The sequence below is a fragment of the Aedes aegypti genome, chromosome 3 (assembly GCF_002204515.2).
Source record: "Aedes aegypti strain LVP_AGWG chromosome 3, AaegL5.0 Primary Assembly, whole genome shotgun sequence".
In the NCBI taxonomy this organism is placed as follows: domain Eukaryota; kingdom Metazoa; phylum Arthropoda; class Insecta; order Diptera; family Culicidae; genus Aedes; species Aedes aegypti.
Genome location: NC_035109.1, coordinates 69,432,031 through 69,576,209, shown reverse-complemented (window position 1 = coordinate 69,576,209; position 144,179 = coordinate 69,432,031). Strand labels below are relative to the sequence as shown.

The following is a 144,179-nucleotide window of genomic DNA, read 5'->3' as shown; positions in this document are numbered from 1 at the left end:
ATATTTTATGTAAACTTAACCGGGCAAATATGCGTAGGACGGCAGAACGTTTCAAATGAATTTCCGCCCTTCCTTGATTTTTATTGAATCATGATTTCAATAAAAATAAAAGAAAAAAATATAATTTTACCAGGGGAATTAGATACAGCTATTTCTCTATGAGTCGATATTCAAGAAAACAGCAAGCCTTGGGAATATAAGCTGCGAACCAGAGCGTTGATAATTAAACATAAATTTAGCCACGATTTATAATTAAAAATTGTGATATATTTGCTAAAACGATGTTCGAAAGATTTGTACATGAGATTTATCGGTAATCGTGATTTTTTTTTTATCTTTTTTAACGAGATTTTTAGCCTTGGGCTAGTTCATCTCGGGACCAACAGCTTTACTTCCCTTCTGAAGGAAGTCGTCACTATACTTTTTACCTCTTAAGAGCCAGTTCGCGAGAACCGCAACCCCCTTTCCAAGGGAAGTTGTATTGATGTTCTCCGATCAGGCTGAAATTTTTAGGGATTGTTCTTCTATATAAAAGATGATGTTTTGCAAAATATTAGATTTTTATATTAGGGGGAAGTGGGACAACATGACCCCCAATGATTTCATGTCACTAAACATGCAAAATCACAAAAACTGATATAACTATAGTAAAAGTGCACGGATTATGTTGAAATTTGGCATGAATACTCTACGTTATATGAACTTTGAGGTTGGCATGGTATATGGATTTTGAAAGTACTTCAAATCGAGAAAAATGAGTTTTTCATAAAAAATTTAGTGATTTTCAAATCGATTTTTTTCTTACCAACAGAACTAGGTCAAAAAACTAAATATGACGTTTTGTAGGATAACTCATGAGCTTTCATTTAAGGTGTAATCTAGATATGCCGTTTTAAAAATTTTCGAAAAAAAAAATTTTTCTGTGTAGTGTTTGAACTTGAGCCATTTTGCGAGTACCGCAACCGCCTTGTCTAGAGAGGTTGTATCAATGTTCTCCGATCGAGCTGAAATTTACAGGAAATGTTTTCCTATATAAAAGAAGATATTTCGCAAAATTACAGATTTTTATATTAGGGAGAAGTGGTACAAAATAACTACTAATGATTTAATATATAAAAAAATACAAAATTAATTAAACTGCTATAATAGCGATAGTAGGAGCCCAGATAGCCGTAGCGGTAAACGCGCAGCTATTCAGCAAGACCAAGCTGAGGGTCGTGGGTTCGAATCCCACCGGTCGAGGATCTTTTCGGGTTGGAAATTCTCTCGACATCCCAGGGCATATCGTATCTTCGTACCTGCCACACGATATACATATGCAAAAATGGTCAATCGGCATAGAAAGCTCTCAGTTAATAACTGTGGAAGTGCTCATAAGAACACTAAGCTGAGAAGCAGGTTTTGTCCCAGTCGGGACGTAACGCCAGAAAGAAGAAGAAGAATAGCGATAGTAAAAATGCACGAATTTGTATGAAATTTGGCATGTTTACTTTACGTTATATGAATGATCATTTTGGATAAAAAAATGTTTCAAATCGAGAAAAACCTGTTTGTAAAATTAGTTTTTTTTTCAAATCGACTTATTTTTGGTCAACCGAACTAGGTTAAAGTTTTGTAGGACAACTCAAGGGCTTTCATTCGCGGTGCACCGTGGTAAATCAAAATCCGGGCGGTATGAGCAGCGTATGGAGGCCTCTTGTCGGTAGTTGTAACACCGATTATATTATACCGTGTTGCCGCTGCCTTATCTGAAAGAAATGTCACTTTCTTGTAAAAGTGATGATGTGGATAACAATAAGTGATTGCACCAATGTTTTCGTTAGCAGCTTCGGCGGTTCAGTAGTAAGCGTTGTTTATTCTCACGCTGTTTGGATGGGAATCAACTACTGCATTTTTTTAATTTGGATAATGTTTGATGGGTTTGATTAGGAGGGTCATATGTATGTGTGTATAATGTGTGTGTAATAATATGTTTGCTAGAGATCAATTTGTAAATAATTGAGTTTAACTTAGTTTAGACTGTCTGCACATATGGCTGCTATGAGACACTGTACTGTTTATATCTTGAATGGAATTTTGACTTTTACTAGCCTTGATGTTTGCAAATTTCTCGAAAGAGTAAAAGAGAGAAGAAGATTGTTAAAAATTGCATATTTCCACGGAAAATTGCGTGTTCTTTACAAAAAAAACATATTTTTCAGTACAATCTGTTTAAACGGTACAGTAGTTCTTGTGATTTTGTGTGTTTTCCGACACAAAAATATTGGGGGTCATTTTGACCCACTTTTCCCTTATAAAAAGTGTAGTTCTGCCAAATGGGTTTCTTTTTGAATAGTAATGAACACATATTGTGTAAGCAATGTTTGTGATTTAGTTGTTTGGACAGACATGTTGGTGGTTTAAACTGCAATCATCACTGATTGGTTCAATGAACGACGCACAGTAGTGTTCTTATTACATATTTTTCATGTTTTGATGATGTTCAAAGTATTATTCCAGTTTTATTTGAAAAATGTGTACTTACGGCATCGAAACATACAATTCCAATACAATGTCCGGATTCAAAAACATTAGGCTCCAATTCCGGACAGCCTCTTTTTACTTTTTTAAACCATATTTACAGCATATTTTTTCAATGTGGTGTCACTAAACTTTTAAACTATAACTTTGTGTATTATTATGTTACAATCACTACTACTGTGACGATTGCCTCCATCTAAGCGCCCCTCGAACGCATGGGGGAAATGTCAAGTGGGGGAATGAGAATTGAAAAAAAATACCTACTCATTGTTGATTGATCGATGTGAATGCAAAATCGTTTATTAAGTGAATTATAATTTATATATTATTACTATATGCTTATTAAAACTGAATAATTACAGATAGCGACCTGAATTACCCTATATTGAATTTAAAAATTTGAATTTGTTTGCCTAGTAAGAGACCAAATGTAAGTAATAAAAATATGCTATACGATTATCTCTAACCAATAAATTTATACCTTTGAGCTGATCTCATCGGGGACATTGATGAGTTTGTTGAACAGACCTCCGAAAGGCCAATACGTCGTAATAACTACAAAAACAGCCATTTTTTCATTCAATATAGTTGTATAAATGTTGTCAATTTAGCATTTTATTGGTAAATATTATCAGAGTGTCCGGATATTGGTACCGTCCGAATTTTGATTCACTACGGTACACCGCAAATGAAAGCTCCTAAGTTTCCCTACAAAATTTCATATTTATTTGTTTAAAGTAATTCGGTTGACAAAAATATAAGTCGATTTGAAAAAAAAACTAATTAAAAAAAAATAAAACAGATTTTTTTATCAATTTGAAACATTTTTCTAATCCAAATACCATGTTCATTTTGAAGTTCATATAACGTTAATTAAACATGCCAAATTTCATGCAAATTCGTTTATTTTTACTATCGCTATTATAGCACTTTAATTGATTTTGAATGTTTTTATATATTAAATTATTAGTGGTTATTTTGTACCACTTCTCCCTAATATAAAAATCTGAAATTTTGCGGAATATATTCTTTTATATAGGAAAACAACTCCTGTAAATTTCAGCTCGATCAGAGAACATCAATACAACCTCTCTAGACAAGGCGGTTGCGGTACTCGCAAAATGGCTCAAGTTCAAACACTACCCCGAAAAAAAAAAAATTTCGAAAATTTTTGAAACGGCATATCTGGAATGCACCTCAAATGAAAGGCCATGAGTTACCCTACAAAACGTCATATTTAGTTTTTTGACCTAGTTCGGTTGGTAAGAAAAAAATCGATTTGAAAATCACTAAATTTTTTATGAAAAACTCATTTTTCTCGATTTGAAGTACTTTCAAAATCCATATACCATGCCAACCTCAAAGTTCATATAACGTAGAGTATTCATGCCAAATTTCAACATAATCCGTGCACTTTTACTATAGTTATATCAGTTTTTGTGATTTTGCATGTTTAGTGACATGAAATCATTGGGGGTCATTTTGTCCCACTTCCCCCTAATATAAAAATCTAAAATTTTGCAAAACATCATCTTTTATATAGTAGAATAATCCCTGAAAATTTCAGCCTGATCGGAGAACATCAATACAAGAAGGGGTTGCGGCTCTCGCGAACTGGCTCTTAAGTGACTATCTCGGGGATGGGATTCGTCCCCAGGTCCTCGGCGTGAGAGGCGTGTGTTCTACCCACTACACTAGGCTCGTCCCCTTATCATGAATAATATTCATCATTATCTAGTGGATAACCCATTCGTTACATACTTCAAGGCGTTTAGTGCATACTTTTGGGCTTTTATTAAGGTGAAACTCCTTTGAATCCACTGATAACTGTATAAAAGTAGTGGTACACAAAAAAATATACTTCTGTTTGTTGGTAATAGTGAAATTATAATTGATAAGACGTTGTTGCCAGCGTAGTAGCTACTTCAATTTGAGTCTTTTCCCGTTCGACTAAATAAGATTGCTTGATGTCGTAAGTAATCATCAACGTATCTGACAGCCCTGCAAGCGAGAAGTCGGCGTAAAATTAGAAAAATAAAAAAAAAAAAGCGAAATGCTGTGATCAAGTGATTGTTTTTAGCACGGTTTGGTGAAATTTCCTGTTGTTTTCATCAGAAATCAGCCAGTAATTGTTCTTTAATTACGAAGAAGTGAGAGTAAACTGTGTTGGAGGTTCTACGTTTAGTGATAGTGGTAAAATTCGGCGAAAAGTGTTCTTCATTCGCAGGCGGATAAATGTAAACAATTGTAGCAAAGCTAAACGTCCGTGTTGAAAATTAGCACGGTCCATGAAATTTTCACTAGCAACTTGTGTTAAAACTACGGAAATCGTAAGGTAATAGTGTTCTGATGTATCGTTAGCATTTTAGGAGTGAACTTAGTGTAGGTAAGTGAAATATTATGAGAAATAATGTGGACTTCCAGAAATGTGTTTGTATATGCGAGGAGGCCATTTTTACTGCCATGACAGGGATTCCTTCCGATATGTCCTTAATTGGCCAATGAATGATTTGTCTTTAATATAACAATGATTAAATTACTTTCTGGATTCACTAAATGCCTTGAAGTATGCAACGAATGTGTCATACGCTTCAAAATAATAGGCTTTACTCAGTTTTACACAAAAATCAAATTGAATAGCGTTCAACACGATTTATCGTTAATTCATCAAATTTTTAGTCATGATTAACTTAATGTTCTGGCGCGAACAGTGGGTAGGTATCTGCAGGCGATGTTAGATTGCAAACACCAAACATGAACGAGAATTACTTTAAATAAAACGATAGGGCGATATTCAAAACTGAAAAGGCAATAGATGGCTCTTTTTCAGTGGTAGTAAAAACGAAATCCTGAAGCAAAGAAAGCTCTACGGAAGATGAACTAAACACAAAAAGTTATGTATTCACTTTACACTTGATTTCTAATCACTACTTTTTTGATCCAGTTTCCAAATTGCAAGTAATTTACGTTTTTCATTATTTTCCATACGTTTTGACAGTTCTCCGACTACCATTCTTCCATGCGCTTGTGTTGAAAGTTTGAGAAATTTGAGAATACAGCGTACCGTGATCAGTGGGAGGAATACAAACAACAGTGTCGTCGCTCGGCGGCCGGTGAAAGAAACTGAATGTTCGAAAGGTTGTTGCCTGTACTTTTTGCCGCTGGCGCCAACTGTTAGCGATTAAGAACGAAATAAACAATCGTTACCCTATTGTCAGAATTACCACCTACTACATACAGTTTGTGTTTATAACTTTAGAGAGCTCAAAGAACATTAAGCTGAGAGGTAGACTTCTAGTGAAGACGTAATGGCAAATGAAAGAAGAGGCTGCTAAGAAGTACAAAGTTTGCTAAAAAGTGATTTCATGGTAAATACAGTATCGAATGGAACTCTTAGGCACTTCAATGTTTATATCAAGTAAAGAAGAGTATCTAAAACAGCTTTCAAATTCCACTAGTCAACACTGAACCTCATAGTGAATTCGCGGACAAGTTCTCTAAAAGTTAAGCCTTTTGTCCACTAATTCCTGGGGTACGAGCAGTGAATGAATTTATCGCTGAAATGAGACGAAAATTGGAATTTTTCAAGCAATCTTTATAATCCAGGCCAGGGCTGTTAAGTATCATGACCGACTTGCGACATTGACGAAACGAGTCTTCTCGCTGTCATTGGACGCAGCTATATATCATGTGCTCACTTCGTCACGTTGCAATGACGGAGCTCTCAGGAGAGCGATTTTAAGGTTGCTTTGCTATTAAAATGTCTATCTCATTTTGGACAATTTCTGGACGTAAATGTGTGTGATAAGTTAAGTGGATATCCTTCCATGATTCCAGCTATATAAATAACAATCATACCAGATAATGAACTGAAAATGATCAAGTTTACGATTCCGACACAAACTTTAGCGACGGAAAAAGAAAGAGAATTTGCAAAAATCTCTGTCATTGCCTCGTCGTCCGATGACAGTGATGGAAGCATCTACGTAAAAGTCACACGACACTCTCTATTTACATTGACGCTTTCCATGCCTGTTCCAGGCTTATGATTATCGTCGTGACCGATAATTTCACTCCCTGGGTACGAGTAGCTTAGGAAAGATCGGGTAACCAACCCCAACGGGACCTTGGTTGTAAGCTGACAGGGAAAGATGGCTCCTTTCTTCGAAGGGTGTAGCTCATCAGAGCGTCTGTACTCCACGTTATGAGCGGCTGATCATCGTCCTAGTGCCAGCGTGGGACTCTAAACAGTGTCAATACACGATGGTTCTCCGGCGAGACAGGGGGTTGATGCAGGCCTCACAAGCCAGCCGTAACAAAAATCAGTACAGTAAGCATACTATGTAAATTCGCACTGGAACAATCGGCATAGACCCGGGCATCGAAAACGGACTAACGATTGAAAACTCGGATAATGAAACTCTAAATCTTTAAATTTCATGGGAAGTACCCGTATCCTTTCCGACTCAGGTTGGTCATGAGGAGGAATCCAGACCAATTATAGGGAAGTTCAGTGCTCACCAGCTGACAAACGAGCCTTATACTCACTGAGTTCGCTGCCTCCAAGGTCACACGTAGAATCTTTTTCCAGCACAATCTCCCGTATCAGTACACCTGGAGATCGCCCCAACAGACTGAATAACAAATCAACCACGTTTTGATTGATGGAAGCAGCATTACGATGAACACCTGAATGGAGCAGAGGAGGCAGCATGAGGAATGGCTTCAACGGTACGGCGGATGAGGGAGATGTGGCAACTCCCACAAAATGTGAAGTAAAGGATGCTATTCTTCTTCTTCTTTTTGGCCGTACGTCCAAGGATGCTATCAAACAGCTTAATAACACCAAAGCAGCTGAGAAGGATTGGAGCGGAACTAATTAAAATGAACACGGACATATTGGCTACTTGTCTGCACCGATTGATAGCCAGCATCTGGGATACAGAAAAGCTACCGGAGGAGCTAAGGGAGAAATATACACAATATACAATAAGGGTGTCAAGTTGGACTGTGAGAACTATCAAGCGAGTCCTATTCGTCAATTAGCCTATAAAGTGTTTTCCCAGATCATCTTCCACCGTCTATCGCCGCTAGCAAGCAGATTTGTGGGTAGTTATCAAGTCGGTTTCGTGGACGGGTGATCGAAAGCGGGCCAAATCTATGTTGCAGCAAATCCTTCAAAAGTGTCGCGAATATCAAGTGTATTCATTGATTGCAAACCGGCCTATGGTATGACCGTGAAGAGCTATGGAATATCGACTGGTAAACTTCACCTCCGTATTAGGTGTACCATGTACAAAACGCTGATAAGACCGGTAGTCTTCTACGGGAATGAAACGTGGACAATGCTCGAAGAGGACTTACAAGCGTTAGCAGTTTTTGAACGACGTGTGCTTAGGACGATCTTTGGCGGTGTATGTGAGAATGGCGTATTTAGGAGAAGAATGGATCTCGAGCTTGTGCAATTCTACGTTTAATCCGGTATCCAGAAAGTCACCAAAGTTGGAAAGGTACGAACTGCAAATTGGGACATAATACCGGAAAGAAGAAGATACATCTAAAAAATTTAGAATAAATCTGTTTCAGTTTCTGATAAGAAACGGTGGGATTGGGTCTAACTATTAACATTGTTCTAAGTACGCCAGTCGATAGAAGAGATGATCATAGTATCGTCAAAGTAATTCCTATTTTCTCGACAAGCCCTCCTATATAATCAGGTTTACTTGTTCTGAGAAACGATTCAAAGGTTCCGCTCATAATACTTCTCATTGTGTCAAGAGCAACTTCAGATCGTTTCACAGGAATTCAAACCACAAATTCTCTGTGCATCTAGCTGGACTCTTCACAAGAAGTCCCAATGTACGCTAGAAATCCCAATCAAACCATTATTTGGATCATACACGTTGCACCGCTGCACGTGGCTTTAATTATTACGATATGCATTGACCGTGAGTTATATTTATGTAGTACACGTTCCATCAGACTTGGATCTTCAACCGGAACTGGTATTTCATCGGTTGAATTGAATATTATAGCTTTCCAACGTTTAGCAATGCACTGGTTCATCAATGTCCGTTCCCTCCCGGCAATCACATGTATGGAGCTTTGCGAAACGACCTCACCCCCACGTCCCTTCACCTTATAGTTTCGATTATCTGACGCATCGGACGCCGGTAACTATCCATGTGATCTCATTCACAACAGTTTTCCTGTAATCAGTGCACTTTTCAACAATTTCAAACCTAATGTTGTGAACAATTTTGAATTCCACAGTTCACATTAGTCGTTTCGTTTCCATAGGTTCGCAAGCTCGTGTCCATATTTCGCTGCAGTCAAGGTCGTCAGACAAGTAAGAGCAAATATCTATCTAGTATTTGTCTAGCGCTTTGCATGCACCCAGTATACGAACGGGCATAACAGTCTGAGGCCGATCGAGGGAAGATTCCACTAACATGATAGCACTAATTTTGCGTCACAGATATAAAGCTTTAATTATTTCAGTCTCCTTCTCCCCCTCACCGTAAGGTCCATACCTTATGCAACGCATTCTGATGAGTTGTGTTTCCGAGTGGCCTGATCTTCACTGACCGGTAGATTCCCAAATCACTAGGCACTGTGAAAGTGAAATTCACCCTCCGATTGCACAATTATCTGCGATGATGTGCCACATTGATCGTCGATCGATTTACCGCACAGCACTTTACTTCAATGTTCACGAAATCACTACTGATAAACTTCTGCTTATTCGCTGTCAGAGTTCTGGGAGTGGGATTCGGGAGTCAGTTCAATCGGGAAAACCGGCTTTTCCCAGCCCGACGAAGGCTATGTAATATTCTTCACCGTACCTAGCTGGGATAATGCACCGTGACGATCGTTGTTAGATGACTTAACTGCGACTTGCACAAAGTTAACCGATGATGATGAGCGAGGTGTGGTTACGCCCGCGCACACATTCGCGCGAGTCCCACTGCGGTTTGTTTGATACTAATTTTCAGCTCCAGCGAAACAAATCGTTTCGGTTTAGATTCCCAGGTAGGTATAGCTAAATCGGCTGGAGAGATGATAATTCTTTATGTGCATGCATGTTAGACCGGTCCGTGGAAAATTAAATAGCTGCGGATGAACAAACCATTTTCGTACATTTTGCACGTGATTTAATGAGTTTTCAAAGCGTTTTAATATATTAGCTACAATTAATTAAATGCGATTGCTTTCAAAATCATTGAGGTGCAGCTTAGTTTTGAAAGTTACCATACCAAAAAGTTCGTGTGTTTTTCTGCATTCAAGTCATATCAAAAGAGTAAACTCAAAGATTGAGCTAAAATGATTAAGGTTTAGAGGTTGAAGCCCAGATAGTCGTAGCGGTAAACGCGCTGCTTTTCAGCAGACTAAGCTGAGGGTCGTGAGTTCGAGTCCCGCTGATCTAGGATCTTTTTGTAAAAGAAATTTTCTCGACTTCCCTGCACATAGAGTAACTTCGTTCTTCCCACACGATATGCAAAAATGGTCAAATGGCAATCTCAGTAAATAACTGTGTAAACTGTCCATAAGAACACTAAGCTGAGAGACAGGCTCTGTCCCAGTAAAGATGTTTCGCCAGGAAAAAGAAAGTGGCACAAGCGACTTTAATTTGAATTTTCAAGTTTTAAAATATGACCTGCAGTTAAGTCTACATATCTTTATTACTTGACAACCAGTTTTGAATTTTTGGTAAAATTGTGCCCAATTTAGTTGGTGAGAAGTTCATCAGATTGGCTCAAAACTACAACTAGTATTAGTAAAAATGGGTTTTCTCCAAATGTTTCCTCTTCTTCTTTTTCTTCTTCTTGGAATTAACGTCTTCCCTGGGACAGAGCCTGCTTATCAGCTTAGTGTTCTTATGAGCACTTCCACAGTTATTAACTGAGAGCTTTCTTTGCCAAATTGCCATTTTCGCATTCGTGTATCTTGTGGCAGGTACGATTATACTCTATGTCCAAGTTAAAGAAATTTCCATTACAAAATGATCCAGGACCGACCGGGAATCGAACCCAGACACCTTCAGCATGGCCTTGCTTTGTAGCCGCGGCTAAGGAAGGCCCAAATGTTTCCTTATTTTACTAAAAATTTGAACGTTGTTTGACCATGATTTTTTTCATGAATATTAAACCGAATTCAAATCTTTTCACGTGTTTTTTATTCTTTAATGGTTTTAGTGGGATGAATTAACCAAATAGTTAAGTAGTTGTATTGTTTTAGTTATATAACAAAAACTATCCAAAAATATAAATTTTGGGAAAAAAATTTCATCGGCAAGTTAAATAATCCTAAGTATACCCTACCAATGGATAACAACATAGTTGTAACAGATTTTGATACTAAATAAACACGTTTGTTTTTTTTTACAAAATTTGTTACAATTTTGGCTGGAGAGTAGTTAAAATAACAAAAATTATAAGAAAAATTAATCTACATTAAACAAAATTAAAATAAAATATGTTATAATTTAAACAAAATTATAACTTACTATGTTTCAAACTAAACAAAAATATAACTCATTGTGTTATTTCTCATACCTGAACTATAACAAATTTTGTAATTTCGACTCAATTCCAAATTTATTTTGAACTTCTTTTAACAAACTGTGTTTATAATTGTGTTTGTAGCTACAGTCAACTCTCCCTTGCTCAATATCGTGTTGGTCCCTTCAATATCGAGTTAAAAAAAGTTTAATGTAAAACGAACTTTGACTTTGCCTTTAAATTGTGTTATAGTTTCTTCAACCTACTTAGATTATTGCTATCAATTATTAATTGTAACGAATTTTGAAACAATTGTTATACTATTTTGCTGTAATTCACTGGTTGGGTAAAACTGGTTTCTTCACTTCAAAAGTGTTTAAAAGGTCTTAGCATTATTTTCGAATAGTATTATTTTTGCATGTGAAAAACACATAAGGACTGTTCATTTTATAATGTGGACATCTTGTTTATGCTACATATTTTTTATTTATTGATAAAATCGTAATTTGTTTTCTGTTCATCGATCAACTCTTATTCTACAATGCTATGAAAATATTAAGTTTCACAAAATATTTTTGGTTGTTGAACTGAATAGGTTTTGCAAAAACTCCTAAGAAAAACTGTTCGTCAAAGTTAAGCATTATTTTTTGCATAACAAAAATCCTTATTTTTAATAACAAATTGTATGTTGGTATCCTTTACTTTTCTACTAAAGGTAGTGCTTTAAAAAATATATATTCCACCACACACTAGGTCAGTCTAGTGATTTATCCTTTATGGCCAAATTTGCTGAGACACCATCCTTTCACTTCCAGCAAAAAAGTTAAGTAAAAAGCGCGTTAAAAATTGGTTGTGATTTCTAATGAAAGTATCTTTGTATAAAAGAAAGCTAAATCGTGAGTTTCAACCGCATTTTAAAGTATAAGTTATACACTTTATGGTCGATTAAATAATATCTCATACTTTCAAAATCATGCTGCATCAATCTACAGCAAATTGAAAGCGTTTTTGTTCTAATATTTTTCCATGGAAAATGAATTCGTTTTTATTACAGCAGTGTTGCCAATTTTGATAATTGTAATTGTGTTTTAAGAGGTCTTCTGAAAATGAAGCATTTGTTTTTTTATGTGCTTTAAATGTGACAACTAAAGCAACTTCATGAAGCCGTAGATTTTTTCCATATTAATACTATATTAGCACTTCCGTCAGGACGTACTTTTAACCTAAAAATTCTACTCATATAAATATTTTAAATTTAAAGGGCACTAACTTTAAATTTAAAATATTTTTGTTTAAAAAAAAAATGGTTGAAAATAATTGTATGATATCTGGAAAAATGTTGGTCTAAAAATAACTTGATAGTTTTCAGCAGGCTTCTAATTGATGCTGTTTAGGAAAAACTAACCTTTTTAAAAAATATAGATAGTCGAATTTTCCAGAAAATTTCTAATAATAATTGATTTTGATAGCCTCCAAAAATCGACCGTTCAGAACATTATTCGTGTGAAATTTAATTATAATGGCTTTTGTTTTATTATCACAGCATTGTACAATATTAATTGAACAATGTGCAGATAACCGATTTCAATGATAAATTAAAAAGATACTGCATGTCCAAGGTGTCCATTTTATAAAATAACAGTCCTTATAGTTAACCCTCCATGTGTCGATGTTCCATTATTCGACTCATAGAACCATACTAAACTAAAAATTTCATGGTCACTGTGTTGTGTTACTCATGTTCACATGGTCGACGACCACCAGTACTATCATGATTGGAAAATGCGATTTTGTGTTCCCGGCTGCATTGACTAGAAATTTTATTGTGTTATGCCATACTTTTATCAACTAATAACGCATACGTAATTTTATCCGAAAAAAACAGTGTGTTTGATAAACGATTATATGGTGGAATTGACGTGAACACCTGGTCATTGTCATAGCAACCTGGTTTATGCACTAAACTACCCAAACAAACGTCAGACAACCCGTATGATTATTCGGAAAAGTTTGTGAATGTGCTCACGTCAATCCGTTTTCCTCTAGTAACTCAAGCATTTTCGAACAAATTAGTGCTGTTCACATGTATGTCCAACGAGTGTATTCCAAGGAAGAGAATGCATAGAAACGAAAAAATGCATTTTGATCATATTGGCGCTTACGTTGACTATGCGAACATGGATAGTATGATGATCCCTCGAAACAGCTTTGCAAAGGATTTCTGTTCCATGACTCGATATTCACACGAGTCGATGGTCAGTATCCACCAATTTGATTCTAGGTCGAATTCTGAGCGCCCATTCAGAATATTAACTCATTTGAATGAAAACTGAGACTGCACAAGTTGAAGGGTTTGTTGTAACTGAGAAATGTATCTACCGGTGAAACTCGACCATTGCCGATCCATGCGGAATCTCTGGGCCAGAGGATGCAGCGGGCTTCCAACAACACCGAAAGAGAGGAACGTAGACTTGTCTGCAGAGCGGCAAGATCCACACGAAAAAAAAAAGCGAAATCAGGCTTAGGAAAAAAGCTGGTCTCCAAGAACTTTGCGACAAATCAAACGTCAAACGTGGGGCGACGCGTACAGAGTAGCCATGGCGAAGTTTAAGGACTAGCCATGCCACCGGAAATGTACCGGAGAGAATGGAGGTCATTATTGTCGAACTGTTCTAGCAGCTTGAAGCTACAACTTGGCCGTCCACTCTTTACGGAGTGCGAATGAAGATTACGATGCATCTCGAATAACAAATGAGAAGTTGATCAGACGGGCGAAAGCCTTGGACACAAAGAAGGCCCCAGAACCGCATGGAATCCCGAATATGGCTCTGAAAACAGCGATCTTCGAGAACCGCGATATGTTCAGGACCACACTGCAAAACTGCAATGATGATGGCAGCTTCCCATAATCCTGGAAGCGACATAATTTGGTTCTGCTGCTGCTGGATATGTCCAGCAAACTGCTCTAGAGAGTAATCCTGAACAGGCTTACGAAGCATGAATGCGAGAATGAGCTGTCGAATATGCAGTTCAGCTTTCGGAAAGGAAAGTCTACTGTGAACGCCATCCAAAATGTTGTGGAAACCATGGAGACAGCTGAAAAGGAGAGAACCAGACGTGAAGAACGCTTTCAACTGCGCTAGCTGGAAAGCAATCGTCGATTCGTTGCATAGCATGAAAGTACCTCTACCGAATTCTGAAGAGCTATTTTCAGAACCGGTTACAGGCCAAGGAGTCAAAAGTACTTCAATTACGGCGGATGTTCCTCAGGGCTCTATTCGCGGCCCGACTCTGTGAATGGTCGACGATGGTATCCTGAAATTGAATCTTTCCAGAGGCGTAAATATTGTTGGCTTCATGGCGGATCAAACGACTCGTCGATTAAAAGCAGCAAGAAGTGGCTTCTAGCGTGCGTCACAACATCGATCATCAGATATGAAGGTCCCAGCATGGGTGACTACACTGAAGACCGAAAGGTATCGACCTCGTCTGAGCAGTACGTATAGGATGATGGCTATGCGGGTTTCAAGTTCGTACCGTTCCATTTCATCGGAGGCAGTCTGTGTGATAGCAGGAATGATAGCTATCAGCATTCTTCTCGAGGAAGACAGCGAGTGCTATAGGGACCGTCACACAAGAGGAGTCCGAGAAAGAGTACGTGACAAGACAATATCCACCGGTAAACGGGGCCCACAGTGCTGCCGCTTTTATCCACCAAACTAGAGGACAACATCTGTCTCCGGGGGAAGACAGGAGGACCAAAGCGAGCGAGTGGGACCCAGCCAGCAATCAACAGAAGCGGAGAGCTTAAAGTATGGCGGCGTTAAAAAATAAAAGCCCCCGTTTCCCGAAGAAATACCATGAGGTAGTACCGGGAGACACATAGGCTTCTTTCCAAACATTTGAAAAGGGCTCAAGAGGTCTTGGGCTTTTTTTTTTTCGAAAACGTTGTTGTTGAGCCCTTTTAGCCCGCCCACGCAAACAAACACTACTATCAGGAAGATTAGTGTTAGCTCTTCCTGATAGTGGTATTGGTGAGCGTGATCGAGTTGAATTGGGCTCAACACCGTCTTGCAAAGCCATTGTTTACCAATGTCAATGTGCCCTTCTCTAATGTGTATCCAGATTGGGATGGTACACATATCATGTCACGCTAAAATTAAACATTTTTGACCACCTCCCCCCCGTTGACACTTTTTGTATGAATCATTCAACAATTTCATAAGGCTTGTCACGCTTGGCTTGAACCCCCCCTTAGAGCATGACATAATGGTCATGCACTTGCTTTTCCAATCGTAATTGAGGTTGTTCAGAATATTTCATTTTCAGATTCTTCGTTCAAGACTGATTCCAAAAATTAATTCAATGAATTTGGTGCCCCAGTAGTATTTTAAAAATATATCACTACACGTTTTCGCATCAAGCACCAAAATACCGCCTTTTACTGATTCCATTGCTGCTTTCAGATATATCATAGCAAGTTTAGTTTTTGAGATATTGCCTTTTAAAAATGCAGAACTTAGCGTTACTATTCTCAACTTGTACGCAATTTAATCAGCTTGTTTGGAAATTTATTTGCTGAGTTCGCCACAGAATAGGGCTATGTTCAAAACTGAAAAGGCAATAGATGGCTCTTTTTCAGTGGTAGTAAAAACGAAATCCTGAAGCAAAGAAAGCACCATGGATCATGATCAAAAACTTATGTATTCACATTATGCTTGATTTCTAATCACTACTTTTTTGATCCAGTTTTCTAATTGCTTGTAATTAACGTTTTTCATTATTTTCCATACGTTCAGACAGTTCTCGACTACAAACATCAGTGTCGCCGCTCGGCGGCCAGTAAGACAAACTGAATGTTTGAAAGGCAGGCGCCAACTGTTCGCGTTTAAGAACGAAATAAACAATCGTTACCCTATTCAAACATAATGTGTTAAATGATACTTATCAACAAAGTTCATGATATTTTCGATGCTCAAAAGTTTTTTTTTGATGAGTTAGAAAAGTATTGTATTTCGCCATATAAAAGAAACGAAAAATTCAATATGGAGACAGAATGCATGTTGAAAAAGTCGATTTCATCTAAATTTAATAGGGTAACGACTGTTTATTTCGTTCTTAATCGCTAAGAGTTGGCGCCAGCGGCAAAAAGTGCAGACATCAACTTTTCAAACATTCAGTTTATCTCACTGGCCACCGAGCGGCGACACTGATGTTTGTATTCCACTTACTGATCGCGCTACGCTGGTTTCTCAAATTTCTCAAACTTTCAACACAAGCGCATGGAAGAATGGTAGTCTGTCAAAACTGTCAAAACGTATGGAAAATAATGAAAAACGTAAATTCCTTGCAATAAGGAAACTGGTTTAAAAAAGCAGTGATTAGAAACCAAGCGTAATGCGAATACAAAACCTTTTGTGTTTAGTTCATCTTCCTAATTTCATTTTTACTACCACTGGAAACGAGCCATCTATTGGCTTTTCAGTTTTGAATATCGCCCTATTGAGTTATTTGAACCAAACCATATCTTGAATGAAAGTTAAAGTACTATTTTGCATTCCTGGTGGATTAGATTACTGAAAACATCAGTTTAAATTTCATGCAAATTTTTATAAAACCATTGTTTTACACCACTTTAATTAACTGTAGTACAAGATTGTGACGTGCTGGGACATTTCTGGGAACGGCATGTGATTCAGCAACTCCAAATTTATTGGAGACAGATAATTTGATCCTTGAGACAAGCAAACATGTTTTTGTTACGCAGTTTATTTGAAATTTTGAAACACCGTGACAGTCTTTGCAAAATGTAAAAAAACTGTGCACGATAAAGAAAACCCCTTTAATTTGTTTATAAAAAACGAGCTATCATTGTGTTAGCCGTCTATCAATGAGCGACATTTTAGTTTTGTGGTTTTATGGATTTATCACGATTTAGATGCGCGAAAAATCTGAAAAAAAAAACAAAAACCGATTCCAACAAAAATTTTGAAGGGCTTGTGCAGTCTCAGTTTTCATCAAATGAGTTCAAATTTCGGGACGTGTGGAGCAAAAACGATATTTTGAAGCATCCTACTATTTGTAATTCAAAATAAATGTGATGTTTTACAATCTTCCCATAATTCTTTATTTAAAATTTGTTTTTAAAAGGATTTAAAATCTGTTGTAAAATTACAAAATTATGTAAACTTCACTGAAGGCCATATTTAGTTACCGTCATTGGGGGTGACATTGGGCCAAAGCATAAAATAAAAAAACAGCAAATATTGTAAATATGAAGTTTTAATAAGGTATTCCTTGAAGTTATCAACAGCTACCGTCAATAAATAAGATCTCAAAAACCAAGAGTTTATTTTTTAATTATTAATAAAAAAAAGCTTTAAAATAAGGCCTTATTGAATAGCCATTTTCAAGGGTTTTGTCAAAACATCACTCTAAGGTAGATGAATATTATTTTATAATCTCACATTCATGCCCATTATATGAGTAGATATTGTTAAGTTGTAAGAAACTCGAAAGCGATTTAATATTTTTTTCTTATTGCGAATCAGTTCAAGTTAGTTTGGCCAAATGTCACCTTCTCCAAAGGATGAGAATGGGTAAATGTCCATACGGTTCTTATTCAACGGAAATATAAAATAAATTTCAAATATGTGTTCAGCATTTGCAAATGCATAGGCCATGAGCGTATTCTCATTTACAGAAGACAATTCAAATTCAAATAACGAAAGTTTTTGGAAATCAATCAGAACACACGCGTTTTTTACCCAACCTCCCACCCCAACGACGATACTTGAAAATTCATCTTCAAATCACTTGCGCCTCACTTGTCACTCGGCACTTTTTACTACTGAATCTTGTTAGTTTTAATACAAATCTTAAGGTATTTTTATATGGTTTTTATTCAGATGACCACACGAACTTTTGGTTTTAAACATTTTTGAAATATTGCTGTGTGCGTTTGAAATGCAAATATCAAATGCGGGAACACCAAACGCGGTAAGATTTTTCACTAGAAATGTGGTGCTAGGGCGGTGATTTACACAATCGTTGCTAGGTGTCCTTTGATTGTTTTGTGTTACCGCATTTGGAGGACGTTTAGTTAAGATTTACATTTCAAATGCAAACAGCAATATAAGCAGCAACCTAATGGTCATTGATGGTCTTCACTATTCTTCTTAATTTATCCAGTCCTGTCTTCTTCACAAGCTATCAAGCCTCAAGGTAAAGCTTTCAATCACTAATTGTGAACCGGTCTAACATGCTACACTCACAGCGCACACACTTGTCAGTAGATTTTTTCTCGGTGATGAGCCGCGGATGATGATCGAACGTGTGTATTGGATGATGGTGGCGATGAATCGCTAAAATTGTCGCGCGCAGACGTCGCGTTCTGAACTGTTGATCGGTCAACGGGTTGCACGGCACTGATCGTGCCTTACCGACCGTTCTGAAAATTATAGCACACACTATTGAAACAAGCAAATAGACATTTTATCATCATCGACAGACCAGCCCACGTGTGAAAGGGGTTGGTTCTCGTCTCCATTCGGATGGGTGGGAGCGCGCGATGGTGGAGCTTACTGGAACTCTGGATACTGCTCTTTTGTTTTGTCCAGTATAAAGTGTACAGGGATGTGCAACTTGAAGTATGGTCACGTTCTTGATCAAGGTATGACCAACACTGTACGAATCATTGAAATGTTATTATGAATTCGTTTTGGCTGTTTGCGTTAACTTAGAACGGTGAGTTCAGATGTAAGTAGGTATTTTCTACCGAGAAAGACTGCAAGTGGTAGTAGATACGCTTGTCTGTCAAAAGATAAGCATTGAGGTGAAGATTCATCTAAGCCGCACCTCATATCTTCAAGACTACTTTGTACTATCATTTCAAACACTACATTCATTTCTTTTATCTAGGTGATCTGTGTTGGGCGACACTTTCATAGAGAAACAAAAAAGTAGATTGATGTATACTATATTGAGGTATACCTAGTAGCTTTCAATTTCGCCCTATTGCTTATTTTTGACAAATACGCATATTTCGACTACCACTTGTAGCCTTCTTCAGTGTCAGTTACTCGTAGCCACTGGAATCTGCCTTGGGAATTCCGGCTATAAAAATCGGTGTCCTTCATCTGCCTGGTACGAGCCATACTGATTCTTTTGGGCGAATGGCAATCCCGAAAATTGGACTTATTGTTATTTCCGCAATTTACGCATGCATACCATTTGGTTTGTTTCTTCACAGGACAGACGTCTTTAGCGTGAGAAAGTCTGGATTTTTCTAAAGCTTCAATATTTTTTAGATCATTTTTGTTAAAGTGAAGTAAATAATATTCTTGATAAATTCCTTTCCAACGAATGACAGATTGGGTTCTCTTTTTCGTAATGATTTCTTGGACTGGGAAAATCGATTTACTTGGATTTTCCCAGTTCAAGTAATTCTATTCATTCTATTTGGATCTCTTCAGGTGACTGATAGTCACTTAAGACACTTTTCAAGACGACATTGAACAAATGTTCAGTTTTGTCGTCATAAGTAAGTGCTTCTTCTCTTCAAGATGTTTGAAAAAAAGTTCACGATATTTAAAAGTTTCCGACAAAACGCGACAGTTTCCTTTTTTTTGCCGTTTGGACATGGGCGTAAATAGCCATCAGTCTTCGGGGGGCCAAGGGCCCTTAGCATTGGAGGTTCCCAATACTTGTTTCGAAAATGTGTGAATCGATTACAGCAGCACAAGTTTATACAAAGGTAGAACATAACCTCAAAAAAATGTCCAAAATCGTTTGATCATTATGTGTAGTGTACATTAGTAGAATTTAATTATTTTGGTATATTTTAGCAAGATAACGTTTTGTTGTACACAATCAGATGATGTGACATAGAACTCAAATGAAATTCAATGATTTAAAATAAAGGAATCCACGTTCACCCACATTAATTCTTTTTGAGATGTAAAAAGTGTTCTTTTTTATGAAAAGTAGTTGAACAAACAATGTTGCAAATGGAATTATTTCAAAATCAGTTTAAAAAATAATAATTGTTTTTCAATAGTATATTGATTGTTTATCAATAATTTCTGAATAGTTTACGCAAACCGTGAATTTGTATTCAAAAATTGTAACATTCTAAATTATTGGGTCACCAAGTGGCTCGGTAGCTTAGCTGGTGAAGTACTTGTCTAGGATTCAAGTCCCATCTGAGCACGTACATTTTTTTTCATAATTTAATTAATAATGTATCCATGCATAATGAGTTAGTTAATTTAAAAACCATGCGAATTAGATTCCGAAAAGCTCAATATATGAAAACTAGAATAGATGTAGAAGGACGCTCACTTTACGCAAGTTTTATCGGACTTGGTACAATAAAAAAAATCTGAATCAAACTAGGAATTAAGAGAAATTTAAAATAATTTTATGATTTTACATGCAATTTTGTTTTTAAAAACTTTCAAGACTTCAAAAAACCCCTTTGTATTTAGTCTTTGAAAATTATCTCAAACTTGCTTTAAAATACAGAGAAAACTATGAGAGTTTTAACCCCAAATTATGGTGTTTAAACTTAGTATGAAAAATTATTCCAAACCTTCACAAACCATCAATATCTCGTTAGCATAGAAGCAAGTTTTATCTATTTTTCTTAAATATCGTCACTTTTTTAAATAACAGATATTTTATATAAATGCAGAAATATCGATAATGATAAGACACCGGACATTTGGAACAAATATTTGGACAGAATATAAAATTCTTATACACTGTATTTTCCGGTATGAACGATTCTTATTATTATTAAAGATCATTGATTAAACAACAAAATTCTAGATATTCTAGAAATTCAACCGCAGGCTCATTTTATCATTGAAGCAAGCAATCCAATCATAGCATGTTTGAGGGAGAGCACGCTTTGAATAATAGCAACAAACAACAATTCTAAGGGTGATGTCCAAGGTATCGTTGAAGCCAACTGATGGGTCGCAAGTGCAAATCAATGATAATCAGCTTACAGTTGAACCGTATAGCTACGTTAGCTGCTTTTAACAAAAAAGTAGAGAAATTCCAAGATCGAAAGGGTCAATAAATTTTCTACAGCGAGCTCCATTTAAAAAGCCATTTCTTCTCAACTGCCTACTGCGATCAAAGAAAAATGATTTTCTTGACCATTTCAGACACGCATCAAATCGGCGATTACTTTTCTTTTCAACAGCAAATCAGCGGAAAATGTTGTCTAATGGGGACTATGCACCTGAAAAGAAAAGTAATCGCCTATCTCGATGCGTGGGAAATTTTGTTTCCAGAAATGAAAAGCATTTTCCTTTGATCGCAGTACGCAGTTGAGATGTAATGGCTTTTCAAATAAAGCTTGCTGTACAAAATTTCTTGACCATTTCTTTCACAGAAATGTTTATTTTTCTTGAGTAGAACAGTATACTTAGCTTAAATAACTATAATTGATCTTAAAATCTCGAAGCTTGTAATAAGGTTGGAATCATACTTAAATGCCTAATCATTTGGTTTTATGATCAACTATACGACTACAAATAGATCAAACGAATTCTGCCTATTGTGAAACGTGTTCCGGTCATCATCTAGAAAATAAATGACAATAAAGGGTTTTGTAGTAGACATAAGACGTTTTTAAACTACGTATTGCTGTTGCATGTCAAAAAATGATCTTTCAGAAATTTTGAAAATATATTTTCAACATGCAGTTTAACTATTATCTCATCATCTACTTTTCAAAAATTTTAGGGGGGGGCAAATTCACGTTTCGGGGGAGCCAGGCCCCCCCTGGCCCCTCCCTATTTACGCCAATGCGTTTGGAAGGAAACCTTGATTTCCCTAATTGAGTTCAAGATCTGCTCCAAATTCAGAACAACTGGTCACGATTGGCGGCACCCTTTGTTTCCTCACTCGAATCGAAGAGTCTGGGCTAGAGGCTGCTTCGATTTGAAGTTCGGAAAATTTATCTAAGCATTGAGCTGATTGCTCATTTCGATGCATTTTTTTTCGAATCAACATTAAGAATTTCCCTTCATTTCTCCCAATGTTGTCACGTTTCGTGACAGTTTTAAAACCCACTTATTTGGAAGAAAGTTGTGAATTCAGCGATTCACCCTTCCTTTTGTTCGTGATTGCAACCATGTTCAGTGAATAAACGGAAAAAGAAGTGACCTTCTTCAAGGAGGAATACCACCAGCTTTTTCTAACGGGTCCAACGAAAAATCGAAGGAACGGGTCCAAACAAGAGCCGAAAAGGGATCAATGGGTAGAAAAAAGTAGCACTGAGAAGAACTGTTACTTTAGATAGGCTAAGTGTATCAGTTATGGACATAGTGGTTCCCTATTTAGCCATACGTAGTTACGTCAATGTCTTCAAATTTTGAAAATTTTCGTGTGTTTTAGTAGTTAGATTTAAGATATATCTTGATGTTAAAGATTTAAAATGTGAAAGTTATCAAAATGTCACTTATGGCCACATAGGGAACCACTATGGTCATAACTGGTACACTTTCCATAGTTGAAAAACTTCAAGAGTAGAAAGAATTTGTGTATGCACATCCTTCTATCGCTTCCATTTGTGTACGTATAAGGCCTATTCGCGACATATTTTACGTGAAACATTGTACAAATAAGCATCACATATCTCAAAATTGATTTTGTTATACGTAAATTCTGATTGTCTGAGCAGCTGAGAAGAAATGTTCTGATTAAAAAGTTTGCAATTTTAAAATAGTTGAATTTTCTAAATAAGGCTGTGCAACAAATGGAATAATACGGATATTGATTTTTGAAAAAAAAACTTTCATTGGAAATAGAATAATAACATGCATGAATATTTTCGACACACTACTTTGCTGCCTTTGATTCTTTGCAGGAATTTGTATAATTACACGTTCCATTTCAATAAGGTTACTGAGAGTTTCGCCATATAGTGTTCTAGCTCGCATCTTGGTGAAATGTAAAGTTTTACGAAACGACTTCATGAGATGATTTTCTGTGCAATATTTAATCTTCATTCTATTTTAAATAAATTAACTTATAATCGAAAAGCAAACCGTGAAAAACTCCATGACAAGAAAAGTCTCATCGAATGACGAGGCAGTAAGTTCCCCTACTCAGTAATAGCGTAGTTGCCCGTATCTAGAGAAGAAGGACGTTGAATATGGCATGCGGGTGATCGCGAATGCGCACGTTCTCTGGACGATGAGCATGTGCTGCTGCAGTCAATCCAATCCGCCAACGCCATCATTCCAAAGCGGGGATGTTCCGGCGAGGTGCTGCCAGTATATGAGCTAGGTACGTGATTTGTCAGCAATAAGTAGCGTTCTACTGCAAGTGGCGTTCGTTTTCTATTTGTAAATAAATTCGTTTGCAGTCTTTTCCTACTGCTGGCTCTGCTCAATGGATTGACTGTGAACATCATACAATTGAAGATACTTGTGTCTTAATAATAATTATATTTTTGATCATTGAAAATTGCGTAATTTATTGATATGTAGACTACCTCACTTGGACAAGTCAACACATTCTGAATATTCCGTCTAAACAAGGAAGTATATAGGTTATTACGTTCGCATAAATAAGGTGTATGTTTATTTTGATACACTTGTAGACCGCATATTTTCACGTTCATTGATTGCTCAGTCCAGTCCATATTTATGATATTTCCTGTATGAACACCTACTAAACTTCAGGTAAGGTTTTCAATCTGTCGAAACATTTTCCTAAGCATTTTTGTCCAAACAAACAGGTAAAAAAAATGAATATTGCATCTGAGAAATACTTGAATATCTTCAATAGCTATCTAAGCAAAGACAAATTAAAGACCTTCATGTCCCTTGCAAATGCCCAAAATTTTATGGCCCATAAAGTAATCTAGAATACCGTGAAAAGTGTGCTACGATGTGTCAAACTTGAGTACCTTTTGCACTACCGAGGGACCAAATGCAGTACTAGAAGTGGTACCCAATCTGAGCCCGAGTGTGACGGACCTGATCTAAGTGTTTCAAGATGTTCATATTCACACTCCCTTCAGTCTTCAGGATTTTTTGTTCTGAGATAATAAGACTGAAGCAAATATTAATTATCTGAAAGGTGCGGGGGAGAGGTGTCAAAAAATTAAACAGAAAAAAAATGCAAAAAGGTAATTCGGCAATTTTTTTAATTTCAACTTTGTAGTTTAATGTTTCTATGGTTGGACTTGGGACCGAGTTCTTTGTTTTTAAAAACTTTTTTTCTTTTCAATATTATGGACTTTTTTATAGAAATATTCCCATCATCGTGCAAAAATAGTCCCAATTGTTACAATCTGTTCCGCAAGAACTTTAAAAATTATATATTTTTGGGTGATTTAAGGCCGGTGTCCGGAATTCGTTGTGACCTAATAAAAAAGTAACAGTTCTTCCTCTTTACCGTTTAGAGCCCAAGAACTGAAACTGAAATTGATAGTTGTGACTCCGATTATGGAACTTCGTATCTTTTGATATGTTACTACCCAGTTTTTGCGCAAATGCGATTTCGATTACTTGGTAAACACTTATTAAGTGAAGCTGAATTCAGAAGCTTAACGCTTCAAGACATTCTGTTATTCTTAGCCGGCTGTGGTAATAAGCTACCCTATAGCAAACAAAAGTATACCCAGCGGCCCCCTTTGATTTTGTAGGGTAACGGTTTGAAATGGGAAACACGTTACGAAACGTTTCAATGGGTCCGTTGGGCACATTAACCAAAGGCTGCAAGTGCCCTATAAGCTCTCTTTCTGCTCACGCGTTTTGCAGTGCCCTTTTTAGGACGCTCTTCGAACCCATACGAATATGGAGCTACATGCTCTCATTTCGCTTATGCGCTCATATTTCACTTCCTGTTTCCTATCTTTCCCTTCTTTTTCCCCTCCCTTCTGGTATATGATGAAATATGGCTATGACACAAATCTACCAACTGGTGGGGAACGTACCTCTGGAGCCGGCCTTCTGATACCTACTTAGTGTTGCCGTTACCAAAAGTGGGGTCATGATACCAAACTTTGCCACATTGATGCTTAATGCATGATTTGCGGAGCTTCTTCTCACGCTAAGGACGTCTGTCATGTGAAGGAAGATAACAGAAGTTAGTATTCGCAAATTGCGAGGGCAATCATAAGCTAGCTTTCGGGCAATCTCCCTTCTCGCAACGAATCGTTGACTAGGCAGATGAACGGTAACGTTTTTCGTAGCCGGGACCCCCTAGGCAGTATCTCCAATAATTCTCATTTTTCAGTTAAAAAACGCTTGCCTAATAATCATACCCATCAAGTAAATTACGATCATGCTCTTTCACAAGTACTTATATTTTAATCATCTCAATTCGAATGAGAATTCTCAAGGAAATATCTATGCCATTGTTGTCGTACTCTCCCGTGCATAAATTAGGGTTCACCCTCTACAAACATACAAAAGTGTTTATCCATATCTCTGTGATAAAACGTCCAATTGAAACTCTCTATGGTGCATTCAAAAGACAATTTTTAAATATTGTATACTAAATTTTTACTTAAAGTTGAGACATTGTTCAAAAAACACAATGAAAAAACATGGATGATTTCTTCAGCAATGGATCGACCAAAAATTTAAATCAATTTGTCATTAGAAGCGTAATCTTATATTTTTTGAAGAGCACTTGCGAAATTTTGGCGTAAAAATCTGAAAACTATTCAAAATCAATGAAACAGTCATTCAAGTCATCGTGCAAAAGTTTGAGTTTACATGAACTTACTTAAAACGCAAAAACTCTGTGAACTTTCCAACCAATCGCCATTATTTGGGATTGAAAAAGCTATGAACTATTAAAATCGGTATAATATAAGATTACGATTCTAATGACACTTTGATTTTAAATTTTGGTCAACCCCATATGCTGAGGAAATTAGGCATGATTTTTCGAAGTGTTCCTCGAAAATGTCACAACTTTAAGTACAAAGCACAGCCATGCTAAATATGTCGGTCGGTCCATGATCTTTTCGTAACGGAAATTTCCTTGACTTCCCTGGGCATAGAGTATCATCGTACCTGCCACACGATATACGAATGCGAAAATGGCAAGTTTGGCAAAGAAAGCTCTCAGTTAATAACTGTGGAAGTGCTCATAAGAACATTAAGTTGAGAAGCAACTGTCCCAGTGCGGACGTAATGCCAAGAAAAAGAAGAAGAAGAAGAAGAAGAAGAAGATATCTTAAGTGCCTGACCAATCAAAGATGGCGTCTTCAGCAAAGTTATTCAGAAGGTCAAAGACTATCATTATTCCATCCAAATGGTTCGAGATTTGGCCAACATGCGGCGCTAGTAAATTTGAAACTTTTGTTTTGCAACTACCTCCGAAATATGACGTCTTTGGCAAATCAGGTGCTTGACCCCTTTTAGAAGGATGGCGTTTTTGGTAAAGTTGTTGATTTAGACAAGGGCTGTCATTGTTCAAGCAAGGTAGAAAAAAAAATTGCCAGCAGGCGGTGTTAGTGAACACGAAGCTTTTGTTTTGTGGATACCTCAAAAACCTGACCATTTAGGAAGATTCGGCAGAGTTATTCAGTAAAGGCCCAAACGCAATGATAGCGGAACGGCAACGGAAAGCGGAACCGGTTCGCCAGTATGAATCACACCAACTCGACTGAGTTGTCATCCAAGGAAAGTGAACCAACACAGAGTCGACAAGCATATAATAGTCCATGCGGGCGAACCGGTTCCGCTTTCCGTTGCCGTTCCGCTATCATTACGTTTGGGCCTTAAGTGAAGGACTATCATCCTTCGAGCCGGATGATTCATATTTTGTCACCAGGCGGCACTAGTGGGCATGAAACTTTTATTTTTCAAATCTACTGGCCAAAATAATTACAGTTTATAATCAATTTAGCAACTCTACCAGAGATGCCACATTTTTACACAGATAGGATCCCGAAAAATCTGCAAAAACATAGTTTTATGCTCATGCCGCTTGCTGGATAAATCTCTCAACCACTTCGTCGAAGACGTTATCTTACTAAGTGAATAAGATACAGAGTGAAGATTTCTTAAAAAGTTTCGTCGCCAAAGAGTAAAATTTCAAATTCCATGGCCAAAATAACGACAATTCTTGAGTTATTCAATAACTTTGCCAAATAACCTTTATTTCTTAATGACCAGGATCCTGATATATTCTTAAAACAAAAAAAAAAAAAAAAAACATACTCATCAGTGCTATCTGAAGAAAAACATTGGCCCGAACAATGATAACCCTTGACTTAATGAAAAAAGTTTGTCAAAGTAATCGTTTTTCTAAATAGTCAGTATGCTAAGATATTTGCAAATTAAATGTTTTATGCTCATTTGCGCCACCTGTTATCAAAATCTCGAACCTTTTGGCTATAATCAAAAATTTTCCAGAAGACGCCATCTTTCTGAGTGTTCATGATTCTAAGATAACTGCAAAACAAAAGTGTCGTGCTCGTTGGATACGTTTTGGATCTCATGGCTGCTGAAAAACTTTGCCGAAGACGTCATCTCTCTACGTAGTCAGTATCCTGAGATATCCATACAACAAAAGTTTCATGCTTACTAGCGCCACCTGATGGAAAAATCGAATCTTTTGACTAGAATAATGATAGCCCACTGATAAATTTTGCCGAAGACACCATCTTTCTAAGTGGTCAGGATCCTGAGATATCCGCAAAACAAAAGTTTCATGCTCCCTAGCGCCGCCTTGCTAAATACCGTTTTGCTTCGAATTTCCGGACGCTTCAAAAGCCGTACACTGCGGCTATTTATACCTTTTTAATAATAGAAAATTAACATTTTCTATGTTGATTATGCACAAAACTATTCATTAACTTTGATTTTACGTGATGAATTTTAAGGTGAAACAGCTTGAAATCAAATTTCAATAATGTACCAAAACTTTTAAGGCACAAATCTCGCGAAAGAAGCATCAAACTACAGTGCAATTTCTATTTCAGCTGTGTGCACTAGCAGAAAGCTTAAAATAAGAAGATTGACTTTGTACGTTCATTATTTCAGCAGATTAGTGCCTTTGAAATCGTGAGTAGGGGCACAAGCCGGCCATTGTGCCTGCCATGCTTGGATTCCGAGATGTGTCACCTTAATGTATCGCAGTAGGCTGCAATATATTAAAAATAAAAACTAAAACAAACAAAATGTGTATCGATACTCTACACATCCCAGTGTTTGTTGGACTGAATCGTTTGTGGAGTGTACCAGTTGTTCCAAAGCTTGTTTTACCTTTGTGGCGACCTTAGTGCTTTTCTAGACTCGTGACTTTTGTGATTTTGAATAGTATACTGTTCAGAATCCTGAAATTTAAAGCTGGTGAGTTAAATCTCTATAAAATATGCACATAAATCATCAAAAAGAAGTGTCCGGAATTCGAAGCAATTTAATAGTAGTGTCCGGATTTCGACACATACAAATACACATCACTTGTATTTGCATATATAAACCTTTTTAACATAAATAATCGCAATTTTTATTACACCACGTCAAATAATACACATTTAATTTCATAATAAATCACAGTGCCTTATGGATATAGATATAACCAATTTTAAAAACCATGTTTGAACTTGACCCGGTGCTTAAGTGTCCGGATTTCGAGTCAAAACGGTAGTCAGGATCCTGAGATATCAGAATAATAAAATTATGATGCCGACTAGCGCCGCATGGAGGCAGAATGCCGCGTTTCCACCAACAATTTGCTGAACATTTATAAAAACGATAGTTATTCTGTATTTCTGTCGTAAAAGAAGTGGGCGTAAAAGGATGTTGGAGTGTATTTAACAAATTATTCAGTTAACATATTTTCCTGAAAATGCCAAGGTTGTAGGGTAATTGATCCATTAGTTGTGGACGTTCCTATAGTACCAGTAGTGCCATTTACACTGATTTTATTGAATTAGCTGCAGATTCGACACCGCCGAAAAGCCGAAAACATCGTACAAAATTGCTTCAATATTGATAAAATACCACCAAAACTGCATAAACTAGTACCAGTTGCGCTAAAATGTTCTTATAGTGGAGGATCCCATAAGAAAACAACGGATATCGCAACTATAGAAACACAGATTAAAAATTTACCTCAACTAAAGGAACAGTTTGTCAATAGTGGAGGTATTATTTTACACTGACATGCCGATGGTTACTGTGATGAATTATTTTTTCTTAAATAGTCGTTACTTCTTATTACAACAATAATATGTACATTTATTGCGCTACTTGAATTTTGAGGAATTGAATAAATTTGACCTGTGCTTAGTACCTCCACTATTGTAACATTTTAGTAGGGTAAATTTTATATAATCTATTTTTCGCGTGCAACAAATTTAATTTGTTCAACATATTAGAAGTCTACTCTACCGGTCTTGTTCTTCTAGACTTAGAGAAAGCATTCTAAAGTGTTTGGCATGAACTTTGTTGGAATAATCCACAGTTATTTGTCAAATCTTTGGGACCAACATTATACAATATTTTCACATCTAACTGACTTGAGCCACCTCAGGGATGTAAAAATCTTTGTTTGCGGATGACACAGACCTCTTTGCTAAAGAACGCAGCCTGAGTTTCATCTGTAGTAGATTGCAGAAAAATTTGGATACTTTTCTTCGTACTTGCAAAAATGAAAGATTTCTCCTAATATCACCACATAAACCAAAAGCTCTTTATTTGAAACCTTCAAGTAGACATCCCGAGGAGAAAAGAATAACTCGCAATAACTAATGTATTTCATATTTTGGTATCATACCATAATTAGGTATTGTTCAGTTGTCAATACCTCATTTAGGTATTATAATGGTATTTAAAAAAAAATGTTTAAAACAATTAAAAATACTTCATTTTGGTATTCGGTAGCTATTGAGGACTGCTGGACTGCCGTTATACGCATAATTGTCCCATGTTACTTTTTGTACATTTTGACTTTTTGTCATCAAATAGTTTATTTTTACGTATAGTTTTAGAAAACACTTTCCAAAAATTAACTTTGTTCGGAAACTCAATGAAAAGCAAGCCAAGTCAATTTGTCCCATTGTTGAATTTCCACACATAACTGTCCCACTACTGTATTTCTACACATAACTGTCACACTATACAATTCGCTACGCTGATTTCGAACAAAATATTCAGTAGGCAGTTTTGAATTAGCTAGTGTTTGGGAAAATCGTTTCGAATATCTTCTTACGTGGGATTTACACCCCATATGGAACAGAACCTGTTTTATGTGTTTGTATTATCGGGATGCATTCATCATTCATGCGAGCCTGATGGCAAATTTGATTGAAATTTTCAATATCAAAATATTATTTCCCATCCGTTGTTTTTCAATAAATTTCAGTTGAATTTTCAGTATTGATCACAAAATTCTTCTAGTTTTTGGAACCACGGTCATCGATTAAAAATTTACCGTTTGACCGTTTTTGGATGCCTTGGCCACTTGCTGGGTTGTTCTGAATACCGGTTCACTGGCGGCCATTATATTGGCGAATCTGAAACCTGGCTTGCGACATATCAATGTTCATGAATTTGCGAATCAAGTCTAAAGGTGGTTTAAATGTATTTGAATGACTTGTCCACATGTCGGATTGTTCCAAACTCCCGGTTCCCTGAGGGAAATGGCCTCTAAACTGTCGGTTCTGAAACCTAGCTGACAACATCAAACTTCATAAATTCTCAAATCAAGGCTAAAGAGGTTCTTGGATGACCTGATAACATGCCAGGTTGTTTTGGATACCATGTTTCCCGAAGGAAGTGGCCTTTGTATTGGCGGTTCTAAGACCTATCTTGCGACATATCAAACTTCATCAAGTCAAGAAGAAGTCAAAGTCAAGTCAAAAGAAGAATAGTTCAAGAGGTTTTGGATGACCTTGCCACATAATGGGTTATTCCGGATAATTAGTTCTTCGGTGCAAGTGGTAAATATGTTTATGGTTCTAAAACTTAATTTGCGATGTGTCAAATATAATGATTTTGCAAATCAAGTCCAAAGAAATTTCAAATCGTTTGAAGATTTGTGTCGTGAATTTTGAGTTAAATATTTACTCCGCAGAATAACCTTGAATTCTGTCAAGCCTGCAGCTGGAAGATTCGATATAGGAATTTATTACATCTTGTAAACTCTCTAACTTATTCATCCACTCTTTCTTTCACTAACTCATACATTTTCTCACTATCACACATACAGAAAGCTTTGCTTTCCATCCCAAACTATAAAATCGTATTTCTTCACTTCCCCACACGTGGCTCCGTTTGGCACATGTCACTTGAGGCTTCATTAGATGCCTTAACATAGTCTTGAGGATATACGTCCTCTACATTCGGTACAATCTATACGTAAGAACGGTCATCTACAGCAGTATGCTTAGCATATAATTTGTCATTACTATCAGTGGGACTGTTATGCGTAGAAATTCACCAAAAACCCCGTATTTCTAGGCATAAGAGTCCACCTTTGAATTTCGTAGCTAAATTTACTTTATTCACATAATACAAACTTTTGTAATGATTTTAATTTAATTTACCACACACCTGGTCAATACGAGGCCTAAATGTGTTAAAATCTTCAAACGCGTTTTTCTCGTTTACATATTTTGGAACATGGGACAATTATGCGTATAACGGCAGTGGAGGTATTGAACTACTATTGAAAAAAATCACTTTTATATGAAAATCCATCATGTATTATTTAGGTATACAATACCTGATCTAATTATCAGCTTGGTATTTGTAGAATATGCAGAAAGTATTATTTGAGGTATTTTACCTCTTATGCAGGGCTCATTCATAGTGGTTTTCACGCCCGATGGTATGGGTGCCCTAGTGTAGATGTAGTTGTGAACCTTAGAGGAAAACAATATGCACTCTGTCTCGAAAAACACCCAGAATCCGTGTATAATTTTTTCAAATTGGGTAATATTTCCATATGCATTTTGATGAGTCTGGAAAGCGTGTGCAAGTTTCTTTGAGGAAAACATAAACAAACTGTGTATGACGAGCGTATGCTAGTCTACGTGTGTTCAAATGTCACTAAGCTCTATACCTGATTCAGGTTGTTAGTATTGGAAATTATCTAGTATGTAATACCAGGAAGAGCTTTTTTCTAGTACTAATGAATTGCATAGAATATCCAATGTTGAAACATTGGACCAAATGTCAAATAAAATTATTGATAAATTTCAGGCAAAAATCTTAGCAAGCTTCAATTGCCACGATTAATGCGTCACATATCTAGGTTAAGTTAGGTTAAGTTAATTGGAAGCGTTTTATTCTCTTATAAGCAGGTACGGCAAATGATATGGAATATGTTGTTAACTAAATGTTAATAAAAGCTCAATTTAGTTTCACTTAATTAGGATGATATTATTGCTTAGCTTAGACCACCTAGATATAAGAAATGAATGTAATGTTTGATATACAGTTAACTCTTCCTTACTCGATATTCCGTATCTCGATATCGAGTTAGAGAACCATAGTAAAAGTTGGTTTTCATGGCTAACTCGATGATCCCTTGGATCGCAGTTGCATTGGTTTTGTGTTCTGTAACTCGATATCTCCCTAACTCGATGGTCCCTTTAATATCGAGTAAGAGAGAGTAGACTGTAATACTAATAAAGAAAGTTAAAAGAATACAAAAAACAACTCTGGTGATGTGGAGCTCCCCCAACTTCCAGTGACAGAAGCGGAGAATGTTCATTACAAAAAGCTTCCTCGACGAATGTGGAAATGGATCATTCACAAATTTCGTAACGCTGAAGGGGGTGGGTGGGTGTCCTCGGGCTGTTTTGCTCATGCAAAATTTGTAAAATGTTCGTACAAAAAGCGTTACAAAAGGGTGGGTGGGTGTCGAAAATGGCCATTTTTGGCGTTATGAAATTTGTGAATAAACCCTAAATGTATCCCGCACACGCCCACTCCTCAACACGAGACGCCCAATACCTGGGATATTAATAATAGCCTATTATTGCTCGGACCGATTTCGTTTGAACTTTAGTACAAAGTGGCTTTCTCTTGCATAAATGAAGGCGCATTCAATTTACTACATCTACTACTACTCGATCGTTTATTCCGTTCATATCAAAAACCATCGTCGATCGACTAAAGACCGGGCACGATGATTCAATGGATATTCTACTTTGTATACGTGCGTAAGTAAATCAGCCGAGCCTCACCGGAGCTCGTGAACTGCTTAGCACTCGTTGTTGGCAGTATATATGAACTTCTTTCTCTACGTTATATTTTGTATTACTCATCTTGTTGATCTCACGCTTACCGGCTAATTTAAACGTGATTCGTTTGTGATTTTTTATCAGTCAGTGCTGGCGCTAATCGCCAGTATGCTTGAATTTCGCTACTATAAACTACGTTTTATATAATAAATAAAAAACATACGCCTTTTCTTGCTTGTGCTTGTAAAACAGAAATTGACACTGGACTCCTTGCTTCCTTAATCTTAATCTTTCCGGATAGGGTTACCGCTATCCACGTTTGAAGCTGGCGTAAGTTTAGGCATAAGTACCGATGGTTTGGTGCTACCGGTCAGCACGCTTGATTCCTCGGCTTCTATATCACGAATTTGATGCGAGATCCTTTTGGTTCTTGGTGGTGGAACAGGTGGGCTGATGGGTTCGGAGAAGCTTGGAGCGCTCACTTCGGCGGCATGTGCTGCCATCTTCTGGTTCTTGTCGCGGTTCCAACGCATCAGAGCCTTTATCCGCCCCCCATGATAGTGATAAATATAGAGTGCAGCAAATCCACATAGGACCAGAAAAAGCGACAGAATGGCGACCAGTGGTCCCATGTATTTGACTCCCGTTGGCATCTCTTCGTCCACGCTTGTATCGTTTCCGGCTGCTCCGCTGGCTCCTTGGTCCGGTGTGACGGCTGGCACTCTGGTTGGTGTTGGTCGATATCCTGGTCGAAGCGGGGTGCGATTTCCGTTTTCGTTGGTATCGCCCACTGATACGTCCGCACAAGCCCGGAACTCTTCCTGAGGTCCACAGCCGACCGCTCCGTTACCATCCGGACACATGCCCCAGTTATTGCCGGCAATATATTTCCACTGGATAACACAATTGGTACACTGGAATTCTGCAAAAGCAAGTAAAAATGGATTAAAAATGCATTTATCAACATATTAGACGAGTAAAGATACTTTGAGGAAGTTCTGCTTTCATTTCGTAGATTCGGCTTCCGTTGCGAGGATAAAAACGAGTTTCCAAATCGTTCGGATTCGGTATGCTTGGTGTACCACTGAGGATCTTTAAAGGATGCTGGTCCAGACAGTCCTGCTGTGCTTTCACGTTATCGCAAATCCGGAATTCAAAGTACCTAAGAATTAGAAATGTAGTGAGAAAATGTACATGATAATTTTATATCGAATTATAACTTATTACGAATTTCCGGCTCGAACTCGAACGAAAAAATAATGCGGTTCTTATGACTCAACAGTAATTCTGAAAAAGCGTCTATTAGTTTTTACATGCAACTTATTTGAAAAATGTGTGTACCCATGCTGAACATTTTTTGAGAAAAACGTTCTACGAAAAAGTTTTACATAACATTTGGACTAAATATAAAAACAAAAAATATGATATTTTTTATCACGAAAAATTCAAAAATAAACCTCAGATTTTATATTTTACATAAACCTTGTTCGGTCTGACCGCAATCGACACACAATCAGATTAATCGTATTAAGTTGATGACTGTCAAAAAAAATTTTTTTTTTGTGGTTCAGCACATCAGGTTTGCAATTTGAACACTTGCTAAACAATCTGCTCCGAGGGGTCGAGTTTTTCTTTTCTACAAAGTATATAACACATAAAACAGCTCCGCAATACTAAGCATCGCTGTGCGTCATGAAGTTTGAGAAAATTGTGCATAAATCAGCACAAAATGCGTTGCGGTGTAACTTATGCATATAGTAACCAAATTCGTCACGTTTTATTTTCAACTAATAATGCTTGAATTTTAGATGATTTGATTGAAAAACACACTCCTAGTTTTTTTTCATGTAGTTTTTCAAATAACTTTCATCAGTTTATGATATGAATTTTTGCCTTTCAATTTTGATTAGATTCATCATTTGATGAAAAGTATACATGCAAGCTATTAATTATGTCAACAAATTCTATTATAAATTCACATAAAACCATTTGTTTTGTTGATGATTTTTATATTATTCTTCAATAAATTCAAGATGGTATATTTCGGGGGTATTTTTCTGGTTGATCTTCTTATTTAGATGATCGCTAAATTAATTTTACTTTATGCTAATTACTTTTTGTGCAGGACTGGTCTACTCCATTCATTATTTAATGTTCACGCGGTGTATAGGTCGGAAAATCAACTGGAACTTTTTGAATTTCATATATTCAATGGTCCTAACTGCCTTGGGGGCTGTTCACTAATTACGTAAGAGGTTATGGGGGAGGGGGGTTTGAGATTTCTTACGCACCTTACAAATTATTTTTATTTTTTATACTAAAAATATTACCCTGGGGGGAGATCATCCGGATTCGCAATCTTGAAAGCACTGATTTTTCACATGTGTCTATAAAAACCCCTGATTTTTACATGCAACAATCGCATAATTATTATCGGATAACATGAATGGCTTTTGTTCATATACACATTACGATATTACCCAATATAGGGTCAGGTAATGAGATTTTTGCAATTTATCATTCTAATAGGCTGCTTTTCGTCACGCCAACCCGTCATGGAATGGCCTACTTTCCCGCATTGTCGAATGAGTCTATTACCTAACTGAAAAGCGTTTGGTAATGACTAATTATGCAACGCATTTAGGTTGCGTAATGGTTCATTACGCAACGCATTTAGGTTGCGTAATGGTTCATTACGCAATGCTTTTTAGTAACATAATGAAGCACATGGGATTTATATAACTTATGAGCATGAGCATGAGCATGAGCATGACTGACCGCCCGCAGATGCTACTCCGTTATTGCAAGAACGGCTGTACTTACACAGGGAACCAACAGACGCTACTCGGGATCAATAGCATCCTCAATGTGTAAGTACTGGTGCTCTCATTATTATAATAAACAATAACGGCGCCGGCTGCGTCCGAATGCAGGTCAATTTGGGGATAGGAGGGAAATGTTGACGTGTTACTTGCTTTATGGAAGCCGAGGAGTCCTCTGCACTTCCACAAGTAAACACTGGGAGTTTGGATATGGGGGAGGGATTCGTTTTGGTAAACGATAAATATATAATTTGAAATGAATGCGCCTTACCGGATTCGCGATATTACTCGATAAACGAATTGAACGCCAAATAAGTGTTCGTCACTCGCCCTCATAGGAGCAAGCGACAAGATCAGAGGATCAAACACTACTAATGCGGTCCGCGACCCATATCGTCCCCTTAATGCTACAACCAGATAACTCGAAAATCAAAATTTTGAGATGTGCAACTTTGTAAATATGACCGTTTAACAAGGTGATGGTTATTCGCAGAGAATATGATTGGAGAATAAACTTCAAGTTATGTATATTACATCACACGCTTATGAGCTGTAGATATTTTTCAGATCTAATTGAGAATAATATTTTGACATATTGAAGTCAAAAATTTCAAATTTCGAGTTATCTAGTTGTAGCATCAAGGGGACGATATTATAATAGTATCGCATTCCACAGTGCCACGCGAGCGACGCGCAACACGATCAATTCTGCCCTCATCACCTGCTCCCGAAGAAGCAAGCGTCAAGGTCGAAGGATCAAACAGAACTAGCGGACCGATTCACTTTTTCACTTTTTTTTTTCGACCGACGCGCGACATGTTCGATCCTGCCCTCGTCACCCGCTCCCGAAGAAGCAAGCGTCAAGGTCGAAGGATCAAACAAAAAAAACTCGCACATGGCATTTATATAACTTATGTAGAAAAACGAGGAGGTCTATTAACTTTTGGTCATAGGATACTTATAATTATCATTATAAGTACTGTGGAACTGTGGAACATTTTCCGCTCCTATTGTGGCTCTTGAATCTTTAGATGAAAATTCCATGACTTCTCCCGCTGTTATTTGCACTGGACTCGGAACAAACGATCTTGCAGCCGAGGCTCTGGGAGCTGCTATCCGAACTGTGGTTTGAAAAATTGTGACAATTGCTCAGTACGATAAAAAGAAACAAGGTATTATATTCCGAAAAGTGACATTTGGTAGTGACGTCATTCCTATCGCAAACTCGAACGAGTGAAAAAGAAAGCAAGGACTGCTCTCTTTTACTATCCCTTAAGCCTCATGCTTGACGATAGGCATGACGACACATGTTTTGATTGAAAATCGTTGTTTACACGTGGGAATAGCCTACCTTGTTCTGTATACCGTGCCTACTATGACCAGAATTTTTTAAACATAACCACGGATGGCCATGCCAAGATTGAAGAAAACAGTTTAAAAATTATTCCTCAAGTAACCTTTAATGAAATTCCAAAAAATGTTGTACGCAACTCGGTACAGAACTCAATTTTTACAGCACTCGTCGTAATAGGACGATATTCAAATCTGAAAAGGCAATAGATGGCTCTTTTTCAGTGGTAGAAAAAACGAAATCCTGAAGCAAAGAAAGCACCACGGATGATGAACTAAACACAAAAAGTTACGTATTCACTTTACACTTGATTTCTAATCGCTACTTTTTTGATCCAGTTTCTTAATTGCAAGTAATTTACGTTTTTTATTATTTTCCATACGTTTTGACAGTTCTCCGACTACCATTTCTTCCATGCGCTTGTGTTGAAAGCTTGAGAAATTTGAGAATCTAGCGTAGCGCGATCAATGGGTGGAATACAAACAACAGTGTCATCGTTCGGCGGCCAGTGAAAGAAACTGAATGTTCGAAAGGTTGTTGCCTGTACTTTTTGCCGCTGGCGCCGTATGTTAGCGTTTAAGAACGAAATGAACAGTCGTTACCATTTATCCAACTCGGCAAGCCTCGTTGGATAAACGTACGGCTTGTGCTGTAAAAATATTCATTCTACTCCTTGTTGTGTAAACTACTATTAAGTAGGTGGGATTCATGGCCGTGCGGTTAGTGTTACCAAGCATTTAGCGTCATCGAGTCAAGGAGTGTGGGTTCGATTCCCACTTCCGGAAAACTTTTCGTCAGGAACGTATTTCGACTGTGCCACTACTGGGCGTTGCATGCTAGTCCGTTGTCTAGTGTGGTGCTTCCTTCAAAGGACACTGGAAGCTTTAACGTGTTTGGTGTTTTTTTAAAGTTCTTTTTTCATAAATATCAATAAACACACATAATATGAATGGGAATTCTTTTATTCTAAATGTATGTGACGTTTATATAACTTTCAATGATATTTCTTGGTTCAAGACATTTCAGTTTATTCTGATACTCCAAATTCCTTTGCTAACATGTTCAATTTATATGATAACTTTGGCTTTAAACAACGCAGATCATTTGACATTAATTTCTTATCTAGTTACAATTTCCAACCAATTAAAAATAACAAAACAAAAAATTTGCTCCAGTTGAACTTCATTTCTACAGGGTGCATGATCCTATTCTTGGCACTTTTGATTCATTTTGGCTCATATCTGGCTACAATATGCGTCGTACCCAGATAGCCGTAGCGGTAAACGCGCAGCTATTCAGCATGACCATGCTGAGGGTCGTGGGTTCGAATCCCGCTGGTCAAGGATCTTTTCGTAAAGGAAATTTTCTCGATTCCCAGGGCATAGAGTGTCTTCGTACCTGCCACACGATATACACATGCAAAAATGGTCAATCGGCAAAGAAAGCTCTCAGTTAATAACTGTGGAAGTGCTCATAAGAACACTAATCTGAGAAGCAGGGTTTGTCCCAGTTGGAACGTAACGCCAGAAAGATGAAGAAGATGCGTCGTAAAACTCAAGCAGAGATTAAATCAGATGCTGAAGAAAACTTGCGTACCCTCAAAAGCTATTTTCAGACAAACATGCTTTCATTAAACATTTCAAAAACCAAATTCATGTTATTTAGATCAACTCATAAAATGATATCAAACCCTACAGGACTGACTATAGACGATGAAACAGTGCCATATGTTGATAGTTTCAAGTACCTTGGACTTATAATGGATTCTTCCTTAACGTGGCAACACCACATTGATCAGCTATCAAAAACACTTTCAAGAATGTGTGGATTGAAACGAAAACTTACTGATTTCTTGCCTTTCAAAGCACTAGAAAAACTATTTTTTGCATTCTTCCACTCTCACCTTCAGCATCTCGCAATAATTTGGGGCCCTGCTAGTAACGGACGGCTAAAGCGGATCCAAGTCCTACAGAATCGCTGTCTAAAATTGATACATAAGCTCTTCTTTTTACAGATAGTAAAATAAAAACTTTACCGATTCGTGTTCTATACCACCAACAGTTGATGATCCATACGCACAGTTTAGTAAATCGACAAGATTTACTCACTAACATGCGTTTTTTTAAGAAGAACACACAGCCATTTAACCGGCGAGCCAATCACCTACCGATTCCAAGAGTGCGGACACGAAAAACGAAGTTTTGGTTACCTAGGACCTGTTTTGTTCAACAGACTACTTCAGACGCTAAAAAATTATACACCGTCATCAAAAATTAAAAAAGAATTAAAAATGTACTTAAAATCTAATGTAACTCTATATTTAAGATAAAGCCAATGTTTCACATCAGTGTTAAATAATCCCCCTTCAAAGAGCTTAAAGCTCACTGGGGGCTCCAATTCACTGTAATTAACCAGTTGAATGCTTGATATGTCAATTATGTGTAAAATTTATATGTTAATAAATGTTAATATTTGCTATTATTTGCTATTAAAAATAGAGATTAAAAGATATCAAAGCTGAATTACAATGGACTGCCATTTTATGGTAATTTGGTGACATATTTCCGCGAAACATTTCAACCAAATAACCATACAAAAGCCGAGTGTTCGAAATATGAGTCTGTTCGGAATTTGAGACAAAACGGTACTTCTTATTGCAAAGTTTCAGAAAATTCGGCCGAGAAGTGCCCAAGTAGCACAGCACCCTACTTTAAAATGGCTTTTTTGATTTGATTCCAAGTAGCCAAGTGTGCAGCTTGATGTTACTGAGCAAATGACTGGTTAACAAAAAAAAAGTTATTTAAAAATACTACGACACATACAAATTTTTCATCTATAATTCAGTGTTGATAACTTTTATCTTGGTGCATTAAATTGTTTAGAAACAAAGAGCTACACGCTCGATTACCAAGCTTTTGGTCCTCCGGTAGTGTAAAAGATTGTGTAAGGCAATCAATTTTGAAACTATTATACTGGCCATACCTGCATATTTGTCACATTCGACATTTTTGACAATTTTGAATTAATACCGTGGAGAGTTATCTAATGATAAGCACTTTCGATCAAATTACTGAAATATGTAAGATTGTTCTAGAAAATTTTAAAAAATACAAAGTTGTTTTGTCACATTGGTAATTGCAACCGCATAACAGTCACATTCACTTTTGAGTTCCTAGCCTAATGTTTTCAAATATTAAAATAACACATGAAATGTACGAAACTGAAGTGCCCACTTGCATTTAATCACGCAAATTGGCAAAAAATCGTGTGTTAAAATGGATGATTATTTCGTTCAAATATTTGTAGGTACGTCATAGTTAATATATCTATAACATTAGAATATATTCTTTATGATGCATAGTAACAAATTTCTCATTTTTGAATTGAATTCAAATTTTCACAAAGACCAAATGTTATAACGACATCGCTAGGGACTGTACATAGTTGTATAAAAAAGGTGTGTCAAAATTAAACTCCCGCTTGGTGATTTCTTCACTTAGTAATGTTTCATTTATTTACCTAAGTTTTTTTTGTCATAGGCGTATTGTAGCTATTGAAGACTTTTGAGAGACGTTTAGAAGCAATTTGTGATAGATTTAAGGAATTAGCAAACAAAACTAATTTGGTTGTGCTTTTTCGCGACGTAAATGTAATTCAACCGTTTATATTGACTCGAAAAATAAATAAAACTGGTTGATTCAATCTAAACACAGCCGATATAAGTGCATCTAGAGTGTTTTCCATTGGCTTCAAATGACTTAGGGGAATAAATATCCATATCTTCTTGATTTTTCCATACGATACAGCTTCCAAACCTTCACACATGTGTGTTTCTTAGGGACCTTCCTGAGCCAAGTGGTTAAAGTCCGCGGCTACAACGCAAAGCCATACTGAATGTGCCTAGGTTCGATTCCCGGTCGGCCAAAGATCCTTTCGTAATGGAAACTCCTTGATTTCTTGGGCATAGAGTATCTTCGTACCTGCCACACGATACACGAATGCGAAAATGGCAATTTTGGCAAAGAAAGCTCTCAGTTAATACAGTTAACTCTCCCTTAACCCATAACGCGGGTAGATCACCTTTTCATGGTGCGTTATGGGGTAAAGATCTATCAATGAACCCTAGTCCTGATTGCTTCAAACGAAGAGAACAGGATGCTATAGTAATCAAAGGAACACTATTAGTCCTTGTTACATTTTAAACCTAGTTAAAAGTTCGGTTTTCCAGTAGCCGAGAATGACCTTGAGACAAGGATAAAAATGAGTCGAAATCAACAAGTTGTTTTCTAATCTTTTATTTATTGTTCTCTAGTTTGAAGAACTAAGGACTAGGATTCTGATGCATGGACAATATCGGTGTCACTTCCCGACTTTATCAAGGGATCCGATTTTGACTGATAAAGGGGCGCGCCTGCGGAGAGTGTACCCACCACACCCTTCGAAGGGTTTAAAAGCGGAACCTTTCAATTAGAATCCTTTCCTGTGATCAAGTTAGGAATGACAACTGTAAAAATCGAATACTTTATCACTTCTCGATAGTAACACGACATGCACTATACAAAGGACACGGGATATACTACAATAGATCAAATATTGGTCGCAGTGGTTTATGTTCCGAAAAAAAAAAAAATAACTCCCTTACTCGGTATATCGTATCTCGATATCGAGTTAGAGAACCATAGTAAAAGTTGGTTATCATGGCTAACACGATGGACCCATGGATCGCAGTTGCACTGGTTTTGTGTTCAGTAACTCGATACCTCCCTAACTCGATGGTCCCTTCGATATTGAGTTATGGAGAGTTGACTGTAACTGTGGAAGTGCTCATAAAAACACTAAGCTGAGAAGCAGGCTTTGTCCCAGTGGGGACGTAATGCCAAGAAGAAGAAAAGATGTAAACAAAACGATCAGCTGATAGTGACGACAAGCCTGCCAAAAGTTTTGTAGGCTGTTTGCCAAACGTAACGTCATTTTCGGCAACTTCGCCGAAGTTTGCGTTGCACAACTATCACTTCAAAACTGAAGTTATCACAAATACTAATTTGAACTTCGACCGCACCTCCTATACCCCACATCGACTGTATGTAGTTTGCCATATATAAGCCTGTTTGTAGCATGAATATTATTTATTCTTCATGTTTTTGTGATAACAAAATCTTAAATCACGTAACCCAAGTAGCGATGAGCGATTTCAAATCGATGTTCCGAATTTTTTTTTTTAATTTTTTGTATCGATATGATTACTTGAAATTTAGTTAATCGATTTTCTTCACTTGATTGAAATTGATTACAATTTTGAATGAGTTGATGAACCATATAGGGAGCCGGATTCTATTCTTGCCACTTTTGATTCACTTCGGCAGTGGGGTTTTTTGAAAGCTACTGAGCTCATATTTGGTCACAATATGCATCGGATTGAAGTGCTTCTTATTGCAAAGTTACAGAAGATTCGACCGAGAAAAATCCCCCATGCCAAAGTGAATCATGGAAGTGCCCAAGTAGCTCTGCACCCTACTTAGTTTAGGACCAGCCGTGAAGTGTTTGATGTATAACTTTTAATTTCAAACGTTATTTAGTTGAAGGTCAATAATAATAACATTGTATTTGGTCTTATTTTGAGAACCTGTTTATGTAATTTTCCAAGTGCTTTTGAAAATAGAATCGATTCAAAAGCAACGATCTAAATGATTCGATTAAATCGCTGAATCGATTCGACATAGTGAAATTGAATCGATACAATAACATCGATGTGCTGGTCAAATTTGCCCAACGCTAATCCCGTCAGAAAAAATCTATATTTCGCGTTTTGAGGGATTTGAAAGGTCTTTAGCATGTAATTAAAATTCGATGGTTGATTCTGATTATTCTACTGAATCAACAAGTTTTATTTAATAATACACTCAATATAACCTTGAAAAATACATGAACGAAGTAAACCAGTACAAAAGAACAAGTTCTTACTAAACTATTGACCATTCCCTAAAACTATCACAAATTGTTTCAAAACATCTCCAAAAAGCAGCTAAAACAATATATTTTAGTCAAAACGATTTGGTCTAATAAAAGTAAAACATTGCAAAGTAAAGAACACAAGGACACTTAATTTTGACACACCCCTTTGGATACATTTATTTTGTGTTTGTGAAAATAAGAACTTTTTTGCTCTTTATTACAAAGAATATTTCAATAAAATAATTTTCCGTTTTAGCAGATGATTTTTGTCAATTTGCCAGTAAGTGGATCCTTTATCTTAGCGGTAAATAAGAAAAACTAAAAATTTGACAATATTTTTTTTTGTAAAATTAAACATTTAATGTTTATTTAGTTTCATTTAGTTTATTGATCTAATCCAAAATTGTTGCTGCAATTCCACCTAGAACAGTTTTCTCTAAAATCTACAGCTCTAGGGCTTTCATATAAAATAAAAATAAAAATTTACGCATATAAAACTCATTGACTTCTTCGAAATTCTTGAGTCAAAATGGTCGCATTATGTATGGAGAACAATTTATTCAACCACACCGAAAACGAAAATTTGATTCAAATCGAACATTATCAAGCATGATTTTTAATGATCTCGACTTATTATGGACGGAATTCGTCCTAAATTAACTACTAAATCTTACCCCATGTGACTGGCTGTCAGTTCCACCCTTAGCGTTATCACCGATCCCGGCCTGTACCGTCTAACGATCACTCCTTGGCCCCATTTGCCCCCGTACTCGTGCGGTCTCGGTTTCGGAGCATCATAGGCATCTCCGCACTCCCCGCACTTGCCTTCGTTCTTCTGCCACTGGCGGTTGAATCCGCCACAGTACAGCTCATGGTCATTATAGTTCGGGGGCGTTGAAAAGCCGTACCTCCAGGCCGATGCTCGACTCGGCGGTTCGATCAGCCTTCCGTGGCCGTTGCACAGGCTTACCCAGGTCACCAGCAGTAACGCCAGAGCAGCCCAAGCTCCCAGCGACCGTCGTCGCCCCGTCATCGTCGTCTACCGGTGGCCTGACAGGATGAGTCAAGTTTGCGCCGTTCTGCAATTAGACCATTTAGAAGAGAAAATACCACTATGAGTCATGGGCGATAACTTGAGAAGTGTTTAGCATTTGTTATCAAAAATTTGATTAAAAGTTGATCACGTTGTTTGAGTTTGCATTCACGAGGTCGTAAGATGCATAGATGTTGACGTTGATTAGGATCAGGTACCGTAAATTTGGGTGAAACTGATCACCGTGTCACACTATTTTATTACTTACTAATAGGCACAAATATCAATGTGACCTATAGTAAGTAAACGTTGTTTGTCTTACCAATTGTCGAATGGTGAATTGAATCAAATCATTTCAGTATTTAATCGATGAAAATTCCGTTACCCAATAGAAGAAGAATTCTATAGGAAAGTCTAATTTGTTGCTGCTGTTGCACAAAAGCTTATAGTATCCAGCACTGCCGCCTTTTCTAAATTACGTCTTACGTTAGATTATGCACGATTCTTGCATGCGATATGTCACCATACACCAGATCGCAACCAGCGACGTAACCATAGCATACTTTTCTATGCTCTTAGGAAGCAAGTCCCTGCTCCACGCATATCACATTCGCCATTTCACGCTTCTCCTTATGCAACGGCAACGGCAAGATCGCAATCTTCGATCATGCTATAAATGTTGTCGCGAGCATCTTCCCGGGCGTCAACTATGTGTAACAAGTATAACCATTGTTGCGCGCGTTGTTTGCGACTTGTTTGCTTTCTCCTACCCCGATATACATCGTCTATTATCGCCACCCGGTTTTAATGGGGTTGATTGTTATTTTATTAGATGCACTCGTAGCACCGGCTGTTTTTGACGGCGACGACGACGTACTGATTTTCAATGATTAAGCGATGTTCCAGAAGTGTTTGCATAAGCAAACGCTTGAATGGTATAAGCGGTTATAAGACTCTCTTTGCATGTCATGTTGTACACACCTATTTAGCAAGATTGGGTGGGTGCTTCAAAGGCGCCAAAATCGGCGCTGCTGGGCTGATTATGTAAAGGACCAAACATTGCATGGGCTGTTGAGTTGCTTATTACTCCATTTTCCGCTGGTAAGTACGCCCAAATGGCAACAAAATGCTTATTATCGAAGATTGATTGCCACCCGACCCAAGTTCATCAGATTTGGTTGGTAAACCCATAAATACACAGGATAATCTTATACTGCAAAAAGGGTTGGGTGACAAAATGTCGAAAGACAAAATGTCGAATGCCGAAATGTCGAATGCCAAAACGTCGAATGGACAAAACGTCAAAAGGCCAAAACGTCGGAGGGACAAAACGTCGAAAGACAGAATGTCGAATTGCGAAACGTCGAAACGTCGAAAGTATAAAACATCATAGGGACAAAACGCCGAAAAGAAAATAAATCCTTAAAACTGACAAAATGTTGACCTACGAAGAACATTGATAAAAATGTAACATGAGTTGCAAATGCTAAACAATGTGTTAAACAAGTAGAAGCATTAACCTAAGAATGCTAATGTCGCTGCTGTTCGTGTTACCAACATCTTACCTTTACTTTTTACTTACCAGTCAGGCTAAGGCCTGGGTGGCCTCTGCTGTACGTAGGAGACGTCTCCATTCGACTCGGTCCATGGCTGCCCATCGCCAGCCACGCATTCTGCGAAGGGTCCGCAGATCGTCCTCAACTTGATCGACCCATCTTGCTCGCTGCCGGGTTTTACCGGGTTGGTATCCGACATTCTGGTGACATGCCCGGCCCACCGCAGCCTCCCAATTTTTGCGAGGTGGACAATGGTTGGTTCTCCCAGCAGCTGGTGCAATTCACGGTTCATCCGCCTTCTCCACGTTCCGTCTTCCATCTGCACTCCGCCGTAGATGCTCCGCAACACCTTCCGTTCGAAAACACCAAGGGCGTGTTAATCCTCTGCACGTAGGGTCCATGTTTCGTGCCCATAGAGGAGTACCGGTCTAATCAGCGTCTTGTAGATGGTCAACTTCGTGCGATGGCGAACTTTGCTCGATCGGAGCGTTCTACGGAGTCCAAAGTAGGCACGATTTCCAGCAACGATGCGTCTCTGGATTTCTCTGCTGATAGCCCCTCGCTATCATGTACTTCGTCTTTGACACATTGATGTTCAGTCCGATTCGCCTAGCTTCAGCCCTTAGTCGGATGTACGTGTCCACCATCGTCTCAAAGTTGTGTGCAACAATATCAATGTCGTCGGCGAAACCAAGTAACTGAACGGACTTTCTGAAAATCGTGCCACTCGTGTCTATCCCCGCTCTTCTTATCACACCCTCTAAAGCAATGTTGAACAGTAAACACGAAAGGCCATCACCTTGCCGTAACCCTCTGCGAGATTCGAAGGGACTCGAGAGTGTCCCTGATACTCGGACTACGCACATCACTCGCTCCATCGTCGCCTTGATCAATCTTATCAGTTTGTCCGGGAAACCGTATTCGTGCATAATCTGCCATAGCTGTTCTCGATCGATTGTATCATAGGCCGATTTAAAATCGATGAATAAATGATGTGTGGGTACATTGTATTCGCGGCATTTCTGCAACACCTGGCGGATGGCGAATATCTGGTCCGTTGTTGCTCGTTCGCCCATAAATCCTGCCTGATATTGTTCAACGAATTCTCTAGCAATTGGCGATAGACGGCGGCATAGAATTTGGGAGAGTACCTTGTAGGCGGCGCTCAAAATTGTGATCGCACGATAATTGGCGCAATCCAACTTATCGCCCTTTTTGTAGATGGGACACACGACACCTTCCATCCACTCCTCCGGCAATACTTCCTCCTCCCAAATCTTGGAAATAACCCAGTGCAGCGCTCTTGCCAGTGCATCACCACCGTATTTTAGCAACTCGCTCGGAAGTTGGTCCACTCCAGCGGCTTTGTTGTTTTTCAACCGTCTAATCTCCGTTTCTACCTCTTGGAGATCTGGAGGCGGAAGTCTTTCGTCGTCCGCGCGTGCTCCCAAAGTTATTTCCGTGCCACCTCCGCTACTGGCCACATCACCATTAAGGTGCTCGTCGTAGTGCTGCCGCCACCTTTCGACCACCTCACGTTCGTTCGTGAGAAGATTTCCGTCACAGTCTCTGCACATGTCGGCTTGTGGCACAAAGCCTTTGCGCGAACGGTTAAGCTTCTCGTAGAACTTCCGTGTGTCTTTAGCGCGGAACAGCTCTTCCATCGCTTCGCGATCTCGTTCTTCTTGATGGCGCTTTTTTCTTCGAAAGATCGAGTTTTGTCTGTTCCGCGCCTGTTTATACCGTGCCTCGTTCGCTCTCGTGCGGTGTTGCAGCATTCTCGCCCATGCTGCATTCTTCTCATTCTTCAACTGCTCGCATTCGCCGTCGTCCCAGTCGTTTCTCTGATTCGGGGCCGCTGGACCTAGTGCTGCTGTTGCGGTACTACCTATGGCGGATCTTATGTGCCTCCAGCCATCTTCAAGAGTGGCGGCGCCAAGCTGCTCTTCCGTTGGTAGGGCCACTTCCAACTGCTGCGCGTATTCTTGGGCTACTTCTGAGTCCCGTAGCCGCTCGATGTTAAGCCGCGGCGTTTGGCTTCGACGCGAGTTGTTCACCGTCGAAAGTTTTGAGCGCATACATACAGCAACTAGATAGTGATCCGAATCTATATTCGCGGTATGTGCGAACATTGGTAATGTCAGAGAAGAATTTTCCGTCGATTAGAACGTGGTCGATTTGGTTCTCGGTTAGGTTATCGAGTGATCTCCAGGTGGTCTTATGGATATCTTTGCGGGGGAAGAAGGTGCTTCGGACTACCATACCACGAGAGGCTGCAAAGTTGACGCATCGTTGGCCGTTGTCGTTAGATACGGCATGCAGACTGTTCCGCCCGATCACCGGTCTGTACATCTCCTCTCGTCCTACCTGTGCGTTCATGTCGCCAACAACAAGTTTCACGTCACGCGGAGAGCATCCGTCATAAATCTGCTCCAGCTGCGCGTAAAACGTCTCTTTCTCGTCGTCGGGTCTCCCTTCATGTGGGCAGTGTACGTTGATGATGCTGTAGTTGAAGAAACGGCCTTTTATCCTCATCTTGCACATCCTTGCGTTGATCGGCTGCCACCCGATAACGCGTTGTCGCATCTTGCCCAACACTATGAAGCCAGTTCCTAGCTCATTTGTGGTGCCACAGCTTTGGTAGAAGGTAGCCGCTCGATGCCCGCTTTTCCACACCTTCTGTCCAGTCCAACAAAGTTCCTGCAGCGCTACGATATCGAAGTTACGGGGATGTAGTTCGTCATAGATTATCCTGTCGCAACCTGACTAGCAGTTCCATGTTCCAAGTTTCCAATCGTAATCGTTATTTCGTCGCGTGGGTCTTTGCCGATTGTTCCGGGTCGTATTATCTCCTATGTTATTCGCAATAAGGTTTTTTACGGGTGGCTTATTGGGCCTACGCCAACACTCCTGTCTCGCCGGAGCGCCATCGTGCCAGCTCTGTTTAACGTCCCAACTAACACTAGGACGATCGCGCTGATGGGGCTACCACCTTGGATTTAGCTGTGCGCGATTCAGCATTTCTTACTCATCCGCTGGATACCAGAACAGACGCTGTTTGAGCCGCACCTCCTGGTGAACAGACGCTCGAGACGTACCTCCTCAATCTAGCTGATGTCAGAAGGACAACAGTGCCCAGGCTGCACTACCAGCTAAGTACGCAATCCTTAGCTGGCGGTCTTTGTCATCGTTTGACCCGTGGAAGCGTGAGGTAGGAACTTGTGAGGACCAGAGCTGTGTTGAACGCTCCTTCCTAGTTGTCGACTCACCGTTTTGCAGCCCTAACATCTAGTTTGCCAACATCTAGTTTGCCACGAACTGACAGCCTGAGTACCGGGCATCAAAGTGTCAAATTAATTATAAAAACATAAACAACGACAAGGCATTGAACAAACAATGAAAAACCATAATTTAAGGTAAGAATAATTAAAATCAGTTTTGTGCTTGTCGGAAAAGACATTTTTCAATCTTCAGATAATGGCATAATCACTGGATTCTCTCACCAAAGTGCTATTTTTAAGAGGATGCAAAGGACGTGTTTTTAAATGAAACTATCAACTAACTCTAGTTGGAATCAAATGGTATCGTACTTAATTCGGTTTAAATTTACCTTTCAATTGATGCATGTATTGTGCTTACTATTTGGTACTATTGTTTATGTGATAAAACTATATAAATTCTCTACACAGGAAATCAATATTTAAAACTCATTTCGATAGTACATATTTGAAAATTGCTAGAGATTTTGATTTCTATATGGTCGGTGTTCAGACAGACAGGACTAGATGATATTTTGGTGTCCTAAAGATACGTTAGAGATTCAGACAGACAGGAATAGATGATATTTTGGTGTCCTAAAGATACGTTAGAGATTCCATCAATTTTGATTTTTTCGATGCTATTTTGATACTGATGTATCATCAAATAGGTAAGTCCCTTAATTACAACAAATAATGCAAGGGGCCCAGATAGCCGTAGCGGTAAACGCGCAGCTATTCAGCAAGACCAAGCTGAGGGTCGTGGGTTCGAATCCCACCGGTCGAGGATCTTTTCGGGTTGGAAATTTTCTCGACTTCCCAGGGCATAGATTATCTTCGTACCTGCCACACGATATACGCATGCAAAAATGGTCATTGGCACAGTAAGCTCTCAGTTAATAACTGTGGAACTGCTCATAAGAACACTAAGCTGAGAAGCAGGCTCTGTCCCAGTAGGAACGTAACGCCAGAAGAAGAAGAAGAAGAAGAAGAATGCAAGGAACTTGATATTTCGAATACTGTGCTGAAGCATATGACCAACCGATTAAATTTCCAGCTTCAAAGGATGTTTGGTTCTCCAGCTTTGTGCTCTTAAAAAAAATGTGGTTTGGCTTCGTTGCATCTTCACCTTAAGATAATCATAGAACGAAGCCACAACTTGAATCTTCAAGAGCACAAATCTTGAGAACCCAACAGCGCTCCGCGTTGCCACCAGCGAAAAAGCAATTTATTTGATTTTCAATGCGAATAATTGTCAGATTCTCCAAACCTATGCCCATAATTGAATGTGACCAGTGAAGGCGAAAGAAAAGTACTAGAGTTGAAGGAAGTTTTAGTGCCTGGTTGGGGAATGTTTGTTCAGAAAGAGTTGAAATAGGTTTGGAATTATAGGGAAAGAAAAGGATCACGATGTTTCAACGCAGGGATCTGCGGATTGCATTGCTAAAGGTTTTTTAACTTCATACGAACAATTCTCTTAGAAATCAATTGGCTAGTTATGTTGACAAGTACATGGAACATCCTCCCATATGCCCCTCCCCTTTTTTTCTACCAGCTAAAATTACGTATTTCTTTAAGTTATTTTTTTTTAACTTTAAGTAGATGAAAAACCGATTTTAGTACTATACCATTTAATTTCACTAGAGTTTGTATCCTTTGACATATACGCGTATTTCGACCTCAACCGTAAGGCCGTCTTCAGTGTCGTGTACTAGACTCAATCTTATGTATGTCTCTTCTACAGTTAATTTTCATAGAGGGTTTCTTTTGTGACAAATAAGCACTATATAAGAATTAACAATTATCCACTCAAGCTTATGATAAGGACGCTATTGAGATACTTTTTAAATGATCTAGGCCATCTAAACTATTCTAAAGTCATTAAGATCTACATGTTCTTCCGTAATATGTATTCTCTCTACGCACGTGATAGGCATTCACTGATACGCACAGAACCTTAACACAAATGTAAATATACATTTTATGAATAATTTATAGTAAAACCTTCATTAGTAGATGTTACATGACTCAATATCGATTCATGGAACTATACTAAAAAAAATCTCATGGTTTTTATAATGGCTCCACAAAACAAGGATATGTGTTCCATGAATTGATGGCCCTTTTGATATCTACTAATATAAGTTTCACTGTAATAACTAAAGCATTATTAGCTAAACATTTTAAGGTGTTCAGCTTGAACTTAAAGGTTCTCAATAGTATGTATCTGGGAGGGAGAAACCAATACAAAATTTCTCTACGTCACAGAGAGCCGAGATTTTGCTGTCCTGAACTGTCACTGTGAGCCCGGAGCTTACACAATGGACAAACATGGTAAAAGCGCGTAATTAGCCAAAGCATATTTTTGCATTTCATCAAAAGTAGCAAAAATTGAATTAGAATCAATTCATGCACAGAAGCAAAAGCAAAAGCAAAAGCAAACCCCCTTTCCCTATCAGCATACGACCAGAGTTCCCACCGGAGTTGGTTACCCGATCTTCCCTAAGGTTACTCGTACCCTGGCCGGTACCGCGAGGAGGTAGGGATAAAAGTTGCTGGGCAAGAGGCTAATGACCACACAAAGGGGTCTATTTTATTCCTGCAGGTACACGAGGTACCAATGGTATGCCATGCCCAGCCATTTACCAAAAAAAAAACAGAAGCTGAGATATAGAGTGTCAAATTTGAGCATTTTGTATGGAAAAATAGCATTTGATTACCGTAGAATGGCGCGAAGTTGATCACTTTTGTGCGATTCTGTTCTATAATTCATAGTAGGATGCATGTATTATCATCCAAATATTTTCAAAACCAGTAGGGTAGGTGTACCAATTATGGATGCAATATGTCAACGGGATGGATAAAAATCATGTTTTAACCGCGTTTCTAAAACGTAAGCATGACTTGTTGGTGTGTATTACTAGTTTGAAGCCTTGCGAAACAGTTTAAGTACTAAATTGACTTTAATTAACCGCGTTTCTAAAACGTAAGCATGACTTGTTGGTGTTTATTACTAGTTTGAAGCCTTGCGAAACAGTTTAAGTACTAAATTGACTTTTAGCTTCTAAAAATTGTTTTAAAAAAACTTTGTCTTTGTACCAATTATGGCAATAGTGTTCCTAGAATTCGACATAAAACTGTACCAATTATGGACTATCGAATATTTGCACGAAATGAACTCAAACGCCACCCAGAGCGAATGATAATGCAACGCAAATATGTAATGAAGTGATTGCTCATATTTTTTTTTAATTGTGTTAAATATATGTTAAATCAATTTATCGCAATAGGTTCATGTGAGCAATTTAATTTTTGAAAAGGAGTCTGATTTTAACGAAAAAATAGGGAAAATTCAAAAATCGAGTGTCGTTGAAAACCCCTCTCTACCATGAAATTATCATCTTCCGCTTGCGAACGTTTTCGAACGTGTGATTGAAAAATCTTAGTAATTGAGTTCAAAACATGAAGAGAATGCCTTACCAAACCGACCCGTCGCGGAAGTCACCCGTAAAATAGCTTTACTTCTTTTATTTCACTGATCGAAAAATGTAAACAAACCGCCTCCAGAGTATCGCCACAATTGGGCTCTCATACACTCTTTGTACCAGTTATCGACATAGTGGAAACAATACGATTTCCAACTTAAAACAGTAGATTTGATTGCTCACCAGCTAAAACTATTCATTTGTTTTCACTAGGCAACATACGTTTATCGGCTGAAGCAGGATGATAACATACATGTCGTAACGTGTGTTCTTTAGCAAACTGCTAAGAAGGTGACATATGTGTGAGGCAAAATTTTCAAATGTTCATTTTTCGAAGCTTATTACACGAATGATCTCATCAAGGTTTAGTTACCATCATATACAAATAGGTTTATCATTCCTGTGAATATTAGCCGTTATATTCTAGTGAAACAATAAGAAAAATCTCATTTTGTTCCAACTATTGCCATAATTGGTACTTCTACTCTACTGGTTGAATGTTTATCGAATTATACAAACGTAATGTTGATGAAATATTATCATAATAATAAAAATATTTTTAGAAATCAAAACGTGAATTTCTAAACGTTATCTAAAATAAAGAGGCATGCTTTTCACTAGATTTGGGGTCACTGAATCTGAATCAAGCCCCAAAAATCTTACAACTTGTTGATAAATCGGTTAATTTTAAAGTTGAATGTTGTGAATTACATAATACACCAAATTAAACGCCTAAAGGTACGCGATTTCCCTTTAAACTGGCACATCGCTCCTTATAAGAACATGCTTTTTGTCTGAAAACGAAGATTTATCCCCAATGCAAATTCAAAATTAAGTTCACAGAATATATCTGGAATGTATGGAACTGTTTATTCAAATGATGTCTTTATACATCCTTGGCTATAGTCGATTGTTTGGAGAAGAACCCTTCAACAGTTCACCAAACATTTCATGAAACATTTGTTTTTTCCATGGCATAATTATGTATATTGAAGGCATTAGAACTCTGAGGTCAAAATCGGAATGGATTATTATGAATAGTTATAGGTTTATCATCTCAGTCGAAACCATTTATGATAAGTAAATTCATGAAAAGACACGTATTTTTGATTGCTATTAAAACGAGTGTTCATAAAGGAGCTATCATGTACTTGTTAGCACAACTAATTGTATTTAAATAAAATTGTACCTAAACATGTTATGAACTAAAGAAGTTATAGCATTTTTAGAAAAATGAGGTCATGCTGAGTATTAACGGGTTAACTTTCGTTCAACCCATCAAGTGTGTTCACGATCAGGTACTAAATGATACGTTCAAATACGACAGCGAAATTACAACTGCATCTGCATCTATCGAGCAAGAAGACCGAAAGTGAGATTGATCACCAGGGAATCGGTTTGACCTGATTCCCAGCCAGTGCCGTACTTCGACAACCTGTACCAGTATCAACTCTGATGCAGTATTGTGCACCACCGGCTTCAAATCCAACCGGCCAGGGTCGATTGTGTAGCAATGTCAGAAAATGGTTGGTCTTGATTTTCTTTCTTTCCGAAGTTAAACGATCGTGGCGACTAAAAACACAATGACTGTGTTGTTTTTTGCCTGCCTAGTTCGCTGCATGGCTGGTTGATTGATGGGTATTAAAGATTAATAAATTTATTTACTGTGGCCAGACTATGCTGCACCAACGTTTGGCTTGAACTTGGTTTTATGACCACCATAACAGGTGTGAGAACCGCTTTTGGGTTATTGATGGCCATCCGCTGTGGTGGATAGTAAACGTTTACATATCTCTATAGATCGCACATTCAAATTGTAATTCTAGACATATTTCACTAGCCGCATCATTTTAGCACTGTTTCGCATAAAACAATATTGCCAGCGAGCACGTGCCTCCCAATTTGTTCATTATTAATCAGGCTACAGTTGAATTGGTTTGGCAATACCGCCATTGGTCTAGAGGCCGAAGGGTGCAATCATGTGCGAAGGTACTTACAACAATACTAGATGGGTGCGCAAAACAGCAGTGTCATAAGCCAAAGTCTATACAGAGAGGCCAACATAGAGGCATACTCAACCCTCCGGCAAGCCTTGATCGATTGTTGTGTGACGATTTTTGAATGTCAGCATTTGTGCTGCATGCATTTATGATTTCATACAATCATAAATTAAACACAAAGTGGAAATTGTAGTCTGATTAAAAGCATATACACACTTCCATACTTTGTACTTCAGAAAGTCAAAAAACAGTATTTTTAAAGAAGAGCTTGATCTTTTCCACAGAAATTCTCAAAAGCGCTGTCTATTAATTATGTGGGACAATTTGACGATTTTTTAAGGAAATAAAAATAATTTGCATGACGTGTAAGAAATTCTACATAATTCACGAATGGTCCACAACAATATTTTGGCCGATTATGAAAGTAAGAATCCATGTAAAGAAACCTCGATAACGTAATATTGATTTTGTGTAATTTAGGTTCAAACTTTCACATGTACGTTTTGGCAAACCGAAAAACGTTTAAATTGCCCGAGCCAAGAAAAAAAAAGTCGAATGAAATTCAATAGGTGTCAGAAAATGCAGTAGAAAGTAGTTTAAGCATTTTCAGTTTATTTTAATTCAGTTAAGCCGGAATGAAACTAAATAATTGCTCCGTTGAATCAATTTAGCGAAACGTGATTTGTGGAGTTTCTATGATACCGTAATCCGTGGGCAAATTGATCACTTTTTCACAACTTTCACAAGTTGTCATGTTTTTCTTTGGAATTCAAAAATTGTCAAATTTATTTCGTTAAAAGCAGAACTTCATTGATCTCTACCAGTTTATGTAATCGATTTTATATTAAATAAAATTTAACATTTCATAAAATTAATTTTAATATCAAAAATTGAAAATGACACATTGGGCGAAATTGATCACTATATAATAAAGCATAATTAAGAATGTAAAATTTCCCTATCTACTAAATTTGGGTCTCCTGAATTTGAAAATGTTGTCAAAATTCTAAACTCGTGTAGATCATCATTTTATTGCAAAATTAAACTTTGTAAATCTGCATAATACGCCTAAATGTATGCAATTTTCCTTTAAATAAGCACGTTATTCAACAATAAACGGTTTTATGAGCAAAAAGCTATTCTTGTAATGCCGTACGATTTCAAAAATAAGTTCAGCAATTCACACTGAAGCTTACACAACATTAGAAACTGCCAAAGTTTACATGCAGGCTTAGCACCAGCGGATTGTTTAATACCGATATAGAGGGATTCCACGGAGGCATGCAAGTCGATTCTGATCGACCATTTCAAAAATATCTGAAATTTTGCACAGTTTTTCAGTTCCATCTAAATCGTCATTTTCCGATATCAAATCTTCAAGTTGAGTCACGACTAACTTTTCAAAAGGGTGTATGTGAAAATGGTTCAAAAATATTCAAAAAGCTGCACAGCAAAAACGGTTCGTTCGATTGTTAGACAACTAAAAAAACAAAGTTAGACAACTAAATAAAGATTCCAAAAAAAATACACACAGTAAAAAAAATTTTTTTGCATTGAAAAACATCATTTTTGTCACAAAAACTCAAATATCTCAAAACACTATCGGAATACCAACGTAATTTTTTGAGGGAAAACGGTCCATTATATTAGCTATCTATAATAAAAATTTGGTGATGGTAAGCCAATCAACAAAAAAGTTATGACATTTGAAATATTTCACAAATTTGACACTTAGTGAAAACAATTTTTTTTTTCATTGTTATTTTTTTTAGGACCGCAGTTTGTTGCTGATTTTTTTGTTAAGGGTACCACATGAGGTTAACAAGTTGTTTTCATGATATTTTATTTAATTATTCATAACTATTATAGCATCTATTAGAAAGTTAGACGCGATCCAGTGTTGTGATCTAAAGTCTTGATAGTGTCATATTTTTATTGTACGTAACTGAAGAAAAATTCTCTCAATAGTGTTGAAACCTTTTGATAAAAGAAACCTATAAGAAATCTAATATTGAAGACAAAAGCTACAAAAAAAGTTTTCTATACAGATATACGACTAGTTTACCTGCAAAAAGTTTACCTCGTAGAGAACAAGGCGGGTCTATACCCAGGTGATCTAGTATGCGTAAAGCAGGTCGGTTTTCTCGGCGTTGGTTTTCTCCACAAAGTTAAAATCTGATTACACCTGGGTATAGACCCGCCTTGGTAGAGAATAGACTTTGTTAATCATATTTGGGAGAAAGCGAGTAACTTCAACAACATCAAAAACATGATAGGTACATACCATGAACATACTCACGAAAAAGCTAAAAATATACTACCACTATGGTTATACAAGATTTAATTGTAAAATTTTTCTTCAGTCAAGCAAACGACACCAAACTAGTCAGTAAAAACTTAAAAGTGATTTTGTTTATTAAAATCTAACGAGCAACATGAGTAGTCGCTTTCTCAACCGTTGCAGGCCGTTTGCAGAAAAAAAGTGTTCGAAAGAGCTACGAAATCTCACCGAAAGCACCATAGATAAACTGAAAGCGGCTGGTTATGCTCCAATGTCTACATTGAATACAAATTTACGCATTTGTACGTCCTGCCGTTTAAACGTTGACAAACGGGCAATCTGTACATCATCGGTGGATCAGGTTGCAGGAAGTTCGAAAACAACAACAACTGAGGAATTACTAGATGCACCGACAACAACTGAGGAGTTACCAGAAGTACCAAGTGCAGATAGTCTTGCCACGGTACCATCAGCGACATCTGTTTCAACAAATCAATCAGAAGATGAGTGCATCCAGAAGGTCAACATCGAACGCTTCAACGAAGGGATAGCTGGAATAAAAGTGACTCCGATTAAATGGACGAAGATGGGTTACGTCAATTATCCCGAGAAAAAATACCGTGAAATCAACGAAGCTGTACGAAGAAACCTCTTCAAATTAGGACCTGAGGATGTGAAAAATACAGACTACGATGAGGTAATTATGAATAGGAAGGAAAGGTTCTCGAATCTAGCCACGACAAGGAAAGAAAAATTATTGATTTTGTCGATGCTGCCAAGCTCGTGGTCTATTCAAGACGCCATTGATGAGTTCAAAACCAATAGAAATACAGCAAAAGAGGCAAAACAATTCAAAAATAACTGTCTTGCAACCAAAAATGCTAGATCGAGTACTTCATTAACAGATGAGACAAAAGAAAAAATAATTCAATATTTTGAAGACGATGAAGTAAGTAGAGCTAAAGATTATGTATCTGTAAAAAAAGATGGAAAGCGTCAAGCAATCCAAAAACGATTAATGATGACTACTTTGAAAGAAGCGTATACACGCTTCAAGGAAATTAACGAAAATATTAAGGTAGGTTTTTCCTCATTTGCAAGCCTTCGTCCAAGGCAATGCAAGCTTCTATCCAATTCAGGAACACATAATGTTTGTGTGTGCACAACACACGAAAATATTACCCTAATCTTACATAGTTTGAAAAGAATCAATTTATCAAAGGATATTAAAATGTTAACTGGTAGTCTTTTGTGTGAAAATACAACATCAAATTGCTATCTACGATCTTGTTCGGATTGTCCAGATTCTTCATCATTGGAAAATACTTTATTCGCTGAGTTTGAAGAAAATTATATTGATCAGTTATCATTTGAGCAATGGGTGACCACGGATAGGTGTGACCTAGAAACTATTGTAAAACCTGTAGATGAGTTTGTGTCATTTTTTTGCTTGAAATTAGAAAGTTTAATTCCTCACGACTTTATTAAAACAGAGCACTTTTTAAAAAATACGAAAAATACATTACAAGATGGTGAATTTTTAGTCATTTGTGATTTTTCTGAAAACTATAGCTTTGTATTGCAAGATGAAGTGCAGTCCCATCACTGGAACGTACAACAAGCTACAATTCATCCATTCGTTATTTTTTTCAATGGAAGTACGCAAATTGAACATTTTAGTTTTATTGTAATTTCCGAAGATTTAAGACACGACTCAGTATCTGTAAATTTGTTCATTGCCAAAATGATTAACTTTTTACGCGTTGATAAGGATAAAGAAATCAGAAAGATATATTTCATGTCTGATAGAGCAGCATCGCAGTACAAAAACCGTAAGAATTTTTCGAGCCTATGTCAATTTAAATCAAAGTACGGAATTGATGCAGAATGGCATTTCTTTGCTACGTCACATGGCAAAGGTCCTTGTGATGCTATTGGAGGAACCATAAAGCGCATGGCCACAAGAGCAAGTTTAGCCAAAGAACGTGAGCATCCAATTAAAACTGCAAAAGAACTATTTGATTGGGCGAATCGCAGAAAAGAAGAAGATTTAACAAAATTATCATTTTGTTTTACTACTACTGAAGAGTACGAATTAACGGCATCAGAGCTCAGCGAGCAATATAATAACGCGAAAACGATCCAAGGAACCCAAAAATTTCACTGTTTCATTCCATTGTCAGAAAATAAAATTAAAGCAAAACTATACTCGAACTGTACTGATAATGATGCAAAAGTGTTCGATATTGTAAAAAATTTGAATAACAATAAATAAATAAATAAGTAATAATAAAATGTTTTCATGATCTCATAACGCATACCCAAATCCAAAACTTTTAAAGTTTATATATAACATTTAGAAACTCATCGATCATACTCTAAAAAAAAATATCCTGGTAAAAAAAAAATTATTTTCGTGTAATCTGTTAATTCATTTTAATTTATACATATATACATATACATAATATTTATACATATAATATACATAATACTAATGAATACATGAAAACGACTTGTTTAATTCACGCAAGGCCCTTAACAATAAAATCAGCAACAAACTGCGGTTCCCGTAATAATTTACACCGAAAAAAAAATTTTTTTTTCTACTAAATGTGAAAATTGTGACATGTTTGAAATGTCATAACTTTTTTGTTTATTAGTTTACCATCACCAAATTTTTATGGTAGATAGGTAATATAATGGACCGTTTTCCCTCAAAAAATTACGTTGGTATTCCGATAGGGTTTTGAGATATTTGAGTTTTTGTGTCAAAAATTATGTTTTTTAATGCAAAAAAAATTTTTTTTTTACTGTGTTTTTTTTGGTATCTTTATTTAGTTGTCTAACTTTGTTTCTTTAGTTGTCTAACAATCGAACGAACCGTTTTTGCTGTGCAGCTTTTTGAATATTTTTGAACCATTTTCACATACACCCTTTTGAAAAGTTAGTCGTGACTCAACTTGAAGATTTGATATCGGAAAATGACGATTTAGATGGAACTGGAAAACTGTGCAAAGTTTCAGCTCAATAGAAAAAAATGAATTAAAAAATTTACCAAATTTTTGTGCTGTTGCTTGGAATCACTCTATATCCAAAAGTATTGCTAACACCCTCAAAAACTGTGAATATTTCTATGCAAATCTGACCTTAATAAAAATGAAACAGTTTGAAATCATCATTAGACATCTATAAACTAGAAACATGGAATGTCTGTGATGGCAACGAAATATTAAGCATCCTCGAAAGGAAATGCTATTTGGTAGCGACCTGATCAAATCCACCCCAGCGATCAATTTGCCCCCGGATTACGGTACCTACTTTATACCCAGACAAGGTAAATTCCATTGCAAAAAGATCCTGGACTTACCGAGTATCGAACCCAGGCACCTTCAGTATGGCTTTACTTTGTAGTCGAAGACGTTATCACTAAGCTAAAGAAAATCTCAAGAAGGCTAAGGTAGGATAACAACTATTACAATTACATGTACAAAATTTCTATAAAATTGAAAATAGTTGGTTTAAAAATTGCACTTTTTTTTCGCGTTTTAGGTTGGAAATGCTCCATGTGTATTTTCCAAAAAGTTTCCTAAAATGTTTATAAAATAATATATCAGTTTTTAAAATAATTGTACAGTTAGCACACCAAACAAGGTAATTGTTTGCATACTGTTGGATTTTGTGTGCATAAATATAACTGAAACTAACAACGAATTTACTAGTTGTTTTCTGATATTTGTGCTTCATAGCGGAATATGGTGGTAAATTACCAAATGTAAAAAGTACATAGACATTTTATTGCCGACAAATTATAACTTTTGACAGCAATCGCAATATTAGAATTAGTTCAAATGGGGCTTCAGGAGTTCCTTCAGAAAAAGTGATTCATGAGAAAAATCCTCTTGAAATAACTCCAGTGACTATTCCTGAAATGTTTCCAGCAATTCTTTCCAAGATTCCTCCAAAGAATCCTCCAAGATAATCTCTACTGTAAAATCTACAGCGATTCCTTCAAAGATTCCATTAGGACTTTTGTTAGAGATTACTTCAGAAAGAACTTTTGTTCGCCATGAGACATTTTAGACCTGTTCTGATTGAACACCAGAAATACTTTCAGCAATATTCATCCAGAGATTGACAAGGTATTCATCCAAGGGTTTCTGCAAGAAAATTTCTACTGTGATTCCCTTATAGATTTTGCAAGGATTTCCTGCAGAAATGTCTCCAGTGATTTTTTCATAGAATCCTCCAGTTAATCTTTAGTTTACTGTAATTCTTCCACAAAAAGGAATTTTTCTAGCACTATTTCAAGCAAATTTTCGGCTATTCCTTCGGAGATTCATCTAAAACATCTTCCAGAGATTTCTCCTATGATTCCTCCAAGAAATCTCTACAAAGATTCTTGCAGATATATCTTTAAGGTATTCTGTAGGAATTCTATTTCTCTAGTGATTTCTCCAGAATTTGCTTCGAGAATTTCTCCTCGCATACTTTCAAGATAACCCCATGTAGTCCTCTCGAAATTTGTCCAGGAATTATTCCGGAGATTTCTTCCAGGATTCCTCCATGGATCGCTCAAAGGATTACTCCAGGGATTCCATCAAAAATTCCTCCAAGTGTTCTACAACTCTCAAAATTTTCAAAAAAATCAAGGATTTTTCCAGATAATCCTAGAGGGATCTACACGGATACGTTCTGCTCCTCCAAAAAATCCTCCAGAGACTCTTCCAAAAGTTCCTCTTGAAATTACTCCAAAGTTTTTCCAATGAATTCCTGCAGGAATTTAATCAGAAATCATCCTAAGAATTTCTTCAAGCATTACAAAAGGAAAATCTCTACAAAAATTCATTCAGTTAAACCTCCAGAGATTCCTGTAGGAATCAATAATTAACTTATGTTTTAGGTTATGGCTTTCAGTCTATTATGCTCAAAAACGGATGAAAATACTGAAAGCCATAATCTAGATCATAGTCATCACAGTCGTATCCCCGAGAAAGTAATTGACTTAGATAATCCTTCAGAGCTTCCTAAAGGAGTTTCTCCCGAGACTCCTCCAGAAATTTCTCGGGGAAAATTTTAGAGATTCCTGCATAGATTTCTCCATCTTTTTCTTCAGGAATTTTTCCAAGGATTGCTCCAAAAATCTACATAGTTTCCAGGGATGAGCTGGTAGATAAACGACTGTATATTTTAATAAGATACGCTAAAATATAAAAATGTCGTTGATAAAAGTAGCGTAAAGCATATTTGATGTTCCAGGGATTACAGAAGGGAGTTCCAGGAATTTATGCAGAGATTTCCTCTGGGATCCCACCAAAGGCTCCTGCAAAAATTTCTCTAAGGATTCTTCCTGGAATTTAACCGGGAATTCCCAAGGATTACTTTAAATTTTCTTCTAGAGATCTCTGCGGGAATTTCTAGAAGAACTCTTAGAGGAATCCCTGGACGATTTTTTGAAGGCCCAGAACCACTGGAGAAATTTCAAGGGAAATTTCTGGAGGTTCACCTGGAAAAATCCTTACAATAATTAACCCTCAAAATTCAGGGACGATACCTGTGTGCTTCAAATGGCTCGTTCTCAGAAACTAGCCAAATAGACATATTCTAGCCGTCCAGGGGTTGCAGAACAGGATCTGAAAGTCCTGGAAAATTTGCAAGGGACGAACGATTCTCCTGTAGCTATACAAGCATGGTATGTGACACATACATATTATTTGATTATCGGGCTGATCTAAAATTAAATGGCAACATTGGCCACCTACTGGCCTATTGCGGGGATGTGCTTCCATCAGGAAAATAGTCTTTTTAGTATAATTTTGAAACCTACCTTGAGACACAGAAAATTTCGAGGTTCTGCAATATAAGTTCAATTAAAGACATTTCAATGATGAAATGATGAAATGATGGGAGAAATCCTGAAGGAAACTCTTGAGAAATACCTATAGGAATTCATTAAGTTATTTCTTGTAGATGATCTAGATGAATTTATGGTGGAATCTCTTGAAGAATTTCTGATAAAATTCCTGGAGCGATCCCTGAATCAAATATCAGGAATAATTCCTAGAGGAATATTGAGAGGATTACCTGAGGAATTTCTGGAAAAATTACTGGAGAAATAGCTGAAGTAATTCTTGAAAAAATTGTCGTAGTGTAACCTGGAGAAAGCCTTAAAGACATCTCTGCAAAAATGGGCAATTTTCCTGGAGGAATCCTTAGAGAAGACTCTGGAAGAATTTTTGGTGGGATATCAGGGGCAATCGCTTGAAAAATCTTTGGAGAAATCTCTGGAAGAGGCCTTTGAAGTAATCTCTGCAATAATTCCTGAGAGGTTCGCTGAGGAATCCTTGGAGAAATTCCTGTAGAAATCCCAGTGAAGATTCTACTGTAGGAATGTACATTTCTCAATATGTACAGTTTATTCAAAGCCAGGTTCCAGGTGTCTTTGTGCCCTTTTGCCCAGTATGGCCATACTTACATAAAATGTCCAGGGTACCAATTTAGGGTTCCATATTTTTCATAAAGAGCTTAAAGGACGAAATTTGGTGCAAAAATTGATTTTTAAGAGCGTTTCAAATTCATGGGTCATTTTTTACCCTTAATGCATAATATGTTACTTTTTTGTAGCGTCGCTCCTAAGGTCGCTGGAAGCTTCTCAAGTTAAGGAAAGTCTGAAAAATTCAGATTTCAATCTCTTTTCTCTACAAAGTTACAGCTCCTTTACCGTGCTGACTGGCCAAGAATGATTCCAATGCACAAGGAAGGTTAAATATGTTACAGTTATATATCAAAATTAAGATTATGAAACGTAATAAAATTGTGATACTTGGAAAATTAAGCCCTCTCGAACCATATAAAACCAATTTAAATTTATCCATCACTAAACAACCCAATAGCGGACCTATGGGAGTTCTGTCTTTACGAGCATAAGGGAAGGTAGTCACATATGAAACAATAACAGTGTATATTGAATTCCTATGTTTGTTAAAAGTCCAGGATATATATATATATATATATATATATATATATATATATAGGTTGTTGCATAGATTACTATTGTTCAGAAATGATGAATAGAAAAAAAATACTTCCTTAAGCAATGAACTCCTTTGCACCAAAACCAGTACCAATGCACTGCAGAAAAAAAAACTGCAAAACACATCCCATGATGATCATAATGAAATTGGCTTCATCAGCCAAGTACGATGAAATCCATCTGCAGCGTTCCACTTGAATGCCACCTCCTCCTCCCCCATAAGAAGCATGTTTTGCGTTCAAACCACAACAATTGCTAGTTTGAGTTTTTCCCTGCTGTGTAGTGAATAGTTTTGTTTTTTTGCCATTCAAGCTCAAAAGCCATGGAACTACGCGGGATGGGAAGTTGTGGTTTCTGAACGCTGTTCTTTCTCTCTACTGAACAACTAGCAATGCAAAATCGTGAGTGACTCAACCTCAACGTAGAAAGGTTACCGCGAAGAGCTCATCCGTATCACGGCGAGCGGAAATGGTAATTTGATTAAGGTTTTGTGTTTTTCGAACAGCCAAATTGAATGTTATTGATCGTCTAATGACACATTTGTTGAAGGTCTCATCAATGCCTAAATCCATTCGGTACTGAGGCATCCATATGAGTAATTCGTGAATCAATAGTACCCCGCTTAATGTAACTAATTTGAATCTTCTCGCGCAACTGACTAGACCTCAACGCTCCATGTTGAGGAATATGTACCGTAAGGTGGGGTAACATTGATGTTGTTTTGGAAGACAATTTGGTAATATCTGCATTTTGTCTTAAAGATTTTTGTTTAAAATTTTTAATACATTTTTTATACACCGTTTTGATTCATGTTACGGACAGTCTCAAATTTCGAACACTCTACTTTGTATGGGAAAAATTTCACACCGTTCAAAAGTTCTCATTGTCGGGGCTCGTCGTAATAAACATTTTCCATAGCCTCCAAAGTTGACCATTCAAATGTCTCCAAAGTTGAACATTCAAATGTTTTGTCCAATACTGTATATTATTATGAACTGTATTCATAATTCCATCTCATGCTTCATGATTTCATGACCGAAATTGCCACTTTTCATATTAATAATAGGAGACAAAATGACAGAAACCTAAAACAAGGTAAGTGCTTATGTTTCCATGAATTTTATTCATGGTTCCACTCACGGCTAATCACCGAGCTTAAGGAGGGTTCACAGAAGGTGACCCTTCCCTGCGGCTAACGAGACTCTGTATTAAACCCGCATTTCTAGGGTCGGCTCGCTTATCCTTGCTGTTTCGCGGATTTCAGGAAAACAGTTGAGTTGCCTTTTCACACTCCTATTTTTTTTCTACTTCTTCTTCTTCTTCTTATTGTTTTTCTACTACTATTTCTTCTTCCTCTCTCCTCTCTCTCTCTCTATCTCTATATATCTATACCTTTGGGCTCCCGAAATCATGATTCTTTCTCCTTGTTTACAGTGCCGCAGTTTTACCCGTGTCTAGTTTTTAATATAATCGAAAGTCGGTTTCAAGTTTAGGGGTAGTTTTGGTAATACGTATGTAAGCACATTGAAATCCACCACCAAACTACTGTTTGATACTATTTGTTGCAAAAGGGCGATATTTAAAACTGAAAAGGCGGTTCTTTTTCAGTGGTAGTGAAAACGAGTTTCTGAAGCAAAGAAAGCACCACGAAAGATTTTTCGGCTTAACTGCATATAGTGCGAAAAGTTTGATATGAAGTCTAATTTTCACACATGGGTCATTCAGGTATAATACCAAGCTTTCATTTAAGGTACAAATTCCTTAGATCGGACTATTATTGCGAACGAGGCAACCATTTATGTCAAAAAAGAGCCAAAAAGGTTGGGCAAGCCTGATCTAGATTTTTCTCAGATAAATAAAGTTCGCAATAGAAAAAAAAAACCGAACCACAGCGGACAGTGATACGAGGGAGGAAAAAGTTGAAAAATTAACTTTTACAATTTATTTCTAAAATATTTTTGTATTCTTAAACAATAATTGAATAGTCTTTTTTCAAAATTTAACGAAGATTGAGTGGAAATTGATTTTTATACAGAATTTTGAAGATCATAATCGATGATATTGTATACTTTGCTCCTTTGTAAAATATATGAGAAAAACAAATAGATCAACTTAGTTTTCAAATGTAAGCACACACTTGCACACATATCACACTAGTCTTAACCCGTATAGGCCTGAGTGAAAACAAAAATACTAAAACCCTCACCGTTCAGCGAATACTTAACGGATTCAAATATTTTTTTATCAGTATACTGGCCCGCATATCTAGTTTCTAGAAGTAGCCGAAGAAACTCGGGAATACTCCTGTAGCCGGAGTTATTGCGGTGGGTTACTGGGTCAAGTCGGGTAGAAAAGGCGATTTTTTTTGGGACCTGTCAAGTTATCGTAATTTATTTTCAATGGAAATGATTTTAATTTGCATAAATTATTTAGATCTGATATTCAACATTATTAATTAATAGTTTTACAACGTTTGGAGTGTACCGGAGGCGGCCACTCGGACTCAATTCCCTGAAGAACTGGCTCTAGTTTTGTTGGATACTAAACCGTTTCAATTCTTTAATAGTAGAGATCGAACATAATAGTTCACCAACTTGTATTCCCATAAGCTTGACATAGATTTTGAGATACAAATTGTCCACTTTATCATAAATTTGAGGCATCTCGGGGACCCGAAAATGGTCATTTGTAGGATTAATCAAATGCAGGAGTCATGGCTATCCAATTTGTTCGTTTATCAGAAGGTTTACGCTGATGCGTTTTTCTTAAAACTTCTCGATGTAGAGGCCATATTATAGGTTATTCTGAAAATTATCTGTGACTTGAAATTTGCCTACCTCCAGGGGCACAGAAGCACATAACCCTTGTCACCCGACCTTACCCAGTGATCCACCGCAATAACTCCGGCCACATGAATATTCCCGAGATCCCTTGACCACTTTTAGAAACTAGATATGTGGGCCAGTATACTGACAAAAAATAATTGAAATCCGTGACGTATTCGCTGAGCGGTGAGAGTTTTAGTATTTTTTCTTTCACTCAGGTCTATAAGGGTTAAATTGAAGATTTTTCTGTCGAGCTTCGGAAAAATTTTGACCGGATTATGTTTTACTTTTTAACTTTTTTTCAAAACCAACTCTCTACATTTTTTGCATTTTAAATATTAAACCTATTTTTAATATAATTTCCAAAGCAGACCTGTACAACTTGCTGAATTTAGTATGTTACACCGATAATTAAACGAGATCTGGAACATGTCTATGAAAAAAAAACCTTTCGGGGAAACAGTACATATGGGGCAACAGTTCATTCGGGGAAATAGTTTTCGGGAAAAAATCCTTCGGGAAAAAATCAATCGGGGAAATGGTTTTCGAGGAAATGTCGGACAATCTTCTGGCTTGTTGCCTCTACTGGGACAGAATCTGCTTTTTAGTTTATTGTACTATGAGGATTTCCACAATTACACTGTTCGACAAAATAAAATTTTTGGATGGATCAGAGACGCGTCTATATGGGTCTAGAAGTGCAAGAGAAGTGTAGAAATAAGGCGTTTTAACTCTCTAATACCCAAATTTTTATTTTCGATCTAAATATCATTTTTAGTTATCTAAAATCGTTCTAAACATGTTTTGGGCAATGATTTTTTTTTATTCGCAAATTTTGGAATTTGATTTTTATAATTTTTATTTTTGAACATCCTTATCCTTTTTCATTTTTCTTAAAACTTCTTCTAGTTACTGATTTTTGCCAAAAATAAAAATTCAAATTTTTACAATACTTTTAAATATATTAAATATTCAATTTTTTCCTGGTATTTTTTTATTTTCCGTGTAATTAACGGAAAAACAGGTTTGAAATTATTTTAATACTACCAAGCTTGTCTTCTGTGATAGGTTTGTCGTAGAAAAATGTAAAATGTACGATTTTGTATATTACACATTAAATGAACGCCAGGCATTTGTAGGTTATATAAAAATACAATTTTTCAAACAATTTAAAAAAATACAAAAAAGTTTCAAAAGTCATAAAAAACTTTTGTTATATGTGTGTTATGAGTTAAGGTTTCAGCCAAAAATGAAATCATTTTGATTTCCGAGCTACGAAAAAATGCACAAAGTTTCAAAGTGTACCCCGTCTAAAGGCGGGGTTGGGTATTAGAGGGTTAAAATGATTTGCAGCACCATTGAATTTTTTTTGACAAAGTTTGAAAATTATGCATTTTTAATCACAAAAAGTATAGTAAGCCAAATATCAATATCTTTTTAAATTCTCTCATTCAACCATTGAATTTATCAAATCAACATTTTTTAGCACTGGATGACTTCAAGGAAACGTGCACCATTTCAGAAGAATATTGGCATCAATTTTATATACAGTCGCCTCTCCACATCTCGATATCGAAGGGACCATCGAGATAGGGAGAGATCGAGACATAGAACACATTTTTAACGAATACTAGATTAAAAATAACTCCGTTGCCAGGAAAATCAAAAACAAACAGATGTCATTTCGTCTTCGCAAATTGTTTTGAATCTCTAGAATCTAGTCAAGTAACCTGTGGCAATGGGCATATCGACATATGGAGAGAAAAATGGTAACGAAAATCACATCGAGATAGGGAGATATCGAGATAAGGAGGATATCGATATATGAAGAGTGAAAATGTATGCAGAATGAAGGGACTGAAAAAAATCATCGACATAGGGAGAGATGTCGAGATGTAGAACATCGAGAAGTGGAGAGTCGACTGTATGAATTTAAAATGTTAACAATCATTGTATTATGTAATTCTATTGGATTTGCTCCATATAAATAACATTTTTTTATTTCAGTTATCTGTCTTATTATATGATAACTATGTAAGGCTCAATATTATGCTCGGCTAGTATATTCTTCGTATCATTTGAGCATTGATTAGCAAAAACCCATCTAAACCCACTAATCAAGAACCCAACTGAGCTGTAAAACATGAAAATTTGCGTTGTAAAACATATAGCATTCCTGTTTAACAACAATAAAAAAGGGTTTAAAGTGAAAAGGTCCCCGAAAATGTTAAATAAATAATCTGAAACATCAGTATGATTCTAGTGGAAATCATTTCCACATTATGTAAACTTTTCTTTACAACATATTTGGTTATGCTTGTTTTCTATATACAGTGGGATTCCGTTTTTGGCATGCTCCATTTTTGGCACCCCCCGATTTTGGCAACAAAATGGATCCGTTTTTGGCAAAATTTTTGAATACCATTGAAATTTGTATATTTTGTAAATATTATTGTGTCTGTTGCTTTAGTCATTTGAATAGCAAGTCAACTACACACCGATTACATTCCAGAGCTCCATATTTGTCGATATTTCCCCAAATCCCACCAAGTGCTTAGGGCTCTCGTGTGTGTATTTACTTCGGGATGGCCATTGGTCATACATTGGCAACGTTTCATGAGGCCATTAATTTCCATCAGTATTTCAACTAGAGACTAACCCCTTTTCTTAGGCATTCATAGTGAACGACCAGCCCACAGAAGTATGTCCTTATTAAACCACTTTTTCAGATTTAAGACAGCTTGTTTGAACAAAGCCAAGCACTGACACAAGAGTAACAAAAAATCTATAACTCACACAGAGTTTCATTCATAAATTGTGTCTCACCATTATAGCTTACTGTTCTTGTAATTCCATAACATATATTGCGTATGTTAAAAAAAAACACAACACAGAAATAGTAAAAGTGTGCATATTTTACTATTTTGTATAACATTTTTGATGATTCCAATGTGCCGTTTAATACTGCCATCATGACAAATGCAAACACAGTCCCAACTACACTTTATTCTCAATAATATCATTGAACCGTGCGATAAATACGATCGAGAGTGTTTAAATTTTGTCTGTAGTATTAGTGTGTATATATCTTTCTGTGTCAACTATTTAGAGCTATGCTGCCCATAACTGCAAAACAGTCACATTCGACATTTTTGACAAAATGGAGTTAATACCGGGGAGAGTCATCAAATGGCAAATACTTTTGATCAACTTACTGAAATCTGTGAGATTGTTCTAGAAAATTCGAAAAAAATATCAAGTTGTTTTGTCACATTGGCAATTGTAACCGCATAACAGTCACATTGAGATTGTACATGAGCCTCATAATGCAGTAGCAACGGAATTTCTATCAGAATTTTTTTCTGACTATGCACCTTATATGCGATATGTGTTGTACAAAATTTCAGCCTCAAATAAGCACTTTTGAATTCTTAGTGATTTTTTGAAATATATGTTTCCTCCCATACTGCGATAAAATGCAAACTTGGTATCCCATTTACTCAATGCCTACTTTTGTCGAATGTTACAAATATGCAGTTATGGGTAGTATGTTAGGCTGCTGTTAGATTTGTTAAGAGACGATTCAACAATACAATATATTAAATCAAGAATATGGGTCTCATAAAATAATAATAATCTATGAGTTTCCTAACTGTACCGTGGAGAAACCTTAAGGGATTATCAATTTTAGGGGACTTCTCAGAAATTTCATCGTATCCTTGAGGATGTCTGCAGATTTTTAGCGGAATACTGTGAATGTATAATTGGTTATTAGGGATTATGTCAAATATCTTGTGATTCCTGATGAACTCTTAAGATTTCTAGGGCGTACTGTGAATTCCCAACGAGAAAATAGAATTCTAGTGGTATTTTGAGTATTTCTGGCTTAATTTTGGGGATTTTGAAGAGATGGCTTCCTGCAGAATTCAGTAAGTGCTATTGGTATCCTAAGAATAATAAATTTTTGAAAATTTTCATCGGTGACTTGAGATTTTTCAGCAATATCGAAGCGAGATCTTGATAATTCTGAGGATTCCTAGCAAGATGCTTCAGAGCCCTAGCGTGTTCCTGTAGATTCTTTACAAGCACCCGAAGATTCCTATAAGGCTTCTGAGGTTTCATTGCAAGATCCTATAAATTTTCGCTAATTTTATAAAGTAGGGTTATAACAGCTCAATTTAAACTCATTTCAAATAAAAACTATTAAAAGTTTGATTGTTTATTCTACAAAGTTACAAGCCGCTTTTGACTGCAGTCAATTATTCGTTATGAGATGCGTTTCTTTATCAGAAACATAAATTTATTCCAAACTTACCGAAGTTTGCCAATTTTTACGCTGGAGCCTCAAGTTAAACTGATTTTAAATGTTCATTAAATTGAAAAAAAATCTCATGCGGTTTTGTAATACCCAGAGCCTTTTTTTTTCTTAAGTACGTCTACGTAAGAACACAGCAATAAATTTCTTTTTTTGTTGTATTCTTACACAGTTGTAAGGAAAAGTCCAGTATTATGTAGAACGCTTGTCACAATACACATTACTATGAATCTATAATAGCATAGTCTAACCCTACGGAAATCTGCTTCGAAGGAACCGTTCCGAAGTCCCGATGCCATATGGTTCCATAAGAATGATGTAATAACATTTTAATAATGTTTTAAAAATTAATAGTTGAAAAATAATATTAGAAAATGGGTTCCGATTTTGGCACGGTTCCGTATTTGGCAACTGAAAATTTCGACTTTGTTGCCAAAACGGAATCCTACTGTACTGTATAAATATTTGGAAAAGTATTCTGTGCTCAGTACCAAAAGTATACGACCACGGGGAAAATTATGTATTAATTGTCTAAAGTCTATTATGTATATTTACTGGTCCATTTGTTTTACAAATCCTATGTAGTGTGACCCAAGAAGGTTCTTTTTTATATAGGTGTAGTAAAACTCTTTTGCTTTTCTAACAAGCTTTCGAGTTTGGATAAGTTATCATCAGTTCATACCTCTTCCAAAGAAGATTCGCAAAACCATCAAGTATAACTATTTTTTACTTAGTGTCTGAATAATTAAGACATATATCTTTGAGCCTTTTTAAACTATATTGGGACTGAATCAATTTAATCCAATCAACAATTCAAACGTCTTTAGATCTTTGTTTGATACTTTGCTCATATTATGATTTTTTTTTGACTCATCAGAACATAACAAACTACATCTTCTCATGCAGGAAAATCACCAAGAGACACAGTATAAACAAGGATCGCATGAACACTTATTTGGAAAATATAAGCTGATATGATATAGCATTCATATGGAGCGTTAGTTTCTTGTTCAACGGCATGTTTTCTTTAATGGGTTAATTGTAAGCATATTGGAAACATGAAGAATTCGACCATCAAGGTGAATTTTAAACTCGTTTCCCGTATTTGGCCAAACGTGCCCATTTATGAACCCCCATTCCCATATTCTCTGAACAAGTAAAAAATTCGAAATTGAAGTAACAATTTATCCATACATTAATGATAAATAATTTTGCGAAACTTCACAAAATGTCTGTTTTTCTTTCTTTAAACATGTAGATATCGAAAAACAAATGTTTACTTATTAAGATGATATTGCAATTTTTTGTGAAATTTTACCTTAAACCAAAATTGAAAGTTTGATTTAGTTTACCGAAAAGAAAGTGATATGTTGGACAAAAAAAAAAGAAAAACGGAGACGGTTTAACCAGAAATTGTTTCATCTTATAAGTAAGAAGCAGGCATGTTACTAAATCAGTTTTCACTAATGATTAGTATTGAGCACAAACTGCCTGCCTGAGCGGCTGTCAAATGAACTCACAAACAATGCGAAAATGATGGCATATTCTGATAAAAAATGATTCTCACGATATGTAATCTATTCTTAATGAGTCACAAATAATAATATTATCACATTTTTTACACACTTCGCCATCGTCTCCTGATAAACCAGCTAGCTCATAGGACCACTTACATGTCAGTGTCTAACCTATAGAAATATATGAATATTTGTATTTTGTGTACTGAGGTTTTTTTAAACGAACCAGCCCATATAAACATAACAGACACACTAATTTTTCGTAGTCATATCCTTGTCATTGAAAAATGTTACTGGATTGTATTGCTAATTGCTTTATCTATTGGGACAAGAATCAAATCCTAATCGAACGTCTACTTAAAGCTATATTAGTTACTAGTGGTCCCGGCAAACTTCGTCTTGCCATCAAGTAGGCTGTTGTAAAACGTCATGTAATTCCCCATACAAAATGGCACATGATTCTTCTCCCGTTTTCCCGATTATTCCAGAGTCTTTCCCAAAATTTTTTCTTTCACGAACACGTCGCATCCCTTATCGAATGCAACAGTGAAAAACTCACATCAATCCGTTGATCCGTTCTCAAGTTATTTCGTGACATACGAACACCACTCCATTTTTATTTATATAGATTATATAATGAACCAGATGTGTGCAATAGAAAAAAGTAGTATTTATATGGTGCACATACTTGTTTAATGATCGTTACCATTCCAAATTCATATAAAACTGATTCTTCTGAAATTCACCAGAACTAAAGTACGAGTTTTTATTACATTTCATTTTTCTAAGATAGCTTTTTTAGTAAGCTTTCAAACAGTGTATAAAAATATGTATGAAATAGTACGATTTTGCAGTATACTCCATCCAACGTATACCTTGTATTTGTACTGAATTCTTTGTTTTTCTTAAAAACTCTAACTTTGACATACTGTATCAATAAAACTACAAAAGATCTTGCTCTAGTATTCCAGGGATATCTTAATATAAGTGTTTACTTTGTATTGATGTACCAGAAGAACCTATCAGAACAAGTCATTTTTTTCGATTATTGGCCACTTGATCGCCCATTGTGCACTCAGCGCATCGAAATGTCACCATATACGGGATTGAACATTATGACAGCATTGATGTTATGTCAAAAACACAAAACTACGATGGCGCTAATTATGATTTTCATTAAGTAGTACAATATTCACCAACCTTTCTTTGTTTTCTGTGAGAACTTGTGACAAAATATTGCTTTTGTTTGCTATAGAGCGCTGCATATGACGAGCATAACCTCACTTATTTGACAGCTGCTGGTCCTGTTGTTTACGTTTCGGACTTAGTCGTTTTTTCCATCATTTTTTCATCTTCTCATTTCTATCACCAGCATGCTGATGGTGACGATTTTCCACGGTAGGAAGATAGAATAATACGGTCCGTGGGTATCTGCAGTGGATTTGACCTCTCCTCGCAGCAAACTTTCACGAAATTAAGAATGATTCGAAAAAAGTACTAAGTCCAAACTGTAAACAACAGGACCAGTACCTGTCAAAATTGATGCGTGTCGTCACAGTGCAGTGGAGTATGGGAACACGCAAAAAAATTGTGCGGTAAAAACTACCATTTTAGGGGGTTAACTTAAGCGCTCGCACCGGCAATTTTCAGCAGACCAGAAATGCGCTTGATTTTACCATGTCTGTTGTCGAAATCGGATTGTTGTAAATTATTTCTGTCAAATGTACCAGTAATGTGATGGAATGTACCGTAAACATAGTAAATTGGTCTGAAATTCCATGGTAGTTTCAAGAATGGGCGTAGTCAGCTACAATAGTAGTTTTTACCACAGATTTTTTTTTCCATGAAAGAGAACACAAACGAAACACGGTCAAGCAGTTCTATATCTTATTTATTTTTTATTTACAGTCAAACCTCTTTTTACGCTCACTTTTTTACAGTCTCTTTTTTTACGCCCCAAATTAAAACTTACGCTCCCTCTTTTAACGCTTCAATTCTTTTTACGCTTCTGCAGTTAGGGGCGTAATAGTAGTTTACGGAGCAAGTTGCAGAATGATGATTTTTACAGCACGAGTTGTAAATTTATCCTACGTGGCTTGCCGAGTAGGATAATTACAACGAGTGCTGTAAAAATCGAGTTCTGCAACGAGTTACGAACAACATTTTTTGCAATTTTGTAGAAGACCACTTGAGAGTATCAGAAATTATGTCGGAATGCATTCACCATCAAAACACAACTTAAAACAGTTGCGTAATAAGAAAGCGTTCCGTAATGAATCACTACATCACTGATTTCAGTTGCGCAATAACTATTCCCGCACTGCATACTTTAGTGCAGGAAAGTAGGCCGTTTTATGACAGATTGGCATGATAAAAAACAGCCTATTACGATGAGACATTGCAAAAAAGAGGTTTGGCTGTATTATTATTATTCGTATCTTTACAGATCTTTATCTAACAATAACAATCGCCAACGATTCAAAACAAATCGATATCAATCGCTATTGAAAGTCACTTGCTGGTTAATAGCACCACCGTAGACTTGTGTGTTTGACAGAACAGGAATGCTGGTCGGGTTCGGGTTTGAAAATTTGACATTTTTCGGGTTCGGGTTTGAAAATTTGACATTTTTCGGGTTCGGGTTCGGGTCGGGTTATAAGGCTACAAAATTATCGGGTACGGGTCGGGTTCGGGCTTACAAAAAGTCGGGTTTGAGTCGGGTTTGGTGAGAATTGTGAACAGAGTAACAACCTAAAAGCTTCCCAATGCATCCGAAACGATGAAATTACCATCTTTTAAAACTCGGGTTTTTCTTCCAACATTTTTTCGGGTTTCGGGTCGGGTTCGAGTTTACACAGCAAAAATTTTCCGGGTTCGGGTCGGGTCCGGGTTTGAAGAAATAAAACAAGTCGGGTATATTGAAAAATGTGAAACCCGACCATCTCTACTATTTATTGCTGACCGACGAGTACACACTTCTTTGTTGGATTGACGTTGGAAAAGGAATTTAAAAGAACATCGATATGTTTCATTCACAGACAATCGACCTATGAAGGATTGATCATAAATTGTGATGTAATAGTTTTTTCAGGTTTGTGCGTAATTCTATTCATATTTATTGAAACTAACATTAAGAACATTGATCTTGACCGTACCAAAACATAATAAAATCCAATCAGCAGGAAATGTACCTTAGAAACTTACATTTTTACAAGCTCAATATGGATTTTTTTTTTTTGCAGTTACGAATCTCAAACTTAATTAATGAAACATTTCTACACATACCAATCAAATTCTCCTAGAATCGTCTAATACTGACAATACAAAATATCCCGCGGTTTGAGTTATCGCACCTCTGGAAAAAAAAAAGAAATGCAAAATTAGTGAATATTGAATATTTACCTATTTGTGCATAATATTATCACCTCTATTCTTGTTCACTTTCAAATGCTCATTCGATCGAAAACCGTCTTGCATTCCCATTTATACCAACGAAATCAAGTGGGCCATGGATTTGAACGAATGGGATTCAAAATTAGGGTGTATATCGTTGTTTTCCTTTACACTTTCCTCATCGATTGAATGAACAAGATAAATCTCTAGTCCCTAATTTACAAATAATTATAGTTCAACTAATTGCATTGTCTACCCTTGATTATCAATTTGTGAAATCTTTCACAATTTATATATCGCGAATATTGATAAATTCGATTTTAACATACTTTTTGTCCTTTTTTATATTAATTTCATAACTTATAAAGCTTTTCTACTTGCTGCATTTTTTTTGTTCGTTTCGTCGTGTCCGGTTCGTGTTGTGCGTGTTCGTGTTCAGTCGGGGATGGATTACCAACTGGTGAGCTCGTTTTATAATTATGATAACACGTTTTTTATCGTGACAGCTTTATGTAATTTTCAAACAAACTATGGAAGGTTTGTCACTTCCAGTGTCGGCATAAATCCTTATTCTTGTTTTATATAATGGAAAGCGTTTTAAAAATGCTAACACACCATAAATTTTCAATCTTCAAATATAAAACCTCAAACGTTTATGATTACTACAAAAATGGTCCTGATATGCAGTGTCACACTAATACTGTGCATTTGTGTTGCTTGACTTATCAAAAGAAATTATGGTATTTCATTTAGTAAGTTTGGGGTCCGTGCTACCAAAGTTACCCGCATTATCAAAGCTACCCCGTTTTACGGTACGTTTAAATCAATACAAGACTACTCATTTCGGCACATTTTCTTTGTCCGTTTGAGATCGAAAGTGATTGCGATGGGAGCGAAGTTTCGACTCGCGAGGAAGGAACGAAGAATTCAAAACCTTAACCGCATAGGTACGTGACTGGTTCGTGCAACCCCCTTGAGAAGATATGTAAATTGGTATACTTGTTCGTGTGCTGAATATGTATTGCATTTTTTTCTAAGCTCTACTACAGCTGAAATTGCTTTGATGTTAAGCAGTCTACCACACGCACAGATGAAATCTTCGGCAACTTAATGAGAACTTTTTCCCTTTTCGTCATTTTTGTTAGATTTTCGTGTCGAGATTTTCCACATATGTTTGTGTTGTATTTCTGAATCAACTAGCGCAGATTGGCAACACTCAGACAGGGCTTTTCCTTGCACCATTATTGACACACAATGGAATGGATCGGAAAAAACATGACCAGAATTACTACTTGAACAAACGCAAATTTTTGTTTTATTTTTGCAACTTTGTTCTTCTTCTATTTTGGTAAGTCATTGCAAATTTGCATTACAATGAGGGAATAATTTTCCCTAATCGCTCTCTTTAATAATCATGATCAATAACACATCATGAGAGCCTGTTTATCATCTTCTGCTACAGCTCTGATTGAATTGGGAGGATAATAGTCCATGATAAAACCCATCTAAACAAGCTTCAAACGTGGGGGCACCATAGCTATCGGATGTTACGAAACATTGCAGATCATGGATAGATACAGATAAGATGTTTTTCTTCACTTACTTTGATCGTGCTTCGAAATCAAATGAGAACGAATTCTGCATATGCCTGATTATAATTTAAAAAATCATATGAAAATTGTGGTAGAAACTACTTTAAACTTCGTCCAATATGTATGATCCAACAAACGGCTTTTCCCACTGTGAGACGCCACCGGCCGGCTGAACTTGAATCATCAGCTTCAACTAGCAAGTGCTACATAAACTCTCGACAATACGCCGCTTGTTTTGCTAGTCCGAGTGGTTATTGTTATGGAAAAAACTTGATCATAAATCTCTGTCGAAATTGATTTTCGTTGTATTTAGCATTTAGCCATCTCACTTACGGTGGGTGGTGTATGAGCTAACTTTGGAAACCAGATGATACAATCGACGCGTGAACAATTGCGCGTAAACAGTTGAAACATCGTGGGTGATTGAAGTGCTGCTTTTGAACTGATCTTCAACGTGGATGAAGTGGTCGATCATCGTTTTAATGTGTTCGACGTTCAAGGTTAAAAATGTTGGTTTGATTGCAAATTTCTTGAGGTTATTAAACTTTGTTGTAATAATCTTGATATTATAGCTCTACCAGAGTTACGTTTGACAAAAATGATCGTACTGCATGGCATGCAACACTTCCTTAAACTTTGGTGAACATTCGGTATCGTTATTTAAAAAAATATTGGCCTCTGCATATAGCATCCCCATATAATTGTTCTTTCGATAACAATCGATCTGTGTTGCCATCTATTATCAAAATATGAAAACTTCAGTGGCCATTTTGGCAAGTTCTTAATCCATGCTTCAACTTTGTCGAATATCTCGGATCAGTACTTCTACATATGGACGTTGCATTTTTTCAAAAACATAATTATAACCCTGACTTTTCACGACAGATTATTCGTCGTAAGAAGAGGTCGGAGTGTAATTTACCTTCTAATTAACAATACTTTATAACAATGAAATCTTGAAACATCTTGTTCATACTTAATTATTGTTTGTTTTTATTTTCTATTTCAAATGTGTAACATCTCTACGCTCAGGTATAGGCAAAAAGGAATGTCCTCGATGATAACTTCTCGCCTTCAAAACAGTGTATATGCGATTGTCGATCCATTTGCGAGATGTGCTGCAGCTGTCACCAATCAAACTAATAAAATTCAGTCCACCAGCATCGAGAGTGTAAATTATACTATCAAATTTAACATAATTACTCTATTGAAAGAAAAATCAACACTTTAAATTGACAGCACGTCGCGTCAGTCGTCCCGATTGTTGCTCACCCATCCATGAAGGTTTACGCATCCTCCGGATTCATCAGGGTTAGATAAAACGACAATGGAATACGTCTTTTCAACGTGGATGCGCAAGCGTGCGTGGATAATAAATATGGGGAACAAAAATTCGGCGGGCAATGGCATTGGCATGTGCGATAATTTTGAGCAGGTGATAATGGGTTGAATCTTCTTCGGAAAAAAAGCGAAGAACTTTATGGGCCAAAGTGAGTGATCCTAAACGCATTCGTCATTCGAATCACGTTCGCGGATCACGGTAGAAATAAGCCGGCAGTGGCAATGGGACAGCTCTGCTGAACGTATAGAATTTAATATGCATGCAGCTCGGAAGTCGTGGAGTGATTAGGTGTATCGTAAAGATAGGGTAATGGAGGTATGGGAAGGTACGTTTCAATTATATATCGCTAATTTATGGTGGGCGCTTCAATTTGGTGTAAACAAAGGTTTAGAAACGTAATTGTTATAGATTGTACTTGATGGTGTCGCTTGAATGTTAGACGGGGAATATAAATGTCAATGCTTCGACATAGGGGGGTCCGTGGCGTAGTTGGCTACACGTTCGCTTTGATAAGCGGATGGTCATGGGTTCGATTCCCAGCCCCCCTCAACAAAAAACCGCCCAGTTGCTCAATGATCCATAATATTGAGCGATGATGGAGCCCCACATCTATCCTCAACTGTGGTCGGAGAGCGACTGAGGCAAATTGACCCTCTTCGCAGGTATTCCTGCACACGATTGGATATACACGGTACAATAAAAACCAGGCACCGAACAAATGGATCATGGCTCGGAGAAATAGACATACAACGTCGCCCGATAGGTAGGCAACCGCGACATCATCAGCTGCTGCACGCAATAGGTACACTCTCCGCATCTCGAGATGAGACAACGGACAAGAGTACACAGAATATAAATAGTTCTAAGACTCATACAATACAATGTACAAGTCATAAAGTTATTCAGCCCAGTGGTGCCCAAAGTGGACGAGTGGCTAACCAAATAAAGTTAAGAAAAAAAATGCTTCGACATATAGGAATGACTTCATAATGCCTTGGAAAAACGTTATGTTGTTATCCATAAAGATTAATTGATTCAGCTTTACCGTGTTCAAAGTTTTACGACCATTCAAGATAATTCGAATACTCCTTAGAGTACAGAATCTAGAACCACAAGCGTAAATTGTAAGCTATGCATGTTTATGAACAAAATTTATATCTGCATACAGTCTCTTTTCTGGGGCCCAGATAGCCGTAGCGGTGAACGAGCAGCTATTGAGCAACACCAAGCAGAGAGCCGTGGGTTCGACAAAGTTGTCATTTCCGCATTCGTTTATCGTGTGGCAGGCACGATGATACTTTATGTTCAGGAAGGTCAAGGAAATTTCCATTACAAAAAGATCCTGGACCGACTGGGAATCGAACCCAGACACCTTCAGCATGGAGTTGCTTTGAAGCCGCGGTTTCAAACCTCTCGGCTAAGGAAGGCTAAGCTGTTTACAGACTCGACTGTAGGTCATCCTATCTACAAGCGTGACACCAAGTACTGGTTATGTTTAAAGATGTGAAGGATAATACTTCAAGTAGTTCTTGGATAGCCTTGGAGCATAATAGCATAATGCTCGTTAACACGAAGTGTTGTACTCAATCGTTTCATTGTATAACTAAAACTCTATACGGCTTTAGACTCAAGGCTTGATATACGTTTGTTCGAATCTGCTTAAATATAAATCTTATTCATAAACCTCCAAAAGATTTGCAGTATATTTTGCACATGTTTTCTTTATGGTAGGATAAGGTGTACGCACAGTAAAATCTAGCCAAAGAAAAACTCACAGAAAGACTGACTAGTTTTGCAATGCCTGCTTCCGTTTCAGCTCAGCACTTTATTATCTAGAACGACTTATACCTCGCTTTTTTCATATTTTGTAAACGTAAGAAAACGGCATTTTGACACTTTGGATTGTGCTTAATTATCCTAAGCACTGCATTCCGCTACAATTATTCTTCTTCCAATGGAATCCAGGTTTCCAGTCAACCTTCAGTATTTCCTGGAAGCCTTGCAAATCGCTGATTACTGGAGAACGAGGAATTCCAAGCGACTTAGCTATACCATGATGTTACCCGGACGGATTCTTCACGCCTCCGTGCATTTTTTTCACGCACATTTTAAACTTTCGATTCTAATTTGAAAACTTTGGTCAACTACCTATATTTTTACATGTTCCTACAAACAAGGACCTTTCGTAACTGGTTTTGACTACATTGTTTAGTAGCTAAAAATTCGTAGAAAAGATTTAGTGAACGGTTTGGACTACAAGAAAAAATATATCTTCTTCTTTCTGGCGTTACGTCCCCACTGGGACAGAGCCTGCTTCTCAGCTTAGTGTTCTTATGAGCACTTCTACAGTTATTAACTGAGAGCTTACTATGCCAATGACCATTTTTGCATGCGTATATCGTGTGGCAGGTACGATGATACTCTATGCCCTGGGAAGTCGAGAAAATTTACAACCCGAAAAGATCCACGACTCTCAGCTTAGTCTTGCTGAATAGCTGCGCGTTTACCGCTACGGCTATCTGGGCCCAAAATATATATTCTGTAGAAAAAAATTATTTTTTGTCATGAGAAATTCAAAAATAAATCTTTGAGTTTAAGACGGGGTTGATGGTCTTATGGCTACCGCTTCTGCTTCATAAGCAGAAGGTCATGGGTTCAATCCCAGGCCCGTCCCTATCCTCATACTTTGTAGTTGTATCTTTCACTTGCTTCTATCTACCACTCTTAATATATCACAGTTGATCTATCACAGTTCATAGCATTTGCTAGAACTCGAGATGGATATAAATAAACCGAATGAAAGCGTACATTCTTTCACACCTTTCCTTACGCCTGATATATAGGCAGTCTGCTAACCAAATCAGCAAGCCTCTCTGCCATAAAAATTACCCGAACCCTTCACCCTTTCCGCATGAACTGGCGTAGATGCAGTGGTATATACGGTCTACCATGGGAGCCAGTTTAATGCATCATCAACTCCTCCCCCTTCCCCTCATTGGTCTGCATTCTGACGTGGCAGGCACCATTGTTGCCTAAAAATAGAAGATCACTAACACTTATACACTGGGTTTCTGTTAATCCCAAGCAGTCATCTGGCTGGTTCCTTGTGTAAGTGCAGCTGATCTGGCGATGCTGTAGTAGTAACCACGGACGGCTAATCAAGCTTAAGCTCAAGAATTTCAAAAAAAAAAAATGATTTCAAATTACACAAAACCTTTTTTTATATATATTTTATTTTTGACCACATAATTTTGAAAGGAAACATATTTTTGGAAAAAAATTCCATGATGGAGACTTTCTTGGTAAAAAAGGTTTTCTTGTAACAACTTTTTGTCTTCTTTTGTTGAAATAAATACGTTTTGATGATTAAATAAAAATTTGAAATGCTTCTGAATTCACAATCATTATATGTGATGATAACTTCTCTAGAAGTAGTCATTTTCGAGTTAATTCAATTTAAATGCAAAAATAAATTGAATCTATATAAATAAAAATGGATTGGTGTTTTTATGTCACGAAATGGCTTGGGGACGGGCTATCATTTTTGAAATTTCTTCGTTAGGTGCATTGCGTTACGTATGCTCGTTCACAGAGTAAGTCGCATTAGACTACAAAGTTGTTCGCAATCTACACACTCACATTTATTGCTATTTTTTATGTATTGATTGATCATATAAAATATGCACGTATATCGCCTCCACTTTTATATATATATTGCCTTTTCGCGACATCTTATAGTGAACCTTTGCACATATAAGGACTGTTCATTTTCTAATGTGGACACTTTGTTTTTGCTATATCTTTTTTATTTATTGATAAAATCGTAATCGGTTTTCTGTGCATCGTTCAACTATTATTCTACAATACTATTAAAATATAAGATCTTAGAAAATGTTTTTGGTTGAAGAGCCAAATAATTTTTCCAAAAACTCCTAAGAAAAGCTGTTCGTCAAAGTTTAACATTATTTTTCGCAAAACAAAAATCCTAATTTTTATGAACATATTGTATGTTTGTATCCTTTACTATTCTACAAAAGGTATAGCTTTAAAAAAAAATCAACTTTATTCCACCATTCTCTGCCATTAGGTAACTTTAGTGATGCACCCATTTATGGCCAAATTTGCTGATACACCATCCTTTCACTCCCAGCAAAAGAGGAAAGTAAAAAGCGTGTTCAAAACTGGTCTGGTTTACTAAATAAACTATATTTGTGCAAACGAGAGCCAAATCGTGCGTTTAAACCACAGTCCTAAGCACAAATTTTACTGTTTATGGTAGTTTTACTAAAAAGTCTCATAATTTTAAAATCGTGTACGCATATTTATCGATCTGCAGCAAATTGTAAATGGTTTTCTCCGAAAATTTCAATTGGTAATCTCAGAATAACATATTACAAAAATAATAGGTGCAAAATAAAGTCGATTTTTTTACAGCAGTGTTGCCAATTTTGATGATTGTCAATGTACTTTGAAAGGTCTTCTAAGAATAAAGCAATTGTGTATCTATTGTGCTTTAAATGTCACCTGGGGACTTAATAAGTAACTCTATGAAGGCGTAAGTCATTTTTCATAACTATATTAAGACTTCCGTCAGGATGTACTTTTAACCAAAAAAATTCTACTCATACCGATCCCCTTCAATTTTAAAATGGTTTTCTCTAAAAATATAGGCGGAAAATGATGTTATTATATCTGTAAAATTGTTGTTCCAAAAATAACTTGATTTTTTCCATCAGTAGATGATACTTTCGAAGAACAAGCCCTTTTTGAAAAAAAAAAAATAAAATGTCGAATTTTCCAGCCAATTTCTAAAAATCATTGATTTTGATAACCTCCAAAAACCGACCGTTCTAATCGTTGTTCCATATTCGTGTGAAATTTAATTAATTTTGGAGAATTTTTATTATCACAACATTGTACAATACTAGTCAAACGATGTGCAGAAAACCGATTGAAATTTCATTGATAAATTAAAAAGATACAGCATGCACAAGGTGTCCACTTTATAAAATGAACAGTCCTTAACCCGTAGGCTACGGGGCTGACAACCAAAATTCAAATTGCTCGTATTTGAGCATTACTCCATATTTTTCAGTGAAATTTTGAGGATTGCTTCACTAATAGTTGTAGTTTCATGAGTGAGGGGAAAGTATAGATTCAGAGTATTGTGGACAAAGTTATTCCAGAACATCTCTGGGTCAGGTAGGGTAAAAATCACATAAACTTCCTTTTAGAACTCATTTATCATTTGGAAACGAAATGTTTTCATACAAAAAGTGAATAGACCCGTTATTTGTAATAAGTTACGATGCAGCAGAATATTAAGAAAAAATTAAATTAACCTAGAACAATGCTAAGGCCTCCAAAACATTCTGCAGTTTTGACCATAATCTACACAGGTTCATAAATTATTTTAAGCGAGTGATGTCCTCGTTTAGTGGTTTACAGCACTCATTTAGCCTTAACAGACGTGTTCACAAATTTTGACAAGATATTGGATATTGGAAGTCATCCAAATCAACCTGGAGTTCAGGTCTTTTTGATCTATCAAATCTACTACAGTTTATACTCACCCAATTCCAGTGAAACTTTCTCGTTCCCATCCATAAAGCATCATATGACCCGGAAAGTGTACTGCTATGAATATTGATAATCTGAAGGTCTTCAGAACATACTGTAGTTATGAGCATCAATTTCTATATGCAGCTTGACTTATTATTTAAACCAAATGGTTTCAATACATCCATACTTGATCGCAAATCTCCGTTAGAGTTAAAAAAAAAATTGTTTCAGACGTGTTCACAAATTTTGACAAGATATTGGATATTGGAAGTCATCCAAATCAACCTGGAGTTCAAGTCTTTTTGATCTATCAAATCTACTACAGTTTATACTCACCCAATTCCCGTGAAACTTTCTCGTTCCTATCCATAAAGCTTCATATGACTCGGAAAGTGTACTGCTATGAATATTGATAATCTGAAGACCTTCAGAACATACTGAAGTTATGGGCATCAATTTCTATATGCAGCTGGACTTATTATTCAAACAAAATGTTTTCAATATATCCATACTTGATCGCAAATCTCCGTTAGAGTTAAAAAAAATTGTTTCAGACGTGTTCACAAATTTTGACAAGATATTGGATATTGTAAGTCATCCAAATCAACCTGGAGCTCAAGTCTTTTTGATCTATCAAATCTACTACAGTTTATACTCACCCAATTCCCGTGAAACCTTCTCGTTCCTATCCATAAAGCTTTATATGACTCGGAAAGTGTACTGCTATGAATATTGAACATTTTAAGGTCTTCAGAACATACTGAAGTTGTTGACATTGATTTCTATATACAGCTTAACTTATTATTCGAACAAAATGTTTATAATATATCCATATTTGATCACAAATCTCCGTTAAAGTTTTCAGGTATTGTTTTTCACTTGTTAACAACATTTATTATAACAGTTCCACTTCTCAACAGGGGGTCCGCGGACCGCCGACCAAGTAAAAAGCACGCTGAAACGATCCCCTCACAGCGAGCCGTTTTTTCGCCGTTAACAAGGTTGAGAAACAGTGCTCTAGAGACATCTGCAAAGCTTTTGAAATGACATATGGACATTCAAGGGTACTGAGCACCTCCACTAATTTCAACAATGTCTCTTGCAAAGTGTATTAAATTATTTGCATGAGTTTTTGGAAATCACTGAGCACGTAGTTAGCTGGAAGTTTCCACGAATGTTAAGATGCGTTTACAGGAATCAAATCAATTATGTAGATGATGATGGTGATGATGATGATGATCATGAACTACACGCTGTGAAGTAGACCATCGAAAATCATACATTTTGGCTTACGAAAGGTGGAACGATTATTGCAATACGGACGCTTTATGTATCGTTCGTATACATCATTAACTGTAAATTATGTGGTGGAAACAAGACGACTGTGTCAATTTGTTGTAGCGTATATTCAAGAAAGAATTTGTATTTTTTCTGTCGACGTATTTTTTAAGAGACGTTTCGGAAAAGATGATCGCTTAGTTACCTTAAGACATTCAATATTCATAGCAGTACACTTTCCGAGTCATATGAAGCTTTATGGATAGGAACAAGAAGGTTTCACGGGAATTGGGTGAGTATAAACTGTAGTAGATTTGATAGATCAAAAAGACTTGAACTCCAGGTTGATTTGGATGACTTCCAATATCCAATATCTTGTCAAAATTTGTGAACACGTCTGAAACAATTTTTTTTAACACTAACGGAGATTTGCGATCAAGTATGGATATATTGAAAACATTTTGTTTGAATAATAAGTCAAGCTGCATATAGAAATTGATGCCCATAACTTCAGTATGTTCTGAAGACCTTCAGATTATCAATATTCATAGCAGTACACTTTCCGAGTCATATGAAGCTTTATGGATGGGAAGGAGAAAGTTTCACGGGAATTGGGTGAGTATAAACTGTAGTAGATTTGATAGATCAAAATGACCTGAATTCCAAGTTGATTTGGATAACTTCCAATATCCAATATCTTGTCAAAATTTGTGAACACGTCTGTTAAGGCTAAATGAGTGCTGTAAACCACTAAACGAGGACATCATTCGCTTAAAATAATTTATGAACCTGTGTAGATTATGATCAAAACTTCAGAATGTTTTGGAGGCCTTAGCATTGTTCTAGGTTAATTTTATTTTTTATTAATATCCTGCTGCATCGTAGCTTATTACAAATAACGGGTCTATTCACTTTTTGTATGAAAACATTTCGTTTCCAAATGATAAATGAGTTCTAAAAGGTAGTTTATGTGATTTTTACCCTACCTGACCCAGAGATGTTCTGGAATAAATTTGCCCACAATACTCTGAATCTATACTTTCCCCTCATTTATGAAACTACAACTATTAGTGAAGCAATCCTCAAAATTTCACTGAAAAATATGGAGTTATGCTCAAATACGAGCATTTTGAATTTTGGTTGTCAGCCCCGTAGCCTACGGGTTAAGCATCGCATAACGTAGAAGGTGAATTTGCTAAATGTACATTCTGGTTGTCTGACGAACGTTCAAGGAACATGTGAAGACGACAAATGCCAAAGTATTCTTAGTGCTAGGATTCATACGTTGACATGCTGCGGAGTTCACCGATGTATACGTGTTGAAAGTGCTATATTGTGCGTTAGTACTTAGCAACTTAGAGTACGCCTCTCCATTATGGTCCCCATATCAAATTACGAATGTTCTCTTCGTTTCCAAAAAAAAAATCGAACGTTTCGCATTGCGACTGCTTCCTTGGAACGATCCAAACAATATTCCTCCATATGCTGAACGCTGTCAACTGATAGGATTAGAGCTACTAGCTTGCAGACGTGAGAGAAGTCAACGGTTGCTAGTTATCGATATCATCACAAATGTTGTCCTGTACTTTTTGAGCAAACACCACTCTACATCCCGCCCAGGCTTGATAATTCTCCTCAACATCATCAGATCGGTGACATACTCTAGAGGAGCTTGCTGCCTTTGCCTCTTTGCGAGGGAGCGAAAAAATGCTAAGAGCGAGGAAGATGCAGCACAAAACACACCAGAGTAAAATTCCTTCCAAAAAGATTGCCATCACAACTCCCCGAGGACTGTCTTCATCGGGCGGGACGCTCAAAAGTTCTTTTGACACATGATTAAAGGTGAGCATCGCAACAAGAGAGAAAGAGAGAGAGTGCACGACAAAATCATCGATTTTCTTTGCATACTTACTCGAATCGCTTGAGGATCTGTGTTGAAAATTATGAGTTCAATTTTTTCTCAGTAAAACGACGAAATCGCCTCCTCTTTGAATCGCAGAGGAGTTTTTATCAAACCTTATCTTTCTCGTAGTTTCCGAAACTCTTCATAACTTACTGTTCTATATCACAGAAATTTAGATTTATGTAGTTAGTCTGCGAGACTTTCAGTCGAAGATGGTGAAATAAAAAAAATAAATAAACTAGTGGACCCGGCGAACTTTGTCTTGCCATCAAATAGGCTGTTGAGGAACGTTATGAAAACTCTCATCAATAGTGGCAGATTAGTTTACTCTCGTTTTTTAAACTATCCCTGGGACCAATCCTTACATGGACATTGATTTCTATATACAGCTTAACTTATTATTCGAACAAAATGTTTATAATATATCCATATTTGATCACAAATCTCCGTTAAAGTTTTCAGGTATTGTTTTTCACTTGTTAACAACATTTATTATAACAGTTCCACTTCTCAACAGGGGGTCCGCGGACCGCCGACCAAGTAAAAAGCACGCTGAAACGATCCCCTCACAGCGAGCCGTTTTTTCGCCGTTAACAAGGTTGAGAAACAGTGCTCTAGAGACATCTGCAAAGCTTTTGAAATGACATATGGACATTCAAGGGTACTGAGCACCTCCACTAATTTCAACAATGTCTCTTGCAAAGTGTATTAAATTATTTGCATGAGTTTTTGGAAATCACTGAGCACGTAGTTAGCTGGAAGTTTCCACGAATGTTAAGATGCGTTTACAGGAATCAAATCAATTATGTAGATGATGATGGTGATGATGATGATGATCATGAACTACACGCTGTGAAGTAGACCATCGAAAATCATACATTTTGGCTTACGAAAGGTGGAACGATTATTGCAATACGGACGCTTTATGTATCGTTCGTATACATCATTAACTGTAAATTATGTGGTGGAAACAAGACGACTGTGTCAATTTGTTGTAGCGTATATTCAAGAAAGAATTTGTATTTTTTCTGTCGACGTATTTTTTAAGAGACGTTTCGGAAAAGATGATCGCTTAGTTACCTTAAGACATTCAATATTCATAGCAGTACACTTTCCGAGTCATATGAAGCTTTATGGATAGGAACAAGAAGGTTTCACGGGAATTGGGTGAGTATAAACTGTAGTAGATTTGATAGATCAAAAAGACTTGAACTCCAGGTTGATTTGGATGACTTCCAATATCCAATATCTTGTCAAAATTTGTGAACACGTCTGAAACAATTTTTTTTAACACTAACGGAGATTTGCGATCAAGTATGGATATATTGAAAACATTTTGTTTGAATAATAAGTCAAGCTGCATATAGAAATTGATGCCCATAACTTCAGTATGTTCTGAAGGTCTTCAGATTATCAATATTCATAGCAGTACACTTTCCGAGTCATATGAAGCTTTATGGATGGGAAGGAGAAAGTTTCACGGGAATTGGGTGAGTATAAACTGTAGTAGATTTGATAGATCAAAATGACCTGAATTCCAAGTTGATTTGGATAACTTCCAATATCCAATATCTTGTCAAAATTTGTGAACACGTCTGTTAAGGCTAAATGAGTGCTGTAAACCACTAAACGAGGACATCATTCGCTTAAAATAATTTATGAACCTGTGTAGATTATGATCAAAACTTCAGAATGTTTTGGAGGCCTTAGCATTGTTCTAGGTTAATTTTATTTTTTATTAATATCCTGCTGCATCGTAGCTTATTACAAATAACGGGTCTATTCACTTTTTGTATGAAAACATTTCGTTTCCAAATGATAAATGAGTTCTAAAAGGTAGTTTATGTGATTTTTACCCTACCTGACCCAGAGATGTTCTGGAATAAATTTGCCTACAATACTCTGAATCTATACTTTCCCCTCATTTATGAAACTACAACTATTAGTGAAGCAATCCTCAAAATTTCACTGAAAAATATGGAGTTATGCTCAAATACGAGCATTTTGAATTTTGGTTGTCAGCCCCGTAGCCTACGGGTTAAGCATCGCATAACGTAGAAGGTGAATTTGCTAAATGTACATTCTGGTTGTCTGACGAACGTTCAAGGAACATGTGAAGACGACAAATGCCAAAGTATTCTTAGTGCTAGGATTCATACGTTGACATGCTGCGGAGTTCACCGATGTATACGTGTTGAAAGTGCTATATTGTGCGTTAGTACTTAGCAACTTAGAGTACGCCTCTCCATTATGGTCCCCATATCAAATTACGAATGTTCTCTTCGTTTCCAAAAAAAAATCGAACGTTTCGCATTGCGACTGCTTCCTTGGAACGATCCAAACAATATTCCTCCATATGCTGAACGCTGTCAACTGATAGGATTAGAGCTACTAGCTTGCAGACGTGAGAGAAGTCAACGGTTGCTAGTTATCGATATCATCACAAATGTTGTCCTGTACTTTTTGAGCAAACACCACTCTACATCCCGCCCAGGCTTGATAATTCTCCTCAACATCATCAGATCGGTGACATACTCTAGAGGAGCTTGCTGCCTTTGCCTCTTTGCGAGGGAGCGAAAAAATGCTAAGAGCGAGGAAGATGCAGCACAAAACACACCAGAGTAAAATTCCTTCCAAAAAGATTGCCATCACAACTCCCCGAGGACTGTCTTCATCGGGCGGGACGCTCAAAAGTTCTTTTGACACATGATTAAAGGTGAGCATCGCAACAAGAGAGAAAGAGAGAGAGTGCACGACAAAATCATCGATTTTCTTTGCATACTTACTCGAATCGCTTGAGGATCTGTGTTGAAAATTATGAGTTCAATTTTTTCTCAGTAAAACGACGAAATCGCCTCCTCTTTGAATCGCAGAGGAGTTTTTATCAAACCTTATCTTTCTCGTAGTTTCCGAAACTCTTCATAACTTACTGTTCTATATCACAGAAATTTAGATTTATGTAGTTAGTCTGCGAGACTTTCAGTCGAAGATGGTGAAATAAAAAAAATAAATAAACTAGTGGACCCGGCGAACTTTGTCTTGCCATCAAATAGGCTGTTGAGGAACGTTATGAAAACTCTCATCAATAGTGGCAGATTAGTTTACTCTCGTTTTTTAAACTATCCCTGGGACCAATCCTTAACTTTTTCCTCACACAAACACGTCGGAACCCATGACGCATGTAACAGTGAAAGAATCAGGTAAATCCATTGACTCGTTCTCAAGCCATACAAACACCATTCTATTTCTATTTATATAGATAGAAAAGATTGAATATTACAATTATTCCGACGGGCCCAATGTACTGGTTAGAATACACGCTTATCACGCCGAATACTTGGGATCGAATTTCATTCCCGAGATAGTCACTTATAATATGAAAAAAATGTATATATAGTGACGATTTCCTTCGGCAGGGAAGTAAAGCCATTTGTCACCAGATGAAATAGCTCTGAATTAAAAATATCGATAATGAAGATAGAAGAAAACATTTTTTAAAGAATTTTAAACAAATTTGAATATTTTTGTAAGCTGATAAAGCAAAAGTGAAAGACAAGTCAAAAATCATTCGACAATTTTTCAAACGAGAAATGTTATCCTTAAAAAAATATGTTGCTGCAACATTCTTCTCAAAAGTTAAAAAAAATTCATTAATGAACAAATGCTTTAAATATTGATTTACATTTTGATCCTCCCCGATGAGATGTATGTTTTTTTTTTATTTTTTGTCGTATTTTGGAAAGGTATAAGAAGTGATTATTAAATATTAAGATACGAGATTCTGACAGCAGGCGAATCTGGATCCTGGGCATTTTTTAAATTATCAGACAGGTTTGAGCCGGAGGTTCTCCGATTTGCAGAAAAATTTCACCAGAGGTAGAGCTCGTGGATACATGACCAAGAGTGAAATTCAAAAAAATTATAGTGGCCTATTTTCCCGGAAAACTCTAGATGAATTTTCACGATTTCTCTATATACCTCAAATTTTGAAAATTCATATCTCCTGAACTATGCATCGTAGAACAAAAGTTTTTTAGTGAAATCGAAAGGAAATTTTCTCAGCAATCTATTAAAAATATAAAAAGAAAAACATTCCTCGGAAAATTTTTTACTATGGAGAAAATTGTCGAAAAACTAGCGAAAATCGAAAGCGAAATATCGTCTGTATCATGAAAAATTTTCAAAAAAATATTTTTTGTTTCATCAATCCATACTCTAACTTTCGTCCATAGACGCCAAAGTGGTATCTTTTACCGTTTAGGCGAAAGAACTGAAAAACCGATGACCACCCGCACGCTTCCCATAGGAAAATGTGTTCTATTGTGGGCCTCATAACCGTGCGCTAACGGCGGCAGTAATTTACACGTATTGTAAGTGTAACACAGTAAACCATCCTTTCCTTTCCAGTCAGAAGAAGCTTTTCGTCAATCGGACCACTCTCCATTGGTCAGTTGGGTGTTTTGTATGTCGTTTATTCGTAACCTTTACTGTTGAGACCAACAGTCTTTAATTGAAAACGATCCTAACATTTAATAATATAGGTAATAGGAACTGACCCTCAGCAAGCATGGGAAAATTCACTCACTCACCCGAACGCCACCGATGAAAAATAGCAAAAAATCTGCTGCTATCGAACATTCAGTGATAGCTGAACCGTCCTAGGCGGAGTGTAGCACATGGTCACAGCTCTACCTCTGGTGAAAATTTCATGCAAATCGGAGAACCTCCGGCCCAAATTGTCCGATAATAAAAAAAAAAAATCCCCTCCTTTCACTCAAAGAAGCTTAAGCTGCAAGTCTAATTGAAATCAAAAGATGTTGTAACAAGATATTTTGAGCCTGCATGAGAGTACATCTTTTTCAATTACTATCAAGAGATTAGTGGTTACGTTTGTCGAACCGAAGTCCTGTACTCTATCGAGCTCTCGGGAAACGCTAGACAGCCGTCGGTGATTCGATAGATTTCAGGTTACTTGAGTATGAACTTTATTCATGAACTACCGAGAGATAACTGGTTACGCCTGTAGATTTGAAGGCCGGACCTCAAAGTAATTTTAAGATAACCTTAAATAATTGTTAAGATTGAAACGTTATATTGAATATCTAACTGAGCCTGTCTGTGTATGTAAACCCAGATGATGAAGCTTCCAATGATCTCTGATTACCTTTATAAATCTGTAGACCTATGCTATCAAAAGTTCTTTAGCTCAAGAAGGAATAACTCAGATCATCACAAAAGTTGTTGTCAACCTCAAGATGTTACTTGCTTCAGCACATCCTTTAATACAAAACATTCAAAAGTATGTGCTGAACGAATGCTGCGTATATGCATTATAATTAAATTTTCGTAAAATTACGTAAATTGAATTAACCCTCTACCAACAGCTTCATTTTTAACCGCAATAAAAAATATTTCGCGATATCTTTTTCGTTTCTTAATATATTTGCCCCTTTTTTTCCAAGTTCTAAAAAAACTCTTCTTCTTAAAGGATCCGTGTCGATATTAATAATTGGTGATCTGATTTTGAAGATATTTCAATGTTCCTTGGAGAACCGAAATTCTCAAAAAAAAATGTCTTTGGCCGACATTTTGTTTTTGGTCAATTTATCAAATAAATAAAATTATCACTTTACAATATCAGGTAATCAAAAGCTACTCTGAAAACATCATACAAATCGGTGAGCTAGTTTTAGAAATATCTAAAAATTACGATTTAATGTTCTATGACGTTTTCAAGATCTTTATCTGGCCAGCGTGGTACTAGAAACCTAAATGCTCATTACTCAAAGACGGCTGCACCTAATTGCTTGATATTTTTCACAACATACTCTCATTGATGTATTGTTCCGAGGAGGTAATATCCGAATACGATTCTGTAGCCTGAGAAATTTACGTGGGTTATGGCTACGTGTCGGTCCCCCAAGGAGTTTTGGAATATATCCGAATCCTGATGGCCAATGATCAATGTCGACACAGATTCTAAAACTAGAAGATTTTTTGATAACTTGTGAAAAAATGGCGCAAAAAATGACAAAAAACAAAAATATTATGGCGATTTGCTTTTTTTTTGCGGTAAAATATGAAGTAGAAAGGTTAAGTAAATGGAATTCACATAAGAAGAATTTACGTCGATGGTAGATTTCGTGTACAGGCGTTAGGGGTAGTGTCATAGCGCCGTAGAATCACAAATATTTGTTTTATTGTTAAACACATTTTGTTGGTACGTTTCCAGTACTTCAAAATACCCTATGTTTAGTCATACATTGCTCCACTAAGGTACGAAATTGATTTACCGATCATTTTTTAATTCTCTTAAATTTTAAATTTCCGCTAGGTCGTTAGGCTAACCTGCAGTACTGAAACACGTGCCTGAATCGAACACATAACTTAATAGTAGCAAAGTCATAAGGAATAGGTTAAGAAAATTCCACAAAAAATGTGTCTTCTTTGATGATGTTGCATAAGATATTTCCGTGCTCCCAGACAAAAAAAAACGGTCATTACCAACGGACAGAAGAAATCGTCAAAAATGTCTGTCCCGCTTTTGGCATCACACACACCATCGTCCGGCTGTTGAACGATTCGATCAAACCTACATGCGGTGAAAGGTGAAATCTTAAACCTGATTTTTGTCCCCATCTCAGACCACAGACCAAAATCTGTTTCAACCGGTCCAAACAGTAGGTAAAAGAAACGAAAGCGAAATTTACACACCGGTTCCTTCCTAATGAACTTTTGATGCCGGTGGAAAGATATGTGGAATCGGTTGCAGTTGTGTCATAATGATACCCGGGCCATTTAGTTCGTCTTGCTTGATTATGCTTCGAAAGTGGTTCCATCGAATTATGTCATCAAGATCATCGTAAGCTTAATCTTCATCGCTAATCAAGAGCCAAGGTTACGGAAGTTATTCGCCTTTTAACTAACATAAATTGAGATAACCATGTTTCATTTCCGTATCAATTATCATGAAAGTGCAATACCGACGCCTTCATATGATTGCATCAGTGTGAAATGAATCGAATTTAATTCGATACAGAAAATCCCTTTTTTTGAGAATTGATAATCAAATTGCACATTTTCGCTTGGCGAGGTGTCGATTATTTGCGCAAATATTAAGCCATCGCCCCGGGGGCTTCATGTGCTTGGTAATTTGAAGCAAATCATACCTAATACAGCGATACACTTATAAATGGATAGCCGGCACCACGGCACGACTCAAGAAACCGCGGATCGTGGTCACCTGAAGTCAATTGGTTGTTCATTGCAGTATGTAGTTTTTTGTTCATACCGATTAATACTGCCTGCGTGTGAGAGCAAGGTTAACCCGGCTGCCACCGTCACGTTCCAAGGACTGGATGGAGTATCGTTCTAATGGGTGAGTCAAATGAGAACACGTTTTGAAAAATGGTACCGGGTTCGTAATTGCAGACTTAGCCACGATATTGCTGTACAATGCGGTAACTAGGTATGATGATGGGGATTTCGTTGAATAATACAGGAGCAACGATTTCCGCATTAGTTAACTATTGAAATTTGGAAATTATTTAGCTCAATTTCCGTATCTCGATATCGAGTTCGAGAACCATAGTAAAAGATTGCTTTCATGGCTACATCGATGGTCCTTTGGGTTGCATTTGCTCTGGTTTTTGTGTTCTCTAACTCGATACCTCCCTAACTCGATGGTCCCTTTAATATCCAGCTATGTAGGGTTGATTGTATTACGTAAATGGGAATTCTAAGCAACGCAACTTCAATTCAGCACACACTTAGGCTGTGGACCGTTCCACCGATTCGTTTGACTTTTAGTCAAAATTTGACATTCCTATAGTTATTTTCCACTCAAATTGTTAAACTGATCTTCGCGGTCGACAGAGCAAAGTTGACAGATGGTAAGTTATTCTCAAATTACAGGTAGCAGAAAAAAACTTTTGAACTGACAAGTTTAACCATGCTCAAAAGCAGGGTTATTTTTATTCGGAGGTGAAAAAACTAACGAACTGTCAAATTTCAACTAAAAGTTAAACGAATCAATGAAACGGTTCACAGCCTTATAAATCTTACGTAAATTCGGAGCAGCTGGTACAAGTGCAGAGGACTCCTCGGCTTCCGTAAAGCAAGTAGCTACGTCAACATTTCCCTCCCACTCCAAATTGAGCTACACTCGGACGCAGCCGGTGCCGTTATTGTTTGTTATAATAATGATAACCCCAGTACTTACACATTGAAGATGCTGTTCTTGCAATTACGGAGTAGCAACTGCAGCCGATCAATCATGCTCATGCTCATAATGGAGTAAATGTTCTTTTGAAAAAGTTGAAAAGTATTTAAAATGCACATGCACAGAATTTGACGTTTGAGCGGTACCGAATTCATTCGTTTCCATGGTCACATAAATAACATGGCACTGCTCAAAAGTCAAATAGTGAACTCGTATATTGGTCCATGGACCGCTGCACAAGTTCACTAATTTGACGTTTGAGCGGTGCCGAATTCACTAGTTGCCATGGTCACATAAATAACACGGCACCGCTCAAACGTCAGATAGTGAACTCGTGCACTAGTCCATAGTTAAGCTCTACGGATAGCTGCTTCGAAGCAGAGTTGCTCGCTGTCACTATCAACGCTTAAAATTTGCTGATTTGTACAGGCCGACTGCGATACAAATCGGATCATTATATATCACATCAACATCATGCTGTCTACGTCATCACTACTGCATTGATGGCGATAGACTTTAAATATCACTGATGGGTTAAGTTTGGCCTCAAAATTAAGCAAATAAAATGGCAATTTATCAGTACGATATTTTCAACAGTGTTGTAGACGGATTGAAACTATGTGTTGGTCAATGAAAAACATCAAAAGCATGGATAACTACCACGTGATCACTCATTCTGCAGTGATTATGATCTAGAGTGCGATGTCGCATCATCGTTGTTGGATGTCAAATCAAAGTGATATTGATAGCTCACAAGTGATATTGATAGTTTTAATATATCAGCCATCAGCTGATATGACTGATATTGAGCAACTCTGAAGTAATCGTTCTGAAGTCAGATTGTTACAAAATGATGACTTTATCAATACCTAAGACTGCTTTTGCAATTTCTCATCTTAATTGGCTGTTTTTCATCATGCCAATCTGTCATGAAACGGCCTACTTTCCTGCACTGAAGTATGCAGTGCGGAAATAGTCATTATGCAACTGAAACCAGTGCTGTAATGATTCATTACGCAACGCTTTCTCATTACACAACTGAACACTACATGATTTCTGATACCCTCAAGTAGTCTACCAAATTGCAAAAAATGTACGTAACTCATTGAAGAACTCGATTTTTGCAGCAGTCGTCGTAATTTTCCAACTCGGCAAGCCTCGTAGGATAAATTTACGACTCGTGCTGTAAAAACCATCATTCTGCAACTTGTTCCGTAAACTTCTATTTTAATATCGATTATTTCAAAATAGAATCATAAATGGGTTAAAATTTTAGCACGGTCCTTTTTTTGACAACTGACAATTTCAATATTGTTGCAGAAATTGAAATACCACTTTATGTGGGCATTGTTTTCACCATCTCAAATTATCTACAGCAACCGGCACCGAGTACCATCGAGAGAAGAGCAATTGGTTTTATTGTTACAAACTATCGCACCCAGAGATGGGAATGAATTGAAATCTCCATCAGTCCCCACGTCAACCGGCAAAATGCTCGCGGGGTGGCAATAGAAATACAGACGCCTATCTACAATATTGTACACTACATTTGCAACTTTTTCGATCCTCCATGCAAAATGAACATATTATGAGGTTAAGAATCAAATTATTTATGGGCCGACTTAAATTGAATTTTCACAGCCCGTGTATTTATATTTATATTTTCACTATTCTTTTTCACACGAGTTAGAAAACAATAACAATTTAACTAATTTTTCAACGAATTTTTATAATTCTTCTTCTTCTTTCTGGCGTTACGTCCCCACTGGGACAGAGCCTGCTTCTCGGCTCCATCCCATTACCCCGAACGCCATTACCCCGAACGCCACTACCCCGAACGCTACTACCCCGAATGGGTCACTACCCCGAAAGCCATAACCCCGAATGGGTCATTACCCCGAACGCCACTACCCCGAATGAGCCATTACCCCGAATAGTATGAGATACAGTACAGTATCTTGTTTTGCGTGCAAAAATGCGTCTCTAATGAAGGCTGGTAGTTAATGGCACGTAAAATTCGTCGGTAAAATGTATATGCCAGCTATTCTTTCGAAATATCTTGATGGCAACTATATTCTTCTCATTCTTTCTGAGACAGTGCCTGTTTATCAGCTCAGTGGGCACCTTCGCAATTCAAGGGTTCATTCACAAATTTCATTTCGCCAAAAATTGCCATTTTTAACACCTACCCACCCCCTCGTACTTTTTTTGTATGGAAATTCTACATATTGTGAATGGGCTGTAACATTTTGAGGACAACCACTCACAAACTTTTTTGCTCCCTTCAGCGTTACGAAATTTGTAAATGGGCTTTGATAAAATAAGCCTTTTATTGACTGAAAGGAATTCGAATCCATAACCCTCAATGTGGTGTTGCTTAACAGATGCGTAATCACCGGTATTTGGACTTGTTGGTGGTGTTCATATTTCAATTTTGTTTTTGAACAAATATTTTTCTTTCTTATGAATATAGGTTGTGTCATAGCATCACGTTGTTACAGTGATCATTCACGTCATAGCTGCAAATATTTCACCAGAAATTTGCCCTTCTTTTTTAAATAGGCTGTTCTTTCACGATTTTGTTGGATAAGCTAGTCACTAATATTTCCATACAGAACAGCTTTTTATAAAGGAATATATCTTGAAGGCATTCACTAAAGTGATTCCTGCTATAATTCTAATCGGTAATTTTCCCTTTCTTTTATCTTCTTGTATTAAAACGGACAGGTCTCTTATGGATTTTTTCACCACTTTTCTGCCATCATCATTTCCTCATTATCTTGAATCAAAAAATAAATATTTTTTTTGTGGTTATCTCACAAAAATTCAAATTAATGATCCCACAAATCAACAAAAGTTCTTACTGTAGCGGAACGGTCGTCTATTAGGTTGGTTTTTAGGCGGGTTCAATAGAACAACACTTGCAGCGACTATCTCAGGGTGAACTTCCATTACCATCGTTTACGAAACAAAATCTTTAAGAAGATCTTAATCTTAATACCCGACACCTATAAAAATGAGTAAAGGAAGTGGCTACCGACGTCCAAAAAGAGACTATACTACATCCTAATTTTGTGCATATTATAGCTATCCTTCTCATAATAAATTCACCCTTCTTTTCGAAATAGGCTGTTCTTCAGAGCATTGCAATGTGGCTGTGTGAATCTTCCCAAAATTAGAGGACAAAACTTAGTGTGTCAAAATTATTTACTGAACAACTAGCTGCTTCTTTATCTTCTAATATTTGAAAAATACATTTTTGACCCAAACTCGTTACATACTCATAAGGAATCGTACAATTATCTCCCCACTCTCTCACTAGAATAAGTTCCAAATTTTATGCATTCGGGGTAATGGCGTTCGGGGTAGTGACCCATTCGGGGTAGTGGCGTTCGGGGTAATGACCCATTCGGGGTAATGGCTTTCGGGGTAATGGCATTCGGGGTAGTGGCATTCGGGGTAGTGGCGTTCGGGGTAGTGTCATAGAATCTGCTTCTCAGCTTAGTGTTCTTATGAGCACTTACACAGTTATTAACTGAGAGCTTACTATGCCAATGACCATTTTTGCATGTGTATATCGTGTGGCAGGTACGAAGATACTCTATGCCCTGGGAAGTCGAGAAAATTTCTAACCCGAAAAGATCCTCGACCGGTGGGATTCGAACCCACAATCCTCAGCTTGGTCTTGCTGAATAGCTGCGCGTTTACCGCTACGGCTATCTGGGCCCCAATTTTTATAATTGTCATAATTTAAAAACAAGATGGAGAAGCTTCATAGTTTCTTTAGTATAGTTGTACATTAGGAGGAGATGGATAAGTTAGCGGAAGACACTTTTTGTGTAGGTCATTAGTATTTGAAGATAAATCAGTAATGTTTTTTTACAAACATTTTACTACAGCCAAATAGTTATTACTATTAAACTTGAAAGTACAAGATTATTCGAAAATATATGTTGAATTTCAGTTTAGTTCTGTAAAATGAGATTATAAAACTAAGATCTTGCCCACCAAAGTTGTCATCGTTTTGAAAATCGAAAAAGTTGCAAATGCTTTGTTCAATACTGTATTTACTTTCGCATGCTGAGGTCTGACGCGCGTGTAGTGTAAAGTTACCAACAAGCGCCAGACAGCGTGAAATAAGAGCGCAAAGGCTTCTCACGGTCACCAACAGACTGGAAAAGTGTTTGTTTCCGAATTGCTCTGTTGTTGTTCACGTACACGTGCGTGGTAGGAAAAGTGTGGTCCAAGCCAAATGCAGACTGAGCGCAAATTGTTGAATGAAGATTAAAGGATGCCCCAAACCGATGTGGTTACTCACCGTGATGCTTTCGCGGTACCGCGATCTTGCATGTGATTGGCTGAAATGGCCTGTCTAAATAAGCATTCTGTGCACTCAGCATTGAAACGATTCCGTAGCGCTTCATGGAGAACCGTGTGAAGCAAGTCAAAGGTGGAATCACGACGAATCTCGCGCCAACATCTCGGACAACAATCGCATCAGTGTGGAGGTGCCTTTAAACGACTGGGTTAGACACATATCATACTCTTGATGACTAATTCATAAAATGCGAAGCACTAGAATTTATCAGAACAATTCCTTTCGGAACATGACGAATACTTCGGGAATGGTTCTCCGGAAGAGATTCATATAACTAAAACCTGTTTCCAACTGTTACTTCCTATAGCAATATAAAATACAGTGACGTTCATAGAGCCGTCTAGGGTCGCAAGTTTCATGAGTATGGTTGAATATCCGTCTCTAGTTTCTACTCCTATATGCGAATCTAGTCTCAAAAACGATTCCAATTTCAGAAAAGTTCTTGGCGTTATATCCTCACTGGGACATCTCCTGCTTCTCAGCTTACTGTTCAATGAGCATTTCCATAGTTCTTAAGGTGAAGATGAATCGAAGCCAAAGTTCAAATTTTCAAGAGCACGGATCTGGAGAATCAAACATCCGTTTGAGCTGAAAACCTAATCGATTGGTCACCACCAGCTAGTGACCAATCGATTAAGTTTTCAGCTTAAACGGATGTTTGGTTCTCCAGATCCGTGCTTTTGAAAATTTGAACTTTGGCTTCGATTCATCCTCACCTTAACTGAGAACTTTCTTTGTCAAAGGTGCCATTTTCGCATTCGTTTATCGTGTGGCAAGTACGATGCTATTCTATGGCTAGGGAAATCAAGGAAATTCCCATTACGAAAAGATCCTGCACCGACCGGAAATTGAACCCAGACATTTTACAGACATTTTGAATAATTTTGAATGTTTTGAAATCAAGTTATATTTCATATTCAACTACTTAAACTCACAGCATGATTACAAATTTAAAGATGATCAAATTATCACATATTGCGAAGTAGGGAATCATTATGTCCATAACCAGTACACCAACGATCAACACTTACAAAATCTCAAAATTGTTTAAATGCCTAATAGGACAGATATGCTTACACCGCACTGTGTTTCATTTTGACGATTTCATGCGCTTTTTGAATAGCGCCCAAACCGTTAATTAGCGATATAGTTTGTTCGGAGAAGTTTTTTTGTATATTAAAGCGCATCTTTTGATGCAAAAAGTTTTGTGATCAATCCTCCTAGCAGTGAGATAGAAAAGCTATTTTTTCATAACATTTAGATAGATAAATGGTGTCTTCTACAAAGTTGTAGAATAGGCAATTTGAAAAAAGTTACGAATTTTTAACAGAATGTACACAAAATTGTATGAGAATACTCGTTTAAAATCATTTTTGTTCATAACTTATTACTAAGATATTTTACATTTTCCATGTCTTCCGCAAAAATGTTAGATATATTAAAACGCTTGTTTTTGCTGAACATCGCACCTCTCGATCTCTTAAAGTAAATGAATTATCGGTCGAATTCGGTTTAATAAGGATTATCTGTTCTACAGTAAAAACCTATGAAAAGACGATTATAGACAAAAATTTTAATCAACTGCTGAAATGGAAGATAAGATACTTTCATGAGTTGTAAGAGTTGTCTGCGCCATTTTGCACCAAAGGAAGTTATACGGGCGTAAACTACCTCTTGAGAAAAGAGTAGTTCATAAATAACTTTGTTATTTCAAAAGATAGCGTGATGATATTTTCAGCAAAAACTTGGGTTTTGTCATGACAAACAACTTTGTAGAAAACACAAAAAAAGTTAAAATTTTTGGAAAAAAAGTTATGTTAAAAAATATGTTTTTTTAGGGGCCATTCACATACAACGGCATATATCTCAAAAAGTATAAGAGATAGAAAAATCGTGTATTCGACAAATTTGTTTCAAATTGCCTATTCTACAACTTTGTCGAAAACACCATATGTCTATCTGAATGTTATGAAAAAATATTTTTTCTGTCTAACTGCTAGTCAGATTGATCACAAAACTTATTGCATCAAAAGATGTGCTTTAATATATCAAGAAACTTCTTTGAATAAACTATATCGCAAAAAACAACGGTTTGGACATTTTTCAAAAAGCGCATGAAATCGACAAAATCCAACATAGTGCACCGGCAGCTTTATGCTTTTTTTTTTTTGTTCGAAATCTTCAAAACCTAAAGAATCGCTTATTCGAGAATTCATATGCTCTGAAAATTTGAATAAATGCTGAGCAGACTGAGAGCAATCAGTATGTTTTTCCACGAAGCTTTCAGTACGTTTTTTCAGAGAAGCCACAAAAGTCGTTAATTATTAATTTCATTAAGTTAAAAACCGCTGAAACTCGGTATTATTACTAGTCAAACAAACCTACTCTTCTGTATTTGTAGGATATGTTGATCAATTTTAAAAATATACCGTAATATGGGGGATTAAGGACTCGTGAGGGTTTTAAGGAATTGAACTTTTCCATCAAGTTTAAGCATCTGAAATGCTTAATTTGTTCGGAGGATTATGAGCTGTATTATGTAATAGGGGATATCTTTTAAAATAAAGCATTGTGGAGTCTAGATATTCAAAATGTTCCAAAACTTTTTTGTTCAAATTTTGTAGGCTAAATACATTTAACTACAAAACTATGAAACTATATAAAGAAAAATATGTGAGTAACTTATAAGATAAGGATATTTAATTGAGATCATAACACAGATAAAAACGTTTGAACATTTTATATAGATTTCGACGTTTAATAGTAATATGGAAAAAGTCTCTTTTTTAGCCTACTTGTACTAAAAAGTCTGGAAGATGATCATCACAAGCTTACCAAATATGAAGATAATATGCCCCCCTAAGTCTATAATACCATAATTAGTTTAAATATTTTATCAAACAAAAAGATAAACAAAAGTTATAAAGCTTTAAATAATCATCTATCGTACGCAGAAAATCAATATCATTCCAAGAATTTTACACGCCTCAGTTTTGCCATACAAAACATAGTAATGAAGTAAAATCTTTTTCTGGCAAATGATCCATTCTGGCAAATTGATTCTGGCAAACAACTTTCTGGCAAATGGTTTTATGGCATACGTCAAGCAATCGTCCGCAGGCATTTCAAACCTTTCTCAGAATATATTTTCCTGTTTTGCCTTTTCATATTGTTGTTCTTTTTTTCTCGATGTTTTGTTTTCAATCAGCTGAGAAGTACGCTCTGAAATCTGTACAAGATTTGCCGCGTAACTTCTCCAAAAAATTGTTGGAAGAGTTCCTTAAAAGTCCTTTTATGAATATTCATCGGAACTCTTGAAGAAATTCAAGATAAACCTGAATCTAGCAGGCACATATGGAGAAATCCCCAAAAAAACTCATCCAATGAGTGAACCTTTGGAGAAAGCCTCGAAAAAATGACTGTAGAATTTCCAGAAGATCTGGAAATCTCTTATGATCATGATTGAAAGTATGATTGAAAAAGTGCAGGGGAAAATCCTAAAAGCATAGCTTGAAAAAAAAAATGTTTGTAATAATGCCATACCCTTTTTTTTTAACAACTACTGGAGGAACTTCATGTGCAAGAGATTACTGGACAAAAAGAGAAATGTGTCAAAATATCTTTGGAAAAACTCTTAAAGGAATACTTAAAAAAAAAACTCTATGATAAGTACCTAAATTAGTTGTTTTAATCATTTTTAAAAGGGTTAATGTGCAGCGGTCCATGAACATTTCTAGTGCATTGTAATCAGTTGTAGTCTATTTCAATAACACTGCGGAACACGGTTTTGTCTCAAGCACCAAAATACCACTATTTACTAATTTAAGGGTTGCTGAGTCCATTGCCGTTTTCATAAATATCATGGCACGTCTAGTTTTTGAGATATTGACTGTTGAACATGCAAAATATGAATGTTTTAGCCAACTTGCATGCAAGTTTTCCAACTTGTACGGTAATTTATTTGCTCAATTTGTCACTGAATTCAAACTTCATGTATAGAACAATAAATATCATCGATGTTCATAATATTTTCGATGGTAAAATGTTATTTTTTGGTGGTTCAGAAAAGTATTGTATTATGCCATATACGAGAAATGAACAATTTTATATGAAGATTGCAAGCATGTTGAATAAAATCGATTTAAACTAAATTTTATCATTAAATATCAACTGATTCGTATCTAAATTGAAAGTTCAAGTCCTATTTAGCATGTTCGGTAGATCATATCACAAAAAAGTTTGATGAATCATACTTTAAATTTCATGTAAACATCACTTAAACCAGTGTTTTATACAACTTTGGCGACCTGTAGCTAAAAATTGTGACGTGCTGGAACATTTCTGAGAACGGCATCAGATTCAGCTACCCAAAATCTACTAGAGACACTTAATTTGATCCTTGAGACACGCAAAAGTGCCATTTTCGTTACGCTGTGTAATGGGATCTATGGATAAATTGCAACCAGAATCCTGAAAAACAATTATGTATGAACCATATGAGGAATTCCAATAAAAACTTATGGTAAAATTTCAGTTTATCATGGTACATTTTGTAGAATAATTTTAGAATATAAAAAAAATAAAGAAATATGAAAAACTAATGGTGAAGTCATTTCTGAAGGAATGTTTAGGACTGTTTGAGGATGAATATTTGGAACAATAAGGTACCGTGGGGCAAGTGGGTAATGGATTTCGCATAGTTGGGATTCTTCAAATTCTAGAAACCTTAAATTAAAACAAATGAGCTCGTGTATATTTTTTAGCTTGACTCCCACCAAATATAAGCAGTATACTGAAATTGATATTTATGTAAAATTGAAGAAAAAAGTACAGAAAAAGTTTTTGAAAAATGTCTCCTTACTTTTTACTTGCCCCACAGGTGGGGCAAGTGAAAAGTTTATCGTTTTGAACAATAAATTCAAAAACTAACAGTTACATTCAAGATTTCTATTACCTTTAACATTTGGTTAGCCGTCCCAATGAACAATAACATAAGTAACATGAAAACAAAGAAAATTTTATTATTGTTACTTGAATTTTCTTCTGTTCAGTTATGTTTGTTGAAATGGTTCGACAACATTATAACTGCAACATTTCCAATGTTAGTTCTTACATCATGGGACAGCAATTGCATTTCTGCTCTGTAGAATTTCCACCGCTCGTTATTTGTTTTTAAGAAAATCGGATATGACGTCGGATAACTCTTCAAGAGAAATCAAACAGAATCCTTCAATAAAGTATTTAGAAACTTTTTTTATGTGGATACACCTATACCCCATTTTTATGTTTTGAACTAGCTTTACATAGACATCCCACAAGATTTCCGTGCGTTCTCTTATATTGGAACTTTTCAATCAACGTCTTCTTGTTAATCGGCTGTCCGAAGTAAACATATTAATATCGTAATATTTGGTAACCTTTTTTTAGAGAAGTTCCATGATTTGGCCATGTTAATAGCATTTAACGCTTTGAGTATAGTGTTTCTTAAATTATCAGCACGTTCTGATGTTCTAGGATAATTGTGGACCTTGTATAAGTATAGCTACCTAAAGAGTAAACACAAATTTAATCTCTAATGAAAAACTTTTCACTTGCCCCACGTGATTAGAAAATTGACAGTGTTTCAATTTAGTTATTTATAGGTCTATGTAGAATTAATTCTAAAACTTTTTTTATTGTGATTCAAAACTATCAGAGAGGACAACTTCGAAATGGTACAGACAATTATTATTTCCTCAACTTTTTCCCACTGAAAATATTAAAATAAGATTGCACGCCGCCAACTTGTTACGGAGTGATAGTTGGCAGGTTAACTATATTTCGCTCTATTTTGCAATAAAGGCTGAAAAATCTCAGAAATTTCTTACCTATCGTAATGTTCTCAATGGCCTCAAAGGTTTACGCATGAGTTTAAAACGTTAATTCACATATTCAGTAAAATATACCAATTATTTTCACTTACCCCACTTACCCACTTGCCCCGCGGTACCTTACATAAAAGAGTTTATGGGCAGGATTCTTGTGGAAATTCTGTAAAGAATGCCTGGTAGAATACCAAGAGATATTGCAGGAACAACTCATGGAAAATCAGGGAGTGTCAAAAATGAAGCATGCCAAAAGTTGACCATTTCAAAAACGGAATCCCACTGTACATACAATGGACCTATGCACGGGTTCACTATTTGACGTTTTAGCGGTGCCGTGTTATTTATGTGACCATGGAAACCAGTGAATTCGGCACCGCTCAAACGTCAAATTAGTGAACACGTGCATCGGTCCATACATTGCCATGTAGTGTGCATGCGTAGAGAGACTGTTATGATTACAATGGGCTAAGCGAAAGAAAAAAATCCGTTCTCATATTTGGGCATCATCACATAATTCTTGTTAGGGGAATTCGGGGTAAAACCGACACCCTAAGCTTATTGATAAAATTTGTGTACTTTCGCTTGTTCAACGAACCTAAAATTGTTGTAGAATCACATATTGGTTATAAATCTATCATTCCTTGCGATCGCTGGATGATATATTAAGGTTATATAGTGATTTAAATCAAATTGATATGTCATCATTTTTAGGTGAGACAATTGAGAGTGCGGGTAAGATCGACACCCTGTTGGGGTAAAACCGACACATGCACTTTGACTAGAATTTAAACGTTGTGAACATCACCATCACATGGCATATTAAAAGGAATGCTTTTAACTTGACTTCCGACTTTTTTGACCCCTTCCTCTAAAGGAGTATACACATATTACGTAAATTATTGAAGAGAGGCCAAAGATCCATTAAATATATGTGAAAATTTCAAATGTCCCATGCTAAGATTATAAAGTTGGGGTAACATATGAATATGATTAATTTGTGTTCATGAAATGTTTAAGAAGATGAAGTTGTGGCGAATGATTGGTTTTAAAAATAAATACTGTTGTATTTTAACAATACAGAAAAGTGTAATTATTTTTAGTTATTAAAACTGTCGAACCTCATTGTTTGTAAATAAAAACTAAGATTAATTTATGTGAAAACATTTCAAATTCTATTAATTCTTCAATTTCAAATGAGAAATATTTCTGTAAGCTTTATCAAATAAGTTTAAACGTGAAACATAGAAATATTTTTTTCAATACTTAATGATAGCTTGTGGCAAGACATCTAGTGTCATATTTTCATGTTAACAAGTTCGCCATCCATGAACTTCACTGGAATTCGAAAATAAAGACTCTTATAAACTACAGAGGAAGTCTTCCCACAAGAAAGATTTCCTGAAGTTAGATTATGAAGCAAAGAATGGTGTCGATTTTACCCCAAATGAAAGTGTCGATCTTACCCCGAGAGGACATTTATTTTTCAATAGCGTTTTAAGCTGTCGAAAAACAAAAAATATAATTCTCCTTCATGTTGTATGAACGTAATAATAGTAAATGATGATGTAGACGCAGAACCAATATTGACTTTAAAAATATTTCACATGCGAAATAGTTAGCGAATAACAGCGAAATATTACAACTCCTGTTGCTTCTATGTTATCCAATATGATTTTGTTGTTTATTTTTACAGTTTATTGGTATCGTCAGTTGTAATGTCATCCGAAACACAACATTTCACAAGTAAAGATAGAGCGTGGTGGAAACTGTATAAAAATCTGCTCAAAACTTGAAAAATTGAAGGGTGTCGATTAGACCTATTCATATTTTCAAAAATGTCTGGAAACTAGCCAGTCAACCAATACTTTGATTTTTCATTGCAAAATGAACTTCTGGCCAAAATTTCACTCAATTTAGAGTAAATTTAGTTGTGCTTCAATTCAATTATGTGTTTTTGGGCTATTTTCAAGTTTTAAAAAAACATAACTACCGAACGAAACATCAAAATGTATCGGAAATACCTCTACATAGTAGTTTATTCAATTCTACGAACGTTTGCCGAACACGATTTTATGATTGGAGCAAGTTTTAACATAGTTTGGTTGAGGTTTGTATCTCGAGGTTCTTGAAAATCTCATTTTTCGGGAAGCGTTTTCACTAAAAAGCTTGCCTGCATGAAAATTTCGGATTTTTAATTTCCTGACATGAAGACTATGCATATCTAAAAGTCAATCCCGTTAAAAGTTACCATTTACCTTACGAAAATAAATTGTAAAAAATAGGTAATTATGAAGCACATTTGTAAATCCACTGTGGGTGAGCCAAGAGCACCACCGTGCGCTTCAAAAAACACAAAAAATGAACACGTTAGCACTGCCTTTTCTCAGTCGATGATGATAATTGTTTTCAAATCGTTCTAAATAATCAGTGAAATGCGTTCAAAACAATCATCACTCGGAAAGAAAAAGCAATGCTAACTTGTTCAATTCATTCGTTTTCGGTACATGTGTCATGCATGATTTAACTATCATCAGGTTGCGATGCGGTCTTCGATCTTTGGGCATTTATTGTAATTAATTGCCTCAAGCAACATGTAAGCTGTTGATGGTCAATGAATTCATAAATGTATTATGTTTGATTCCCGTTGACTAGGGCCTGAAAAAATAATGCCAATGGATGTTTTATATACCATGTATATTGAGAAAACTGTAATTCCTGGGTACTGTGGAGAACAAATTTGCATCAAACAATGCTAAAACTCAATTTAATTTTATTAGCGTGTTCGACAAACTTTAACAGAATAGAATTAGCTTTCAAATAGTGGTAATTGCAAGTGGTTTTGATTTTTCACATGCTAGTTATGATTTTTCGAACCTTGAAATAAGCCCAAAACACATTTTCAACTTGAAGCATACTGAAATCTTTATCAAATGAGCTGAAAATTTTACCAGACATTGTTCTTGGCATGAGAATTCCGAATACTGCTTGACCGGTAGATTTCCAGACATTTTTTTAATATGAACAGGTCTAGTGTCGATCTTACCCACAGTGTCGTTTTTACCCTGATTTCCCCTAGTAGCGTGCCCTAACCAGCCAGAGTCAGTTAAATCACAGTAGGCTTTTTCACTCCTTTTTAGTCGTTTTTACCACAATGAGCAGGTGAGTGCGTGAAAAGGGTAAAACAAGACCCATTGTGTAATAACCCTTAATAATGAATGAAACTATATATACTTTCACGTGTTCACCGTCGGTCAATCTGGCTCCATATAAGCCTACGAATAAGCGAGCGATGCACTTGAGACGGTGGTGATGATTTTTTGTGAAGACGTGCTGCCATTTAGACGCCTTCGTTGGCGGTACGAAAGGTCGAAGATAATGGCGGCAACACATGATGGCTTTTTAGGTTGGCCTAAGATTCCGACGGAAATGAATTGAAAGCTTTAGTTGTTGCGGCTTTGAACACATGTGCGATGATGCACTTGTTGATGGGTTTGTTGGATGCTGATTTGAATGGAGTTTCAATAGGAATGGAATCGAATCCATTGCGGCTGCTCTCATGTATTTATAATGGCCTTTTTTGTACACTATTCACACCGCTACGGTACATGTATTTTAAAATTGTTGGAATCAAATAACGAACCGATACATGAATTCTTATTGTATTACATGTAATCAGACTTTCCAATTAAACGGTAATCAGCTTAGTTCAAAGTACTTTACAAACTACCTGCCTACAATATGGAATCGCATCACCAAGAATTGTTAAACTTTTTAAGTTTTGCAACACTCCAAAAAGTTCACCTAATTAAATCGTAAATTGGGTTGCAGTGTCTTATAGGAATCTTACACCGCAATATCTGTATCGTTTTTTCTCATTAGAAGTAACATTGTGCATATTACTACAAATCATTGAAACAGCCTGTTTGCTCGGTGGAATGATCGGAAGACCTAAATCAGCCGATCCCGTGTGCCATTAATGGTCGTTCGAACTGAGCGAAACCTAACACGACACCGACACACTTTACGGCTGAAAAGTGGATCCATGAAATGGATTCTCGTTTTACCAGCCTTTTGCATTAAAACGATCACCTACTTTTGTTAAGTGACTGAATGGCTGAATTCTAGCAATACTTATTAAGTTGTTAAAAACTAATTCGATAACCTAAATTGTGAGCAAATAACCTAAATTGTGAGTGAATGTAGGTTCAATGTTGTGTTTTTTTCATGGATTCAGTGGAATAAGACAAATACTTCATCATCAGAACCATATATTTGTTTTTCATGGGACCTACCTTTCCCTAAAACCTCTTAAGGCAATCAACCTTCCAAGAACTTGAAGGTAACGACCAAAACATGTTTCCTCTTCTGATCCACGGTTGGCTAAACAACTATCCACTCTTTGTGATGCAAGCCCCCATCAATATTAGTTGATAGATTTTACCCCAAATGTAGTTATTATCGGAGTGGAGGGCTTTATTCTCAATGTGGTTGAATTGGGACACAACACCAGAAATCTTGAACGTGACTGTTTGTGTAAGCCCGCGGGTGCTGACCATACAAGTCGTACCACTTTGTATAATCGGGTGCAAGGCGATTGTTGAGATAGTTTTTTATATTCAATGTATATGGGCGGATTTTAGTTAAATTCAAAAACGTATAGTTTACTATACTGAATGAAGTTTAAGCTCCTACATTAGTTTTTGACATACACTACCTAAAGTATGAAATCGTTGATCAGAGTATTACAATATCTTATATTGCTGTACAAATTATACAATAAAAAACACAAAACTACAAAATTGAGAATCAACAGAGATTGAATTTGTTGAACCAACAGAATATTAATGCGGTTCTAAGCTATTCAGTGCATATTCTAATATTGAAAAAGGGTGTTTCAATACTCTGTGATGCTAATCCATACTTTAGGCAAGCGTTGTACTTGATTATAGTCGAAGAAAGTTGAACCAACCAATGAGCAATCCAAAAAACATTTATCAATCAAGGTTGAGTTATCCTTTTTCCTTTATTTTTTTTCTTCTTTCTGGCGTTACGTCCCAACTGGGAACCTGCTGCTCAGCTAAGTGTTCTTTTGAGGGCTTCAACAGTTACTAACTGATTATCGATTAATATTATTATCTAACAATATAATACAACATGTAAAATTGGTACAAGATAATCATTCCAAGATAAAAATGAAAACATCAAATCTTCACCCACCACAAATCAAAATATTTATTTTCAATTAATACTGGCAGTCCAATTTTCCCATTAAGTTGTTTGCATTGCCAGCGATCCAACGCAAAACTAACGTCACAAGTGCGTATCTACATAATGATTGCAGCCAAGCGGGGAAACGGATAAAACACAAAACAACACTCACAAATGCTTTCGTCACGTGAAAGGAAAAGCAGCAGAAAACAAAAATGTAGTTCACCGGGTGAGCAACACTTTTAGCGCTTGTCAAATTAGATAATTATGTGCCTGCCTTCTCATCACACCGTAGCGCTAGTTCGAGAAGCTGCAGATGATTACTATCATCCGAAAAGACTAGAAAATTTAACTGATAATTGTGTTTATTAGTTTAACTCTCGCATAAGCTTTGGGAGGATGTGATGCAATGGAGCACGACGGATACAACAGACAACATCCCATTCCAAAATTTTCCAACCCTAAATCATGGACATGGACGTAGCCAGGATTTCTATCAAGAGAGACAAACGATCTCAAAGGTATTATTCACTGATTTGTTGGGAAATGACAATTTTCGCCACTTTTTGCCTTCTCTTTGTATGTTTTTTTCCGAACATTTGTCTGAAAGGTAGCTAATAAATTAAGGCAAAATTTCATCGGACTTAATATTGTTTAGCTTGAGGTTGATTGGTCCCCGTAGTTGCTACTCCAGTATCGCCAGATCAGCTGCACTTACACAAGGAACCAACCGGATGAATGTTTGGGATTAACAGACACCCTCAGTGTATAGGTAGGTGCTGATGATCTTGTATCCTTAGGCAACAATGGCGCCTGCTACGTCAGAATACAGATCAATGAAGGGAAGAAGGAAGAATTGATGTTGCATTAAAACTGAACCACAGTAGATCAGATATACGTCTGCATCTACGCCAGTTCACGCGGCAGCTATAGGGGTAACGAAGTTTTTATGTAGGGATATTTGCTGTATGGTTAGCATACTGCCTATGTATCAGGCGCAAGGAATGCCGTGGTATAATGATGAAAGAATGGAAGCGTAGGGAAACGGTTTTTGTTCGTCTCCGATTATAGAAATCGCTATGAACAAATAGTGTGTGATAGATTAAGATAGTAGAAGATAGAAGCAATTGAAAGATAGAACTACAAAGTACGAGGAAAAGATAGAACTACATAGTACGAAGAAAGAGATAGGCTTAAGATTGATCGCATGACCTTCTGCTTATGAAGCAGAAACGGTAGCCATTAGACCACCAATCCCGTCTCTTCATCGTTCTACATATTACAGTGGACAAAGTGGAAACTAAAAAAGAATCAAGGTTCCCATACGTTAACGGTTTTTGACGGATTGAAAAAAAAAACACTTTAGATTTGATCGGTGTAATTGGCCCGAAATTGAACAAAAGGAATTTCCAAGAAAAATTTATTTCTCCAGAGTTTCGCCTATAACACAAGAATGCCTGCTGGTATTCTGTTGAGAATTTTTCGAAAGATTCTTCTGAAGAATCCGCAATGCTTCTCTCTCAAGAATCCTTCAGAAATATCTTCAAGAATTATTTCATATGTTACTCCAAATGCTTGGAATCCAAATTCATTAATATACCAAAACTTTGAAGGCACAAATCTCGCGAAAGAAGCATCTAACAACAGTGCTATTTCTATTTACCGTTGTGCACTAGCAAGAAGTATGAAATAAGAAGATCGACTACGTACGCCTTAAGACGCTTCTAGGACCAAACTTTCACCTTAAAACGCTTCTAGGACCAAACTTTCAACGTATGCTATGGATGGTTTAGCTTTTAAAGGTGTGAGGTAATTCTTCTTGAGTTTTTTTTCTTACAAATTTTAGCAAAACATCCTTCACTACATAATATGAGAAGTTTCCCCAGAAATTTTCGAAGGATTTAATTTTTGTAACAGTTCTACTAACGACTCATCCTAGAATTTCTCAATAGTTTCCTCCTTTTGGAATCCTGTGTGAAATACACACGGATTCTCTATAAGGATTTTACTAATGACCGTTCTTTTTAGGTTATCAGTTCAAGATTTTTTTTCGATAATATTTGTCAAAATTATTTATCATTAATTAACAATTATTTTAAGATATCGTTGGGATATTTCTTAAGACATTACTTTTGTTCAACTACTGACCGAACAAGGATTTCCGAAGATTTTTTCAAGAGATTCCTAAAAGGGTCCTAAAGCCTTGTCCTAATTTCAGTATCAAATGCTTAAGTTTAAAGCAGAAACACATATTTACTCAATTTTCAATGTTTTTTATTGGTTTAAGGTGAAGATGAATCGAAGCCGAACCTCAAATTTTCAAGAGCACAAATCTGAAGATCCAAACATCCGTTTAAGCTGAAAACTTAATCGATTGATCACTAGCTGGAGGTGACCAATCGATTAGGTTTTCAACTCAAACAGGTGTTCGGTTCTCCAGATTTGTGCTCATAAAAATTTAAAGTTTGGCTTCGATTCATCTTCACCTTAAGTGAAAAAACATGTTTTCTTGTTTTTGCAATTTTACCACATGTTGCTACTTGTGCTGCCATTTTAAATAACCCTTAATTGCCTTACACAGTTTTACAATCGCACTTGAACGTCTGTTATCGGTGGTATAGCTCAAATTTCGGGTGAATTTTGTTCTCCGTGTACCTTCTGAAATGTCAGACTGAAACAACCCCAGTGTTAGAAATTCCAACACCTGTGGCGTTTTTTCGACTCCATGGACGTCAAATATGATCAATAGCTACAAGGTTGACTTTTTAACCTATTTTTTTAAATTACAGTTCAAATATGATTTGGCTCAGGGTTTCAAAACTGGTGGTCCTTGGGCCCATTGGAGCCGTGCCAGGGGGTGTGCACAATGATTATTTATCGGTATCGGCGATATTATATTGATTCCTTATCGGTATCGGCGATATATCGAATTTGACATTATCGGTATTGAACCGATATCCGATAATTTCGAAAAGATGGTCTCAAAAGCAAAATCGACCATTTCAATTTTTCTTTCAAACCAACTTTCGCATTATGTGGTCCATTACTTGAATTTTGTAGTTATGATATGCTACTCCCAGCGGATATTTGGATTTGCATTAAACCAGTTTCATTTATGTGATATAATCAATAAATATAGTTATGATTATCGGACCGGCAATAGTTTTATCGATATCAAAAAATACCGGGTCGAGAGATATCCGGATATCGTATCGATAATGTCGATTTGATAATATAGATATTATTGATAATATCGATATTAGCACAGCCCTAGGGTTTTGTAAATTATTTCGTTTTGTTCTAAATAGGCTAATAAAGATAAAAAGTTTTCCATGCTATTCTATCATCGTAAGCCTTATTTTATTTGAACAAGAATTGGAATTGGAAAATGAAACTAACATATTTCCAACACGGAGAAATCGGACTATCCAAAAAATAAATTCTTTCAACTTAAATTTGAGTAAACAGAATTTAGTTTCTACCAGCAGTTGTGTTGTTTTGCCTTTCTCGCAACAGCAATGTTGTCAAAAACAGAGAGAGACGTATGTCCGTGGAATAAGCCAAAATTGGGTTCTTTCGAGTTCACCTAAATTTAACTTGTTTTAAGCAACCTGAGAGACCTCGAAAGCCAATTAGTAGATTATTTTGCTGCTGTCAAACGCAAACTAGTTACTGAGTGTTATGCCAGTTAAGCCAAATATAGATTGTCCCACGGAAGAGTCGAATTAAGTCATAAGAAGTCAAAGTTAGATTTTTTTGTGGCTCCGTGTAAATTTCCAAGAGAAAGTTTTCAACATCGGCTGCTATACCTATATTTGTTAACATTACTCTAATCGATTCAATAGGTATTCTCCGGAAATTCTTGGAATATTTGATGCTTAGTCCTTTGCTAATTTCGCGAAAATTCCTTGGAAGTTTGTTATTAAACTTTTTGTGAATAGGATCCTAAAGTCCTGTCTCAATTTTATTATCAAGCACTTGAATTTAGGCTAGAAACACATGTTTACTCAATTTTTAAATGTTTTTCGTTTGTTTCAGTCCAAAAGAACATGTTTCCTATTTTTGTAATTTCGTCGCACCCCTTGGCTTAAACTCAAGTTTTGTGTATATTTTGTTTTCCAAGTTCCTTCCGAAATGTCAGGCAGGAACAACCCCAGTGTTCCAAAGTTGAGGTCTTGTGGCGGTTTTGTCGACTACGCGAACATCAAATATGATCAAAAATGTCAGAGTTCAAATTCGGACCCATTTTAAAAATATTAAAACTTTAAATGTGATATATCCGTTATTTGGCGCTAATGATTTCAACGTGGAAAAATGGCCAAAGTAGTAGCAAGAACACACTTCATTATGTTATTAATAAAAAACAAGATCTTATCAAAAGGCTTAGAACCCTATCAAAAAAATTTGAAATTTTTTACTGTTTACATCATTTGCGTAACTCTAGATTCTGCCAGCAGGATATACGGTTTTCAATTGATATATGAAGTAACGATACTTTAAAAAAAATCTCAAAGTTTCTTGACGGATATCTGAGAAGTAACCTGGCAAAATTTTCAACACTGTTCTCTCAACGACTGTAAGTTAGGTCCTTATACCTCAATAGCAAGTTTCTAAAAATATTAAAAAAATCTTCTAGAAATTCTAACCATTCTTTGGAATAACTTTACGGATTCTGGTAAAATCATAAGGGATGCTAAGAGAAATATTTTAAATCTTGTGAAAACCTTAAGTGATGATTCTCCAAGAAATCTACATCAAGATTTTTAATTAGATGTCGGTTACTTTTGAAGAACTTCTGACTCTTGGAAAGGGGTTTGGCAGACTCCTAGTTAGATTCTTAGTGAACATAGTGGACTACAGAGAATTATAGCAGAACTCTTATACTATCTGTGATGGATTACTGGCCAGCCTTTTGAGAGTACCTGCTAAAAATATCTATTGTTTCAATTAAAGATCGTTCCATGAACTTTGATTACAAGTACATCAATTTTTAGGGGTCCGCACCATGTTAAAAGAACCTCAAAAGGGGCCGCCACTTTGAAAAGGTTGAGAACCACTGATTTAGGTGGTATTTAATCGGAAAAAAAGGCCAAACATTTAGGACCTACACAGTACCAAAAAATAATGTGATTTACGTCTTTTGGGATGCACATAAAAGAAGCGAGCCGAATGACGTAAATTGGTGTCCAATTTCAAATACGTTAGTGTCTGATTCGGGAAATGACGATCACAGTTCCATCGTTTTCGTGTCCTTTAACATGTAAAATTACATTTTTTGTTCAATACATCTTCAAGGACACGTTTTTGTGTCGTTCCATCACTTACATCATGTATCATTCAGTCATAACCAGAATTACGTCCAGAGTAATTTTCATTATTTTTAAGAGTGTAATCAAATAAATCAAAGATTTCTCCAACATTAGTGTAGAGATATCTCTGAAAACATCTTTGAAAGTTCACGTGGGACTTTCTTCTTGGGCTCTTGAAGAACTATTACCACCAATTATTTCAGAAACCTAGATGCTTGTCTAAGATTCGACCAAAAATTTATCTTGGAGAAAATCTTCATTTATAGGATAGGAATATCTAGAGAAATCCTTTAAGAAATTCCTTGACGAAATTATCCTCCACCCTTCCTGAATGGATTTATTGAAAAATTCTCAGTTTTGCTGCCAAGGTCTAACTAAGACTCTATCTGGCAACGCCCATGTATAAAGACAAACTATTAGCGCAAAACTAGCCCATAGAAACTGGCTTAATCACTGTATTTTTACGAAACAACAACTACCCGACAGTGCTCCGTTATGGGAAACATGACACAGTTATGTTTTCACTTGATGTTGCATGATGGTAAACGCGGTCATTTAGTCTTCACTTTTAGCTAGCCCGACGCACCTAACAACGAGAAAAAAACCTGTCATCATGTTCGTCGTTTGGGAACAGTCAGTTGACCCCAATTTCTCCCATTCAAATGACCATCATTTATCCGGCAGGGCCTTGAAAACATTCCCGCTTGCATCAAGTTTAATACCACATAGTTAAGCCGATTCCACATACTATGGTTGATCGAGCTTGCATGTGGTCACTGTACTTGGGCTATTACTTCGTAGAGCGAATCTCCGCAGGGGGGAAAATCGACTGGTGGAGCGTGGGCCTGTCCACACTTCGAAGAAAATTGCCATTTCCAGTTTACAGTTCGGCACAGTACACATTTTTTTCGCGAGTCAACCATAACTAACTACAAACAAGCGCTGGGGGAAAAGTGGTGACCACCTTTCTTACGATGACACACTGAACTAGAAACGAAAGCATGAAACACGCATGCCTTCCAGATGTCTAACGTCCTCTTAAATGGGAATGATTCGAATGTTTTCTTAGCGTATACTTGAGAGTGGTCGAAAGTTGAGAGTGGTCTCAAACAAATCGATTTAATCGATTTGAATTCCCCAAATGCCAAAGGATAACTTAAACAACGACGAACAACTATTGGACCAACATCCATGAGCGTAGCTAGGGTTTTTAAATTAAGAGGATAAAACCTTTCTGTTGAAGCCAAAATATCTCTGTTAAGGCTATTCATTATTAACTTAAGATTGTTTATTGCTTAGGTAATCCACTAATGGCACCGGCATCCTAGTTCATTTGTAATTATTTCCCAACGGCCAGGGGGGGGGGAGTTGGCCCCTGCTGACTACATTTGGCTACACCCATTCCAACATCCAGCTGGATGATACGGATGTGCGACAGTTTTAGAAATTGTCTAGCTCTGACGATGGACTTGTCTCCGCTCTTAATTTTAAGTCACGCCACTTCGGAGTCTACGAACCGCGACTGGCGGTTGATGTTTTATTCATTTCGTCCACCCACGATCAGCCACGACCACGGACCGGACGATAGGACTTCCATATTTACCGAAACTGTAAACAGTCGGTAGGTTACTCTGAATGTGTGAGTTGGTTGCAGTTGTTTGCAGATCATGATGTGTGGCACGCAAAGAGTCATTGAACGCCGGTTTTCAGTTTTTGGATTATGGCTATTTTTCAATTTCTTGGGCTAGGATCGGTGTGAATTTTATTCGGAAATGAATTATAATGGCATGAGAAAGTTTGTGTTGTTTGAACCGGTTGGCTGCGATTATTGTTGTGTTGGGAATAATTTGTGTGGTGTAATGAAAGGATTATTCACATTCGATACAATTGTATGTATTACAATCGATGTATTACAACTGCTAGTCGATATTGATACAGCATACAACAAGGCTAGCCTGAACATTTGGTTGAAGATCAAAAGCTTGTATAGTTTTTACATTTGACTGGAATGCCCTTAATGTTATTTTTGAAAGTATTAGGAGAAATCTTCCATTTTTGCAAATATGAAAAAATATTCAAACTTTTTATAACATATTACAAATGGCACACAGGCTTCGTCCTTTGCTGGTAAGGACTGTGTCATCCGCAAACAAAGAATTTTGACATCCCTGAGGTAACCCAGATGTGAAAATATTGTATAATATTGGTCCCAAAATGCTGCCTTGATAAATATTAGCTTTTACATGAAGTCTTTCAGACATGGAGTTGATTATTACCCTGAAATATACGATTTCAGCATTATTGAGATGAATCTTTTGAACACTTACTCTATTATGTGCTGATATTTTGTTCTCCATTGGGTTCTACCAACGTTAAATAAAAGAAGACAAATGGTTGCCATCAATTGGGTCCTAAAATGTTTATTGAAATCTTGTTTTTATTTAATGATACGAAAGAGCATGTTATCGCAACTACTTTAGCAATTTTTCCCGCTCAAACAACGGCTACATCATATTTAAATTTTAATTTAAAAATTGGGTCCATAAATGAACATTGACACTTTTGATCACGTTTGACGTTTGCTTAATCGACAAAAACACCACAGGGCTTTTAATTTTAACACTGGGGTTGTTCCTATTTGACATTTCGGAAGGGACACGGAAAGCAAAATACACCCAAAATTTGAGTTTAAGCCAAGAAGTGTGGCAAAATCTAAAAAAATGTTTTTTGGACTTAAACAAAAGAAAAAAATATAAAAATTGAGTAAACATGTGTTTTTGGCCTAAACTTAAGCGTTTGGCAATAAAATTGGGACAGGCCTTTAGGACCCTATTCACCAAAATAAATTGACTCAAATCCAAGAATGAAATTTTTAACAACACTGTATATGACAATCTCTACATCTCTACATACTCTACACTTGAGGGCGCTACTGTATTTCTCTATGCTTCATAGCATTTGAAATCAAAACAACAAATGACACACCACGCAGCCATCTCTCGTGGATCTGGAATTTCTCTTGATTATTTCCGCAAGGATACCGCACCGCCATCCATAAATAATTTATTGCCGGCTACTTAACGTCTGCCTTCGAGGGGTACCTATGCTGTGAATACCGATCACTTTCCTTTCTTTCTCTTTCTCAACGGCGGCGCAGTACAAAACAAGCTTATTGCACTGTTGACGAGCAGGGCTGCACGCGAAGCTCAAAATGAGCCGAAGAAAATGTAAATAACCGACTTATCGTTACGCCTTGCTTTGACCACGATCATCACCCAGCTAGGTTGAATCAGCTGGTGAAGAGCGGTGGCTCTCGTTGGAGAACATGTCCCAAAACGCCCCTGGGGCACTTTAAATTTTCCTTATATCATCATATTCAAGAAGTTTGCTACAGATGTACACAAACTATTCCCGAAACTAACCAGCATAGTTAATAGAAAAGTTTAACTATTCTAAACTAAACTAGGAAGAATAACACATTTAGAAAGAAAGCGTAAATTATAACACACAATATAATTAAGTCCCTATTCAACTAACTCTTTATTTGAGCTTAGCAATTTGATTCTGAAAGTTTTAACTTGGGGACAGCACTTTTAAACACTGATTTTGATTTCATTAACTATTAAATTATTCTTATCACAGGTATCTTTTGCTCAGAATTATTCAATAATTTATTCAACTAGTTTCTGATACTACATCCGTTGGGCGATCCAAGTCTCACGCAGAAGAGCTTTTCTGATTATGAATCGGATCATCTAGAGGACGTAGAAGATGCATTAAAATTAGCAAAGTAATCTAACAAAAAATCCGGACCTTTCTACGGTTTGCTCAGCACACCTCATCTGCCAACATGAGGAGCAACTGTGTGTAAAATATGGCACAACATTGAATGTTAAGACAGCGTTTTACCTGTTCCGAATGCAGAGTCAAATTGGATACCGATGAGTAAATAATAGTTTACGGAACAAATTGCATGACTCGATTTTTACAGCACTTGTCACAATTATCCTACTCGGCAAGCCTCGTACGACTCGTGCTGTGAAAATCGAGTTCTGCAGCGAATTACGTTCAACATTTTTTGGGGTATCAGAAATTATATAGAAATGCATTCACCATCATTTACAATTTCTGAAATATTGTAGTGTAGTGATTCATTACGCAACAAAAAACAGTTGCGTAATGAGAAAGCGTTGCGTAATGAATCATTACAGCACTGATTTCAGTTGCGTAATGACTATTCCCGCACTGAATACTTCGGTGCAGGAAAGTAGGCCTTTTCATGACAGATTGGCGTGATGAAAAACAGCCTATTATGGCGAGAAATTCCAAAAAGAAAATTTGTGACAGTCCTGTGTGAACAGTCTACGTGATTGAAAAACCTGAGTCAACACTACACATGGTTGTTTGTCCATGTGGGTTAACTTATGTTTCTAGAAATAATCCCACTAGAACGACATTGTTTCATAATTGCTAAAAAAAATGTTGTATGCAACGCGTTGCAAAAATCGATTTTTTAAGCACTTGTCTTATTTATCTAACTTGCCATCCTCGTTGGGTAAATGTACAACTCGTGCTGATAAGCATTATTTTGAAACTTGTTGCATAAATAATTTAAAGTCTATTTTTTTTTGTTTTCAGTTTTACGTTAATGTGGTTTTAAGAAGTTGCTGACCATTGCAAGTTAATGATTCTTATGATTTTGAATTTAAAAGCAAATATAAGTGAACTATGAAAACCTATGAAGTCTTTAGATGCCCTTAACTCATGAAGGTGATTTTCTTTTAGCGTCGTTTAAATGGCCACAACTTTCTCAGCAAACAGAACGTCATTTTTGTAAATTGAGAAAGATAACTTCAAACCTACAATTAAAAAACGCGAAATTTGCCTGTTACTTACAAGATTTAAATGTTAATGGCGTGCAGCCTTCAGCAAAGTTGTAGGTTTCACCTTTTTCCTGCTAAATTGCCGATTCGGACCATTGTGCAATGTAGCTGAACAGTATTCAAGATCAATGTCCAGTTAAATGTTTTTGGAATAGATAGTCTACCCAAAGTTATTGAGCAAAAGCCTCTTCCATGTTTTATCTGGTATGCATTTTGACACAAATTTCAAAATGCAACAACATTAGAAGTGGTAAAAAATGGTTTTATTGACAAATAAAAAAACACTACGATTTTTTTTTTTTTTTTTTGTAGAAAGGCAGTGAACATGTTGGGATAGAACTCGTTTTTTTATTACATTCAAAGTTCATCTTACTAAGAAATACAAAAACCGTATTTTTTATAATTGTTTACTTTTAAATTAAAATTTAATGCAAGTTATTGTGAAATGCTTATTTATGTAAAAATTTGCAAAATGATGATCTTTTTCAGCACGAGCTGTACATTGTAAATACAATGAGTGCTGAAAAAGGCAAGTATTGCAACGTGTCGTATACAACATTTTTTGCTCTTACGAAAACTGCCATTTTATTGAATTATTTCAATCAGCACAAACATATTGCAAGAGTGCCCACATGGACACAACCATGCGTAGAACAAATTCAGTATTTTTCAATCACGTAGGTTGTGATACAACATTACGAATGTCACAATTTTTTCTCGCACCCATCGGTATCTGAGAGAGACTTGCGAAGAGGAAAAATATCAACGTCATATGCAGCCCAGATTCCGCTGTCACGAAACGTCAGATGCAGCCCACCGTTTCCATGGCTGCAAAAGTGAAAATTATTGTATTTGCAATAAACTGTTATTGAAAACTTCAGTCAACGGACCAGTTTTATCCAAAGTTGCTGATAGATCTAAACACAATATTAGTTATTTCTAATGTCTGCTACGTTTGCTGGCATGAAATTTCACTCAAAAGGCTATTTATGATTCCATGTGATGCAAACCCAATCATTTTTTGCTGAGAGGTTCATGTGAGAGTTTGAACGGATTGCGCATGATTGGCATAAACACAAAGTGGAACAAGAAAAAACTCAGCAATCACAGAAAAAGAAGACCGTCTTCGCGAGTCTCGTCTCAGATCGGTATCATACAGGCCTATATTTCGTATTGGAGCATAGAACAGGTAAGACGCCGCATAGACTAGCTGATTCTGCTGCCTCCTCTACAATCGCTAGACGATTCGATTATCAATCAAAATCGACATCCTGTATCGGATCCGGATAGCTTAACGGATGTTGAATCACAAGCTATGGCATGAAGAGACTGAGATATTAGACGTCTCCAAAAACAGTACTGAAAAGTGCTACTTTTAGTACCGAAAAGTGCACTTTTCCAGCACTGTTCCTTTGATAGAAAAAGTAGGCCATTATGGTTTTTGTCTTCTTGCTAAAAAATTAGTTGATATGTAACGGAATTGCCAAAAAAGTCTGTTCAAACAAGCTCAATGAACTCTAAAATCAATTTCTATTTCAGCTCAAACATGTTTACTGGAAATGTTAAAAAAAAAATCGAAAATTCGCTCTATTTGCCAACTTGATATAGCTCAAGTAATTTTGGTAGCCTTTTTTGGCCATTTCTTGTCCTATCGTTATGAACGGTACTCAGGGATCGTTCAAATATTACGTAACGCAACAGGGGAAGGGAGTAACACTTCCTACGTGTTACGGTTCATACAAAAATTCAAAATTTTCCATACAAAAGCTGTTACGTGGGGGAGGGAGGGGGTCTAAAACTGCCAAATTTTGCAGGCGTTAGCCTCAAATGAAGAAGCGTTCTATCCCATAGTTTCCAGACAATAAATTTATAGAATTTATTTTGAATGACGTGTTACATCATGATAATAAGTCCTGCAATTATTAGTACATTCTTTTAAGTGTATCAAGTAACTTTGAGCTATACTCAGAGAATAAAAGCATTTACTTTCTTTCACATTACATCTATTTTTATGTGATATCTGATTTGCAACATATGTACCAGTGCCTGCATGATCAAAATTAGTAATTTTATGTGTGATTTTGATGGTACCTTGAATAATGTAATTCATACAATACAATCCACACTACATCCATTTTGCTATAGAAGCACTTTATTGAATCGTGTTTGAATTATTTTATGTAACAAGAAGTATATGACATATTCTATTTACTATTTTTTTCAGCATTACCGGTTTGAAGTATTTTTGCACCATTTTCGACCAATGATTCCCCTGAACAATCACAAATCACCTCAAAACGTATCCCAAAAGTCTTTAATAGCTGAACAGCTTGTTTGTGATGGAAAACTTTGGACAAGTAAGAATAAAATATTGTTACGTTAGGAAACGCCAAGTGGGCACATAATTTTGACACATAATTTTAAGACACTCCTGTTTTCTCTTTGTAAAAATCAAAATTTTACTCAAAATAAGAAGTGTTTTGGTTTGTATGCAGAAATCATATGTTAAATATGATGTAAATATATTGTACCGAAATAATTTACCAGATCAACAAACGACTTTTGCCAGTTTACGCGATTGCATGCCAGTAGGCACTTAAGTTCATAAATTTATTTTACCGGTGACTGCACACTATTTAGGGCTACATTATTTGCGATAAATGACGATGTTTTCTTTGATAAGGTGTTATGACCCTTTTCTCCTACCATGCTGTAAGAGGGCCTGGGATAAAATGCACCATTTAAGGAAGATGTGCCGTAATGAAAACTAAACAACATGTATGTAGTGTTTTAATACACGGACAGTTAGTTTGTGCTCACCCTACAAGCTTGTATGTATTATTATTATTATTTAACGGACACGATGAACTACTATTTGAGGCAAAACGCACCACAACATGCCTCCAAAAGCACCTAAACAATGATGCACCACAAAACTGTGACAAGATGCACCATCGTGTTTGAAACAAAATTTTATTTAGCGACAAAAAAAGGAGTTTGAGAAGATGAGGAGATGATTTTTGCTTATAAGATGATACAATTGTGGAAAAATACGTTGGAAAAGACTTCAAATAACCTAACTTTAATGATTAAAGTTTATTTTGGAGTAGATCGATCTGCCCCAGCCGAGAGGTTAACAGAAAATGTTGCGGAAATTAGAAATCGTTATGTTATTTCGCCAAATTATCTCATAAATAATAATATTTTTTATTGACCCAGTCTCTTATCATTTATTTTTTTATTGGAAAAAGGTTGAAAAAATTCTTGATTCATCACTTTCAAAATAACAAGTGAAATGATCGAAAAAGTTACATCAGAATCGTGCTTTTGGAATTTTAGGGTCTATTTTCCTGTTAAATTTTTCAAAACGTATCAAATTTTCAGGGCATCGAACATTTGCAACATTTCATCAATCAGCATAGTATTTTTCGCTCAATTTTTTTTTATTTCTGAGAAATTGACATGGTGTGTTTTGTCCCGACAGTGCATATTATCCCAGAAACCCCTATTCGATCGATAAGAAAGGAAGGTCGAGGTTGGGGACAAGACGCCAACTCAGACGGGAAAACTCTTTCACTTTCAGTTGATACATAAAGCGTTCAAACTGTGAGAAGCAAGGATCGGGTTCGTGTCGTTGGATGCATTCAAATCTACTGCAGTGAGATCGCCATGTTCTACTTACAAACTTGTTTCAATGTCGGGATGTGGACGCCTTGTTCGTTGATCTCACTCCGTGGTTTGCTTGTTTGCAGCTACCGATGTGATGCTGGTCAAGTTTGTTCTTTTACCACTGGCCAGTAAATTGAGACCGTGTGTACACTTTATGGTATGAACAATAAATAAGCACTCTCACAAGCACTCTGAAGTAGCTTATTTTCTGCTCTTCGTCAGTGGTTTTGATGGCTTAATATGCCAAAAATACTGAAGCTATTTATTTCATCTGCACTTGCAACACGCGTCAGCTCAGAGATTTTTACACATTCACACTCTACGCACGCAGTTTCCTATGCTCATGTACGAGTAATTGCACGCGGTCATACACAACTTTTCTTCAACCGCCGCAAAACCGATAATGCCGCGCACGGTTTTCGAGAAATCTACAACTCGCCACACGCACTCCGCGAAACGGACCTCGCTTGGTTCGAAATGAAAACTTATGCGTACCGCCGTGTTTGGGAACGACAACAGCAGAAACACGTCGTATTTCGCCAGAGTCCCTGGTAAAACTGTTGGCTGCAGTGAACGCAACCGCACGAAGGCTGCACTGCTGGTTGGTCCAAAACAAACAGCGGTGCGATGAGAAAAGGCAAGCGACCAAAATTACCGACCAACTATCGCCGGGCCCCGATGGCAGAGAGTCGGAAAACCGTGCAAAATGCCACATTGAGGTGGCCCATTTTTATATGGAAAATATAAACGTGTAAAAATCTTGAGTTAGAGGAGGTGTTCAAATTTTTGCCACCCTAAGGTAAAATATTGCTTATAAATAAATCACAAGACCTTTGATTACTTCAATTTTCAAAGTTTTTTCCTTCATATAAAAAAAGAGATCACCCAATACCGGATAGCACCCAATACAGGACATCATTGGAAAATGGATTAATCATGATCCAATCAAGATGCTGTATTAGATGGAGAAGAAGCTATTATGGAGGTTGATATTTGTTGGGTATTTGTAAAATACATGTTTCCTTCAAGAACTACTAATGTTTGGAATCCTTTAAATCGACATATAGTTAGGTCTCCTATTAGACGCTGTTTCTCACTTTACGCCCACCGTTACTTTTCAGCTGTCTTCCAATCGATTCAGGCAAAATTCTGTAGGTAATAAGTCTATATTATGTACCAATCACAAACAAAAAAACAGCTTTATCCCATTAAAACAGCTGAGAAATTACGATGGGAGGAAAGTGGGTGGCAGTGTCTAATAGAAGACTGTCATGTCTACCTATCTCAAGTGATATTTATTATGACTCTGGTACCTTTTACTTGTTCGTACCTACGGGATTTCTGACCTATAAGAGAGACTTCCCGAACTGTGGACTGATTAACATATTATTATATTCTATATTTAAAAGTGGCGACGAGGATCATGGAAATGTGTGTTGGTGATTATCGTTTTTCTTTGAGGTGGCGAGTTTGCCAATTTTATTTATTTGAGTGTGGTGAAATTACCAATTTGAGTTGAACTAGATTGTTCTTCAGAGCTGACGAAATTGTCGTATATTGTGAACATAGTTGTTCTTTTGTGAAGCGATTGCTATATTGAGATGAATGAAATTGTTCTTTAGTGTTGTCGAAGTTGTCAAATGTAATGTTGAGCAAAGCAGTATGAATCCAATGATTTGAATGTCTTGTTGTAGTCATGAAATAAATACTTTGAAGTTACAGCTGTGGAATTTGTTGGGTATATTTTCGATTGTTCGTTGTTGTAACGTGAAGGCGGCATTTTAAAGACTTGATAGAAAGTTTCTAAAGGGGAAAGGACTGTCATGTCTACCTATCTCAAGTGATATTTATTATGACTCTGGTACCTTTTACTTGTTCGTACCTACGGGATTTCTGACCTATAAGAGAGACTTCCCGAACTGTGGACTGATTAACATATTATTATATTCTATATTTAAAAAGTATCACAAGGACTAACATTATTTGAGCCTAAAGTTTCAAGTTTTTGCCGCCATACGGCGCTAGTGAGCATTGTTTTATTTTTATATATTTTATCTTTATTAAGGAGACTTTCATCCAGTGACTGGTTCATCTCCGTAATAGTGACCATTGAATTTTTGTTTTACGAATAGCTCAGTAGCCTGATCATTTAGAAAAAAGACGTCTTCGGAAAAGTTGTTCACTATCACAAGGACTAACATTAATTGAGCCGAGAGTTTCTAGATATTATATATATATGTAGAAATCGGGAGAAAAAGTTTTATTTTATAGAATTGAATTATGATTATGAAAAAGAAGGTTTATATTATTAAAATATACAAACAAAAGTGTTGTGTAACTGAAGAGATAAGGCCAGTCGTAGTTATCTCATTAAGATTGTTAGTGAATTGATTTCCCAATTTATGAGTAATGACTGAAATTCAACCTGACTTCATTTCTATCCAATCCATATCTTGGAAAATTTGGAATTCATGCAATGACGAAAATACATATTTTTTTCATTGGTTCATATAAATAGCTAACGATCACACATTTGAGTAGTAAACGGATCCTCACTTTTTCTCATATCAAATAATTGATCAAAAATTCTCCCAATCCGTCGAAATTACAAGGATACTAGCCACACTTTTGTGCGATTGTAAAATATAATGTTTGTATTTTTTCTCTAGACACTTTTACTTAAACGTGACAATGCGAGGAAAATCGATAGCCCTTGTCATACTGAGAAACTATAGTCAGAATACTGAGCTATCCGCAAAACAAAAAATCTTTGCTCACTAGCGTCGCCTAGTGGCAAAATTTCGAAACTTTCGGCTCGAATAATGTTAGCCCTTGTGATACTGAACAACTTTGCCGAAGACGCCATCTTTCTAAATGGTCAGGCTACTGAGCTATGCAGAAAACAAAAATTCTTTGCTCACTAGCGCCGCCTAGTGGCAAAATTTCGAAACTTTCGGCTCAAATAATGTTAGCCCTTGTGATACAGAGCAACTTTGCCGAAGACGCCATCTTCCTAAGTGGTCAGTCTGTTGAGCTATGCGCAAAACAAAAATTATTTGCTCACTAGCGCCGCCTAGTGGCAAAATTTTGAAACTTTCGGCTCAAATAATGTTAGTTCTTGTGATACTGAGCAACTTTGCCGAAGACGCCATCAATCTAAGTGGTCAGGCTACTGAGCTATACGCAAAACAAAATTTTTTTGCTCACTCGCGCCGCCTAGTGGCAAAATTTCGAAATTTTCGACTCAAATAATGTTAGCCCTTGTGATACTGAGTAACTTTGCCGAAGACGCCATCAATCTAAGTGGTCAGGCTACTGAGCTATGCGCAAAACAAAAATGTTTTGCTCACTAGCGCCGCCTAGTGGCAAAATTTTGAAACTATCGGCTCAAACAATGTTAGCCCTTGTGATACTGAGCAACTTTGCCGAAGACGCCATCATTCTAAGAGGTCAGGCTACTGAGCTATGAGCAAAACAAAAATTCTTTGCTCACTAACGCCGCCTAGTGGCAAAATTTCGAAATTTTCCGCTCAAATAATGTTAGTTCTTGTGATGCTGAGCAACTTTGCCGAAGACGCCATCAATCTAAGTGATCAGGCTACTGAGCTATGCGCAAAACAAAAATTTTTTGCTCACTAGCGCCACCTAGTGGCAAAATTTCGAAACTTTCGGCTCAAACAATGTTAGCCCTTGTGATACTGAGCAACTTTGCCGAAGACGCCATCAATCTAAGTGGTCAGGCTACTGAGCTATACGCAAAACAAAAATTCTTTGCTCACTAGCGCCGCCTAGTGGCAAAATTTCGAAATTTTCCGCACAAATAATGTTAGCTCTTGTGATACTGAGCAACTTTGCCGAAGACGCCATCTCTCTAAGTGGTCAGTCTGTTGAGCTATGCGCAAATAAAATTTTTTTGCTCGCTAACGCCGCCTAGTGGCAAAATTTCGAAATTTTCCGCTCAAATAATGTTAGCCCTTGTGATACTGAGCAACTTTGCCGAAGACGCCATCAATCTAAGTGGTCAGGCTACTGAGCTATGCGCAAAACAAAAATTTTTTGCTCACTAGCGCCGCCTAGTGGCAAAATTTTGAAACTTTCGGCTCAAACAATGTTAGCCCTTGTTATACTGAGCAACTTTGCCGAAGACGCCATCATTCTAAGTGGTTCGGCTACTGAGCTATGCGCAAAACAAAAATTCTTTGCTCACTAGCGCCACCTAGTGGCAAAATTTCGAAACTTTCGGCTCAAATAATGTTAGCCCTTGTGATACTGAGCAACTTTGCCGAAGACGCCATCATTCTAAGTGGTCAGGCTACTGAGCTATGCGCAAAACAAAAATTATTTGCTCACTAGCGCCGCCTAGTGGCAAAATTTCGAAACTTTCGGCTCAAATAATGTTAGCCCTTGTGATGCAGAGCAACTTTGCCGAAGACGCCATCTTCCTAAGTGGTCAGGGTACTGAGCTATGCGCAAAACAAAAATTCCATGCCCACTAGCGCCGCGTGGTGGCGTAATTCCGTATCAGAATGACCACCGCATGTCAGCCCTTGAGCTACTGAACAACTCTTCCGAAGACACCAACCTTCCAAAACATCAGGATCTAGAGATATCATATGTTACAAAATTTTGCATTCTTATCCCTCATGGTTCATGTAGTGCAAATCAGAAAAAGCGCCCCTAACGGCCAAGTTTTCAACTAAAAGGATGATCCTCAACTCCTCAAGGTAGATCGTACTTAGCACTGAAACTTCGCCGAAGACAGTACTGTGCTATCTCTTTTGGCATACGAGATATTCAACGACACCCCCAAAGTGATGAAATCCCATAAGCCCTGGGTCTCCTATAACGTTCTGGTGTGTCTTATAGGAGTGAGCGTAATAGGAGTGCACGTTATAGGAATGCGTTTAATAGGAGACCCGACTGTATTTCATCACGGCTCCTGCATGGACCCATCGACATATTATATATAAAGCGAAGGTAAGCGTCTTGCGAATGTTGATATCTCTTCTTCATACAAAAACACGATTTTTATATGAATGGTACTTGGTGCGGTGTGGCTGAACAAAATTTCAATGACATTAGATCAGCACCACCGAAACAATACTGTATTTTACAAAGCCGTTAACTTACATGACATACTGAAATCCTTTGGTGTTGTTACTGTATGTTGTCCGGAATGGCCACTTAGCAATATTTAAGGAAGAATTAAAAAAAAATGCCGTCTTTAATCATAATACTAAATAACCTCTAATGACAAGCTAAGGTTTATGGTTCGCTCTGGTTGGATACAATTTCAGTTTTACAAAGCCTGCTAGAGAAAAATGTTGAATTTACTCAACGAGGGATGGTTCAAATTATTCGATATCTTAAATGTAGATAGGATATGATAATCTGAATCCTCTAGTGTAAATAATTCATTTTTGAAAAAATGGCGTTTGGTGCGATTTAGCAGAACCCCGACCAAATATAATTTGAATCTTGCACTCATGTTCCCAGTTTTGAACAATTAGATTTTCTGCAGATGAAATATTTAAAAATTATCACATTGGCTTCCCAAAATGCATTCAATTTACATTGTTATTGTTGATAGATGACCGCTGCCAAAGCCACGTCGTCAAGATCATCATATAAGATTTTAATGCTCAGATTGGCCAGGAGAAGGAGTTCAACCGACGAATGGAATGTTTAGCGCCCACCAGCTGACGAACGAGAACGGTCTACGATTTAGCCGGCTCCAAGAATATGACCATTCGGGGACTACGACACACAGTGGGACGAAACTTAAAATTGACGGTCAAAACCTATTAGAGGCGTTTTAGCCCATAGGTGTCTTCGGGACATTGTTTTGAATTAGCATCCCGAGTAATAATAAAAAATAATATTTATATAAGACTAAATAGGGCACCCGAGCAAAAATTTTTTTTGAAAAAAATATTTTTTGGGCGGTCATTACTTCAGCAAAGTTTTAGTTCTTTTTATTTTCAACAGCTTTGCTGAACATACTTGATATTTTTGATTTCGTTTTCACGATTAAATTTTTAAATTTAACCCATTTTACCATAAATATCAGTTTTTTGACCATTTCTATGCTCAATGTGCAATTTACGAACATGACATGTTCTACAACATTTTATATATTACAAAAATACACAAATTTGCTGAATATACCAAAGCTGTGAAATCTTCACATTCCAAGATATAATGAAATTATGTTAAAATTTATATAATTTTCGATCATTTTTCTAAGCAAGTTTCTTCTGAATCGGCACTTTTCGGCAGCCATATTTAGTATACTTTGATGCCTTATTATATCAGTTAAAGTCCCATGGCAACAGAATGATCGGGTCTCACAGGGCTTATTGATTTCAACCATTTTTTGAGAAGCATGGAATTTTATTTTGACATCAGGTAGTTTTTGACCTTTTGTACGCTCATAGTGCAATCAATAAACTTGGGATTTCTCATATCACAAATCTTAACAACTATGTCGAAGACATCTATATAAGCTGACAAGCTATCAAAAAACAATGTTTTATTAAATTAAATACTATTTTTGAGAATTTACTAGGTAGGTTTCTCAGGTATCAGCAATTTCGGACACAAGTTCACTTCGGCCGGCACAACGAAATGGTTGAAAATGGTAATGGTTGAAAAATGAGAGGAATTGTGTTTAACAGGCGAAATTATGTTTTACTCTCAATATTTTTTGCTTTTTATCATAAAACACATATGATCAGTGTTCAGACAGACTGGACCAGATGATATTTTGGTGTCATAGAGATATGTTGATAACACGATTTTTGATTTTTTCTGATGGTATTTTGATACAGACGTATCATCAAAAAGATAAGTTCCATCATCACAACAAATAATGCAAATGTTTTGATATTTTGAATGCCTGGCGTTTACCTAAAATCATTAAAAAAAAAACACTTGGTTCAGTCTGTTGGAACACCGACCATATTATTATTTGTTCTTAAATTTTTCACGCATTGTGACCGAAGCCAAATTATTGTCGACAACTACGATTTGATGCTAAAATTGAACAGTTTTAGTGTGATAAAGGTGTTTTCTAATATGTTATTTTATGATATAACTAATACAGAGTATTGCACTGTGAGTATACAAAAGGTCAAAAAACTATTTAAGATCGAAATTCCAAGCTCGTCAAAAAAATGGTTGAAATCAATAAGCCCTGTGAGACCCGATCATTCTGTTGCCATGGGGCTTTAACTGGTATAATAAGGCATCAAAGTATACTAAATATGGCTGCCGAAAAGTGCCGATTCAGGAGAAACTTTCTTTGAAAAATTGTCGAAAATTATATAAATATTAAAATAATTTAATTATATCTATGGATGTGATGATTTCACAGCTTTGGTATATTCGGCAAATTTGTGTATTCTTAAAATATATAAATTGTTGTAGAACATGTCATGTTCGTAAATTGCACATTGAGCATATAAATGGTCAAAAAACTTGATTTCACAGCTTTGGTATATTCGGCAAATTTGTGTATTCTTAAAATATATAAATTGTTGTAGAACATGTCATGTTCGTAAATTGCACATTGAGCATATAAATGGTCAAAAAACTTATATATATGGTAAAATTGGTTAAATTTACAATTTAACCGTGAAAACGAAGTCAAAAATATCAAGTATGTTCAGCAAAGCTGTTGAAAATAAAAAGAATTAAAACTTTGCTGAAGTAATGATCGCCCAAAAAAATTTTTTTCAAAAAAATATTTTTGCTCGGGTGCCTTATTTAAGTCTAATATAAAAATTATTTTTTATTATTACTCGGGATGCTAATTCAAAACAATGTCCCGAAGACACCTATGGGCTAAAACACCTCTAAGAGGTTTTGACCGTCAATTTTCAGTTTCGTCCCACTGTGCGACAGGGTGATAGACTTTCGTGCCTGCTGTTCAATACTGCGCTTGAAGGTGTCATGCGAAAAACCAAATAGCAGTCGAGGTACGATTTTCAAGAGATCCGAACATGTTGTCTGCTTCGTGGACGACATGGATATTGTTGGGAGAAAATTTGAAACGGTGGCAGATTTGTTCACCCGCCTGAAACGCGAAGTAATAAGAGTCGAACTGGTGGTGAATGCATCAAAACCAAAGTACATGCTTGTAGGCGGTATTGAGCCCGCCTAGGAAGCAGTGTCACGATAGGTGGGGATACTTTTGAGGTGATTGACGAGTTCGTCTATTTCGGATCCTCGCTGACGGCTGATAAAAACTTTAGTCGAGAAATACGGACGCTCATCATCAGTGGAAGTCGTTCCTACGGTCAAAAAAAGATTCACCCCCATACCAAATGCACGATGTATAAAATTCTCAAAAGATCTCAAAAGAAGTCGACTGATAGCCCTCTACGGGTATGGAACGTGGACGATGCCCAAGGAGGAACTGCAAGCACTTGGAGTATTCGAACACCGGATGCTTATGACGATCTTTGGCGGCGTGCGGGAGAACGGTATATGGTGGCGAAGGATGAACCACGAGCTCGTCCAACTCTACGGCAAACCCAGTGGTGTCCAACCCAAAAGGTGGCCAAAACTGGAAGGATACGCTGGGCAGGACATGTTGCAAGAATGCTGGATAACAGCCCTGTAAAGATGGTGTTCACCTCGAATACGATCGGAACAAAGAGGCGTGGGACGAAGCGAGCTAGGATGCTAGGTGCATCAGGACGTGGAGAGCGTGGGTACCCGAGGAGGAAAGAATAACTCGCAATAATTTATGCATACCATATTTTGGTATCATACCACAGTTAGGTATTGTTCAGTTATCAATACCTCATTTTGATATTATAATGGTATTTGAAAAAATGTTTAAAACAATTAAAAATACTTCATTTTGGTATTCGATAGCTATTGAGGACTGCTGGTGTTATTGAACTACTATTGAAAAATTTCACTTTTATATGAAAATCCATCATGTATTATTTAGGCATTACAATACCTGATCCAATTATCAGCTTGGTATTTGTAGAACTTGCAGAAGGTATTATTTGAGGTATTAGGGCTCATCCATACCTCATTCAGGTTGTAAGTATTGGATATTATCTGGTATGGAATACCTCAATTTGGTATTCAGTAGTTATTTTCTTCTGCTCGGGTAATTGTCGAGGATGGAGAGAGGCGGTTATGGACCGAGTGAATTGGCGAAATATTGTTTTTCAACATATTTTTTTTATCTTTATTAACGAGATGTTTAGCCCTGGTTTAGTTCATCTCGGGACCAACGGCTTTACTTCCCTATAACTTTTTTTTTTGTCATGAGTGACTATCCCGGGGATGGGATTCGATCCCAGGTCCTCGGCGTGAGAGGCGTTAGTTCTAACCACTACACCAGGTCCGTCCCCATTCAACATATTGTTTTATCAAGTTAATTGATGTATATCTAAATAAAAAAAATGATGATCACGATATAAAATTTGCAATAGATGTAAGAAAACAGAACAACACCGTAAAGAGGATTGTTTTTGCATCATACATTAAACCATTTTTGATACATTGATTTTTGAATTGGAGGCAAATTTTAACACAAATATCCTATGTCATTGTTCAAGGTGCTTTGAATTCGCTACTTATCACTTTTCCTAAAGTGAAAACATTCAATAAGGCAAAAATTGAATAACATTGAGACATTTCAAAATTGTGTCTAGTATTGGAGGCCACTTTCCAAGATTGATGACTTTGGATCTAATATACGTAATTAAAATACAATGTTATTCATATTGGTACCGTGTGACTCATATTAAGGACACTTAATGCCTCAGTGACGATGATGAATAACTCATTCAAAAGTATATTGAACAAATCGTAATGTATGGTTCCTTCGCATTATTGAGCCTTGTAAACAATTAATTTTCGAATGTTAGGTGAAGAGTTTGATTCCGCACCATGAATAATTTTAAATAAACAGAAATGTGTGGACATGTGGCTGCAACATGGCCGGTTTGTGCCCCTGCTGACGATTTTAAAAACATTTTTTTTTCATTAAAGACGCTTTAACCATATAGGTCATTCGCGTCTTCCTTTATTGACAATATTATTATTATTACATGAATATTGATTACAATAACTTGTTCAAATCTATTGCTTTTACAAAACTTATTATTTTATCTTCGTGTTGTTTATCATTTTGTAACAAATTGTTCAATGTTCCATTAATTCCTATAGCTTTTCTACATCTATTATATTTTTTACAATCTAATAGTACATGTTTAATAGTAAGTTTGCAGTTGCATGTGGAACAAATTGGAAAATCAGAATACGGAGTAAACAGATAATCGTGAGTTATGCGTAAATGACCTTTTCTGATCCTAGTTAATATTTTTTGTTCATATTGGTTAGTTCGATCAGTCCATTGATAGACTGTTTCTTTAATAGTGTTAAGTTGTGTACCAGAATTAGATGAACTCCATTCTAGTTGCCAAGCATTCCAGATTGTTTTTTTTTTTTAATAAATAGCTTAGCGTCTTGCCCAGGAAGCTCTTCCCCAGCACAATCAGCAGCCCTACCATCTTTGGTTAATTTGTCTGCCATTTCATTCCCCAATATACCGGCATGTCCAGGAAGCCAAGCCAACCGTATTTCCTTAGTTTTAATCATATCTTCACACTGTTGTATCCAGGGTTGTTTTGAAAGTCCACATTCTAATGCCCTGATGCAACTAGCACTGTCGGTAAAAAATACAATTTTCCTGTTTTTAGGAGCACTTGATATGGCCGATTTGATTGCCATTATTTCTGACGAAAAAATCGAACATTCGTTATGAAGTCGACCTTTTTCCGTAAAATCAGTTGAAAAGACTCCGTATCCTGTTTTACCGCCCCCTTTTGAACCATCCGTGAAAATTTTGGTGTGCAACCGATATTTGTTGTTAACGATTTCATTAAAATATGCCTGTGCCTTAGTGGCACAACCTCCTGCTTTCACTACGTTACTCATGGACCAGTCAGATTTTGGAAACTCAAAATCCCATTCTTGAGCACCCCAACGAAATAGTGGAGGTACTTTAGGAAAATCTTGTCCTGTAATTGATTCATATGAGGTTTTGGCGCTTTGTATCAATACAAGATCTTCAGATGTACGTCCAAGTTCCATCATTCTTAAAGCTGTGTGAGATTCTATCAAAAGAGCCAGGTATTCAAAAAAAAAGTTGGCCCGATTCACAACATATTGCTGCAGTAGGGCTAGTTGCGAACGCTCCAGAAGCTAATCTTATAGCTTTGTTATATATAGGTTTGAGTATTGGCAGGACCTTGTCTTTTTTTCTGCTGGTGATCGAATATCCGTAGAATAATCGTGGTACTATTAAAGCTTTTACAATTTTCAGCAGCGTATCTCGAGAGCTCCTTGCTTTTCCTCCAAGCATCTTGAGGAAATTTAAAACTCCTGATGCAGACTTTTTCCATTCTCCAGCATGTTTCATAAAATCGAATTTATGGTCGATAGTTAATCCTAGAATTTTCATTTGTTTTACTGTCGGAATTGTAATACTACCGACATTGATGTCAGGTACAGAACCACGATGTCGACGATTTGTACAAGCGTGTAGTAGTTGACACTTAGGAATTTCGACTGTAAATCCTATGGAAGCCAGCAATGTGATTGCTTTCTCTGCAGCTTGTTGAATTTTAGTTCTTAGACGTTTTCGTTGTTTACCGTAAGCAACTATTAAGATGTCGTCAGCGTATATTAATACCTAAACATCCGTAGGAATTGCAGCGAAAAGAGGGTCTATTGCGATCAAAAACAATGTAACGGATAGCGTCGATCCTTGAGGAACACCACGGTTTGTAGCTCGTGCAGTGGAAAGTGTAGATCCAATGCGTACTTTGAACGTACGGTTGCTGAGGAAGTTTCTGATATAATCAAACATTCTGCCGCTGATATTCATTTTCGAGAGGGAATCCAACACAGCATCTCTGTCTACTGTATCGAAAGCTTTAGAAATATCAATTGACAAAAGCTCACAGTGTTGATTTTGTTTAATTGGATTGTCCAAAAAATCCTCGAGTTCAGAAAAATAGACGTCTGTTCCAAGTCCTGCTCTAAAAGCATATTGTCGAGGATCTAATAAATTCTCCTGTTCAATAAAGGTTATCAAGCTTCTATTTATAACTCTTTCTAAAACGTTTGCCATGCAGTTTATTAAAGAAATGGGTCGATATTCGTCAGGACTTCCATGTTTTCCGATTTTCTTGGGAATGGGTACGATTATGGATTCCTTCCAAATATCTGGAATCTTGCCTGTAGGCCAGACGTGATTATAGCAGTTCAATATAGCTGATTTACCAGTGATTGGTAGGTGTTTTAACAATGGATATCCTATGTTATCAGATCCAGTACTTTTGGTAGTGCATTTACTCAAAGCCCAGTCAAGCTCACTCAAAGAAATATCCTGATTATAAGAGGCAGTAGTATCAACATTGGACTGCAAAAGATCATCTGAATTTCTTTCACTGACAGCTATAGTATCTCGAATCGAAATCTTCTCATAATAGTCAGCGAAAGACTCTGATACCTGAACAGGATCGTCAGAAAAACTCCCGTCTATTTTTATGGAAGGTTTCGAGCGCTGAGGTCGTCCTTGCAAAACATTAACTCTTCTCCATAACTCGGAGGAAGATGAGTGTACACTCACACCTTCTACAAAGTTCTGCCAACTGTGCTCTTTCGCATCTGTAATGACTTTTCGTGCATTATTTCTTTCTTTTCGAAATTTCAATAAAGCTTCCTGGTACATGAGATTGGTTTTCTCCATTCGACGTAGGGATCTTAATGCTTTACGACGACTTTTAATTGCGCTTGCAACTGCATCATTCCACCAAGGAACAAGCTTGTTGCCGTTTCGCCCTGAAGATCTAGGGATACAGGATAATGCTGTGTCAGTTATCAAAATTGAGAGTTCATTGGGAGCATAACATTTGTTTGAATCTATAGTTGAGTCTATTATTTTTTGGTACTCAGCCCAATCTGCCTTTTCGAAAATCCACTTTGGTGTTGCGTATTCAGGGGCAATTGAATTATAAGGAGAAAGGAAAATCGGGAAGTGATCGCTGCCTCGCAAATCGTTATCGACACTCCAACCAAGATTGTTAAGATGGTCAGATGAAAGAGTAAGGTCTACGGCGGATTGATTGCCGTGTGCAGGGCAAAAAAAAGGTCATAGAGTCATCATTGCAAATCGTCAGGTCAAACTCTCCTATAAAACCTATCAATATTTTACCACGTAGGTCAGTAGAGCGACCACCCCAAATCTCCGAATGTGCATTGAGGTCTCCCATGATAATAAAAGGTTTTGGTAATTGCTGGATAAGCTCCAAAAGTTCATCCTTCAACGTGTTGTTGTCGTGTGAAGGAGGAATATATAAAGACACATATGTGCGTTCGGTAGGCAGTTGTACTTTTCGGGCTAATGCTTGTAGACTTGTCACTATGGGTATTTTTGAATGTGGAACATCCTTCGATACCGCAATGGCTACTCCTCCCCAACCGGTTATACGTGTTGGGTGGAGACAGTAAAATTCGTAATTGATAGAAAAGGATGGACAATTTGGCTGACACAGAGTTTCCTGTAGACAAACTATATCTGGTTGATGAGTTCTCACAAGAATTTGAAGCTCTGAGCGCCTTGCTCTATAACCGCGCAAGTTCCACTGGACGGCAGTGACTTTTTTTGAATGTAGTCTGTCTGTGTTAGTACTATTGGTGTGGCTTGTTATCGAGGGATTATCAATTAATTCGTTATTAGGTTCGTGGTTGAATGCTGGTTAGTTGAGTTAGAATCAGACAAACTCACAGAAAGAAAATCATAGCTTTGGTTCCTGCCACACATATTCACCTGAATCGTGTGTGGGAGAGATGCAGAAAGTTGTTGGGCTGTAAGTAGTTTTTTCTTGAGTCGTCTTAGTTTTCGTAGTAGTTTCCTTCTTCGGTGAGGTCTTTTGTTGGTCCTTGGGCGTTGTTCCAGTCAGCTTTTTCAGCGGTGGAGAGTTTCTACCATTGCCTTGCGAGATGGTCGGTGATGTATCCTTACTGCGTTGACGTTTCGTGATTTTCTGATCTTCACTGGTGTCCATTTTTTGTTCTTCTTCGGATTCTTTGAAAGTTGATGCCGCTAATTGATTGCATTTTTTAAGCTCTGCTACCTCTTTGATCAAATTTTGTAACAGTGTTCTTAGTTTTGCGATTTCCTGGTCTTTTTCCTCCAATTTCTTCATAAGGTTGCTGACATTCGGGCTCGTGCTCATTGGTGGTCTTTGTTCTTTTTGTGATTCATGAATCTTTCTTGCTTCTGCGTATGACACATCCTGATCCACTTTGATTTTCACGATTCTGGTTTCATCGATTTTAACCAGACAATCCCTTGATCTGGAGCTGTGCGACCCTCTACAGTTGACGCAGTGGGGATCAGCTGAGCAAGGATTTGATTCAGCATGCTCCGAGGAGCAATCCGCGCACAATGCAGTCTCCGTACAGTATTTTTTGGTGTGTCCAAATCTGTGGCACTTAGAATATTGTAAAGGGGACGGATAATATGGGCGAGTTTTTGTCCTTACGTAGCCAAAGTAGATGAACTCTGGAACGGTTATACCTTGGAGCGTCAGAACCATTGTGTTTGTGGGTATGATCTTCTTTTTGTCCTTTGGATCTCGTCTTGTGAACCTCAATAACTCGTTGTGAACTTAAGCGGGATGTCATTTCGCTGTCAGAGATGTAAACACCATGCTGGCAGGTTACAGTGCATTTCCTTATGTTCAGCGTGGAGTGGAATTCAACTACAATAGCCGTGTCATCAACTAGCTTCCGCAATTTCAGAAGTTTTTCTATTTGCCGTTTCTGCCATACTTTGAGAACATACCGAGCACCTTTTGCTTCAGGACGGGCGTCTTCAATTTCACCTACAGCATCTTCCATGGACTTGCGTATTACAAACGGGTCATCGGGCAACGACCCGTTGACATCGACAGGCTTCATCACGAGAATCGACAACTCACGGTTGATCGGATCCATCCATTCTGGCTGTCTGCGACCCGCAAAACTACCATCCACCATATTCGATATCATGTCATTTCTATTGGCCCATGTCTGTATTACTGGAGGATCAGGAGGAAACGGGTTGCCTCCGATCTCCAGAGATAGCCCCAAGGCCATCTCTCGCGGCTAACGATCGACGAAGCGACTTCGTTTAGTTGGCACTCAACGAGAAGCGATGAAACGAGAATACTGTATACCTCGCACACTCAGTATGGTTGTTCACTATTGTTCGGCACAATGGACTGCTGTGTTTTAGAAAGCAAGTGCTTTTGAAAACTGTTTCTCACTGGTTAGAGGGGCTCTAGGCCAAGCTAATTGAATCCTTAGATTCAATTCGATTCAATTTAACACACTTCTCTGTTACTAAACTCGCGCACTAAGTAATAAATCTAAGCTCGCTCTTGGAGACAAATTGTTCCGGCGCCGGAAAAAAACGAAAGAAATATATTTCTATTCCCGGTACCTACAGCAACGACTGTTCTGTACAACGTCACAGAGCTAACTGTTTAAAAACATTAATCTTCTGAAATAATGAACATACAAAGTCGATCTTCTTATTTTAAACTATCTACTCGTGCGCAAAACTAAAATAGGAATTGCACAGTCGTTTGAAACTTCTATCGCGAGATTAGTGCATTCAAAGTTTTGGTACATTTTTGAATTTGGATTTTAAGCTGTTTCGCCTTAAATCCGGACACTTTGATTAGAATTCCGGATAGCTTATGAAAGGGCCTTCCTTAACCGAGTGGTTAGAGTCCGCGGCTACAAAACAAAGCCATGCTGAATGTTAATAACTATGTAATTGCTAATTGAACACTAAGCTGAAGAGCAGGCTTTGTCCCAGTGAGGACGTAATACCAAGAAGAAGAAGAAGAAGAGATAGCTTATGAAAATCATAAATAGAAAACTCAAATCATCCATTGAAATCGCTACAGAGGCGTATTAAAAGGCAGTTGGACATTATATTGCTGTTTACGTTTGACGTGCAAATCTTATCTGGAAGGGCTTCAAATGCGGTAACATGAAACAATCAAAGGACACTTAGCAACCATTGTCCATATCACCGCCAAACTTGCAAAGGATAGTAAAATTTGACTTCGCCTTCCTTGTGAAAAATCGTACCACGTTTGGTGTTCCCGCATTTGATATTTACATTTCGAACGCACACAGCAATACTGCCCATAACTGCATATTTGTAACATTCGACAAAAGTAGGCATTGAGTAAATGGGACACCGAGTGTGCATTTTATGGCAGTATGGTAGGAAATTTAAATTTCGAAAAAAAAAATCCAGAATTCAAAAGTGATTATTTTAGGCTGAAATTTTGTTCAACTCATATCACATACTGGGTAAATATTCAGAAAATAATTCTGATAGAAATGTCATTGCTATCACATTACGAGGCTCGTGCCTCGTGCTCGTGTGACTGTTATGCAGGTATTTTTTTTTCGAATCTTCTAGAACAATCTCAATGGTTTCGGTAAGTTAATCGAAAGTATTAATCATTTGATGACTCTCCCCGGTATTAACTCGAAATATGAAAAAAATGAAAACATGCGGAAATCCTCATATTATGTTTTATGGTAGTTTTTATAACGAAAATGTGAACGAAATATAAATTTTATTCATTGCTTGTATTGTTTGATCTGTATAAACTCAGTTTTTCGCTTTGGACATGATTTTTATCTGTTACTTCCACTTTTCCAGAGAGAAATTGGAAGCATACCTTCAAATTTTAACATGCAGTCATCGAGCTCAATATCTTTGGGATGAAAGCTTCTAAAACATCAACGGTGGGGTTAGGTTCTTCACAGACCTTGTCTCTAGCATTCGTCCATATCAAATGATAGAATGGGTTCATACCTTGGTCATTGAAAACTCAAACATATTTTCAAAAAAAGAAAACGGCTTATTTTGGAGAGCCGTGGTTGAACCTTCATATAGGCTCTGTTCTGCTCAAAACATATGAGCTAGTATAGATATAAGTTGTCTCAAACCGAAGGAACACATTTATTCCTCAAAAATCTCTTTAAGGCCTTTGTGTTTATTTTTTATTAAACTTCAAACAAAAAATAAAGCATATCAAACCCATAAGACGCAAATGCCCTCAAAAATAAGACACTGGCAAAATATTGTATTGTGACTATGGGGTCATGCACAAATTACGTCACGCTCCAAGGGGGGGGGGGGAGGGGGTCAAGCCAAGCTTGACAAGCCTTACAAAATTTTTGAAGGACTCATACAAAAAACGTGACAAAGGGGGGGAGTGGCTCCAAAAAGTCGAAATTTAGCGTGACATAATTTGTGTACCATCCCTATGACAAACACGTTCTCTAAGAACTCCTCCATCCTCTGAAACCAAACAAACTAATATTTTCAACAATAAAGTATGATTTTCGACGGTGGAAAGTTTATCACCAGATTATACGACAATCAAACGCTGTTCCTAACTTTGAGCGGAGAAAACCTTCAAACTTTTTTGCTTTATAACATTTTTTTGGTCCGTGAGGAAAAATATGACAAAAAAATCTCTAGATAGCGAAGTTATGTCAGAACATAACTACAGTAGTCAGAAATTACTTTCACTCACAAAAACAACGATAATAACGCTTGTGGATGCTAAAAAAAATCACGTTCAAACAGTTTTCGCATTTTTGTATGGGCCATACTGTAAATGTTTATAAATATCTATGAAAAATGCTTATTAAAACGAGTTTCGAAAGTGAGAACTTACGAACGGCAAAAATATATGCATTTCGTGTGAAATGTTTCCCATGCAATGTAGATTGTTCGGAATTTAAAGGTGTTTGTAATATGAATCCAAACGGTAGTTCCACATATATTTTTGTAAGAAACAAAAGCGATCATATTCAGAAGAAACGGATAACAAGATGGCATAAGCACGATAATTTTAGAGTTTTTAATTAAACGGCCTCAGTGTGCTACTGGGGGATCTCCCCCTATTAGAGGAAAGTGAGTAAAATCTCTAATGATTTCATGCTACAAAACAATTACGAAAACCGCTATAGGTACAATGCACGAATTTAGTTCAAATTTGACATAATTATATGCATGTTATATGAACTTCCAACTGAACTTGGTATTTGTATTGAAGGTCGGGTGAAAAAGGACTATTTTTTGGGGCATGCCAAAACAGCATTATTTATATGCAATGAAAACCATTTTAATTTGTGTAATTTATTAAGATCTGGTATTCAATATTATAAACGAAGAGTTGAAATGAAATGGTTCAAGTTTAAAATGTACCGGATGTACCCAATTTGACTCAATGCCCGGAAGAACCGGCTTTAGATTTATTGGATACTTAACCATTCAAATTCACGAAAATCAGATATCAAACAGAATAGGTCACAATACGTTGGATTTGTATTCTAATTGCTTATAAGCATGGCACAGATGTTTAGATATAAATAGGCCATTTTATAGAAAATTTAGAGTGTCCTGGGAAACCCAAAAATCATTTGTAGGATCAATCAAATGCAAGAAACATGATTACCCAGTTCAATCGTTTCTCAAAAGGATCACACTTATGAGTTTTTCTTAAAATTCATTGATATAGTGACCACATTATAGCCGATTCCGGATACTATCTGTGACTTGAAATTTGCCTACCTCCAGGGGTACAAATGCATAGCTCCCATCAGCATCAAGGCGGCGTCCATTTATTACGTAACGCTAAAATTGGAAATTTTTGACCCCCTCCCCCCCTCCGTAACGCTTTTTGTATGAAAAATTTTAAATTTTTGTATGAGCCGTAACGCTTGAGCCTACTCCCCCTCCCCCTTGAGCGTTACGTAATTTGTGGATGCCGCCCAATTGAAATAACTCCAGCCACAGGAACATTCTCGATTTCTTCTGGTC

The 144,179-nt window shown here is 36.8% G+C and overlaps 2 protein-coding genes across 5 annotated transcripts in view; both read right to left on the bottom strand.

Moving 5' to 3' along the window:
* The window catches only part of LOC5567540 (chaoptin), a 24,348-nt gene extending 5,890 nt beyond the window's left edge, over window positions 1–18,458 (bottom strand). The window contains exons 1-2 of one of the 4 annotated variants that reach the window (XM_021855128.1): window positions 18,296–18,458; window positions 9,054–9,633 (exon numbers count right to left, since the gene is read on the bottom strand). In XM_021855128.1, the coding sequence (XP_021710820.1) occupies window positions 9,054–9,067 (14 nt within the window). In that variant the 5' untranslated portion in view covers window positions 9,068–9,633; window positions 18,296–18,458. Of the gene's footprint in view, window positions 1–9,053; window positions 9,634–18,167; window positions 18,252–18,295 lie in introns of those variants that run through there. The other 3 variants (XM_021855127.1, XM_001657485.2, XM_021855129.1) reach the window with 3 other exon arrangements.
* Window positions 18,459–33,070: 14,612 nt separating this feature from the next.
* Window positions 33,071–125,847, bottom strand: LOC5567539. Its single transcript, XM_001657484.2, has 4 exons — window positions 125,247–125,847; window positions 44,004–44,408; window positions 34,191–34,366; window positions 33,071–34,126 (listed from the first exon to the last, which is right to left on the bottom strand). Exons 2-4 carry the CDS (start codon window positions 44,360–44,362, stop codon window positions 33,489–33,491), a joined length of 1,173 nt encoding a protein of 390 aa, XP_001657534.2. The 5' UTR covers window positions 44,363–44,408; window positions 125,247–125,847; the 3' UTR covers window positions 33,071–33,488.
* Window positions 125,848–144,179: the final 18,332 nt, after the last annotated feature.

Coding starts and splice junctions, on each gene's coding strand:
- LOC5567539 (XM_001657484.2), bottom strand. CDS start 44,362: ATGACGGGGCGACGACGGTCGCTGGGAGCTTGGGCTGCTCTGGCGTTA. Junction 34,367..44,003: donor CTGACAGCCAGTCACATGGG/GTAAGATTTAGT, acceptor TCTAATTCTTAG/GTACTTTGAATTCCGGATTT. Junction 34,127..34,190: donor GAAAGCAGAACTTCCTCAAA/GTATCTTTACTC, acceptor TTGCTTTTGCAG/AATTCCAGTGTACCAATTGT.